The sequence below is a fragment of the Oryzias latipes genome, chromosome 4, assembly GCF_002234675.1.
Source record: "Oryzias latipes chromosome 4, ASM223467v1".
Classification (NCBI taxonomy): domain Eukaryota; kingdom Metazoa; phylum Chordata; class Actinopteri; order Beloniformes; family Adrianichthyidae; genus Oryzias; species Oryzias latipes.
The window spans coordinates 30281514-30425692 of NC_019862.2; the positions used below are offsets into that span (position 1 = coordinate 30281514).

Here is a 144179-nt window from a genome sequence, read left to right on the forward strand (position 1 = left end):
AGCACTGCCCCCCCCCAGCAATAACCTGCAGGTTTGAGGTGATGGGAAGTGTAAACCAACACCCCCTCCTAGTGGCTCTGCAGGGAACTGCAGGCGGTTCTGTGCAGATCAGCAACCGATCGCATCTCCACACTAGGAGGATCTTCTGGTCATCGGGGGAGGGGGGCAGTCGTGACCTGCCTGGGATCAACAAAAATCTGACGGAAACACAATGACAAAAACACAACTCAACAATTACACTTGAACAGTGGTGGTAGCATCATGATCAGGGCTGGTTTAGCTTTAAAGACGGTTTGGCACCAAACGTAGGAGTTCGAATCAGTTTTCTGCCCCAATTGGCCCCTGATCCAAGCCCCCCCCCCCCCCCCCCCCACACACACACACACACACATTACCTCCATAAGAAGAACCAGAAGTTTCTTTGGATTTGATTGACTTTATTTTTAAGGCACCAGAAGTCCCTCTTTACTGCAGAACATTTCATATCATTTATGGTAAATTTGTGTTGCCCCTTTTTTGTTTTAATATATTTTCCTTTTTTTTTGTTGCTGTTTATTTAAATGTAGCAATGATTTTGGACACAAAACTTTTTTTTTTCTTTCCTCAAAGTACACACAAAGTTTTACATTATACACAAAATAAGTGTTTAAAAAAGACCTTTACAAAGCTCAAAATGCATACAATGCGTCACGCTATTAGGGGGGAAAAGTTAGGGGGGGGGGAGTAAAAAGGGGGGGGGAGGGTGAAAGGAAATCCTGGGCAGCGAACATCAACATACGGCTGATTCCCACGTTAGTCTTTGTAACATAAAAGCACAAAAATGAACAAGGACAGACGCAGCCTTAAACACATCCAGCGCTCTATGTAGACTCCACCCTCTTCATCGACTCCACCCTCTTCATCGACTCCACCCTCTTCATCGCATACATAGAAGCGCGTTTGCATGATACAGTCAGCTCCTCCTAACTTATATCAACACCCTTTCAAAACCGTTGGAGTTGAGCGCATGGAGAGTCGAGATCAAACTGAAGAAAAGAAACCTTCCACCACGAATGAGTGCGAGTTTTCTGCAGGCATGCACTGGCGTGTTGGCGTCTACGCCACCCGCATTTCACCGCCACGGGGTGCAGCGGGGAGCTATAGATACAGATCGGCTAAATGTACGGACGGCGTGCTGCAAGCTGCATTCACAAGCAGAGGATTACGTCAGCTTCAGTTTGAGTAAAGAACAGCAACACATTTCACCTGGTTCATCGTCGACTACCAGACCTGTACAACTGTTTATACACACTTTGATATGTACTGTATACACATACATACACAGCCTGGGGGGAGCAAACTCGGTGTTTCTTTTTATTGACGTTGTTTAGTATGCATTAAAAGGTTCCTGAAAAAATAAAATTGTGACAGCAGAAGGGTTTTACCCTGCAGATAAAAAAAAACACTGTTGCATTGTGGGGGGGTGGGGGGGGGGCAGGATTTTGAGTAAAATGGTCTTAAAAATCTAAATAAAGGCAAAACTGTGTTTGGGACAAAAACAAGTAGGTATTCCATTAGCTAGTAGCTAAATTCCAGAAGCTAGTAGCTTTTCTAGCTAAGATTGACGTGTTCATTTCAAACAAAGCAGCTTTTATTCTACAGAATCTCACAAATCATCAGAACTTTAGAATACATTTATGTAACCTTTACTCTGGATCTGGAAAGGTCAAAAGCAAACGACAAATGTTCTTTTGTGTTGTGGAGTCAGAGGCTGCGCCACTTCCTGGTGCGTTCCTGATTCTCCCCCCAAACTGTCCTGCACAGATGTCTAAACATAAGTAAGGAAATCGCTGATATGAGAAAATACGTGTAGTGCAAATATAAATGTTGTTATTTTAGCAGCATTTCGCGCTTAAAAAAAAACCCGACTATCGTAGAACGGGACTGTTTTGTTTTGTTCTGTTTTGTGTGACGTCATCCACAGAAAAGGGTTTCCAACCAAATGAAGTCATTTAGTCTTGCCAAAATAGATGCCGCCACATTGGAGCCAAACGTCGTCAGTAAGCACTGATCGGTCGGTCTGAGTCAACGTTTCTATGGCAACAACTCTCGCCAGTCACGAGTGAGCTTGTTGGAAGGCCACGCCCCTACCACTGAAAGCGGACTACACCAAATCTGTCAATCAACGGGTTGAAAAAGGTATCAGAACTATTTTGACCAATAGGTTACAATGGGTTACAGCGGTCTATTTGTCTATAGAGGTCTATGGGATTTTGGCTTCCTTGAACCTGCAGGTACTTCCTGTTTGGAATGGCAAGGGGGAGGAGTCACGCAGTCCGTTTCCCACAGACAGTCAATCCTTCCTAGTGAATGTTGGTCAGCTGTAAACGTCTTTTAAAGAACACTTGAGATGTTTGCATGCAGAGAGCACTGCGCACATCTGACCATGTCAATATTCAGGATCCCAGTCCAGAGTCTGAGCGGCGTCTTTAGATCCATCCATCATGAAAACGCTGTCAAACACGCCGCCTGTTTGTCTAGCTTCACTCATTTCTGTGGTAGGGGGTGGAGCCTCTGTTTGCAGATGCGTGAAGATCTCACACCTTCAGGACGGACTAAGACCACATGAGAAAACGCCGTAAACAGCTCCTTCCGTCTCTGCGCTAATCTGTTTTAGCTGTTTGAACTCTGGACTTGTAAGACTTTACTGTGAAAGAGCGAGGTTTGGCTTTTCCAGACCGGTCTTTGTCTAACAGAAACAAAGAAGTGCTTTCAGTTTGCAGTTCAGTCAGGATCAGACAGGATCTGCTCAGAGCAGGAGAAAGAACAGGAGCAGGATGACGAGGAAAAACTAAATTAAAAAAGTCAAGCTCAAGTACACAGAATAAAGAAACTAAACACCAGAGATGATAGGAGAAAAAAACTGTTTTTGAGGCAACCTTGTTATTGTCAATGTGAGCAAACCAGAGAAGCAGAGCTCTGCTAACAATTATGGATCTGAAGGTGGAGCTGAGCTGAGGGATAAAGGAGGAAATCTGGGGAGCAAAGTCGTGAATTTGGGGAGATTCAGGTCTCTGGCAAAAAGAGGAGGTGAGTGAGGAACACCATCTAGTCAGACTTGTCTCCATCTTCCTCGCGGTGGCTATCCACGCCGTCACGAGAGGCTTTCTCCTCCTTGGCCAGCTGGGCTTGAGAGGCCAGGAGGGAGGAGAGGGAGAAGAGGCCAGAGGAGGTGGTGACGGCGGGGAGGGCCGGCTGGCTCAGGCCCAGGGGCAGCGGCGTCATGGGCAGGGCCAGGCCCTGGAGCTGGGACAGCTGGTGAGCCTGGAGCTGCTGCTGCAGGAAGACGAGCACACTTAGCGTGGACGACAGATTCAGCACAGAACGTGAAAACGGAGCGAGAACCAGATGTGGTGAAGATCACAGCTGCAGCTCAGAGACTACAATCCATTTTCTCCAAGCAGAAGACTCATGCATCAAAACAAAGAGGCAGCTGCAGAATGACGTTTACTGGATTAACCCACAGTATGAAAAGGAAAAAATAAGATTTATATTCACTCTGGATTCCTCCACACAGTTTTAAGGCCACGATTATTAATAAATACATTAAAAATTACAAGAATAACGTCATAAAAGTGCAAGTTAAAAGTAATTAATGCACAAGAATAAACTTGTAATATTATAGGAAAAAAGTCGCAATATAAAAGAATAAAGTCTTAATATTACGAGAGAAAATTAAATTTTATAGGAACATAACTGTAATTTTAGGAGAATAAAATCGCAATTTTATGAAAAAAAGTCTTTTAATTTTATAATAAAAAATATAAATAAATAAAAAAAAAAAAGATTAAAAAAAAAAAAATCGCAATTTTACGAGAACAAAGTTTTAATATCAGGAAAAAAAATTCGCAATTTAAAGAAAAAAAAAGCTTGTAATTTTATGAGAAAAGTCGCAATTTTACAAGAATTAAGGTATAAATTTATGACAAAAAGTCAAATAAACTTGTAATACTATAGGAAAAAAGTCAAGAAGGTATGAGAAAAAGTTGTAGTTTTACGAGAAGAAACTCAAACTCGTTTCTTCTGGTTGATTTTTAATTTTTAAAATTCCTAATTAGCTTTACATGATGATTCCTTTATATGACTTCCAGAATACTGAGACAGTGGTCCCTCTTTTATCGAGGGAGTTGGCTAAAAAACGATAACCTTCAATAGACGACTGAAGAGAAAAACTGAACACACTCTGTACATGGAAGAGACTGACTGACAACAGCCAATCAGGACATTGCTGTTTCAAAAGAAACCAGCATGCAGAAAAAAACTCTGCGAAGCAGCGAGACCGCCAAAGGTGAAGTGCGAGATAGCGAGGGAAACCTGTAGGCGTGTGTTATGGGAATTTGAGTGAAACACAGAACCTCAAGAAAAGGCTGAAATTCCCCAAAGATCCCAAACTCATCGGGAAAAGTGACTTTCTCAGAGGAAGATCACAGGAAATGAGATGTTGGACATCAGAGATGTTACGTTTTTCACTGAAATTCAACATCTGAGGAAAATGAAACATGTAGTTTTAAATTAATACAGTCGTGGAACAATTTGTGTCCATTTGTTGGCTTTATCGATTCATCTGACTAATGTTTTTTTAATGACCTTCATAAATAGAGGGTCATTAAAGGAACCAACAGGATCGATCATGCGGATCAATATTTGAACCGATCATCATTAGAACCAGGTGCCAGAACGTCGTACCCTTATGATGGAGTTCATCTCTGGGGGCGTGACCTGCTTGGCCCTCTCGATGGCGGCCAGGACCTGCTGCTGGTGCTGGGGAGGGCGTTCGCGCGGCGAGATCAGGCCCGGCGGAGGAAAGAGAGACGAGAAGACAACAGCGGGACGGAAACAGGGGAAGGAAAGTTTGGCGGTGGTGGGAGGGGGGGTGAGGTCGATAGGTTAGATCAATACCAACAGTCCCTGACAGACTCTCCTACAACCCCCACTGCTGCTGCACCTCCCCCTCCACCCATTTAGCTATTCATCCAGTCACAAGCACGGGCAGAAAAACACAAAGCCTTGTGCGACAGCCGGGAATGGATGGCGGGATGGTACGGTGTAATGGGTGGAGGTCAACCCCCCCTCCCCCCTCCCACAGGGCAGATAAGAGCGGGGCTTATCTGAATCACTAAGCCATTTATTACACTGACACACAAACACTGAGAGAAAGGAAGAGTGGCGGAAGAAGAAAGAAGAAGAGGAGGGGGAGAGAAGGTCAGAAATGGCGGTGGGAGGTGTTCCATCAAATAGTAAGGTGGGTGGGGGAGGGGCGTGAGAGCTAAAGTGAGATGAGGTGATGATGAAGGACCAGAGGAGAGACGCTGAGGAGGTGCTGACGTAATTAGGCGGGGATGGGGGTGAGTACATTCACGGATTTGAGGAAGAGCGCTGAGGTCAAGGGGTCAAAGACGACTGTGTCGGCGTGGGCGTGGCGCTCACCTCCTGGGACAGGTAGGGCAGGACTTGTGCGCAGATCCCGTTGAGTCTCTTCACGATCTCAGCCTGTGGAAAGATTGATCCGGTTAAAACAAGACTAAACGTTCCCCGCTGTCCTGATTATGAACAAATGCTTGAGATAAAAGTTATTCTTTCAAATACTCGGGGGAGGGGTTCTTCTTCTTTTGTTGTTTTATCTACAGCATCAAAGGACTTTGCCTTCCTTCTTTCCTGTTTCATTTCCCCTTTTTAAACTCCTCCCTTTTTTCTACCCATCCTTCCATCCATCGATCTGTCTGTCATCCGACCATCCATCAATTCTTTCATCCATTTGCCTTTCCCTCCTTCCTTTATTTCATCTATCCATCCACCAATTATCAATTCTTTCACTCATCTTCCTTTCTTCCTTCATTTCATTCATCTGTCAATTCTTACATCCATCAGTCCATCCTTCCTTCATTTAATAAATCTGTCCTGTATTCCATCCATTCATCCATCCTTTTTTCCTTCCTTTATTTATTCCATCTGTCTAGAGCTGCACGATATGAGGAAAACCCGCGATATGCGATTTTAGTGATTAATATCGCAATAACGATATAATTTGCGGTACATAAACAAATAGCAAAACAACCAAAAACATTGTTTACATTTCACTGCGACAGTTTAAAAATTATACTCCAAATGCCCCTCGTCGACGTAGGAGGCAAACACCAAACATCAAACGGCTCATCTGATTGATCAACAACATAAACGGGTCATTCCGATTGGTTAAATGCGTAAAGGGATTTATTTTCATTTGTTCAATAATTCAAGCTGCCATGATTTTGTTTTAGCACATTTAAGGTAACCGTTTATTGGGATTTTCGCCGTCTTTTGCGGTATGCGTTTTGCACAGCTTGATGTCGCGATAACGATACATTTGCGGTATATTCTGCAGGCCTACATCTGTCCTTTACTTTTTTCTTTATTCCATCTATCCCTTCATTCCATCCATCCATCATTCCCACCTTTCTTCATTCCTTACTTCTTCCTTTATTACAATCCCTAATCTATCCATTCATCATCTGTCAATTCTTCCATCCGTCAAGCCTTCACTCCATCTTTTTTCTATTTTTAATCGTCCTTTTCCCCCTTTTTTGTTCCATCCATCCATTTATCCATCTGTTACCCATCATCCATCCCATAACAGTGATTATATGTGAAATCTAATTCCAGGTAAATTCAGCTCAAATGGGTGAAATCTTCCAGCACAGAAACTCTTTTTTTTTTCCTCATCCCAAGTTGACGGGAGAACTTTGACAGTTTCATAACTTTCTGCACACGATGAAATGTTTTTAAACAAAAACTTCCCCTCTGTCCATATTTAGGAACATTTATCTAAACTTTCATCTAAACTCAAACTATGTGGTTAACAGAGTTCAAAGAAATATGACGAAACACAGGCTAAGCCAGACAGTATTCATGTAATCGTGTGATAGCAGATTATTTAGAATATGGCCCAACTTCTGAACGTGATATGAAGGTTTAGGAGGCAACTCAACGAACTTTATTTGAAGAGGTCTAACACAAGTGTTGCATTAACTGTCTAAGCATCGCGTTCATCCATTTGATTTGTTCGTTTGGCTTTTGCCTAAGCACCTTCAAGGGCAGGTGAGGCCGCTTTCCTGGTTGCTTCATTACAAATTAAGGAGATAAAAGCTGTGGAGTTCATTTCGAGAGTAGAATCTGCATTTCATAGCAGCTCATGTGAGCTCTCAGAATGAGCTAATGAAGCAAACGAATGAGGGAAAGAAACGAGCAAAAAGCAGAAAAACAGCAGAGACCGAAGAGCTGCTTTCTGTCATCGGAAAAGGAGAACATCTCCCTCCATCAAACATGGAAAGGGCTGCCTGATGAGTGAAAGGGGGGGCACATGGCACCCCACTTTGATAACAGGCTAAATTTTATTAAACATTATCATCCTTAAAGCCTAACTCCAATGAAAATGATGTGTTTTTTCTGATGGAGGACATATGTAAAGTAAATAAGCTTAAAATTGCATTTCTGAGTATTTCTTTATTCAAATCGATGTGAATCAGAAGCCGACAAAAAAATGCCGTTTGAAAAAGCTGGAAGTCGTGTCAAATCTGCTCTGCTCCATTCTGATGCATCCAGACAAACAGATCAATGAACGTCCTTGTTTTCCTGGAACCTGAGCTGGAATCTGGATCTAAACTGTTCGGCTGGATCGCTCTGGAATTGCTCGCCTATTTTGTTGCAGTGTTAATGTTAGCTTGGGGTTGTGAGTGTTGACAAAGGAATGGTGCGAGGCAGGCTCACTCTGCGCCAACCGTCCCACCCACAAATCAGAGCCCAATTTCTAATCAACTCCTGCCGCTCTGCAGAAACTATGTCCTATGAAATGACAGGTTTTTTGATTTTTGGCAAGAAACGGCATCCTCATAATTAAAAGTGGGAACGCTTTAAAAATAGATCAGAAGATCATCAAAGTGGGGCTTAGATGAAGACATTTAGCATGTCTTAACTAATAACTGTGATTCATCAAGTTTAAAGTGAAGCCACAATTCCAGCCTCCACCTGTTGGGGGCAGCAAAAATGTGTTCATTTAGTCTAAAAGCCATGAAAAACACAACTTCACCACGATGAGCCTTTGTAAGCTCAATCACTCAGTACATCTGATCTAATTTAAAATAATCTGGAAGAACTTTTTAGCACTTCAGTGACGTTCCTTGAATTGTTTTGACCGTTTTGAGGAATTCATGTAATTCCAACAGATTCTAAGACTTTAAACACGCAACTGCTGTAAAGTCTTGCAAAGCTGCTTTTCCCAGCTGTCAGAATCCATTGGGTTTATGTCAAGTGCACAAATTGCAGTAATTTAAGGAGTGTCTGTGACTTCCTGTTGCCGGGGACAGCTTCTGTGCTAAAGAGTTATCTTTACTTTTGCAAAAGCTATCCCAGATTTTTATGAAGGAGTCAGTTCTTTACCATCAAGGCCCAGAGTTCAACCTTTTTTAGTAACCTCTAATAAACTAAACTGTGTAAAAATGATTTCACATGTTTTTTTGTGTGTATTGATTCCCATTGATGTGTTGGATTTTTGAAGAAAGACTTGTGTTTCGCATGATTATAGTTAAACTCCATCAAACCACAAAAAGTACCATTTGATGTCCCGGTATAAACTGTACATTTTGACCCCCCTCTCTGAAAACTTACTTAAGTAGATATGAAAATCATAATAAATGTTTTAAAGAAGATCTTCCTTTTCTCTTGCAAGTGTAAAAAATCTTTATGTCAGGATGAAAACAAGAAGCAGAGAAAGGAAAAAAGAAAAAAAAGGCTAGCCAGAACTTTTTCCAAAACTCAAATATCGTCAGAACTGAGCAGTTTTGTAGCCATCCAAGCATCATTGAATGAACCACAAACTCGTATGATTAATAAGAGTCAAATATGAGGCCCACCAACTACCAGCTAAGCCTCATAAAACTGTAACAAAGCAATGGTCCAAAAAACATCAACACATCTTCCTCAGAAGACCGAAAACATACAAAAGTACTCAAGTCAAAGTTCAGGAGTCGGTGTGAATTTCAGTAAATGTGCTTGACTGTAAACTGCATCAATATATAGAGTTAACACATTCATTGATATGGATAACAGCAGACATGACGTTCATCTACATGCCACCCTCTAAAGTTCTGATACTTCCAAAGATCCCATGGTTTGCCGGATCCGCTGAGGCTCTCGAACGTCAAGCTCCTTTCAAAACAGTTATTGGGAACAAACGCACTCAGATAAGCAGAAAACACAGAGCATTCAGGCCATTTTCATCCTTTCATTGCTCCTACATACAAGTCCATCTTAGTGTTTGTAATCCTCCAGTCCCTTTCTGAGATATGCAAAGCAGCAGTAATTGTGTTACAGCCTAATTCATGGCATGATGAGGGGAGGGGGGCCCTCCTAACTCGCATCAGGCATGCAGAGCGTGGCTCACTCCTACCGCTCATCATTACACACACAAACTCCCCAACCTCTCTAAAAAAGTCTCTTTAAATGTCAGGCATCACTCCTTACCATCTGTGAGTTTTACTCTCCTTTGCTGCCCTCAAGTCTGTTTTTTTCCAAGCCAATGGTAAAATTCTCTGCACCCCTCACTCACGTTGCTTTATGTTAGCTCAAATGGAGTAATTACTCACTAAAAATGCTTTTTGCATCTGTAAAGGTTGCATTGGACCCAGGGGTGTAGTTTTAGGGAAAACTCCGGTCACTACGGCGGCTCTGGTTTCTCCAAGTCTTAATGTTGTTTTGGATAAACTTCATTGTTACTCCTTTGATGCAAAAATAAGAAATAAAAATCATTCCAAATCTATTTAGAACTAAAAAACCAGCACCATCCCTAACATCCTTCAACAGCTACCAGTGCGGGAGGATTCAACCAAGAACAGGTCAACGTGGAGACTTTCACATCCCTGCCTCCAAGGCGATGCTCGCTCTTTCACGCAAATGATGAATCACAGTTTAAGGCTTAGTCACATGCATCCAGCATGAGGGTTAGCCTGTACAGGTGCTTTGGGTTACCTGGGTTGTCCGGGTAGTGGAGGGTTATAGAACGGAGCAGCGGCTCCCTTGAGGCTCGTACGGCCATCTTAAGGAACGTACAAATGTCGTGCGTGTGATACGTGTATCGTAAAGTATACTTAATCTAACGGAAGTTGTATGCCCTTATGTATGGGTATTGGTGTGGTAAAATCCCCTTAAGCCACACGCTAGTTGCTTGTAAAGTGCGAGCCCCTGCAACAGACCTGTATCCACCAGATGGGCAGTTGAGATTTATATCTGATTTCTTTTCAAAGACTTTTGCTTTTTCCTACCGATAGGTCAGCTTTATTTGTTTGCATTTTTTCTGTACACTAAAAAAGTGCTTTCCAGGAGTCCCATATCATAAGTAACAAGAACACAGCAATATGATGACAATCAATACCTTTATAACTAAAATAACTTTCCATCGTTATTGCTCAGACTTCAACATCTCACTGGTGCTGTGAGAAACTGTTAGTATTTCTGACTCTTTCATTTTCCCTACACATCTATGGGGGTTGATCTCTCGTTGATGGATTCTACCATTTAATTAACCGATTTGCAGACAGCTCCAGTAAACACAGACAAAATAAGCCACAGAGAGGTAAAAACCCAAGAGCTGGTGGTTTAAATGGAAGAAAACAGTCAGACCTCATGTCAAATAACACCCGCCTTTCACATCAGTCATTCAGGACTAAAACTTTAAAGGATTCGGCAGTTTAATGCCAACAAGCTGAGGTGCAAAAAAGAAAATCTTTTGTTTGATTACCCTCAACGGCTTTTTCATTGAAATTTTAATGAACTGAAGGAACTTTCAGCCTTGAATAAATATAGTTTGCTTGGAATAGAACTGTCGTCTTGTGCTTAGTGTTATCTGGGTTTTAGTCCACTAAAAAGTGGAATTTCCATTTATTTTGACTCACTGGATATAGATTTTGGCCATCGTGTCTTCGAAAGTATCCAAGAAAATCCAAGAAGGCCTGTACAATTAACCCAAATTTAATCGTTAATGCATTGCAAAACTGTGCAACATGTGTATCGCAAAAGACGACGTTTACTGCGTCATCTTAAATGTGGGGCATTTGCAGTAAAGATTATGTAAACTTTTATTTCAAAGAAAACTATTCTAGTGAAATAATAATTGTGTATTTCTTTTTTTTTAACAGAAGGTATCACCTTCTGATCCTCTGGCTGTGTCACAGATAAGAGTCATAAAATGACGCCTAGCTTCATAGTTTCCTCCTCACATTAAAACAGCCTGCAGGCCATTCAGAGCTAAGCATTCATGATGAAACGCTGAAGACATAAACCAGCAGTAAAGGGAAGCGCTGTGACTCAACGCGGCTTCATTTAACCGTCCCTGACTCGACCTCACATCTCTTCTCACGGGCAAAATGAGAAGCTGCAGAGAAAAAGACAAGAGAGGAGGGAGCTCTTCTGAATCGAGTACGACAAGCGCGATCAAGAGGGAGCAACTGGATGTGTGAGAGTGTGAGGGAAAGGAAGAGAGTGAAATAGAGATGGAGGTGGAAAGAGGAGGAAGAGTCTGGCTCTGCACAATAAGCTTAGACACGAATGCTCCCCGACACTCGTCTCCACACATCCCCTTCAATTCCGACTCTCTAATGGAATTCGCCATTTGCCGCGCCCACTCACATGGAGAAGGAGCACACGCACAGACTGAAACAGGACTACACAAAAGCACACAGCAGCCTCTGAACATGTGCCAGCAGTTTCGAGCATCATCACTGATGAAGAGGGGCACTTGTGCGCACACACCAAAGCTCGTCCTGGCAGGCTCAACCCACACCAACTTTTGGAGCTTTTTATTGCAGAGCGCCAAAACAAAGCACTTGTGGACGCACCGAAAATATTAAAAACGCAAATACACAACCTGGTTTCTGGACTGCATCCCTGCGATAAACGGGAAATAATGTAAGCGCCCAGATTTGTGAGTTTCGTGGTGCTCACCACAGCTCCCGTTTGTGTGGGTGCATTAATGCGAAGGTCTTTAAATCATGGAAGCTGCTACTTCTGTGTGCAAGTGCGACCATTAGTCAACGTGCGCTCGCTTCATCCAGCGCGGCTGTCAGAGGGGGGCCGTCAATCATGTGGCTAGTGTGTGTGTGTGTGTGTGTGTTTGCTCCAGACGAGGTCACCGATGAGGGCGAGCCCTTCGGAGGCCCATCGCTCTCTCCCGCCTACAGCCTGAACAGAAATGACTTCCCCAGCTTCAGTCAGACAAACTGATGTATGGCCAGCAGCTTCCCCCAGCCTTTTGTCTTTTCTGCAGCATAATCCTTCACAAGTCTTCAAAGGATGCGCTATACTCACTTTCTGAAGGTGAACAAATGAAAATGAAGGACTAACTTGTTTGAAAAAAAGGCATGTTTTTAGCACATGGCTGTGTGGCCTTTGTGTACAAAGCCAATGCAGATTGATGCAAACATCGAGTTATGGATTCTAAAAGTCTGGATCGGGGGGACACCCTGGACAGGTCGCCAGTCTGCCACAGGGCAACAATCACACACCCATGCACACTCACATTCACACCTATGAAGCATGTTTTTGGACGGTGGGAGGAAGCCGGAGCCCCCGGAGAAAACCCATGAATGAGGTCCCTCAGCCGGGCCTTCTTGCTGTGAGGCAAAAGTGCTAACCACTGCACCACCGTGCAGCCCGATTATTCCACTTTTAGCCAAAATCGAATGACCTGTGGTATTATCTAGGACATAGGCTGTGTCAGACTTCCCACCCTAACCCCTAACTATTGCCCTGCATTTTAAAAGCAATTCGGACACCACAGTCACTGCTTTTTGTTTTTTGTTTTGTTTAACAGCGGACATGACGTCATCGATTTCATGAAGTTAAAAACTAATTTGAGCATTTTGCGAAGATTATTTATGAGTCCATTGTCTTCTGAAGATAAAAACGTTAGTGATTTAATAAAAAAATACATTTAAATACACTTTTTTTGGCAAAAATTGCAATGCATTATGGTCTATATTCGCCGATCCAGTGAGCATTGATGCACACTGGGTTTTTACAGACTTCTGGGAAATTTCTAGGGCAGTGTTTTTCAACCACGGCACACTAGTGTGCCGCGGGAGATGGTCAAGTGTGCCGTGGGAAATTGCCCTCATTAACTGATCTGAAAAATTTTTCCATCTCCAGGAAATCAGCTCTTTGTTCATCCAAACAGGCCCTGATAAAACACTGAGTAGTTAGAAATATAAAAGATCTTAAAATTACTTTTTCTTTGTGTTTATTTAATTCTATTAAAGACATTTTAATAAGAATACCGGTACCGGTATAACTGTGTAAGGAAAAGTCCCGCCCCTTTAACTGTCTCCGCCAATCATTCTTGAAGGCTTAATCACATGTCATCAGTCTGACCAATCAGAAGTGGTTAAAGTCTTCACTTCCTTGTTCTTAATTCTGCTGATAAAGTCACTCAGTTCTAACAAAAATACCAGCTAGAGCTCGTCTTTAGCTGGTGGTTCATCTCTTAGAAAAAAACAGCCGCAACTTCCTGCTTTTTCTACCACAATTATCACAAAAATCCACATGAGATTGCGCGCGCGGGGGGGGGGGGGGGGGGGGGGGGTGTCGATCCATACAGACCATGAATTTCTGCTTTTTTTTTTTTTTTTGGATGCTGGTGTGCTGCGGGATTTTTGTCAAGGTTAAAGTGTGCCGTGGCTCAAAAAAGGCTGAAAAACACTGTTCTAGGGCTGTGCAGATACGGACGGCACTGCAAAATGGCGAGTTTTTTGTAGTGTTTCTGCAAACCCGCCCCCCTCCCCTCCCCATTACTGAGAGCTCTTTGTTTACCTGTTAGCTTACAGGTCCTCACGAAAAAATATGTATGAACATTTTGACTCTATGGGCTCACACAGCGATCTATGAACTTGATCCATCTTTTGAGCGCGGGCAACTGTGACGAAGGCCGTGTCACACAGCCACTACGTAGCTTTTGCCCATTTTTCACGTGAAATGTCGGTCTTTCGTGATACATGCGTGATCTACGTCATTCATAAGATGCAGATGTGCGTCGAGGGTCTCAGACGTCGGGTCTTTACGTGATTTTTGAGCAGCTCAGAATTTTCTTTATGTTGTTTATACACAATTATTACGTAAATCATATGCTGTTGTGCATGATTTTTATGAGATACATACGCAAATGTGTGTCTTTCCACAACTGCGTATGTCTAATGGAATTACCAACGCATGTATCACCGATGTATAACATTTGTACAGCGCACATTTCACATTCAAATTACGTAATTGACGCACGAATCACTCATAAATTCCATTTGAACAGCGCAATAATCACGTGCGGTTCATGTTCTACGTTGATTTACGTGTTCTTTACTTGGTTTATTCGTAATTCTTTTGTGATTTCTAGTGGTTCATTCAGGATACATATTGTGACAAAAATATGAAAAACCACAACTTTTCTCACGTTTTCCACGTAGATTCATGTATGACCAATTTTTTATGCATGCTATATGCGCAAAATGTACGAAGCACTTGTGTGACTAGAGCTGTGACGGTGAGGGATTTTTGATCACTGGAAATGCAACCCCTTCTAGTTAGAAATGCTTTATTCCGTCTGATCCAACATGTTTATCCAAGAACACGAGTTTCAGATAAAGTTGACGTACCTGTTTGTGCATCTCTATGTTGAGCCCGTAGGACATCTCGTAGTACTAGAGAGAGAGAGAGAGACAGATGGATCAATGAGATTAGCAAATAAAAACGGATTCTGGAATAATCTGTTTTCGCAATAACTACATGTGACAAAGTCTCGTTTGATGTTACTGAATATTCAGATAACATTGGGATGATGTTAAGTAGGGTCAGGGGGTCGCTCCCGGCCATCATGGGAGGAAGGTGGGATACAACGGGACGCGTAAACGCCAGGCTGCCACACGGCAGCAGAAATAAAAGTCTAAATTAGAACCTGCGAGGAATGAAATAGACAAAAAAGGCTTTCATTTAGAATGAGGTTCCTCAAAATTAAAAGTGACATGTTTGACATCTTAATGACTAGCACATTTAGCAACAGATTTCAGCGAAAAACAGAAAGAAAAAAAACACTTCCGTGCTCAAACACAAAGACACGGAAGGAACCGGGAGCGACAACACAATGAAAAAAAAGGAGCCTTTGTTGTGCGTGAGTGCGTGTTCACTGTTAATGAGAGGGCCACCTTCTGGGCTTCAACTCTGTTAATCACCCACTCTGTCTGCAGGGGTCGGACTCTGTCACTGGAAAACAAACACAACGCTGATCTCTTTCTCCTGCTCGCCTGCACACGCACACACATTTTTCTCACTACGTGGTTTTCTCGGGCGGGCGCACACGCATACACACAGCTTTCCGCCCACGCCGAAGCTCCCTAAAGTAATTACAGCACTGGGGAAATGGAGGTGCCGCCGGCTGGGGGAGTGGGGGAACCTGATATGCCATTAGAGAGGAGTGGGGAGATTGCTGTGGGGATACAAGACTGGGCTTGCTGCAGATGGAGAGGAAATGCTTATGAGCGTGCACTCTGGTGTTTTTATTTGCAGGAAAACAACAAAATGTGGGTTTTAGACATGCAAGAAAGACGAAAAGCATAAAAAAACATTAAAAAACAAACATGTCAGCTATTTAAAATCACATAAACCACAACAAAGCCTGGTTTTTAATGATAGAAAGTATTATGATCAGAATAAAGGGAGGAAAACTATAAAGATATTTGTTAACTTTCTACAAACCACTTCTTAACACAGGTTTTTCAAATTCCACATGAATTTTTGTTCATGTTCAAAAGCCTGGAAGAACAACGACAGAAAAGCTCACCCCCCACGCATTTCTGACATGACACAGGGAACATGTGCAGCCCCTTATCTGGAGCAGCTTTCACACAAGAAGGCTGCAGATTTTCGGGACAATTGGTCTGGACCTCTTTGTGCAGTCGCTGCTAACACATGCGCTGCACAGCAGGAGACTTCCTGCAGGAGATGAAGTCTCTCCGCTGAAAACACGAGAAAGACACAAAGGAGCATTCGCCCTGAAGGAACAGCGACGCTTCAGCAAAGCGCTTCCAGAAAGGCTTAAACCGTATTGTGACTGCATTCAAAAAAAGACGTGGAAATGCAACATCTACTGTTTCTAAGCTGCATTTATCTAAAGATTTCCTAAAACAACATTTCTGTTGAAGGGACTAAATCATGCAAAATCAACTTTTTTGAGCTTTTTAGTGGATTTTAATGTTTTTAAATTTTTTTACTTTATGTTTCACACTAAAAACAACCCCAAAGTGGTATTTTGATCCATTCAGGTATTTCCAAGCGTTCCTCACAAAAACCTGGTCTCTGAGAACCACCAATCCACGACAACGAGTGGGTTCTCGTATTGTGACATCACAAAGTGTGGAAACGCCCCTTCCAGGAAGAGTCTGCACTGCCAGCCCCGCCCTCAGGCCGACACACACACCCACTTTCTCAGGGGAGCTAGCAGTGATCGGCAATTAAAGAAAAAAATTAAAACGCTTTCATTTTTCTATGCACAACATGCTATCTTTGCAAAAGTTTGCACAACGTGAGAAAGGCGGAGCCTCAGTGATTAAGTCGCCTTACTTCCAGGTAGGGAAATGAGCAGCGAAAATAACCCATATTTAATAAATAATGTGTTCTTTAGTGTGCCAAAGGTAATATATGATCATATATATGGATATAGTTTAGTCTGAAAGGCTATCAAAAGCATATTATTGGCCCTGAAAGGTTCTAAAAGTTTATAGCTACAAACATACAAATAAAATGAAATAACCTTGTTTTAACATTACAGAAAATAGAAAAGGCAGTGTTTGTCTCTTAAAACAGGCCAACAGCTGCAGTTCCAGCCTAATTCAAAGACACACTCAGGAAGTGTGTGTCTGAGTGTGTGCGCGCGCGTGTGTGTATGAGAAGAGTGTGTGTTTGCTGGCCTGCTGATGGAGGAGAGAGGAGTGCAGCACTGCAGATTAGATGAGATTAAAGACAGTCAGAGGATCAATTAGAGGCAAAACATCAGACGGCCACAGCTCCAACAAGCAACAATGAGATTAGTCTGGAGGTGAGGCAGTTAGAAGCACGTCTAGATGTTTGCTAGCGTGTGTGTGTGTGTGTGTGTGTGTGTGTGTGTGTGTGAACATGCACAAAAGATGAAGAAACAAAGGGAATATAAGAATTCTGGGAAAATATGAGGGCTGTGTGTTTCTGACAAACGAGTCAGGTAATATTCCTAAATCTTTCACTTCATCCATCAGACATAAAACGTCAGATTTATCTCCATCTACAGCTCTGCTTTGAAGCATTTCTCTGCAGCTGCTCTGGTTTGTGTCGAGTGCTGAGCAGCTGCTGGTAGTACTTGACATTTTTACTACCTACATTCAGCATGTTGCTGTCATGTATGTTTTGTGCTGCAGGATCTGACAGTTGTTAATACGACAGAATTATTTCACAAAAAACGACTGGAAACACAAGAACTGAACCTTGAGAAAGTAAAAAGACTTGATTCAAGAAGAATTGTCTGTTTTGCAAGAAAAATAAACGGATCAAGAAAGCTTTTCAGCAGCAAAGAAATCAGACAGAAGAAATGTCTTAATGACTAGATTGGTGCAGCGGTAGGGCGGTCGACCCATGATCGTAAGGTTGCAGGTTCGATTCCCGCCTTGTACACCCATGAGTCGAAGTGTCCTTGGGCAAGACACTGAACACCACCTTGCCTCTGGTGGTGGGCGGGCGCCTGTGTTTGGCAGCGGAGCCGCCACCAGTGTCTGAATGTGTGAGTGAATGTGTGTGTGACTGGGTGAATGGGTCTGTGACTGTAAAGCGCTTTGTCCTTGTAGGAAGAAAGGCGCTATATAAGTATACGCCATTTACCATTTACCATATTTTCCTAAAAATGGGAATTCTTAGAAATACCTCTTTATACCCACTGGCTAATTTCTTTGGTTAATTTGAAGGAATTTTTTCAAATATAAAACATTTTTGGCTCATTTCTAAGGGCCCTGTTTTTGCAGTGGAGTATTCAAAAATAAAAAACTGGGGTAAAAATAAGAAATGATTTAAACTTTACTATGACGATCGATTGATTTTATCAACCCAGCACTAATAAAAACAGCTTTTATATAGCCGGTGCTACTAAGATCCACGAGTTTGCCCCACGTTCAAGACGTTTAGGCCGTGGTGTTCCTATTGGACAAGTAGGGAGGGGCTTCATTTTCTACCGTTTACTAGCACACGTTTGCCACCTACAGTTGGAAGAGGCCTAGTGCGAAATGTCAAAGTGATTTGGCGGTTCGGTTAATTGCTAGCATCCTTGCAATGGTGGATATGGATTACCGCCATGTCAGAAAACTGGCTTTGGTTTATCTTTATTTGAAAAACAAACAACCCCGACATAAAACTAAAAACAAAACTAAAGCTAAACGACACTATTTAATCCGAGTCCCTAATTGGTGAAAGTTCAACCCGGTTTAACTGGCACTGAGCGTTCAGTGGCCACGCATTTGGTACATGGAGCTGAAAACAGTCGTAAAAACGTGTGTAGCTATGCGTGAACGCAGGAGTTTTGGACAAACGCGGAAGCCCAAAACGCACGTCTCCGTAGACTTTTCATTAGAAGTGGCCGTAGCTTTAAATGAACAATAGCTAAACGTTGATCACAGATTTTCCACTGCAGATCTGCTCACATGCAATTTTCAACTCACCATGATATAATGACGCTGCATCTCAGACTTTTCACTCGCCAGCTTGTCACATTCAAGCTTCAAACTGAAAAAAAGAGGGAAAAAGGGTCAGACATGTTTATTCAGATGGTCTTTCTTTCTTTGACATCAGGTGACTCTCTTCCTTTGACCTGTGGCGCTACCATTATTCCGTGCATCATGTCGTTAATTTCCCCACTACCCTATTCATCTCACCGCTACCTTTCTGCGTCGTGATTGGCGCCTCCATCATCCCCGTTTTACCCGACGCCGTCAGCATCTTCACTGCTTTTGGCAGGTCCTGACCGACCGAACACGGGCGAAGGGCTGTGACTTAAACAGGGATGAACTTGCTCTGAACTGCAGCCAAAAAATCTGCTCTCCGAGTCGGAGACAAGGCAGTGGAGTGAAATGTCTAAACACGGTGTGGCGTCACAGTTTCCCCAGCGACCCAGACCCGGTGAAAGCCATTAGCTGTAATCATGTCAGCGCTGATGTCCCACAAGGCGACAGCGCAAAGGAGAGCGCGTCGACAAGGCGGCCTCGTTGCCAAATAAAAATGACAAAAAACGGCATATTCCATGACTTGACTGATGCGGCCGGTTAGAATGTGCCCGTATCACAAGTTATTATAGGTTCTAATGACTCTGCGAGGCTCCCTGGCATTCAGACAGGTGATGGAAAGGTTTGGGTTTGGATAAAGCCCACAGTCAGTTTGATCATGTGTGCATGTTGATGTGCATGTGTGCAGTCTACAGAAACGACAGCCCGATTATGGAGACCGCAGCCTTTACTGAGGTCCTAATGAAGAATTTCATGTTTTTCCCCCCCACACAGACATTTTTCTGCTAAACTAATCCTAAACAGAGACATTGCAGACATTTGTATGCCGAAAAATTATCAAGTGTCAGCATTAGCTGGTCATTTCTGTAGGAATGCTGAGGAAAATGCTCAGTCAATTATAATGTGAATAAAAAAAACCTAATTTAGAGGCTATCAGGGTTCAACCCCAAAAGATGGTTGGTTGTAAGACCCTTTGGCTATATTGTGCAGCCAGTCTGACCTAAACTTTTACAGAGACTGGAGGTTTTCTTCAGAGAAAATAGCACATTTAGAAGGACTCGCACAGCTATCAGTGTTTAGTCAAAGGTGATGGAATCAGAAAGTAATGCGGCTCAATAAGCCTTTTCAAAGGTTTACAGTGAGGCTGCTCCACAAATGACCCAGAAACAGTTTGCAACGCTTCTCAACTCTTTCAAACTGTACAATAGATGCCAATTGTTTCCTTTTTTTAGAGCTCCAAACTCATATCAGAGATCTGGAACGAGCGGGTGTGACATCACCCATAGAAAATAGTTTACTTCCTGGCTCCAATCAAACGAAGTCAACTCTGTTGCCTTTTTTTCCCCTGATATATGGTCGCCGCCATGTTTGAGCCAGATGACATCAGCAAGCAGCGATTGGTCCAAATCTGTCTAAAGAAGCGTTTCTGTAGAAACCCCTCTCACCAATCAGGAGTGAACTTACTGGAAGTCGACAACCCTAACGCTTGAAAGTGTACTAAACCAAATCTGTACATTAAAAGTTTTGAACATTGGACATGGGGTCCAGCAGGCTCCACCTACTTTTATTGAGGCATCTGATTGGTCAGTTTCTAACTTTAATAACTTGAACTACAGAATAAATATCCCCTAAAAAAATCAGGCAGATTCTCAAGAACATGTTAAAAATGAGAACGGTTCTTCTGGCCAATAGAACGACTGAGTAACAGCCGTTTGTTTCTCTATAGAAGTCTATGGGACTTTGGCTTTTTGGAGCTGGCGGGTACTTCCTGTTTGGAACGCCAGAGGGAGGAGTCCGGAATCCATATACTGTCATCCTTACCAAGCTGCAGCTTTTAAAACCATTCATTTGTATATTTTAAAAATGTACTTTTACTTTACTGTGGTTAGGTTAGTCACCCAGCCCTCTTTGATCAGCTTCTGGCATCATGTGACTTCTTCTCGTGAAACTAATGGAGCAGACGTGCTTTAGCAACTCTGCTGCCGTTTTTGGAATAAACGTCTGACCTGCGTCTGTAGTGGAGCCATCACTGCACACGTACAAGAGAAATAAAAACCTGCTCTACAGATCCGAGCTTAACCACAACAGATAGAATTCAACGCCATCAAATAGACATCTTTTTCACAACACCATTTACTGATTAAACGGAGGAAAAATACCGTCAGCCCGGACAGATGTCAGACAGCAAAGACGAGGAGGGTGTTTGCATGAGCATATGTCGCTATGAGTGGAAGCAGAAAACAAAAAGACAAAGCAATGATGGCGTCCACACAGCTTCTAGCGGGAGAGAGGACACTAAGAAAGAGAGACAGAAATATTCTATTCATTTGTGTGATCTAAAATAATTTAAAAGTCTACGTGGATTTATTTGTGTAGTTCTAAAAACAGTATTTTAGCTGAGAGTTTGCTGGCTGTGCGAATGACTGTATTTTAGGCATCAATTCAATAATATTGTGGCCTATTTGCATAAAAAAAAGATGTTGTCAAAATGAAATCAGGAGAGCAAAGATTGGATTCTGGCTGTAATTCTCACAGAAACGTGTCATTTATAAAAAACTTTTCAAAGAAATGTTGCCTCACCACCAACAGTTACGATAAATGAGAAGTGAATGGCGGATGGAAGTGTGTCCCGGTAAATGACAGCAAAGTCAGGCGAGCATTTAAATACCCACTCCCATGAAAACTGTGTTTTTGGTGTTTTTAACATGTTCTTGTGGTATTTTCCTGATGACGGAGGACATGTATAAAGAAAATTAAGCTTAAATTTTGAAGTTTGAAAAGGAGCCCATTTGTGACGCCAAGCGGGCCACAAGCTTCCAGCTCTGCTCCATTCTGATGCTTCCACTTGCAGCCAAATAGACCCATGTGTGTCTTGTCGCACCAGTAATGTTAGGTCAGGGGGTGTGAAGGGCTGTAAGCTAGTAGGAAGACGGAGAGCTCTGACTTAGACCTGAATTTCTAATGAACCCCTGCCGCTCTGCAGAAACTACGTCCTAGATAAACCATGCAGGTGTTTTCATCTTGTCTGAAAAGCGCATCCTCGTAATTAAAAGACCACAAGGAATAGATCAGAAGATGATCGGAGTGACGGACATGTAACCTGCTGACAGTGAAGGGAACATTTTGAGCTGAGGCGTCAATCAGGTGACAACGCACGCGTGTGAATGAACAGCCTCTCTTTATTCAAACACTTTCCCCTCACACCTACATAAAAAAAAATGGTCCTGCCATCCCCGCATAGAAGCATGGGCTATGTGGGGGGTTGTCATGACGACGGGCCTCTTTCGCTGCAGCCTGCCTCGGATTGGCTCCTCTGATTGCTGCTCAGCAGCCCCGGGGTCTGCAGTGCGCTTCTCAAACAACACTTTGATGGGAGTTTTATTGGCGAGTCTTCCATCTCTAAATCGTTCCTGCTGTCATCTTTATTTTGATTTATGTATTCCCTGATCTATTTATGCACGTGAAATAGGGGGAGGGCAGAGGAGGGGGGAGGGTGGGAAGAGGAAGACAATGACAGCTACAATGCTCTGTACTCTACCCCCAGGGAACGCCGGTGGTACATTTGCCTTTTAAAGTGTTCAGCAACAGACGAGCAGAGCTCAGCAGCAAAACGCTACAAAGCCTTGTGCCTCCCAAGCCCCCCCATCCCATCCCATCCCATCCCATCCTAGCCCTCCTCATGAGTCAATAGGCACTGCATGCATGTTCTGTACGCTCAGACAAAAGAGGCATTCTTTCAACTGCACCCGAACCCTCTGAAGAGGGTTAAACGGCGCTGCACGCCGTTGTGGGAATAACAGAATCAAATAAAAGAAAAAGGCATTATCGCAGCTTTAGAGTCCCACACAAACCAAAGCCTTCAGACCCAAGCAGGGATTTTTTTTTCTAAATACACAATATGCCGGGGCTTTCATGTGCCTTTGCCCGTCTGGGTAACTGGCAGAGGGAAGCTTCCAGAAGGTTCTGGGAGTGCAGGTACAGAGAAGCAGAGCAACCTCCTTGGGAAGGAAAGCAGGCTTCAAAGACTTCTCCATCACAAAGAGAGGATGTCTCGCAGAGATTCAGACCTTGTGGCAATCCCTCTGTTATAGGAGCTATCAAACAGATCGGTGAAGGTCAGACTTTGGACTCACTTCAGACCTGGACCACAGCAGCATTTAAGCAGATCAATAGCCGAGGGGAAATCAGGCTACCGGTCAATAAACAATGTTTCCAGAGATCAGTGGCGATGCAAACAGAACCAAGAACAGCATCCCAAACTTTACCAGGGAAACAAAGCAGTCGTCTGATCACAGCCTGACAACAGTTTGTCGTGGGTGTCTGTCTGTACCTGTGGTATTGTGCTTGAAGAAACTGGAACTCATCCTTGATCCGGTCGCAGGAGTCAGAGGTTGTGAATTTCAGCTGCTGTGAGGAGGCCTGCAGAAAACAAAGCAAAACCATCAGCTTAAAGAAGGAGAGGTTAGGTTGAAACACAAACGGCTAAAATTAACAAACTCTCCTATTAGGGCCTAATACCAAAACTCCAAACAGAATCTTTTGAAAAGTTCAACATTTATTTTTGTTTTTTCAAATGAATCAAATAACTGTTGAATTTTTTTACATTTCCTGCCACATTCGCTGGCATTTAGTATTTTTACATGATTTGAAAGAAGCAAAAGTGAAACTCCTAACAAAATTCTTAATTTTTTAATAAACAGAGACCAGTTTGGACCAAAAGCTTACAAGAAATTAAAGGAAAATCAATTCACAATGAATTAAGATTGATTAGATTGATCAAAGTTTTAAACTCAGTCCTGCTGAGTGCCAACATCTTCCTCTGACTGGCCGCGCTCGCGCTGAACATTTCACTTTCGACTTCAACAACCCGATAAAAGCTGCTGTTTAAGCATGTAAATGTTGGGTTTGGGTGGAGCCATCAGGACCAGGTAGAATCAGTCCTTCAGCACACAATAACACATTCCTACAAACAACATTAACCCTAGAGCACTATCGCCAGGTGATTTTCACCCGAGCAAATCTATTGGCATGAATTCCAATATGTATCGTGTTGAGGAGTCTGTACCTTCACCAGGGAGGTTTCAGGTGTCCCAGGAATGGGTGGACCAAAGACCAAGTTTCTAGTATTATTATTTCAGGAATTCTTTTGTTCTCAAATTCCTAATTTTCAGTACTTTTTGAGCATGTTTCAAGGAACTTCCCATGTTTTTGTATTTCATGTTGCTACACACACCACAGTTGAAAATAAAAGAAAACCACTCTAATTTCTCAAATGTTGTCATGTTTTGATCTATTTTTTCCCTTTTTGTTGGGTTTATTATATCGGGTCAAAATTACCCGGCAAAAGTTATGAAGTAACTTTTTTTTAGCGAACGTGTTCTAGGGTTGAAAAGAACAAAATTGAGATAAAAATGTGTACCTTTATAGAAATGCTGGTTTGAACACCAGAAAATATCACTACAAACCTAAATATACTGATGTTATACTCGCAGATTGTATTTATTGTAATTGTGATTTCGTGAAGGTCATAGGATATATTATACTTGTTATTTAACAAAAACCAAAATCAACTAGTTTTCATTTATGACTGACACAAAGACAACATTAGGAATTTGATTTCAGTATTTCTTGGAAGTAACCCGTCACCGTACCACATTGTCCTGCCTCAGGCAGCTTCACAAAAGCACACAAACAAACACAAAGACGACTACTTCAGGTTCAAAAGAGTACAACCGTTTTTTCAAAGACACGTTCATTTCCTATTGAGTCTTGCTAAAGGAGGCAGACGAACCATCAAAGCTTTACAAAGTAAAAACAGACTCACACAATATTTTATTAACATAAGTATAAATAATTAGTTTAACAGTAAAAGCTGAATAAAATATCTATATTCTATATATCTTTATAATAAAATATATGATGCTACTGTGACAGGGCCCCCCCTTACCCTTCATAGAAGCGTGCTGGCATGCTGCGCCGCCACCACACTTATAAACCTCCAGTTCTCCCAAACTAGGCCGTTGCTTAGAGACAGAACTCCTCGTGTATGGTGTGTTAACCTTTTCAGCCATTATGGGATGGACCAAAGTTGGCAAACTATGGCTGTGGGGTGTGACACATTCTTACATTTGCCAGAGGGGGGTGTTACTGACCAAGACCTCCATTTCTCCTCTGGAGGTTTACAAATGTTGAAATTACCAACGTTGGGAAAGTTGCCTGAGGTCGTTCAGGCAAGAAAGAGGAGACGGGTGAAGGATAAACAAGTAAGAACTGAGAAAAAAAGAAACTAATCGGAAGAAAATAAGCACAGAAGGAAAGAAAAAAAGAGTGTGAGTTTTCTTTGTAAAGTAAAATGGATTAAACTATCACAGCCATAAATTCTAAGTAACCCAAGGATTTCAAACATTCGTCTCTAGAACAAAAAAAGCAAACCACTCAGCTGTACATCACCAATGACTCATTTTCAAATGTTAGTTTTTCTGTCTCTTACAATAAAACAATGAATAATCTTAACCAAAATAATAAAGCACAACTCTGAAACATTTAAATGCCAAAACCAGTAACTCTAAAGGGTCTAAAGTTGTTGACTAGAACCTTCCATCGTAAGTTTAGAGCTAATGTGGTACTTTGATGTCTGTCAAGCAGCTTTCCCATAATCCTTTTAGCTGTGTCCTTTCAGGTTGGAGGATGTGATGTTTTGACCCCTGGGGTTTCTAAACCAACAATAAGATAACCAGAGCAAATGTTTTAACATCCCTGGAACACAACGCAAATGTAACACAAGACAGCAATGTAACAAGCTAAAACGGATACAAAAAGATAGTGTGTCCACTTTATTTGTTTGAAAATAAAAAAGCCAAAACTCAACCATAAAAATCATATCTTAGTTAAAAGATCCAGGTATGTATGTAATAATAAAAACTGTTTCCTAAAAGTGTTCTTTTTTGATTTTGGGGGACCTTTTAAAACAAATAAAAAAAACCAAGATCCATGATGAAGCCAACTATTAGTGTTTATTTCCTATAATCAGCAACAGCAGGCTAAGAGAAAACAACCTTAATGAAAAACTGATATTTTTTTATATTTAGACATGGAAAATTGTATCGACTTAATCAATTAATCAATTTATACTCTTGCAATCCAAACAGGTGAATTTCTTTCAGGAAAGTTGTAAATCGGATTGGCTTACACTGTTTTTAACTGTACACTGTTAAAAATGAAAGAAATCTATTATATCTATATTGAAAATACAATTTGGATTGAGGTACGGTAGGTTTATTTTACTATGAGGTACATCACAGCAGACAACACACGCGTGATGAAAGTAAAAACTGATCAACCATCATTCCAGTCCAATGTGTGGACAGACTTTGAATAAAGTCATGTGACCATCCAGTGTCTAGAATGTTCTGAGAATGTTCCCTTTGGATTCTTTGGATGTGGAAAAACAACATTGGACTGAACTTTAGGAGACTAACATGTGAATGGATTTGCCGTTCATTCTAGTTTACCTGTTTGTTTTTCGACACATACCTTTTCATTTGTTCTGTGTTTGAAATAAACTAAACTAAACTGAAACTTATATTTCATTTCCACTTGATGATCTGGACGAAATCCAAGAATCTGGAAAATGTCACTGTTCAGTTCCTGGTTTCTCTCTGAGTCACACTGGTTGAAGTTTGGGCTAAAGATGTCCTGGATCCATTTTAGGGTTAGTGAATCGGATCAGCAAACAGAAATTATGATACAAATTGAACCGTTAAATTAATTGTTACACCCCTTCAAACCATTACGTTATATAAATCAGCAAGTTACACCTAATAGAGCCTTAAAAGTGTTTAAGAAAATCTTTAGATGTATACTAAAAAGCACTAAGTGCCAGTGTAGTTTAGATTGGGTGATGTTGGGTCACTATTTGGTTCTTCGTTGGTGGCAGATTAGAAACTCCTGACTGAATTCTAAGACAAGAGAATTAAAAGCTGTAGACGTAAAAGCCATGGTTACTTCTGTGGTTCTGCTGGTGTAAATAAAACGAGGCTGAATCTGTATAGATCAGGTTACAATATAATGCCTACATTTACAGCAAAGTCCTTCTGGACATTGGACCAAGAGGAAGAAGTTCTAGATTTGATTTTGTGAACGGAACAATAAGATTTCAGTTTTTGCATTATCAGATTATTTTAATTCATGCGATTGTTTGATTCTGTTCATTAGCATCAAGGTACAGACGTCCTATAAGCATCTATGCATAACACATGCATGCAGACGCTTAATACCCTGAATCATCCAGACTTCCCTCTCCGTCACATTAAATCTGCATGGCGCATGCTGCCACACATCCACAAAGCGGCACGTGCACGGCACCCAAATGTAGGACAATCTCTAATTTGATTCTGCCCTGCTCCTTTGAGACGTAATTAAAGCATTAAAAAGCTTTGTGGGCCGCTGAGGCAATTGAGACAGTCTTCTGCGAATAAATGGGATTCATCGTTTCAGGAAATTGCTGACCCCCCCCCACACACACACACGCCAACACTAAGCCCACTCTCTGTCACACACACACACATTTTACCCTCGGTGGCCTCATCATCTGCCTGAATCCATGTGAAATCTTCTGTGAATCATTATGTCTTCTTTAAATGTGAATCACTACATTTCTGCTCCACAGATCAGCTGACAAAAGCATCGGGTGGAGGTGGAGGTGGGGATTACAGGGGTGGCCTCAGCTTTACGCACACACAAAGACACACAGATCACACCGCCGTGATTAGACACGGCAGCGATAAATGAATGCAGCAAAGCGTTTAGACACACAAACTGAGTGCACACATCACACAGACAGGTTCACACACACACACACACACACATGCACACACATGCATGCAATAACAACAGACAACAGAGGCAAACATCCTCTTCTGGATAAATCCAGCCTGAGGGAAGCTGCAGCGTGGGGATTGTATTTCCTGGAGCTTTGCCTGACTGTTTACATCTCAGCTGGAGTGTGTTAGTGTGTGGTATATGTGTGAGTGTTTTGTGCGTTGGGAGGGAGGGAAGGAGCCTTGGCATTGTAATCACTCACTAATGACTGGATGTTATCTTACGCCCACTTCTAAATGAATGCAGAAGATCCACAATGATGAGCAGTTGGCCTATTTTTCACTGGAAGGTTGTCTGTTCCATAGCAACCGCCTCAGTCATGATTACCATTTGTTTTCCCTTGCATTTCCACTGTTAAGTTTGATTGTACACAACAAAGTCAATTTATTTTAAAATCTGTAATAAAATGAGTATTATATAAACATTAATATAACTAATTCCTCTTCATTAGCTTAGGTGGGATGACCAACAACAGCTCAACCTGTTTGGGGGATTTACCTGTACAGGTGCTGAGGATTTTTGGGTTGTTCGGGTCTGCGGAGGTTTGTAGTGAGCTGTGTCTTGCGGTGTCCACACCAAATGCGATTTGTGCATCAAATTTGCGTCAGTCGCCTCTCTTTCGGCGTGCGGCGAATTCGCTGCTCGATGCCAGCCCCAAACTGTGTTTATAAACTTGACACCCCACAAATGGGAGGAGCTACCGCCAAATGTCTTTGGAGCAGCGTTGGTGTATATGTCATTTACATTGCATGGAACACACAGAGGACGGTTAGAGATCAGGTTGATTTAATTTGAAGGGCATCGGTAATCATGTCTCCATGTCCAAACGCTAAATGGAATTTGCGTTTCTTGGCCAGAGCTACACTGGCTTGCGATACCAGAGACACCCGCGATTGTGCATGGGGTGGGAGGGCTCTTAAAGAATCCCGCCCCTTTTAGAAACCCGCAACTAAAGTAACGAACACCTGTCAAACCTGGGGTTTAAAAAATAACCCATTACTTTACGTAAACAATAATCGTTGACTATCAAAACTTAATCGTTGACTAATTGACTACTGAAATAATGGATGGTGACAGGATGACTATAGGATCCCCACATAAATTACATTCTAATTGTTTAATTTCCTCAGTTTTAACAGTCGGGCTGCACACAAAGAGGGGGCTAACGGGCCACTTGCACAGTCCACAGGAACATTTTTGCCTTATAGGCTCAGAGTGGTCTACGACCTTGATATATTTCATGTAGGCCGCCTGCGTGTCCTGTATAGGTTTGCCCATTTTTCACCTTCAGCCCATATCTACCTTTAAGGGCAGTTGTGACTAGGGCTTTAACATTAAACTAAATCATGATATTGTCCATAAACTTACAAATGTGAATGGTTTTGATTTTTAACTGTTGTTAGGAAAACAAGAAGTCCAAGTAGACCATCCCTGCGGTCTATACATTAATATTTGTGCATGCTTTATCCTGAGTGAGGTCACAGGAACACCTGGAGCATATTTGAGGCATCATAATGCAAACAGGTCGCTGCTCCCCTGCAGGGCAATTGTACATACTCATTTATTTAGAGTAGCTAATTAGCCTATAAACCATGTTTTTGGGGCTGTGGGAAAAAGCAGGAAGGTCCACAGGAAACCCATGAACAAATGCATCAATTTCTCCCATCTAACTCAATATACATAACACTTGCAAATTCTTAGCAAATCTTTTAAAGACACACCCAGACAGAATGAGGACTTCCGGTTTTGACTCACACACACTGCAGCCTGTGTCTAAGAATGGTTTAAGCAAACATCTTCACCCAAACATCCCAGATTTGTGTTTGGACAAAAGCAGGGACAGAGTTAACTGACCCGATTCCAAGCGGAGCCCGTTCAGCCTTGTTTTGGCCTAAATGAATCCTTGCCGTAGCTACTTACTCTGTGTGAAACCAGAGAAGCTGAGGAATAGGATTGGGCCTTCAGCCGCTTTAGACACGAGCTTTAGAGCGTGGGGAGAGCCTAATCCTGTTTCGGCCAGGAATTAGATTTTGATTATTATCTCTCACAAACCAAGCAAGAGCTTACCCCCCCTTTCAGTTGCACTACAGCCCACAGAACCCACACATGCATCCACACCACCCTCCAGCAGACCTACACATCTGACCTTGTTAAGACGTTTTAAAGGGGATTATTTTACTTTTATCACTTGGAGTGTAGTGCCCTTGCAAACACAGGGTTGGCATGGCTTCCCCACTCTGCAGAACTATCTTGACCCTCTCTACCCGAGGCCAGCCAAGCGCTCAGTGTAAACATACACAAACATGGCAGCACTTGCAAAACACAATCCTGCTAGCACACGGACACTCATTTTCAAAATGCACCTCACAAATACACACACACACACCGCAGAAACAGAGGGCAGAGATTGTGAAATCCAGGGAAATTTGTCATCAGTGGGAAAAGTGGTGTGGGTTTGAGATTAAAGACTGGCTCACAGAGGGGGTGGCTTTTAGATTACACCAAGAATGGTGGTGCAGATGATTGATGGCTCCTTGTAAAAACCAAGGCTATTACTTACAAGAGAAGTAGGAAAAGACATTGGGGTGGACGCCGTTTCTGTCCCCAAGCTTGTAATAAGTGAGGGGACAACAAAAGAAATCATGGACGAAGCAGACCTTTGCCTTCGCTTGGCAAAACAGACCCATGTTTGAATATTTACATACAATGATAATTATTAAACAGCCTGACAGTCCTTGCAAGACAAGAGTGCTAAAAATAAAGTAAAAAGTCTTAAAATATTTCAGTTCAGTCATTAAATTCCAGGAATGTTTGCTTAACAAGCTGCTATTAAGCAGAAATCAATTAAATAACAGAAAATATATTGCAGTTCTTCTTGTGGAATGACAGTTGAGACAGAAGTAAACAATTAAAATATGCATCTTCGATAAAAACAGAAAATGAATGACATAAAATTGCTTTGAAGGTTTGCGGTGCCTTAAAAAAAGAAGGTGTTAGCTGGTTTATTGGCTCTGATTGGGAACATGTGAACCACTATGGAGCAGTGCGGTGACCTGAGGCTGAAAGTGTCCTGTAATTTCCCAGGTTCTGCAGAGACACCAACAGTGAGTCTTTAAAGGGGGAAGAGGGTGGCCAACGATTTTCTCAGCTTCTGAAATCTCACTGAGGTTTTCCCGTCTTCACTGTGTCTCTGGTGTACGGTTCTGTTACAGTGCAGGCTCATCACATGCACCCGTCTCAGGAAGTGCAGTGGCTGATGGGGCTTGAACCACCTTTCGTTTGTTTTTGACCAGGTCAGGTCCTCTGAGATGCAAGTTCCCAGAAGTTTGAAGGTAGTTGCCCTTTCTGCAAGGTCTCCATGATTATATATAATGAGGTCAGACCCACACTGTTCCTACTCAAGTTCACGAGTGTGAAAGGGAGATTTTTTCTTATAGACGACACTGACAGCATCTTGTTTCTTTAAGCAGACTCATCCTTTTTTTTTTTTTGTTATATGGCCATATGCAGCAGTCATTAGCCAACATAATGATTGTCCTCCAGGAATGGAGAGATTTACGGTCCATCACAGAGAGCAAATTGCACACGGCTTTGAAGGGCGGAGTTTAAACCGGTCAATTAAATCAAACTGAATCAATGTCACCAAATCAATGTAATATTGTTTCCACAGGAGCTGCAGGAGTTCAACTTATTGGCTCCATGATTTACAGGGGTGCACTGTGGTGTAGTGGTTAACCCTCTCACCTCATATTTAGACTCCCAGCTGGGACCTTTCTGTGGGAAGTTTGCATTTTGTCCTCGTACATATGAGGGTTTTCTCTGGGCGCTTAGGCTTCCTTCCACGGACTAAAACATCCTTCGTCGGTTAACGGATTACTCTAATTTGCATTGTATAGGCTATACACCGACAGGGTATAGGCTCCAGCAACCCTGCGACCCTGAAAAGGATCAAGCGAGTGTAAAAAAAATAGATGGATGGAAAGACGGATCCCCTGGATTCTCTTCCTTCAAGAATCAGCAGCCGTCACACATTCCTGTAAATATGACGACTGATATGAAGTGCATGCTGCCACACATTATTGGATGGAAGTTTTGATTTGAAATGGTCCTCACATTGGTTTGAACCTATGAATTGCATTAACACTGTTGTTCCTCCCTGGCATACCTGCAGTAAATAGTCCTGATTCAGTAACTGGAAGCGGTCTGTCCAAATGTGTTCCCAATGCTCGCTGCACTAAGTTGTGATGCTAGCCATCTCTGGCAAAGAATAACTGAATGAATTTAATTTAATTCAACAACCAGACAAATTATTCATTCATTCATCTTCTTCCGTTTTTCCCTTTCGGGGTCACGAGGCTGCCGGAGCCTATCCCGGCCACTTATGGGCGAAGGCAGGGGGCACCATGGACAGGTCGCCAGTCTGTCGCAGGGTCACACATATCACACACCCATGCACACTCACATTCCCACTTATGGACAATTTGGAGTGACCAATTAACCTATGAAGCATGTTTTTGGATGGTGGGAGGAAGCCCCCCGGAGAAAACCCACGCACACACAGGAAGAACATGCAAACTCCACACAGAATGGTCCCCCGTTGATGTTCTGGTATGGTCCCCCAGCTGGAACTTGTACCGGGGGCCTTCTTGCTGTGAGGGGAGCACGCTAACCACTGATACTTATTAACCAAGATTTAATTAAAACAAACAATAGATTTTTTCCTGTATACAGTTTAGTTTATTAAAGAAAAACAGTTGGGATTGAAACTCAATTAAGGTGGAACTTTCTTTTATTGAATTAGAGAATTTAACCTTAAAAACTAATTGAAAGCTGTATTTCTGACTGGCAAAAAATTCAAGAAATTACTTTAAATTGAATGGATTTAATGAAAGACAAGCCATTCATTTTCACAAACTGTTTAATCCCTTTAGGGGTTTCAAGGACATTTACTGTTGGGCAAAGGCGGGGTACACCCTAGACCCGTACTCATATTCATGTATTTTGGCTATGGGAGGAAGCCAGAGTTCCTGGAGAAAGCCTACACATGAACAGGGAGAACATGCAAACCTCACAAACAAGGGGCCTTCTTGCTGTGAGACTGCTTACCGCTACACCACCCTAGAGTTGTCAATCATGTAGTCAATAAGCTGATCTTCCACCAAATGAATCGACGTCAGTGCAAAACCCAGAAGAATCTAACGAGACACAAAATCTAAATGTGGTTTTGAATCTTTGACTTTTAATAACTTAAGAAGATGGCGACCTTCCAGGGCTGCCCGACAGTCTGCGGTTACACAAAGACAATATTCCTTTATGCACTCAACACTCAGAGGAAGTGTCATTGTTTGGAGGGTATAGTGGCTTCACTGTTACTGTAAAGCTGCGTAAGCATTTCTGTACAAGTCTGTATGACAACGTCCCTTCATTTCAACAGATTGTCACAATCTCCTGTCTGAATACTTTTTCAATTACCGATACGAAGCCCATCGAGACGACTGTTGTTGTGAATTTGGGCTATACAAATAAAATTGAATTGAAAAATGGAATTGAATAGATCAGTCACACATGATACACTACTCAAGGATATAAAGGCTTTAACATATTCATCAATTTTAAGATTTTTTGCGCCTTAAGGGTGCCTCTTCAAAGTGTGAGACTTGTTTGAATAGGACCTAAACATTTCAATCGAGTCACTTCCACTCGTTTGGGAGGGTCCTAGATTATCATGGCAAAACCTGATATACTATCTTGATATCACTTGAAGACTCCCTGCTTTACAATAAACACTATGTGATTTGAAACCACATTTTCTAAAATTGCTTTGCAAAATATTGCAACAAATCTGAGGTTCACTGAGCGTCGTCCGCTGTTGCTGCTCCTGTGGACGTTCCTGACGGCTTCTCTGAGAAATTCAGAAACCTTACAGAGACTGCTCACCATTTCTTAGAACATCGAAACTGAATACACAACCTCTTTGTGTTCTAGATTTTCAGATAACAAACATTGCCTTTTATAGATTTGGACCCTGAAACTCAAGGTACCAAGTCCCTTTTTGTATTTCAAGGATGGAAAGACCTTTTGAGAAGTTCTACAAGGGTGACATGAGCACTGTCAAATATATTACACTGCCGTATCCCTTTTAGGTGATGAGGCAGCCAGAACCTAACCTGGGCACTGTTGGGCAAAGGCAGGATACACCTTGTACAGGTACCGAGGTGAAGGCCTTTCACTCGTGTCTCTCAACAGAACTCACATTTGTAGGTTTCTATGGACAAGAATCCCTGATTCTGTTCAGATCCTGCAGTGTTTGGTCTATGTTCACCCCCAAAGAAACAACTGTAGCCGCTTATCAAGCTCTTTCTGTCGCTGGGGTGCATGCGCTGCTTGAAAAGGGTCTACATGTGTGCATGTTCAACAAGGGAAGGGGTTGCACCGGTCGACAACCCGACCTTTCAGCCGCCCTGAAAGCATCAGAACAATTGTGTGCTCTGTGGCTCTTCACAAAATCTACATCACCTGTGACCCCGTGGCCTCAAATCCACCACTGTGAAGCACAGGCTCCTGGAGTTGGCTGGGGTGTGTTAGTGTGTGCGCGGGGGGGGGGGGGGGGGGGGGGGGACTCTGTTTGTCATGCTAATCATCCGGACTAACCTCGACAACCCAGACATCTGCAAGCCCACGTGTGTCGAGCCCCCCATTCAATTTGTTCCTGAGATACAGAATGCAGATAAGACCCTTGAGCCGAGGCGGAATGTTGGCGAGCGGTTGGTGAAAAATAGCTTTGTTTTTACATGTGCGGCCAATCACTGACTGCGTGTTGAAGTGTGTGTGTGTGTGTGTGTGGGGGGGGGGGGGGGGTGACAGATCATTGTAACATGCTTCTCCGTACGATTCTGCAGGAACTGAGGTTCTGTCCCTCCAATCAACCAGCTTTTTCTACCCTTGACTAGACGCACACACAGGCAGCATGTTGTGTGTGTGGGCAGAGGGTTAATGGAGCAGAGGCGGTGGTGGTGTAGGGGGGTTGTTTAATGGGCGAGACAGGGGACCATTGGGATTAAGTCCCCCCCCCACCCCCAGCTGGAGGCTTTAGAAGAAAGGCTGGGGGCTGTTCTGTTAATTCAAGTGGGCTTAATAATGCCTGTGCACCCTCTGCCCCCGACCCTCCCACCACTACATTAGATCTGGGAGGAAACACACGATAAAGGGAGACAGGCCGAGGGTGGGGGCTGCGTTCAACCTGTGGCCGTCCCTGCAGTCAAGCATGAGCTCCGGGGTCTTGAGAGATTTCCCCTCCATATAACTCTGGCGCCGAGCCCCTCTGTTGTTCCACTTTCACGCCGCAGCCAGCTTTGTTGAAGCCGCATTAGCATTCATCAACACCCAAACAATATGGCGGCGCCGTCAGCTGGGCCGGGCGCTGTGCCACCACGGTTTCTACCAAACCAACCCCCCAACATTTGCAGACGGATCTGAGGAGAGATCAAAATTTTAAAGAATGTCCCATAAATCGAGCCTTAAGGACTTGCTTTGGAAAAGATAAATAGCACAAAACTCCAAACGCATTTTTAAGAAGACGTGAACTTAAAAACTTATCAGGTTTGCGGTGGAGTTCAGCCAGCTGTGTTAATGAATGCTGCCCGTAATCCGCTGCAGAATTCACGCCGCGTGCCCATGCTGATAATAGCCGCCGGTTCGTACTCTTTCCTGCTCAGCCCTGTGTTTCTTTCCCAGCATGCTTCACACCACGACGGCTGAATTTCACTGGAAAACCTTTGGGTGTGGTCACGTGAGATTATTTCATGCAGCACTGAATGTTTGCATTGCTGTTTAGCTTCTGGTTGGATCAACTAAAGATAAATCGTTTAAATGAGGGATTATGGGTATTTTTCCCATCATTATTGACTTCTTTCAGCAGTTTTCACAGCAGTAAGAACAAAAAGTGTTCGCGGTTCGGGGATTCTGCAGCAATTCACCTCCTCAACGGAGCGTTACGTTATAAATGTAGTCTCTGTTCTCTGATTGCTCGTGGGATTAAATCCATTCAATGATCACAATCTGATCATTTCTAAATTCATCAAAAACAAAATCTGGATAAGCAAAAATTCAATATCACATTTAAAAAATTTTGACAGAAATTTACTGAAAATTTAAAGTAAATCAATTCTTTAGAAAATGAAATGATTTAGTTTGAAACTTAATGACAACAGTTTCATATTTTAAAGTTTTTCTTTTTTAGATTAGATTAAATTAGATTAAACCGTGCATAATTGTTTAATTTACAGGATATAAATGGGCGGCAGCTTCATCGATATGAAAATTTTAAAACAATTTTAAAAGAAATTCTTCAGTAAACAAAATTTCCCGAACCTTACATTAGTCTTTGAGAAAAACTGAATTTACCGCTGTTTTATTGGAAAATAACTGGTTTTATCCCCCAAATGGGTGAGGTTTTATAGGACAGCCATCATAGCAGAAAGGTCTTCTTTTTCTAACTTCTGCCGTTTCTTATTGCATCAAACTAAAGGCTTCATAACCGTTCAGCTCATCGGGAAGCTCTTGGTGATGGTCGGCATCAGAACAGGCTTTCAGATTTAATATTTCACAGTCGTCAAGCTGCAAACAGTCGTCGCATTTCTTTATTAAATGCAGTTGTGATTGTGATCACTACAGGCCCTGTAGGCACAGCTGCACTGCAGTCAGACCCTGTTGTTATCTGGACTTAACCCAAATTAGAGGAGGGATATGAGGCCGTCGTCAGACCGGGATGGAGACGGGTGATGTCTGCGCCTGTACAGAAGTCTTCATTAAAGAAGTACGGTTGAATTGCTCTTATTCAAACTGAAATCGGAAATCAAATTTTGCTCCAATATATTAGAAAGTCCCAAGTCTTTCCAGTACTGTTGTGTTTTGGTGATAGAATAAAGCCTGATCCGTAAAACTGAAGGAAAACGTGTTGCCTGGAGGGAGAATTGATCCCATTGGGAGAACAAATCTACTCTACCTGCTCAGTTTATGGGTTTTGCTTCCATTTTACAGGTTACATAAAGTTTTTCTTACTCTGGAACACGGTCGTCTTGAAAGCAGAAATGTGTTGTTGTTTTTTTGCAGCCACGGAGGAAAATCTCATTTGTCTTCACCAGGGCTCGACATAGCCATTTGTCCGCTGGCCCGGTCCTGTTTTTCGAGCAGTGCGGACCACAAGACTTTACTTTTCACTTGTCCGCTCGGGCCACTAAAATATTTAACGGTTTATATATTCTTCACCTTTTTCAATAAAGTAAATTTTGCGAAAACGTGTAGATTTACCTCGTCTTCATAATTTAGTTTTTCTGCTAGTCCTGTGTTCAGACTTCAAGGGTTTCTATGGGAAACCTTTGATCACTTCTCCTTCTCTCCCGCCTGCGCGCGCTCGGCCTTCACTGCGGAGCACCACGCGGCACGCGCTCACTACTTTTTTTTTTCAAACTTTATTGATTGTAACAATTCAATACAAAACAATGTTAAACAGCAACAACGAAGGCACAAGCCAGTGGGTTATTATTACATTTGATTATAAATCCGACACCGTCACTGAAGAGAGACTGAAGCATGTCAGAGATGTGGAAGACATGGCAGGAATAGATAGGAATATGTTGGATGGAGTAGTGGGTATAATTAGTAGTATGGACAGCAAGATATTTAATGAATGCATTGAAGATGAAACTGTATCCACTAAGCTTTAAGCTGAATGTCAAAGAATCAAAGGCAACTCCAAATACCTGAATCTCAGACTCAAATGCAGTAGAATGTTAAACTACTTAATTTTGTTTTTCTTTACAACACTGTAAGCAGTAAGTATTTCTAGTTAGCTGAATGATCTCAGTTAGACCTGCACAATATGAGGAAAACTCGCGATATGCGATATCAGAGATTAAAATTGCGATAACGATATAATTTGCGGTATATAAACAAACAGCAAAATAACCAAATAACCATTCCCAGTTTAAAAATTATACTCCAAATGACCCACGTTGACATAGGTTACAAACATCTAACATAACAGGGCTCCATCTGATTGATCAACAATGTGAAGGCGTCCATCGGATTGGTCAAATGCATTAAGGGATTTATTTGATTCGTTAAATGGTTCAAGCTGCCATTAGATTGTTTTAACACATTTAAGGTTTATGATTTATTGCGATATTTGCCGTTAGAAGCACCATGAAAACTTCTGAACTAGTGTTACCTACTACACTGCAGTGCTCTCTTCAAAACATCTGAAACAGACTAGAGCAGATTTAAGTTTGATATGGTCTATTTTCAGTCATTGAAAAGTGTAGAAATAAGTGATGTCACCAGAATGCACCAAATTGTACCATATTAAAAGTTTCCGGGGGGGCATGCCCACAGACCCCCCTAAAGTTGCAAGCACCTGCGGAGCGGCGGGTCCCGCTATGCGCGGTGTCGGGCCAGTAACTTTCAGGCAGGGCCAGTAAGTTTCAAAAACTACTGGCCCTGTGGGCCAGTGCAAATTTCTGGGCTATGTCAACCCCTGTTCACTCGTCTGAGAAATAAATAAAAAGTATGCAGGAGCTGTGAATTCTCGGCAAACACCAACTGTCCAAAGCCTGGTTTATCCCACGCCATCATGTCCTTCACACACATTTCACAAGGTGCTGTGGAGATGCATCAACACCGCCAAACAGGAAATGCTTTAACGCCGTTTGAATAAATTATAAACACTTATCACCGCCGTGAAATCCAACTCATCTAAGATTTCCCTAGAGGTAAAGACGAGAGCAGCCTAATGTGAACTGGTTCTTAAGTGAGGAAGCGTTGGAGCTCAAAGTCCGTGTTCTCGGAGCACGGTCGGACTTTCAGAGGTCCACCGCAGGGCTCCAGACTGACTTTTTTCACTAGGAGCACAGTGGCCCCTAACTGAAAATTTTAGGGGCACAACCAGAAAATTTAGGGGCGCATACCGTAAATCAACATTCTAACAAAATCTACTAATTTCCACTGTATTACTAATAAATACTTTAATAATAGATGCAGAAATTACAATGTGCTGTTTCTCATTCAGTGTCACATTTTATTCTTCACTTTTGAAAATGCAACAACAAGGTAAACTGACAGCACCATCGCTGTCATGACAGTACAAATAGTAAAGAAAACGGATGGAAATTTATCTTGGTGACACCAAATAGGTGCAGCCAAGATGCACAATAAGCGTGTTTGAGATCACCCAGGTGGACGCAACGCTGCGCAGATCACCTGGTGTGTGACATATATTTTTGTTTTTGCTCCAACATCACCTGTCAATCATCACAAAAATATCTCGAGAAAGGGGTGGGAGCAAGGGGCAAACCTACCCGGACACAGCTGGAAACTGAACTGACTGAAAGCTGCCCTACAGACTACAAAACAATGCATTATGGGACATGTGTCCTGATGGTTTTTGTAGTGGAGTGATTAATTAAAATAATTTAAAATACCAATTCATTAAAAAAGGCTACATCCATCACAAAACATTAAAATAATCATAACATATATAATAACACAGATCATACTAAGGGGGAGAAGAATATTAAAACTAAATTGAATGTTAAGGACAATTCCAATTTCCTGTTCTCCTTCAGTCTTGCTGCAGATTTGCTTTCATCTCACAGCCCCCCCGCCTGGTGTCCCCAACGATCCAGGCGAGGTGCTGGTTCATCTTAAACACGTCTATCGTTGCATTTTCCCTACGTATTTTCAGTGTGTCTAAGGCTAATCTTGTCACTCGCACATGTTTAAAGTTCAAGCCCCGTTAGCTGTCACGCACGTACGTGTGGGACATTTATTCTCCTCAGCTGACCCGACTCCCGCGGGACGGGAGCGGTGTGCTGCCGTAACGGCCGTGCATAAACCGTTTGATGCGCCGCCGTAACCGTAACCAAAACCTAAACCTTCCTCCGGTTCTGTGCGGCCCAGAGAAAAGTTCAGCACGGACTGCATGTATTTAGAAAATTATGAGCGAATAAATACGTTCTAAAGGAAAGTAAGGAACTCCTTAATGTGGTCCGGGGAGGGAGGGGGCTGTCAGGTGTCCTGCTTTCAGGCCCTGTCATTGTCACGCCCCCAAGAGTCATTTACCCCACTGTGATTGGTTGCTTTGTCAGCTCCGCGCACGACAATGAAAAAGTGTCATTCATACAAACTGGCGGGCTGCAGTAACATTAAACATTCATATTAAGGCGGGGACCGCAAAATATCATCTTGGGGGCCGCAAATAGCCCGCGGGCCGCGAGTTTGAGACCCCTGCTGTACACTCTGGCACTGGTACACTAGCCGCAGGTCGGAAGAACGAATCAATAGTTCGCTTACCCATAGTTCAGACGCACATATCAGGTTGTGATATTTGTCTCCGTTTCCTTCCCACAGATGTTTACACGCACTCGATTATCTCTAGGCCCCTCCCCCTACACGCATTTTAGCCACTCACAGTGGCTTTCCCTATTCTTCTCACACGCAGTGGCCGCCTCACAGACAGGTATCACGCGAGAGTGTGCGTGCTCGCGTTTCATGAGTATGCGCGAGTGTGTGTGCCTGCCTGCGTCCGTGTGGGCTTGCGTCTCATTGATTATTTCATTGATCATTGACGTGCCCCTTCCACGTTTAATGTATAAAAAATACGGAGGGTGGGGGAGGCAAATTTACTGGTCGCGCATGTGCGACTGGATGTAAAATTCAGTCGCACACTCTCAAATTTTGGTCGCAAAATGCGACCAATTGCTCGCAGTCTGGAGCCCTGCACCGTCTGTCTTTGTCGAGCTTTGATACGACACTTGTGTTTGTGTGGCTGTCTTACACCCCCGCCAGTCCTGGACAACAAAAGATGGAGACTGGTGGGATTTAAGGAGGCACAGGTTTGTCTGCATAGAGGTAGAACATATTCAAGGATAAAGCCATTGCTGATGCTGGAGGATTACCAGAAGAAGCTTTTTCTCAGCCTGGAGTGACAAGTGAATAGACGTTAAAGCTACCTGTCCTTACGGCTGTCTGCAGGTGAAAAATGGTCAACGTAGGTGGCCCACACGAAATATCAAGGTCGTAGACTGCTCAGTACACAGCCACTACATACATGGATTGAAAGTGGTCATACGTGAATATATGTGGAAAAGGTGAGAAAAGTTGTGGTCTTTACGTGAAATAATACAAATGTATCACCACCGAACCACGTTAAAACCAGGAAACAAGTACGAATAAACCAGGGAAAGAACACGTAAAACCAACAAAAGCCAAATCTGACCCAAACTTTGAACGTGAAATGTGCGCCGTATACGCCATATAAAGGTTATACAATGGTGGTACATGCGTGTAAAGTCTGTTAGACATACGTGGAACGGTCGTGGAAAAGCCTCAAAGTTGTGTATGAATCTTGTAAAAAGATTTACGTAATAAATCTTTTTGGATAAAACAAACGTAAACAGTGCAACTCGCATGCGACCAAAAATTTTGAACGTCTCATTGAATAAAGAATTCAGCCGAAACAAACATCGGCAAATGACGAACCCAAGAAACACTTATGAGTTATGTACATCACGCATGGATCACGATAGACTTTGTGGAAAATGCACAAAATGTACGTAGTGGCTGTAAAACGGCCTTCATGAGTGAAATTGTCCATGCAAATTTTTTCTACGGGCATGACCTGTTGGAGTTTAGGAATTTAGATAAACGGTAGTTTGCGTTACATGTGCACATCGTGGCATTCATGCACGGTCAGTAAGGAGCCAGTACTTGCACCTTACCAAAGACTAGAGTTTATCAGCATGACTCGTACATAATCTGTGCGTGTAATTTACATAATCCGTACAAATACTCCACAATACACACACACACACACACACACACACACACACACACGTCAATGGTACGTTCCATTCTCATGACGTCCCTTAAGGTGGTCGTATGATCCTTTAAGGGAGATGCAAGACGCACCTGCGCTCCCCTTAACCCTTGTGCTATCCTATGGGGTCAAGATGACCATTGACGTGTTCTCCCTACCATGACAAAGGTGGATAAAGGTGGAAAGATTTCATGTAATCCATGGACACCAGTGAAGATCACAAATCATTGAAAAGAAAAGGTTCAGAGCACTGTCTAGTGGGTCTAGATGACCCACTCCCAATGTTAAAGTACCTAGGATAGCACAAGCGTTAAGATGCAGTCACTCCACTCTGCGACCCTCCTCAGGCCCAGACAACCCAAAAACCGGCAGCACCCGTCCGGGTCAACTTCCCATACGGGTCCATGTGGCTAAGCCTAGACACAGGTGCAGGCTAATGTCAGACCAACAGACCGCCAAAGGGCAAATCATTCGTGACATACGACCGTTCCCTTTAGCAAACAGCCCCTACGGCGGTGAAGACAAAAGGTGGAACAAAAACCCTCACAGCAAAGGTCAGAACGCCAACAGATGACTCAGTGGTTATTCGTCCTCCTGCTCAGATGAGGTGAAACAACAACAAGAATGGAATGGTTTTTATTTCCTGTGGCACAGTTCTGCCCGTCTCTGAATATGAATGCTTGACCAGACCAGAGGGCCTAGCGCCAATATCACTGATGAATGCATGCCCTGGACTGAGTTTCTGTTACCATGGAAACGTGAGATTATGAGGGAAAATGTGCAGAAAAGCCCCCCAACCACCTGCATGTTGGCAGTGCGTTTGGAGCACACACATGTTCTCCGTGTCTCTGTCAGAACTGGGAAATCAAATAAATAGCTGGTCACTGGGATGGAAGCAAACCTCAAGAACACACACTTAAGTGGGAAAAAATAAGCTGGAAAAAGAAAAATACACAAATGTCACACACAAAAAAAATACATCAAATTCCCCATAACCTTCACTCATAACTGAATTTAGCAGATTTAGAAGAACATTTGGGGTCTCGTGTTTCACAGAATTAGCTAGAATTGCATATGTGACGCACTGAGTTGTCACTTTCTGAGGCAAACTGCGGGACAAACGTCAGAAGCCACTCACTGTGTGTCTTGATTGTGGAAACATCATGTCAGGTCCGAGTCCGTAGCTGTCCTACCCAGAAACGAGCCGCCGCGCGGCCGGCGTCACCGTCTTCCCGCTGCTCCTTTGTGTCCACGGCTAGCCCAGCCCCATAAAGGAGCTGTCCAGGGTTAGCGGGGGTACTACCTCCACCACCCCCCAAAGAAAACTAAATAAATCCAATGGAGTGACTCGGTGCGGGGGGGTCAGAGTGACGCCAGAACCGCTGGGCCTGTCCCGAACCCGGATTTCTCTGTGTGGAGCGCGCGCGAGCTGTTCTCCGGCTAAGCTAGCAGCCCGTCAGACGCCGTCAGACCGAATGATTCATCGCCGGCGTTCCCGCCTCGAAGCCGGGAATTCACGCGGATGCAGCTGCGGGGAACCGCCGCGTTTCTCCTGCGACAGTGCAACTACTAAATGTGGGAAAAAATATTCAGCGGAACTCAAAGCGCGCCCTGCCGGTACACAAAAAAAACCCCGAACTTCAGTTTTCAGGCGACGAATACGAAAACTGACGGCAGAGACAGCGTAAACTCAGCGCTCATCCCTGGATAGTCCGGAAGGATTTGGCAGCGAATCCAGAGGCATTCCAGTCCTGGAGGTGGTGGGTTGGAGCTTCGCGGCTGCGCAGAACGCTCCCCACGCAGAAACACGACCGCTAGAAGAGCTGCGAGCAGTTCTGCGCGCTGTGGATCTACAGCCGGCTTATATCCGAGCAGACAGCGCCTCTAGTGGCCACGCCGAGTCATGACAGCTTCCAACCGCTTGACTGCTCTACAGAGTTACTTTAGCTTACTATCCTGTACCATAAAATGTACTTATTCAACTAAAAGTAGTCTTCCAAATATTTACTGACGTAATAGTGGAAAAGTACATGGAAAAAAAAATACAAAAGTATTAAACAGAAGTACAGGAAGAAAAATGTGTTAATGTATAATTACATATTTCTGGTCCGTATCTATAAATACCAGTATAATGATGCTGTAATTGAATACTGTGGATGAAAAAGCTGACAAAGTTTAAAGTGGAACTTAACGGAAAAATATCAGCAGATACTTTCCACTTGTTCTAGACAAACAGGATTTAGAAAAGTTCAGTAAACCTTATTTGTTGTTTGAAAATAAAATGGACAAATAAAAGAAAAATAACTTTTTTTTTTCCAAAAACAGAAGAAGATGTCAGAGCCTCAAAGTAAAAGCACAGGGAAGCAACAGGAGAGTATAGGAACATTTTATTCAAATTGAAAACACTTAGAGGAGAAGGCTATGTAGAATGAAGTGTCACATTTGAATGAGTTCAGGCAACAGTGGTCGAAATGAAACAATACAAAAAAGTATGGCTAAATACTGTAAATCAATGACCCTTCTCACAAGGGCGTGGCATGAAGACCTCCACCCCCACCACCCCCCCAGCCAATAAAAGACATGCAGTTGAAATGACAGTCGTCTTAAAAACAGCAGTTCATCTTTAATCTTAAATACAGAATAAAAGTGTCATCTTTCCTCACATACAACAACTTTAGTGTTTGTATTAAAAACTGGACCGCCCCCCCCCCCTCCCACCACCACCACCACCATGTTGGCACTTGTTAAGAGAAGGGGGTTGGCACGCTCATTGTACAGAATTTACATTTGGTAAGCCAAAATAGAAATAAAAAAAAGATTTATACTTCAACTGTACGCCAATGAAATCAAGTGAAAAAAATTAAATAAATGAAAGGAGGACGTCCCGAACAGCAGAGCAGATCTCAAGCTTAAGCAGCGGCCAAAACCAAAGCAAACCTCTCCGGGGTCGACAAGCCGCACAACAACATGCGGCACGTTGACGGGAAGTGAACCGTGCCTTTATGGAAGGCGGGAAGCCATACGGCTTTTGGTGCCACACTTCAGTTTAAAAACAAAAAAAAAACTTTATTCTTTTCAGTTTTATTACAGATACCATGGTCCGGGTGAACACTCGATTCTGATTGGCTGCTGGGTGTGCGTTATAAAGTGATAACCGCACGCCTGAAATTGAAGTTGTGGTCACATAGCTTAAAGGTTCTGCATCACTGGGCTGGCCTCTTTAGAACAAGCAGTGAGAGGAGAACTTTCTCTCTGAACTGATGCTTTATTGAACACATCGTGATCATCAGCATAGATGTCGCTCTCCTTTGCCGCTGCACTCCAGGTCCGCTTTTTGTGAAAAAAGCAAACCAAATGGAAAAAATAACGAGAATAAAGGACTTGAATATTTATTTCCTTTGTAAGGGACCATGGTATAAGCGAGTTAATGGCTGACGAAGTGTGCCATCAACCCTTACATCGTAAGCGATTTGTAAGAAGTAAAGTTGTTTTTCAGAGGAAACTCCCAAGTTGATGGTTTTCCCTGCGTTGCAGCACTTTCACAAATAAAGTGTGTTGATTCCAAAACCTTTAAAGTTCGGCTAAAGCATCAAATGTAAACTACTTTAGCAGAGGAAGATCTGCCGCACGTTTAAGCCTGAGATCTGCGGCATAGTTAGTGTTAACGCTAATTTAAATAATAGAGTGGCACTTTGCAAAAAAAAAAATAAGGGTGCAGAAAACGTCATGGCTTTCTCAACAATGTGCACATCTGCATTATGAACGTGACTCCAAATACAGAAGACGGAAATCATCAAAGCTAAATAGAATCTCCTACAAATAATCAGTTCACGCCGTTTTTCCTCTGACACTTTCAAATGTAAACCATTTAGCAAAAAAGTTTCCAAATACAAAAAGGAGAAAAAGTACTGCAGCATGTGCAGAAACAAATCCTCATCCGGCCGTTTCCTGGGAACGTGTCCGGCGTTCGCCAAACGTCCCAGACGCTCCGGCTCCACCGAGAAAACATGAAGAGGCAAATGTGTACACGGCAGAACCGAGCGCGCGGTTCACCGGGCTGCGTGCAGCGGCGGCCGCTTCCGTCTCACTGGAATGTTCCGTCAGCCCCTGCTGCCCCCCCTCACGAAACCCCATCGTCGGAGGTTGAAACCCCGCCCCCCTCAGTCCTTCAGGTGGGTCGCTGCACGCTTTGCTCCGCCGTTCCTCCTAAAACTGCTAAGAGTAGCCCTTGTGTGGAAAACTTACCTGAATGACCTTGTGAGGACAGAAACAGATCAACCAACTCTCAGGTCCATTGGAATATTTAAAGATCCACCACATGGGATTCGGAAAACCGACAAAACATCCCGACACAAGCAAATATTCAACCACCACGTGCGTTTTTTGTGTCACTTTTTGCATAAAGCACAAACCCGACCAACGCTCGTCTTCCTCTGTCAGCTGTGTCCAAACACAAACGTCACAACAGAACTCAGAAAGAACGCGCGTCCATAGAATAGTGTCGATATTTTACAGCAGTACAAAATCTCTCATCCCAGACGCCGCAAAAGCTGGAATTCATCCGACCTTCGAACTGGACGTACAAAAGCGTTGCCATCGCTCAGCAGGCCGAGAACGACCCCATCCGACCCCCACCCAACCATCAGCGCTTCTGTCCAGGACGGGCGAACGGCGTCCCCGAAACGGAACCACCTCAACAAAAGTAATCACAGTACTATTACAGGTGTGACTGGAATACCACGTAAGCCAAACGCGTCATCGGACGGCAGCCGCTTTTATCGTCTGAGCGACTTCAAGAGCTAGCGTCACACCGGCAACCACAATGTTTGTACAGGAGAACGACCAGAACAAACTCGCGCTTTGCATGCCGACAGGGAATCGGGGGGTGTTCAGGAACAATGCGGCAAGCCGCTCCCTCTTTTGTATCAGTCCTCCTGAGCTCAGCTGTGACAGACGGAGCAGCAGCCGGATAACCACCGAATGCTGCCAATGCAGAGGCAGGTCCGCGTCGTCGCCCCGATGCCGCCGCCGTCCAGACTTATTTACATTCGTAGGAATCCGTTTCTCCGGGTTGGGGGTGGGAAAAGGCAAAAAAACAGAGGGGGGGGGGGGGGGGGGGGGGATATCAAACAGCTCACGGCACAGACGAGTTCCCCTCCGCCGAGCAGAACCCAGGAGATCGCAGATCCCACCCTCACGCCGGGGTCTGGAGTTTACGACAGTCCGTGAACGCTCCGTCTTCTCAGGAAAAAGCCCTCAAGGCACCTCAAACCGTCCCAAGTACAAAAGGTCGTGTAGTGTGGATTCAAACAGAAATATGAGGGGCCAAAGCAAAGCGGGGAGAGCGGCAGCCAGAACAGAACCAGGAATGTGGTTCCTGTGCAAAAGGAGCAATGAGTGAAACCTCAGAACCGATGAATCCTTTACGAGTGAGAACGGCTGGCGTTGGCCCGGGAAAGGAGGAGGCCGGGCCGGTCCTTTCCAGCGAGTCTTTCATGCAGATGTGCGTCTCTGGAGGTAAACTGGACGCCCCGGGCACGTGAGCGTGCGCCCGCTGGGTCACGCCGTCACACCAGGTTATACTCTTTGAGGTTGAACTGCAGGATGGTGTCTTTGACGGCGGCAAAAACGAAGCGGATGTTCTCCGTGTCGGTGGCGCAGGTGAAGTGCGAGTAGATGACCTTGTCGGGATTCAAGTCCAAAAACATCTTCAGGATGAACTCCCGGCCGGCCTGAGCGTCCCGCCGCGGACCTGCACAACACCAAAGCTCAGTTCATGCTGCTTCATCATCATCATCATCATCATCAGCATGTTGAGGCTTTCTGATGAAGCACAACTGCCTCAGTATGTACTGCAATACTGCATTACCACCACAAGATGTCACTGTGCAATAAAGAAGCACAGCAAAGTGCAGCATCCCTGGACACGATGAATCAGAAGTGACGTCAAACTTCCTGTTAAACTGAGTTTTTATCAACTCTTTTTCCCAAAAACTGCAGAAACTGATTTACCTTCAAACTCTGGGAAATAGTCGACCAGGTGAGAATACATGATCTTCTCCTCCAGCAGGTCCTTCTTGTTCAGGAACAGAATCACAGAGGAGTTTTGGAACCACGGATATGTAATGATGGTCCTGAACAGAGCTTTGCTCTCCTCCATACGATTCTAATGTAAACAAGAGGGGGAAATGAAGCAGAGAAAAAGACGTTTTAATGACCCGCATGCGGGTTTTGACAGCATGTTTTTTGCTCTTTAAGCGTAGAAAAACGTTTATAAGATTGGTTATGTTTAAAAGCAGCTCTGGTTTCTGTTCCGACTCCTGCGAAAAACTTTGATTCTGGACTAAATCAGCTGTTTTGTCAGGACAAAACCCTCCTTAGCAACAAATCTGTGCTCCAGGACCGGATAATTCAGGACACCATAATCCTCTGCACTCACAAACAAAAACAAGTGTTTGCTTCGCCTACAAGTGAACCCTGATACGATTCAGCGAAACAGCAAACGAGGCAAACGCCATCGGACACTTGCAGTAAAAGTTAATTTAGCTTTTAGTTGATTTTAACTGCTAATTTATTCTCTTAGTTTTAGTATAGGCTATTTTATGTATTTATTTTCATTTTATGCATCTTCTTCTCAATTTTATGTTTTTATAAACATCTCATGTCTTTAATTTTTAGTATCTTATCATGATTTTAGCCACAGTGTTTCTTGTGGGGATCTTTTCCTCCAGGGCTTGCCGGCTCGCTCGGTGGTTGTTGCTGCGGTTGTCGCCCTTGCGGGGGCAGTTGGAGTCTAACTTTGCAGCCTCACGGCTGTGAAGTGGACCCCGTTGCTGCCCCAGTCTGGGTGGGCGCCGTGGTGATGCCCCCATGGCCAGGCTGGCTCCTGGTATGAAGAGATTCCCAAATACTGTTTCCTCACAGCAGAGCCAAGCCTTACTTGTTTGTTTATTTCTTTATTTGTTATTTCTTTATTTCTTTCTACAGTTACATAGTCATTATTCATTGTACGTGGGGGTCATGGGTCATTTGTTTTAACAGAGGGGAGTGGGAAGGGTGAAGGGTGGGTTGGGTTTTTACTGTAATATTGTGTGTTTTCTGTTTTTAATGTTAAAGCGCTTCGAGCTGCGCAAAAGCACCATTTTATAAATAAAGTTTGATTTGATTTGATTTGATAAAGGAAAATCTTTGTTTTGGGGCTAAAATGAGTTCAGCGAGGAAGAAAATCCAACAGTCCTTATTTGTCCACGTCGGCCATTGCTCGTTCTCAGGACAGTTAGTCCGCTCTCAAAAGCGCAGTGTGAACGCCAATCAAACCTAGTGAAGATGGGAAGTTTTTCTGCAGTCTGTACGCTTGCTCTTTGATTTTTTTTTTATTAATCCTATTAGACTTCCTCATTCTTCTCAGGAAGAACGTGACTTCAGGCGTCCTCGTTCTGTCACGCTCCGTGCTTTCCTTCGATGTCTTTCCCATTTTCTAAGGAAACTTACATGAAGAGGAAAGTTAGCCAGCTAGCCAGGTCTCGCCTGCTTTCTGGAAACCACATGAGCAGATGGAGCAGAGCCATGCGGGGGTGAGTGACCTTAGCTTTATTGTTCACAATTCTTATCAACGGTTGGACAAACAAATGTAAACAAAACCAAATAAACACAATGATGTCTTTCCTTTCAATTTCAGGTCAATTAGTTAGAAAAACGGCTACGGTCTAAACATTTTTGCCCATTTCTTTCAGGAATTGAAAGAAATGGGCAAATAATTTTATTGTAAATGGAATGAACAACATGCCGTTGGAGTCGCGTCTCACCTCGTTGTCCGACTCCACCAGGACCTGGTCGTACTCGCTGAGCGCCACTAGAAACATGATGGAGGTGACGTTCTCAAAGCAGTGAATCCACTTCCTCCTTTCTGACCTCTGACCCCCAACATCAACCATCCTGAGAGGAAACACCACCAGACGGATCATTAGCTGATAAACCACTTTTGATCATAATTCCGCTATTCGTCATAAACTCGGCACAAAAGAATAAAGGCCTGTTTGTCATTTTGTCTACAAAAAGCCTTTATTTTCCTCAAACTCTAAACTTCTAAAACAACAAACTAAAGCCTAAAACAGAAAATGCTGTTTGCTGTCGGCAGAGTAGATTAGGAAAGTAATTTGGGGTCAAAACCTACAAAGAGTTTTATTTGAAAAAAACAACAGTTTACATTTTGTGCCAAGTTTATCTGAAAAAAAAACATGAAAACATTTGGTTCGTTGGAGCAGAAGAAAAGCAGCCGTAAGGTGAAGCTGAAAAAGCAGCAGAGTGTCAACGAGAACAACACGTTTTATGTCGCGACATAAAACGTATACATCCGTGGTAGACACGTGAAAAGTCTCTTAGACAGACGTGGACCAGTCGTGGAAAGATCAAACTTTGCTCAATTGCGTAAGAGTTACGTAATTATTGCGTATAAACTACATAAAATGTGCAAAAACTGCGTAATTCTCAACCGAACAAAAACTTTGAACATCTCTAAACTGAATTCAAGTAAAGACTCGTTGGCCGAAACCTTTGACGAACATCTGCGCACATCGACGAATGACGAACGCAAGAAACATCATCGACGTAGATCACGCATGGATCACAAAAGACCGAAATTTCCTTTGTGGAAAATACAGAAAATGAACGAAGTGGCTGTGTGACACGAGCTTAAGGTTCTCTAAGCTGAATAAAAGCACAACAGAGGAAGGAAGCCTGACGAGGAGTTTTGTTCCTGGCAAAGCTTCGTTTACTGTTGCAGCCACAAGAGAACATAAAGGTTGAAGGGATAAAAATCCCCCACATGAAAACTTCTCCTATTCCTGCTTCTTCATAGCCTGCCCGCTCCAAACGGATGTCTGGACTGTTGAGCGGTTCACCGTCAGCAGCAGTCAAACCTCTTCAGCGCAGTTATTTCTGGGTTTGTCACGCGAGGAGGAGGCTGAAACGGTGGCTTCCTATTGATCTGCACTCCGTCTCCATGTCCTCGCTTTTTATTTCAGGAGGAACAAGGTGAGGGGAGCTTTTTTTTTTTTCAGTCCAGCGGCAGAAGAACCCGCCTGCTCTGTCGGCGATGGAGAAGCGCATCGACGAGCCGCAGGAACAAAATCCAGATTGTTGAGCTGAAATAAAAGTCTGCAGCGGCTGCAAACTATTTGATAATTGTAAACATTTCAAACCTTGTTCTTAGACAGGTTCACAAATGTTTCAAGTGTTAAGTAGAAGGACTTTGATTAAATGTACAAGATTCAATTTGATGTCACAGTTTGCTTATTTTAACCTATTTGAATGATGTGTGATTTCTTCCTGAAATTTGTCTTTTTGCAGAGCAATCTGTGCCGTTACTATAGCAACTGCAGGTGTTTGTAAGCGGACTATTTTGGCTGCACAATTAGTCACAAATCTACCATCATCGCGATATCGAGCTTTGCAATACGCATATTGCAAAAGTTGGCGAAGGTTGCCATAAATGGTCACCTTAAATGTGTCCAGACAATCTTACGGTAGCTTGAAATATTTAGCGAATCAGATAAATCGCTTTATGCATTTGACCAATCGGATGGAGCCCTGTTATGTCAGATGGTCGCCTCCTATGTAGACGACGGTCAATTGGGGCATAAGTTAAGGTATGTTGGGTCTTATTTAAAATCAAACTGTTGCAGTAAAATGGAAATGTTTTGGTCTTTTTTACTATTTGTTCATGTATCGCAAGTTGTTATCGCAATTTTGATCACTAATATCGCAGGTTTTCCTCCATGGAACAAACTCAGTCACTCTGTCATTTAGGGTGTAAACATGAACATCAATGTGAAATCAGCAGGACATCAGACAGACGAAGCATGAGGATTTCAGAGAAGCGTGATGCGAACAGAAGTAGGTCGTCTTCTACCTGAAAATGATGCTTTGCAAGTCGAAAGGGTATTCTATGATCCCTGTGGTTGGGATTCGAACCCTAAGCACATCTTGTTGGGTTGGCAGATAGGATGGGTCAGCGATACGATCCAGAGCGCTTAGATAGCTAGAGATAGGAGAGAAACAAAAAACAGAAGAGAGGTAGGAAACAGAAAGTGAAGCGTAGCGGCAGAAAAAGCACAAGCCTTCCACGGCCGTCCCCAGAGTTTAGAGGGGTTCGACCACAAACCCTGACCCCTCCTCTCACACATCCAGCTTCGTACTTGATGGTAGCTTCCAAAGACGTTGAACCATTTTCCAGTTCAGCTCTGGTTTTCAATAAATAAGTCTTTGAAGACATGTCTGCGTGTTTTGGCATGACAGCCTCCTTCTGTGGATGCAGCTTTTGAGCCAATCAGAAATCTCTCTTGCATCCTCAGCTTGACACTCTGAGCGCGATCGCTTGGATCGTTCTTTGAGAGCAGCCATCAGGACCTGTTCAAGTGCTTAGACTGCTGTGCGGCATAAGGCAGACGAGGACAGCGGCATCGACGGCTTCTCACTGGCCGACCAACTGCTTTGCAGCTAGGCAACCAGTGACATCATCATCATCAGCAGCAGCAGCACAAGGCACCAGTACCTGAAGATAATATTCTCCAGGTCAAACGGGTACTCAATGATGCCAGTGGTAGGCACTCGAACCCGCAGCACGTCCTGCAGAGTGGGCACGTACCCATGGGACGCTATTCGTTCAAAACAGCTTAAGTAACTGCAAGGAGGGCAGGAAACATAAGACAGAGACCAACATGTAGACAAACCAACCGTCTCCCATCATTACCGATTTACAGCCATTCAGTGTAAGCATTTTTTAAGACATTTGCATACCAATGTAAATACCACTTTCTACTTCATGCAGAAAAAAACATTACTTCTGGTTTGATGGAACAGTGATAAGCCTCCCAGTGTGACGCCATCAAAACATCCAAACAAAAATGTAAAAATTGTAATCACACGTCGCTCACACAGCTTCAGAAATGTTTACATTTACTTGCATAATTGTAAATATTAACACTATAATTGAAAATTCTTTTAGCTTTATTTATTCAAAGTGACCAAAGTAGAAATTTGTGTCTTTTTACTCAACAAAAAGTACCAGATTTAAACAGTCTGAAGTAAAACTAAATGAAATTTTGCTAAATCTACTTCAAGCTTAAGCTGTGTCTGAATTCCCAGCCTTACCCCTATATAGTGCCCCTATATACCCTTATATAATTTCTAGTGCCCTAAAAATTTCCCAGAAGTCTCTGCGAAAAACCAGTGTGCATCGACACTCACTAGATCGGCGAATATAGACCACAATGCATTGCGTCGAAACAATTTTTGCCAAAAAGAATGTATTTTTTGATAAACCATCAATGTTTTTATCTTCAGAAGACAGTGAACTCATAAATAATCATCTCAAAACTCTCATATTAATTCGATTTTAACTTCATGAATTCAATGACGTAATAAAAAAAGTAGTGAGTGTCTGAACCGCTTTTAAAATTCAGGGCACTACATAGTCCTTCAAGTTCTAGTTTGTTTAGGCGTTAGGGTGGGAATTTGGGCACGGCGTTAGTGCTGATAGTTTTGAAACAAGGCGCTCTCGCTTTGACCATTTCCACAGACTGTATATGAGAACTGGAGGCGAGCGAGTCTGACATCACTAGAAATTCTCCATTTAAAACCAAATCATATGTCACTCAAATGAACGGAATCATGGGGAAAGAGATCCGTCGCATCACTACCAGTGTGTTAATGTTAAAAGTGTCAAAGACATGTTTATAATTTAACCTTTTATGACATTACAACAGGCTTACTGAACGTTTTTTTTCTTCATTTTTACTTGATTATGAAAAGGATTTGCTGAATGTTTTTTTCTCGTCATTTTGTGAAACACAAATTAAAAAAAATGAAGCGAAACAAAACGGTGACCCAACAGTGGAATCACAGGGAAAAGTGGAATCGTTGCGTCTTTAGACCTCACCTATAGAATACGGGTTACTTCCGGCTCCGACCAAACCAGGTCAACTTGGTCGTCATTTGTTTGTGACACAGCCAAGTGTTTTAATTATATTTACAAATATAATTAATATCATGAGTGAGCTTGTTGGAAGGCCACACCCTTATTACACAATGTCAAACGTTTGGTACGAAGGACTTGGCTCCACCCACTTTTAATTACTTCTTTACTAGCGGGTTTAATTATCTCTGTGTTGTCTGTCATACTTCATGGACTTATGAACAGGCTTTTACACTTTAGAATGAGTCGACATGGAAATGATCGGCTCCGTTTAAACCACAAGGTGAAGAGTCGTCCAACTCAGAACTAAAATCTGACTGCAGTCTTCAAAACAGAAGCTGCAGCAGAGGGGCGCCATCCTCTGTGCCATGTCTTCTCCAGAACGCATTCAGTTAGTCAAAATTACAGACATTTTACACAGATCTTCTCTTTTTTGTTGAAGGTTTGGAATTTGAGAGTTTAACCAAGAAAGAAAAGTGTGATCATGTTAAAGACCCACTCCGATCATTTAAATTTCAAAGCGTTCCTCGGTCTTTTAATTACGATGATGCCGTTTTTAGCCAAAGTGAGGAAAACTAAGACACACATGGATCAGTTTGTCTGCAAGCGGATGCCTCAGAATAGAGGGAGCCAGTGGACCGCCCATGATGGTGCCTACCTCTCCGCTACAAGCTTTCTCAAACAGCATTTCTTCATCTGCTCCTGATTTTCAAGGATTTGAATCAAGAAATACCCAGAAATGCAACTTTAAGCCTAAGTTTCTTTAAAAACATGTGAAAAAAAAGAGTGGGTCTTTAATGTATGTCTGAGAAAAGCGTATGAAGTGTGCAGTGAGGGGTTTTAGAGCCTTAAAACATCTAGAATTATTATAAAAAAATAAACATGACCTCTCAGTGCCCTCCCCGCCAATTTTAACCACAACCTTTAGTACACACACCCTTTACATTACAAAATACACACTCCAACACACACACACGCTCACTAACACACATACATGACACAAGGAAGAGGGACTTCTGATCTTCTGTCCCCCGCCCCATCCCTGGCGGAGGGAACCACCAAAACTCTTTTTTTTCTTTTTACATTTGGATTTGTTGCAAACTCCTTCAGACACAACAAGAAGTTGAGCTAACATTTATGACCAATTGTTTATCATTTTCTTCTTTAAAGACTTTTTTAACCCCCCGAACAGCGTACTTTAGAGCCTCTGAACACAGAACAGGAACAGAAAATCCACCGATGTTAGTTAGACGTACTATTTGGTTGAGTCTGAAAGCTGGTACTCTCTCCTCCGGTCGTATGCCTCCATGATGCCGGGGTCTGACCACAGCATCCTTATTGCCTTAATGTACGGCTGCTCAAATCTGGAAATCATTTCCACGTCCACGTCCCGCACCAGCAGAGCATTATTCTAAGAGAAGAGCAAAGAAAGTTACAAGTTTCTGCCCTCCAACATGTTTTTCTTTTACCATACATCTCATTCAAATGTGTTCTCATAACAGTTTTTTAGGATTTGAATCATAATTCAGCGTTCATGTCTTTTAGTAACTGCATTTTATTCATTTCTGACTTTATTCACAGTTGTTCCTTTATTTCCGAGGCTTCGATACTCAAAAATATTGTCTAAAAATGCAAAACTCCTGATTTTAACTAAACACAACACAATACAAACCATAGCAAAAGCTACATAAATCCTGACTATGAATATGTTGATTCTGTATGGCACATACCTTGTTCTCTTCATACTTGTAGGGGATGTTGAGGTTCTCAGCTGCGTGGATCATGGCCTGCATGGAGGTGAAGATGTTCTGATAGACCAGTTTGGTGAAGCCCCTCTTGTCTTCTTCTGTGTAGCCGGAGCCGTGAATGATCCTCATCTGCTTGATGAAGGTGCTCTTGCCGCTTTCTCCGGTACCTGAAACATAGGAAACTTCTAAGCCAGAGTGGGCAACCACCAGAAGATCGGGAAATTAAATCAAAGGACCAAAGCTGATGTAGCCTGTCAAGCGGCCCCCCTCAGCAACGGCCGTTCAATCGACCACTGTCAGTGAAAAGTCTATGTAAACGCCCAGAAATGCATATTTCGGGCTTCTGCGTTCAAAACGTTTGTCTTCACACGTAGTTAGGCACTTTTTCAAGAACATTCTCCGGCTCTACGCACAAAACATGCGGTCTCTGAACGTGACGTGAAAGCTAAACCAGGCTGAACTTTGACCAATCAGGGACTCTGATCTGGTAGAGATGTATGGATTGGCGTCCCTTTTTATTCACAGAAGTGCCAACCGTTTGAGAAGTGATCGTGGAGGAGAAATTAATAATTGGGGTTTGTGCCCGGCTGGAATTATGACACCAAGGTTGTGTCCGAATTCCTTCCCTACTCACTATATAGGCCGTTAGCCATCTTCTAGTGCTGTCCGAATCTACGATTCCAATGTCCAGTGCCCTAGAGTCTCTGCGAAAAACCAGTGCACTGGTGCTCACTAGATCGGCGAATATAGACCGCAATAGATTACGTCGGAATAATAGATTAATCGTTGGAATTAATAAATCATTAACGTTTTTATCCTCAGAAGACAGTGGACTCCTAAATAATCATCGTAAAACGCTCATATCAATTCGATTTTAACTTTGTGAAATCAATGACATCATATCAGTGACATCAGTGACATAAAAAAAAAGTAGTGAACATGGCGTCCAAATTGCATTTTAAAATCCAGGGCACTACATAGTTAGATAGTTCATAGTTTTTTTAGTAGTCAAGGGTGAGGGCGGGTATTCAGACACAGCCCAAGTCTTTCGTATATCGGAAAAAGTCACCAGATTTTCACAGCTTTGACATTTTACACCAAAACTGTAGGTGGTGGACATGCGCTAGAAAACAGACAAAAAAGAAAACAAAGAAGAAGCTGCTCCATTGTAGGTACCGTGCCCATTCAGCCTGCAATAACCGTTCGAGGTCCTTTCGACTGAGGATAACGTCACAATACGGTAACCCTACTTGGACAAACTATGTAGCGTGGAGATCTGCTCGGGCTCTACATATTTTTATTTCACGTTTCCTTTTGTAACATAAAGTTCTTTTCCCTCCTAAGTTGTGTCTGACATTATTCCTTGTAGAGTTTATAGAGAGATTTTTGCTACAACCCACTTTGTAAAAAGATCTGTGGCTGTTAGAATGAACATGCTGCTCCACAGAGCGAACCGAGTCTCTGAGCAGAACAGCTGGAGTCTCGTAGCTTCGTGTTCGCAGGCAGGGAAGGTGCTTATAGTGTGCAGTCTGGAGAAGGGTTCGGACCGCAGTCCGTTCGACTGCAAATGCACTTTATAATAATCATGAAAGCACCTTTAGAAAATCATCTTGCTCTGTGTCGGAGGTCTGTTTGTTTACTACGGACCGCATAATTTCTTCTTCTATGGTGGTATAGTAATTTGTCCAGACCAATCACTATCTGACACATCATTGGACCAACAGACAGCCAATCACATAATGTGACGTCAGCACTAGTCGAAGGAAACCGAACGGTTGTTGCAGGCCAAATAGTTATGGTACCTACACCGCGCTTTTCCAGTAGGAAGTTCATGCTAAACGTGTGATTAGCGTGTTCTTGAGCTCGCACCACATGCCTGGTGTGAACGTAGCTTCAGTCAGTCACAGTTCACCATGTGGACTCAACGAGGACAACGAATGATAGCTGTAGACTCAAAGAAAAGGTCCTTTTGCTTATGCACATTATGAAATGCTAACCTTTACATAAAAAGCTCCATAGGTTCCAAACTTCCTTTCATCAGCTCGTTCTTTTAAAGCAACTCTGAGAAAATGTCATGGATTTTCCTTCAGCACTGACCAGACTCGCCTGGTTTTAGCTTTTGCCACATTTCAGTCAAAATGAGAGGATTCTTAACAGACAATCCTCCGGTTAAGACAGAATTCTTCGACAATTTAAAAAAAAGTATTTTTTTAATGCAACTGTTATTACAGATTTTTAATGTATGCTCAAGAGAAAATAAAGAACGAGTGTTCCAGTTCAAGGGTTTCACATTTTTTTAGAATTCATCTTCGAGGAGATATTTAAACGTATTCAAGGTGACAGCAATGAGATGGGCTCTTTTCCAAAGACACAGCCCTTGAAAATGTTCACCTTCGATAAAAAGCAAATATGACTTTGTTCTTTGCCAACGGTGTATAAATAACAGAAACGTAGACAAACACAATAGACGTCAAACAAGGAGTGGCTCTGCAATTCAAACTCCAGCAACCAGAACAAGCTCAGCAAAAGCTACCAGACACTTTAGTCTGGCAAGCAGGACTCTGACTGTCTGCACACCCTGTAATGTGAGAAGCGGAGAAAAATAGCAGCTGAACATACACAACCTGTAATATTTCCCCTTTTTGCTTTACAGGTATCAAATAAACACTATCAAATAAAATAACAAAATCCAATTTTCTCTTGGCCCTGCTAGAAAAAAAATAAAGGCATAAAAAACCTTTAAAACTTCTTTATTTTATACAGAAAGATTTTTCATATTTCCCACAGCTCCTTTTGCGTAAAAGGCTCGTTTCCACTGACCAGTACGGTCCGGTGCGGTCCGTTCCAGTCCAGTCTTCTAAGCGTTTCCAATATAAAATTGACCCATTAAACAGGAGCTAATCGTACATTTTTTTTGCCCCTATTGGTTGTAGGTCCATAGAAAAATGGAACAGGGCAGACCTACTGAAAACCTTGAAGGTCATTAGGACAAAAGAATGCACCAAGAAAACGGCAGCATTCGTCTATGCAATCTTTGAACAACAAAATGTTTTTTATATATATATATGCTGTTGGATGACCTCCATTGAGCTTCATGGGGGTCCAACTTAGAGTGGAAACACTCACCTGAAGTATAATATTACTCCTCTGGTAGTACCACTTAGTGACGTGCGGTGAGGTTGATGGCTGGTGAGGCACCGACTTCTCTAGAGTCAGATTTACAATCGCAAGAACTAAATATTTCAGCATTCATCCAACAGCAGCTAACAGCTTATAAAATACACACAAGAACACATTTGTCCTACAGAGAATATTTATTTTATAGACGGATAGAACACTCTTCTTGTGTATAAATTATTCATATATACTGTAAACAAATTAAAGTATACAGATGTGTTCAGCACACATTTGACCCTCAGTAACTATTTCTGGTATTTTTCCAACTTCAAATTCTGGTGCTTTAAAGAGTGTTATCAAAAGTTGTTTGTGAAAATGATCCTAAAAATAAAATAAATGATTTTACTTAAATTTTTTTCCACTTACTCCGATTTAATTTTAAAAAACAAACATTGAAAAACATGTTTGGCCTTACGATGGTATTGTCCACCAGCACAACCCTACAGTGTAGCTACAAAGCAGCTGTCAGCTCACGTCTGCCCCCTGCTGGTGAGGCTTTCCTCACCTGAAGCCTTTCCTGCGGGCCTACAGCAGTGTTTTCAGCGCACGTCTCTGTTAACATTGAACTCTGCCGTCGGACATGAGGCACGGCGCTTCAGAGCCTCACCCGGAGTTTCCGTTCCGTCTGTGATCGCGCAACACTCAAATTCTGCGAATTTAACCTCAGAAACTGTGAAAAACATGTTGAGTTGACTGAAAATGTATATTTAACACAAATCAGTGGAAACTATTTACTTAATTTACCTTTCTAGTTTATCACAATCATGGCAGGTGTGGCTGAGCCTCACTTGCCTCACCTGACCGCACGTCACTGCACTTAGTGGAAACTAGGCCTTAAACCCAACTTTGATTGAAGTTAGAGAGCTGGTTTCTCATCACTGTTGTATTAAGATACCTACATCAAGACTTTATGTTACCTTCAGAAGTTCATCAAAACCTTCCCTGGTGTTTAACAAATAGGACTGCTTGACTGACATCCCTTGTTTCCAGAAAAACGCAGCAGGTAATTACCAGAGGAAGAATCTGCAAAGACGAGCAGGAAGGAGCCGACGTCCTTCCGATGGGACTTTTTCCTTTGAGTCATTTCTCAGAGTCTCAGAGTCAATGTTCTAGAGAACCTGCAGACTCTCGAGTGTTTTCAGACAGTTTGTATACTTAATATGAGTCACAAGTCAGTGTCTGTTGGTAAACACTCCAGCTGAGCTCCTCTACAGAAAGCAGGCCACATGGTATTAGTGAATCAGCACTGAAAAGACTTCATTTATTACCTTCACATTAAAACGGCCTTTTCCCTGAAGAGATCATTTATGAGGTTTGCATTCAATTGGTATTATTTTCTTCTAGTTGCTTACAGGTTTGCACTCATGCATATTTTTTTAATTGTAAGAATAACCGATTTTTATTTTTTTATTTTTTTTACAGTGGTACCTCACTATAACGTTCACCTTTTGCGGTCACAATATTTTGCATATTTTTTAGAGCAATTTTGCATGTTTATTTTTTAATTTGACAGAAAATGATCCCAGCTCAGGAAAACCCCACAACGGATTTTGCTTCTTTAATGGTTCTTTTCCGTGATCAAACTAAAAAAAGCTAAACAAGAACAAGATATAATAATTAAACCTTGTTTCCAATTTTTGTGATTCACACAAAACAAAAAATTAAATTTGAGACTTGCAGTAGGAAAATTCAAAATCAGCCTTTATTACGGACTATTCTCTGCAGGATGATTTCCATCTCTTGCAACCACAAAACCAAACACATTTATTCAAACACCATTTGAGCAACATCAAGAGATCGTTGTACTTATACCATATGACCAAGGATACTATTTTTAAAATATTGACCTCTAAACTCAGTTGAGTCCAGAGCCGGAGAACACCGCCTCTACTCCATCAAGACAGGATCTTTGAGAAGGAGCATAAACCGCAATTAGCGAAGAATTCTCATTTCTGCGTTCTTTGTTCCACATTATGGCATTACCGTAATAATGTACAGCAAAAATTAGGATTGAAATGGTACAGGCACAGTAACCAGTTCATTTGTTAAAGACCCACTCAGATGAAAATGGTATTCTTAACGTGTTTCTGGTGGCATTTTTCTATTGATGGAGGACATATATTAAGAAAGTTAAGCAGAAAGGTAAATTAAGTTGCTGTGTTACTCTTTTTACAAATTGAGCAGCTTTGAAAAAGCCTCAAGCTCCAAGCTCTCAGCAACGAGTAAGGGTTTGCTCTGCGCCAACAGTCCCACAGCTATAAGAGTTCAGTTTAGCATCTTGCCCCACAGGTAGGGCACTTGTGAACTTTGGCCACTCAACAACCTCTAACACCACAGCAGCCCCACTGGAAAAAAATTTAGACCAACTTCATTTCTGTAGACAGGAAGTGGCTGTATTTCTTTTAGATCAGAATTATTTCACAACTTTTTATCAGAATTCTATTGTTTTGAATGATTTATATATATATATATATATATATATATATATATATATATATATATATATATATAAAAACTTGCCCCTTTCACCCTTTTCATGGGTGGTTTCTCACTCAAGCTCGGGTCCTCTACCAGAGGCCTGGGAACTTGAGGGTTCTGCGCAGTATCTTAGCTGTTCCTAGCACTGCGCTTTTCTGGATTGAGATGTCTGAGATCTTTCCAGGTATCTGTTGTAGCCACTCCTCCAGCTTGGGGGTTACTGCCCCGAGTGCTCCAATTACCACAGGCACCACTGTCACCTTCATTTTCCAGGCTTTCTCCAGTTCTTCTCTGAGTCCCTGGTATTTCTCCAGTTTCTCATGTTCCTTCTTCCTGATGTTCCCATCGCTTGGCACTGCCACATCCACCACAACGGCTTTCCTCTGTTCTTTATCCACCACTACAATGTCTGGTTGGTTCGCCATTACCATCCTATCAGTCTGGATCTGGAAGTCCCACAGGATTTTTGCCCTTTCATTCTCTACCACCTTCGGGGGTGTTTCCCATTTTGACCTTGGGGTTTCCAGTCCATATTCTGCACACATGTTCCTGTATACTATTCCAGCCACTTGATTGTGGCGCTCCATGTATGCTTTACCTGCCAGCATCTTACACCCTGCAGTTATGTGCTGGATTGTTTCAGGTGCCTCTTTGCACAGCCTACACCTTGGGTCTTGTCTGGTGTGGTAGATCTGAGCCTCTATGGCTCTGGTGCTCAGGGCTTGTTCCTGAGCTGCCAGGATGAGTGCCTCAGTGCTGTCCTGTAGGCCAGCCCTCTCTAGCCATTGGTAGGACTTCTTGATATCAGCCACTTCAGTTATGGTCCGGTGGTACATCCCATGCAGGGGTTTGTCCTCCCATGAGGATCTGTCCTCCAGCACTGTATCCTCTGTTCTCCATTGTCTGAGACATTCACTGAGCACACTGTCAGTTGGGGCCTTGAGCTTGATGTACTCATGCATCTTGGATGTTTCATCCTGGATAGTGGCTTCTACGCTCACTAGTCCTCGGCCTCCTTCCTTGCGGCTAGCATACAGTCTCAGGGTGCTGGATTTGGGATGGAACCCTCCATGCATGGTGAGGAGCTTTCGTGTCTTAACATCCGTGGTCTGTACCTCTTCCTTTGGCCATCTTATTATTCCTGCAGGGTATCTGATAACTGGCAGTGCGTAGCTGTTTATTGCCCGGGTCTTATTTTTGCCATTGAGCTGGCTTCTCAGGACTTGCCTTACCCGTTGGAGGTATTTAGCTGTTGCAGCTTTCCTTGTTGCCTGCTCCAGGTTGCCATTTGCCTGTGGAATTCCGAGGTACTTGTAACTGTCCTCGATGTCTGCTATTGTTCCTTCTGGGAGTGAGACCCCTCCTGTGTGGACTACCTTGCCTCTCTTTGTCACCATCCGGCTGCATTTCTCGAGCCCGAATGACATCCCAATGTCAGTACAGTAGATCCTGGTGGTGTGGATCAGGGAGTCAATGTCACGCTCGCTCTTAGCATATAGCTTGATGTCATCCATGTAGAGGAGGTGACTGATGTTGGCCCCATTTCTGAGTCGGTATCCATAGCCAGTCTTGTTGATTATTTGGCTGAGGGGGTTCAGACCTATGCAGAACAGCAGTGGGGACAGAGCGTCACCTTGGTATATCCCACATTTGATGGGCACTTGTGCAAGTGGCTTCCCATTGGCTTCAAGGGTGGTTTTCCACAGCTTCATTGAGTTTCCTATGAAGGCTCTTAGAGTCCTGTTTATGTTGTACAGCTCCAAGCATTCAGTGATCCACGTGTGTGGCATTGAGTCATAGGCTTTCTTGTAATCAATCCAGGCTGTGCACAGGTTGGTGTGTCGTGACTTGCAGTCTTGAGCGACTGTTCTGTCAACCAGGAGTTGGTGTTTCGCTCCTCTGGAGTCTCTACCAATGCCTTTCTGTGTGTTACTCATGAATTGATCCATGTGCCTATTTATCTTGGTTGCAATGATGCCTGACATGAGCTTCCATGTTGTGGAGAGACAGGTTATTGGCCGGTAGTTGGATGGGACTGCACCCTTTGAGGGATCCTTCTGGATCAGGATCGTTCGGCCTTCTGTTAGCCATTCGGGGTGAGTCCCATCTCTTAGCAGCTGGTTCATTTGTGCTGCCAGGCGCTCGTGGAGTGCTGTGAGCTTCTTTAGCCAGTAGGCATGTATCATGTCAGGGCCCGGTGCTGTCCAGTTCTTCATACCTGAGACTCTTTCTTGGATGTCTGCCACTGTGATGGTTACTGGATTCTGTTCAGGGAGGTTGCTATGTTCTTCTCTCAGAGAGACCAGCCACTGGGCATTGCTGTTATATGCTGTCTCTTTCTCCCATATACTTTTCCAGTACTGTTCAGTTTCTAGCCTTGGTGGGTCTGCTCGGCTGTTTTGACCCTGCCACTGAGCGTACACTTTCGCAGGTTGAGTTGCGAACAGCCTGTTTATCCATCTGGCTTCATTGTCTCTTGTGTACCTCTTTAGGCGGCTGCTCAAGGCTAAGAGCCTTTGTTTGGCAGTTTCCAGTGCTTCAGGTATGGGCATCTGGCTGTATCTCTTAGGTACTTGCTTTCTCATTGTACCTCTTTGAGCCTCTGTCAGCTTACTCACATCCTTCCGAGTTGCCTTGATTTTGGCCTCTAACCGTTGCTTCCATGGTGGGTATTGTTTTCTCCCATGGTTACTCTTATAGCCAAGCATCTCAAGGATCACTGCTGCTGAAGTGTAAACCAGTTCATTGGTTTCTGTGATGGTTGTGGTAGGAATTGCCCTCAATGCTTCATTCACAGTTTCCAGTAGACTTTGAGGCGGTACATCACTTAACCGTTGTAGCTGGTGTCGAGGTTGCCAAGTGTTCATTCTAGACATGATCTTGTCTTTCAATTATTTATTTATATATATATATATATATATATATATATATATATATATATATATATATATATATTGTTTTTTGTTTTTTTTACTTGTCCTGTCCAACAGCTGGGCAAACAGATGAGAGCTGAAGGCCTCTTGTGTTGGACATATTTTACTTTAACAACAGCGGTTATGAATCTTCTGACAAACCAGAGGTATGTTTGAATAAACCCCTTTTGTAATCGAGGCCAAATGTTATTTATTTTAATCATATTTGGAAATCTTTTATGTTGGACCGGACGGAAAAGGAAAGGAGAGAATATATGTATTTTAAATCCTGGTTAATGTAACAATGATTTGCCGTGACATGATTGCCCAGCGGGCAGATTTCCTCTATCAGCTGTCCCGTGCGAGTGTCAGAGGGGGTACTGGCTACCACGGCTGCCTCGGTAGGGGTCTTGGTGTGGGGGATGATCGGGCACTCTCCCTCTTTTTTTTTTTTTTTTTTTGTTTAACCTTCCATAATTCACCCTAGCAGAACAGAAACACTCACTTGATCACAGGTGCTGTCTCACCTTTGCACAAATAGAATAGACAGAATGAAATGTATCAAATGTGATGGTTTGTATGCATCAGTATGTGCGTGTGAACTGTAGTTGTGTTGTGTACATGTTGACATGTTTGTATGTGAGGATTTTTGGAGCCAAAAGATATGTTGGTAACATGTGAGTCTGTGTGTTTAGGCCCCGCCCCTTTTGTCTAACATTTACACCTGGCAGTAAAGATGATCAACTTCCAGCAACCTGTTTTATAATTCTACCCCCCCCCCTTCCCCCCTGTCTTTTGTGCAATTACCCCCCCCCCCCCCTTCCTTCCTCTCTCTTCTTCCCTCCTCTTCTTTTCCGTCCGGTCCAACAAAAAACGATTACAAATGTAATCAATGTCAAAATAAATAAAGTTTAGCCCAAATTACAAAAGGGGTTTGTACAAATATACACCTTGTGTGTCAGAAGATTCATAACCACCATTGTAACAGTAAAATAGACAACACAAGAGGCTTTCAGCTCCTATCTAAATGCTCAGCTGTTGGACAGGATAAGGTTTTTTTTGTTTTATTTTATTTAACCTTTATTTAACCAGGAAACTCCCATTGAGATTAAAAACCTCTTTTCCAAGGAAGTCCTGGAAGTAAGTAAGTTGTTTTAACTGTTAAAAGATTTAACTGTTTCAAAGGTGCTTTGATGTGAACTAAAAAAAAAACAACTACATTTTAAAAATTATGCAAAATTTTTAAAAATGCCAAAATTATTGTGCACAGATAAAAATGACATTCTGGACAATATTAGTGAATGCATTGAAATGCAAAAAGCTTGACAGCTCAAATTTTTAACAATACATCATTTCTGAGGCAACTATCGTGCACAGCAATGCTCTTTTGCAGGCATGAACTGCTTCAGCGAAAACATACGACCATTTTCCTGCCTAACTGATAACAGTTGCTCACTAAAGTCACTGTACACTGACTGGAGCTTCTCTCTTTTGGGGTAATGCTTGTTGCCAAGGCAACCCTTTTACTGAACTAAAAATGTGGCAGAAAACACCAGCTGATAGGTTAGTGTGTATTCAGAAGGCTCACTTTCAAATCTCAGATACTTCTAAATAATCTTCGGCCAAAACAATACAGAAACATAAATATATTGGAAGCAAATGGCGATGCACAATGTATCCTCTTCGCACAAAGATTACAAATGTGCGTGACGTAGTGAAACAGTGTTTTTGTACTCAATGCTTCCATGTGCCCGACATGGAATTTTATGGATTTTTCTTTTTAAAGAAAAAGTATAATTTGACAGAAAATCTCAACTGCTACAATTATTTAAAAAGACACTCTCAATAAACAGCACCAATCCTGTTGACAAATACTGAGCCACCGTTTGAAATTGAAACATAAAATCCCAAAAATATGTTGAGGCAAGTCACAGAGTTTTCTACTATTTTAGGTTCGTCTTTTGATTGATTTAGTCGATTGTGCTTTTATGACTTTTTATTGTTTTTACCTGTGTTTAGATGTCTTTTATGTCAAGCACCTCGTGCTCTACGCATGTTGATGGAAGGTGCTTGATAAAAGAAGTTTGTTTGAAACAAAATCATTTCATTTTTAAAAGATGTGATGAACAAAAAGTCAAGACGGTGAGCACAGGAAGGGCTGCTTTTGCCAACGGGGGGAAGAATGAATCAACGGCTTAGAATAGGAACCTTGATTAGCAGCAGCAACTTCTGCTACCTGGGTTCCCAGTGACAGATAAACAACACAAAGCTGACATTGAATCTTTCAAAGCACTTCTTAATTTCATAAATATCTAGAAACAAGTTGTAGGCGAAAATGAATCTTGCCTTTCTAACCAAAGTAAACGTGTGAGGGGAATGAGTCAGTGCTGGAATGCACCTTTCTTCAGACTTGAAAAAGGTCCATCATGAGACACACCAAGGAATCTTTTACAGGTCTGACTGATGTATAATACCAAAACTCTGAGGGTGTCGACATCACTTCCTTAACCAACTGAGCTGCATGAGAAATTCTGATGTGATTTGCAAACCAAGCTGCTTTGCCTTCAAAAAGTATTGAAAAACATCACTTGGCATTAGGGATGGACGCTATGAGGAAAACTCGCGATTTGCGATATTAGTGATCAATATTGCGATGACGATATAACTTGTGATACATGAACAAATAATAAAACAACCAAAAATATTTCCATTACACTGCAACAGTTTGATTTAAATAAGAGCCAACATACCTTAACTTATACTCTAAATGACCCTCATCTACATTGGAGGAGAGCATCTAACATAAAAAGGCTCCATCTGATTGGTCAAATGCATAAAGGGATTTTTTTGATTTGTTAAATACTCCAAGCTTCCATAAGATTGTTTTAGCATATTTATCATAATTTTTTCCGTCTTCGCGAAATGCAGTATTGCACAGCTTGATATCCCGATACCTATAAATTTGCGGTTTATTGTGCAGGCCTACTTGATATTTATTAAGTGTTTTTTTTTTCTGGGATGTGAAAGAGTGAATGTAGGACATTAGAACAAAATAAAATCTGTAATTACTCAACTATGCTAAATACTGAAGTATTGAGAAGTCTTGTAGCTCAGCATTTGCAACTAATCTGTAGCTGCGTTTCCATCACACATTTGCGCAAAACGTTATCGAAATTCTAGAAATGTAGAAAAACATAACATTTTCCAAATACTCCGTTTCCATTAAATAATAATCGAATAAACACAAACCAACTGACACGATAAGTCATTCAAAAGGATGGTGATGGATGCGACCAATACTTTGACAGCAGAAACACTGACATTTCCGCCACGGCGCTAGCGCTCATCATCATCTATCAAAGGAGACGTTTGCATCTCTTTAGGCCGTGGAGCGGCGAGCTCCTTACACGTGGGAGGGGCTACGGATAGCAAAGTCTGGAGCTACATCCTCAGTTCTATTGATCTGAAAAAGAACAGTTGTTCATGATAAAACCTTAAACCTCCATGATAAACTATTGAATAATTATGTGGACCATCTAAAAATGTACTGTTGCTACTTTTAAAAGATCAATAAACTAATAATTTTTTTAACATCACCCAACACTCAGATGATCCAAATGTTAAACACATCAACAAAAGTGATCGAGAAGAAACTGACAAAAACTATGACCATTGACCATAAGCAGAATTATCTAAATGTCATTTCATAAAAGAAGGCGTTCTAGTTTTGACTCTGGAGTTTCAGGGTCTTGGCACTTTCTGGAAAACCATCATGAACAAAAAAAAGGAAGGGACCTCACTAATATTGACCTCATTTACCATATCACTGACAAACACAGAAGCAACTTATTTTAGTTCTAGACTGGAACATTCCATCTGTGTTTTGAAACATTTTCTTTCCATATAAGAAGTCGGCAGGGTAAAGGCTTGGTCCTGGAACCAGAACTGGAGCAGAACCCTGCCAGTGTGAAAGCCCCAAACCACTCCAGGAAATGTTCTAGGTGATTTTGTTCTCGCCATGCTCTGGGTTGTTCATCTGGACGTGTGCAAGTTTATTCAAACAAAAACCAACAAAGCCTGCAGTTACCGTGGAAGCAGCTAGCATAGAACCAAACAAATATACCAACACAGAGCTTATCAGCTGAGCCTACTGTAAGAGTCACGTTGGCATACAAGGAAAGCTTCACGTATGCAATTTCTTTGGGTGTTGCTAAAAAAAACAAATAACTCCAATAAACCTCACCTGGGTGATTACTGTGCATATTTTATATGTATGTTCATTGGCTCCTATTTTAATTACAAGATTTATGGCTTTAACAGAGAAATTATGTTTTAACTTGAATAAAATCTACATGTGCTCTGGGTGGGGTAAAAGACATGATCCAATTCTAATCAGTTTTATTTGCTGTATTTGGTAATGATTAAACAGACAAATCCATTTATTGCCCTTTTTTATTCACTAAAATAGTAATTGTCTGGTACCTGAATGAAATGGTTTAAACCAACAATGCATGTCTTGTTTACAAATGTGTCATACCTGAAGGTTTTTCCCATTTTAGGAATTATTTCTCTATTTTAAAACATTGACCTTAATTAGACAATTGACACTAGGGAAGTTTAACGTGACTAACAAAAACACTTTAAATGACAGTGGCATAAATTTCGCACCAAGGACTTCAGTAAATCCTGAAATATTGGCGAGGTGCAGAAATTTTATATACTTTGCAACAGAAAACATTCATTGTATTCATTAAAAGTGTAGGAATAAAGCTAAATAAAGTTCATCTTTTACCAACCAGAACACCAAACAGAATATGTAGGAACCCTCGTATCGATTCACCTTTTGCTAAATTTAAATATTTAAAAAAAACTTTGTACATTAAGTTTACTTCCATGTGACTGCCAGGCTTTAAAGTTACAAACTAGAGATGCTAAAGTCCTGAATGTCCCCACTTTCCCTTATTTCAATCTTAAAACATGTTTGGAGCCAAAAAATAAATTTGCACGGAAGGAATAAAAACTTTACATTTGTATAAAACGTTAATGTGTATGTGCGTTGTAATCTTATGTTTTTAAGGTGTTTGGATCCATGCGTGTGGCTTTGAAGGTATATATTTTATTGAAACAAAATTTTAGAATATTTGTGAAGGAATATTTGTTGTAGAAATCATTTGCTTATGCTGTCGGGCGTAGATGACGCCTTTACGAGGTCTGGCGACAGCGAGGCAACCACCAGCAGCTCTGACTGGACGATGTGTAAATGTCTCCGGACGGAAGGCGTCCATATCGAGTGCCATCGGCCGCCCGGTAGCCCAGGGGTAAATAAAAAGCGAGCCATTCTGCACCACCAGTCATTCATAGCTCAGGTTTTCAGCACACAATATAATCTTGTAAATTTACAACTTTAAAATTTTTTAGACAACGAGTCGCTGTGATGTTTTCAACGCCATGTTGGGTTTTGTGCAGCATCAATGCGGTCTCACCATTTGGACCCACGGGGGCCGGGATCGCCAGACTGTCGTCTGGTCATCACCGGCCCCCGGTTGACGTCAACCTGCGCTGCTACCGTACGATTTCTAACTATTGGACGTGTCAGTGGAACGGCAGTGTGGGGACCTTGGAGTTTGCTCAACTGTATATGTCGGTATTTGCTAGTTTTGTTGTATGTTGAGGACCCCCTTGAAAACGAGATGACACATCTCAAGGGGCTTATCCTACAAACAAATAAATTGAAGTGAAATTGAATTTCTGTTTTGGCTACAAGAGGCAGGAAAATATGTGGTATTGGTTGTAAAAAGTCATTATGGTGCATCACTATGGAAAACCTGCATGTTGTACTCTGTAAGTTTACGAGGAAAAATCTGCCACAGCAGTTTTTTTTCATCGTCTCCTCCCACGGTGTAATTGATGAAGTACAGGAAAAACTGGACAAATGCAATGCGCTTCTTCATCTACAACAGTTTACAATTCTGGATCAAAAGTTGCTAAAATGAACAAACAAGCCGATGTTGCAAGCAAATTTGGACAATAAAAATGTTTTTAAAGATTGGTATGTATTTTTAATTTAACATTTATAGAAGATTACTTTTCCCAAATGAATGTATTTAAAGCCGTTTACCATCTGATAAATCAGAAAGACTCAAAGAGCAGATAGTATGGTTTCAATTCAGCGCATAATGTATTGCGCATCAAAACCGTAAAACCATGAATCAAAACACCGAATCCACCAATACCAATGTATAAATTAAGAACCCAAACCCAGCATTTGCAACCAAACGATAAACCCAAAGAACAACCATATTTCTCAGCTGCCGACTTTTTTCCCACCATTCTGAAATCGTCCTTTTGAGTCGCGTTTTTATTTTCTGCGGTTTTGATTCTAAAGCCAGCACACATAAAATCAGCGACACGTCAATCAAGCGGAGGGAAGGCGGGACATCCCCGACATCCAGTAGCTCATTGGCTACCGAATAACTCTGAGTCTCAGAAGGTGAGTTTTTCATATTTTTCAAATCTTTTACTATATGAAACGATCAAACGTGTACTTTATGTCACCGGAGGACGCCAGCACAGTCTGATGAGCTTCACCAGTAGCTGCTAGGGAAAAAAGATGCTAGAAAGTAAGATGTTGCATGAAAAACTAGTGCCATTCATTGTAAACAATGTTCTCCTGTGCTAGCCATGCTAGCTAGCTCAATGCTAGCCGGATTTCCGGCTCATTTCAGGACTTTTACGGATTAGACGAAGTCGATTTTATACGACAGTGTCAGGATCGGTCATGTAAAACCTGAGAATAATTGCTTGTGAATTGTCACTAGGATTAATAAAATATTTCTCAAGAAGTCCTTTAATGCAGTGGTCCCCAACCACCGGGCCACTGACCGGTACCGGGCCGCGGGAAATTTTGGCACCGGGACGCACAGAAAGAAAAAATAATTTCCATTTTATTGTTTTTCTTTTCGAAAAAAACGTTTTATTTTGAAAAGTGACCGGATTCTCTCTGTTACATCCGTCACACTTAACGCACGTCAAAGTCGCGACACCAAACATCACGTGATACACCCCACTAAAATGAAACCCAAACAACCAAAATGAGCAAAAAACAAACTTCTTTAGAAAGTTGCTTTGACAAGGGGAAACGGTCCAATAATGGGACAGAAGAGGAACCTGCACCCGCTAAAAAAGCCTTTAACAGGCAGCGGTAAACGTGCCTTGCGTTGCACCTCAACCCCCCCAACCGGTCCGCAGTAAACGTGTCTTGCGTTGTACCGGTCCGCGGTGACAAAAAGGTTGGGGACCACTGCTTTAATGTATAAACTATAAGGTTTGAATACCTTAGGAGCTTAATTGACACCATATAAATGTTCCTGATGGCTGGCATTCGAATAGATGCTTCTAAATCTGATTGTTTTCTGATGAAAATAAGTTCAACAGGTGATCACCCTCCTCCCTGGAGACCCAATCAAACATACAAGTTAGAGATGTGGGGTAGAAAAGCCAAAGGACAAGGAAAAGCAGGAACACTATTGATGCCAACAGATCTGAAGCTGCAGCACAAGAGATTTACAGAAAGAACTAACGCAATGAAAGCTACGAGGGGCCGTTGGAGCTATGGGACAAGAAAGCGTTTTTCTGATGTCAGTCAGCTGCTGTGATGTTGACACACACATGTGGGAGAACATCCTTAGGAGGAAGTATGGCTTCAGTCACCTGCCACCACAAACTAAACAAAGACGCATCTTTCATGATTCCTGTCAGTACTAGTGTTACGAGATCACGTCAGAGTATGACATAAAACATTTTATTTAAATCCCACAGAAAACAAAACATTTTAAAAAAAAAAGCAAAACAGAAAGGGAAATAAACAAAATGCATAAAAAAAATGAAAAATTGTCAAAAACTAGTGGATATAGAAAAAAGTTTCTCAATATTTAGATGTTTTAGTGTTTTCATGGTTTTATGCTGTTTTAATTATACGTTTTCATGTTGTATTTAATCCATTTATACATTTTTTTTATTTTATTTATGCGTTTTAACATCAAGGCCATTAGCGTTTGGCTAATTCTGGCTTTTTCAGCTGTTTGTTTATGTGTGGGTTTTTTTTTTTTATTGCAATGTCTTCCTTTAAAATTAGCTCATGCTGGTCTGCGGCGCCTTCCGTCCGTGAAACCAGGGTTCGAATCCGGGCTGCTCCCTATTCCCTTCTCTGCTGCTGTGCCGGTCCCAAGCCCGGTTGGATTGAGAGGGTTGCGTCAGGAAGGGACTTCGGCGTAAAAACATTGCCAAGTTAACCATGCGAATCGTCCTCAAGGGAGGGTTGTTTCGCTGTGGCGACCCCTGATGGGAGAAGCCGAAAGTGCAAGAAGAAGAAGTCTTCCTTTAAAAAAACTTCTGTACTGCTGTATTGTACATTATTTTTCTATTTAAACATTATTTTTTCAAATGTTTAATTTTCCACACCCCAAATTCTGATGTTATGACAGCTTTAATTGGCATTTAACTATGAAACTACAGCATTGGCACAGAATGACATTTAAAAAACTAGTTTAGCGAGTGCATGGGTTCATGCCCAGAAGTCAACGCCTCGTTTCGCTGCAGCGTCAAAAGGTTATTAAACAATCTGCCAATTTAAATGATTTCCTTTTCTTTTGTCAGCATGGCCTTTTGACAGAAGTGGCCATCAGTTTCTCGTGTTAGCCAAACAAAGCACACATATTTGGCATATTAAAATCAGAGCCAGTTTTAACTAAGTGACTAGAAAGGTGCAGACATCCATTTCCATATCAGTTTCTAACCAAATCCTGTGGTGATGTGAGCGATTTAGCTGGAGCATCTGTGGTGGCAGAGTTTTGCATGTGAATTCATTCAGCGCCACTAATCTCAACGCGGGATTTTTGGCGCTTTAAAATCATTTCTTGATCTATTTCCAGTATTCTTTTAATTATGATGATGCCGTTTTTAGGCCAAAAATAAATAAAACAGCTTATCCTTTTCTAGGACATAGTTTCTGCAGAGCAGCAGCAATTAATCAGAAATTCACCTCCGAGTTGTGGACGGGATCATTGTTGCGGAGTAAGCCTTCCCTCATTTCCCATCATCCCTTTATATGCACCCTCTCCTGCTAGCATACAGCCCTCACACCCCAATCAAACATCATGGGTGCTATCTAGTCATTTACAAGTGGATCCATCAGAATGGAAAACGTGGTTTTCCGTTGTAGGTCCTACGTCACACTTACAAGCTACCCAGAAATGGAATTTTAGGGTCAGCTGTCTTCAAACACGTCCTCTGTCATGAATGCGGGTGTTTAAAGGAGGACGTACCCAGCAGCAGCAGCTTCAGCTCCCTCCTCGCGTCCCTCTTGTCCCGTCGGAGCTGCTTCTCGATCTCGGCGTTGATCCTCTTGGACTCCTTCGCCTCCTCGCTCAGGCAACAAGCCATCATGGAGTCTAAAGTCATCCCTGCATGAGCTGGAAAGGCCTGCCTGCCTCAACAGGTTCGCCGTGCGACGCCTGACAGTGAAAAAAAGTTTTAAAAAAAAAATTCCCCCCCCACCCTTCCCCCGTCCGTATATGAGAGAGCGTTTTCAGTTTCACTTCGGTCCAAATAATGCGATGCGGATGCTGGCAGCTGCAGAATGTGGAGATGTTCCGTTAACCACAGTCTTCAGACAGACAGAGGCTAGAATCAATGCAGCATGGATGGATGGAGCAGCACTTTGGGGCGCATGTGCACACAACCCTGTTCATGCAGTGATCTGCTAGTTTCTAACAAAAAGAGAGAGAAGCTTCAATCTCAGCGTGACATTTACAAAAAGCCTGCCAGATTCAGCTCCGGAGACTAAGGATGCCACGGCCACATTTGTGTTGCGGATCACCCGGCCGACTAGCCGCCCCAAAACCAGCACGGGAACGGTTACGGTACGCCCTCTCACTGCCGGCAACGCGCGTTTGTCTAAAAGTGTCCATTCACGCCGGCGAGCCGTCCTAAACGTCCGGATAAAAGTGCTCCCCGAAAAAATAAATCCACATCAGAGTCCGCACTCGGAGCAGTTCCCCTTCCACACTGACCGAGGCGCCCAGTGACAGGCTAAGTGTGTTAGCAAGCTATGCTAGCTCGGCCAGCCATCCCTGGAACTGCAGCCAACTAAATAAATAAAACAGACAAAAGATCTTCATTCCTGGGGAAACAAATCCGTAACGCATCCCAGAAGACGCAGTAAAAAGTTACTGTCAGTTAAACGGCCCTCTTTTGTCCGTGCATTCTATCGATTTGGCTTCTTCTTTTTTTCCAAGTCGTGGTCCCTCCTCGTCACCCACTCCTCCTCAACAACCCAGTGTGGCGCTGCTGCTGACGTCACTTAGGAATGATTGACAGAACGACAGCCAATCAGGATGGAGCATTTTGACCCCTTTAAGCGGTTCTTTCCTTGTTTTGAGCTATCCAAGTTTGTCTGAGAGTTCGCTCCCGCCCACCTTGGGGGCGTGTCGGGGCGAAAAACCGCATGAGGATGAATTTTGATTAAGCGGGAAACGCCCATCTGCTGTCAAAAAGCAGCGGCGCACCAACCGAGATCCTTACTTTTATTTAATTTATTGTCATTGACAAATTCAGAATTGTCACATATATCTAGTGCAAATTTGGTTAAAAAAAAAAACACTTTAAAATGTAAAAAATAGAAATAAGATGATTCTTTTTGCTTGTCTCTCAGCAAAATGTAGTCTATAACATGCAAGTTTACTTAGTATTTACTTTAGTTTTTATATATTGTAAACTTTATATGTTTTAATTTAGTCTGAAGAAGTATTCAGTTAGTATATTTCCTACATGGCTAGTATACTTGCTATACTTATACTCAAGTATACTTCAAGTGTTTTTGCAAATGGTTTCACACTGCTATATTCATAATAATAATAATAATAACATAATAATAACACAATAAAATTATTTGAATCTTTAAGTTGTTTTTACTAATCAACTTTTCTTTCCTGAACTATGCTTATTTTTCTTTTTATGTCACGGCATGACAAATATTTAGAACAAAACTAAAGTTTAGGTAAAGAGTTTACTTTAAGTCACAGGCTGAGCTTTTTTTCTCTACTTTTGTATAAGTGATTAAATATTTTTGCCTCATAGTTTTGATTTGGACGTTAAAAAAACTCTTGGGAGGAAACACTTTAAAGGTTTCAAAGGTAGAAAAAAAACTTGTGTCATGACTTTCAGGTGTATTTAAATCCATCAGGCGGTCTTAAATTGTGATTTTTCTAATGCAATTTTCAGTTTTGTTTCTTGGAGGAAAAAATATTGACCTTGAGTGACATTTTACCTGTTATTCCTGTAATTTTACCAAAACTGTTTCTTTTAAATTCATTAATCTTAATTTTTGGACTGTTTCAATCAGCAGGAAGCAGCAAAAAGACATATTTAAGGTCTGAGATACCATCTTTGAATCCAACAAACTTGCGTTCACTACCATCTGAATGATTCTTGCTTGGCTTTGGAAGAATTGGATTCTGATTGGCTTCGTTTGGAAAGCTTGATGTTGATTGTCAATCGTGTAATGTTGTTCTTTAGCAGTTATTCCTGAGACTTTTTTAAAAGTCCTGGTTTGTAAATCAATAGAATCCAAGCTGCGTTTGTGGGTCAAACTTCAAGTATTTAGCAGGTCTTTGCCATTGCTTTAAAAGTCACAGAAACTGTGAAAGAAAGAGTCGAAGCTTTGCATGTCAGGATGTTCAAATCAGCCAAGCGACATCTTGTGGACAGTTGTGGTAAACGCGAGAGACGTCTGAAACAGAAAAGGGAACCTTGAACAGAGGAACTGAACATGTCTGGCCTGCTTCATGTCATCCTTTCTTTCATGTCCTGCTATTATATGGATATTTATTTAAGTGATGGAACATCAAAGGGGAATTTATGAGAACTGGGTTAAAATTCACAAAGTAGTAAGTGAGAAAATCCAAAATCCCTGAATGATGACAACAACGATATAGTGGAAATAGAACATTTTGTATTAAATCACTTTTCAAATCTGATCTGGAATCTGGAAACACAGACAGTAAAACCTGCATGCCTGGTATGATGATGAAGAAGGTCAGACGTGATTGATGATGTCATCGGAGCTCGCCCCGCCTCCTCACAGTCTGGCTGAAGAAGTTGTGTTGATGAACTAACAGAATCCAAACATGTTCAACTTTTATTTAAAAAAAAACACAGAAAAAGTCCTCATCTGAAAGTCTCACTCTGATCATCTGTTTAACGATTTAACAAGTGTTTTTATTTATTTTTTGACCCTGTGAAGTTCACTAAATCAAATAAATAACAGAAAATTAAAAAATGTTGAATCCATTTCTTAAACCCTTTGATGAGGTCCGCCAAAAGAATTGTGATATGAATTTATTCATGAAATATAATCAGGATTAGTTGTGATCTGTTGTGTTTTGCTCACAACATTGTTAGTTTAAAATGCGAAAATATTGACATGAGTTCAGAAAAAAAGAACCAAATTTATTTTTTCAATACAGTCATTAAAAAAAATGACAATAGATGAGTATTTTTCTCACCGTATAGTTTTGAAAATTAGCCAAACTTTTCCTGCCAGAGTGTTTTGGGGAATTTTTACTGAAGCAGCCTCTTGTGGAATGATGATGAACTGCAGGGCAGAAAATGTTCAAAGTAACATGCAACGGGTTTTTAGCTAAAGTTTGGGTCATGCCAAGGAGATAGAGGTGTCAGAAATGTATGCATTACATATGTAACCATTGATTAAATAGGGTCCCTCATGATAATTTCATTTTTGGTGTCGTTTTCCCGGACATCGTTTCTACAGACATAGCAGCATTTGTACAGGGAAGTGTCCACTTTCAAGGTGGTTTTCACTTCTGTAATTTTTAAACATTCGTGTATAAGAAAGAGGCGACATATGGAGGTAAATCCGTCTCACTGTTGTGTCTAAACTCGTCTTTGAAGGACTTTTGGTGCGCAGAGGCACTGATAAAAGCAGGTGATCTCATAGCTGATGCTGTCAGGATAGCAGTATTTCTTCTCTAACAACCTGTGACAGGGTGAAGTCTTCAGCACATTCCGTTGCACACAAGGCTAATAACCCTGTCAGTGTCATATCACTCTGGATTCCCCTCTGATATCAGGGAAATGCTTTGCAAGTTTCCTGTTTTTTGAGGCACGAGGCAGAGATCTTCTCCTTATAGTAATACTCTGTCAGCACAAACTTCCCCTAACCAGTGTGGAGTACTTTCACCTATAAAACTAACAAAAACAAATTGATGAATGGTTTTCATTTTTGATTTGGTATTGGAATTCAGCATTTTATCAGTAAAACAACAGTTAGAAGGCAAGCAGGTTCCTTTACGCCACGCCTATCCTTTACGTCTTATTGTTGGAAGAGGCTACTGGTCACATGACGTCTCTTGTGATGATGTGCAAATATCATGCAGCTCGTTGTGTCACATTCATGGACTTCTCAGTACCGTGGCTGTCAGGAATCTTTGACCACAAATGTGTTCGTCTGCAAGCGAATATGTTCACAAAACACGCAACTGAGTTGATTCAGGAACGACTGGCAGGCCGTGCAAAAGAGCTACCATGCTGTTTTGTTACAGCAGACACTCACATCAGGCTGGGGCCCGGAGCTCAGGCGGCAGAGGAGCCCACCACACAATGACACTGCAGCTGAAACGGAGCTTGTTCCCCTCCACAACAAAGCGTCATTGTTTACACACCTTCTATATGTGTTGTGATTTTTGTTTTGACCTTAATTGCATTTCTCTGCATTGCAAAACAACTCCTCGCCTCTTTGGCTCCTTGGCCTCACCCTGTTTCCATGGTGATGGTGGGCTCAGGTGATCTTTCAACACCTGAAACCAAGAAATCCCTGACAAACCGGTCCTGCCGGACTGGGCAAGAGATTGACATCCAAATAACAGCCAAGGAGAGGGAGGGAGGGACGGCGTGCTTGTAGAGCACTTGGAAAGCTACTGTACAAAATAAGAGTTCCCGCAAGGATTCAAGTTTGTTTGTTTTATTTTGAAATGTTTGCGATTGCTTCTGTCATGATTTAGTTACAAAAGATGAACTGTTATGCGTTCAAGTCAAGTGTTTTCAAAATCATAAAGACACTCAGAACCAGAGAAAGTTTCTAAAGCCTGAACTTATTCCACCGGAAGTTTCGCACATGAAGTGAAATTTTGTTTAAACTAAATAAGAAAATGCTGCTGTTACACCGAGACCATCTTTACGACATCTTAAAACAATCCAGGAAACTTCTCTAGATGAAACTTTATCCGCAGTGGCTTTGCAAATGTCAAAGTAAAGATAGAAAAAACATCAAGTAGGAACTTCTTCTGGTTTTGTCCTTTCAAAATAAAAGTCACTCATTTTTATTTCAGTGATTTTAGAAAGGGTCGTTTAACTGTCTTCATTATACAAGTCTTGGGTGCATTGCTTTTTAATACTATTTCAAAATAAAACGACAATGCATTTTTTTTCAACCGCCCAAAAATTGAAATTATTTTATCGATGGTTAGTGTTCAGACTCATTGAACAACACTTTTTAGCTCCTCCCCCCTTAAACTTTTCACTAATATGTACAGTCACCAGTCCACTACCTGCACCTTCTCCATCCACAGTTTGCACTGTTTGCACTATTGCACTTCTATTTATTGCTCTGTCCTTTGTGTTATGTTATTTTTTTGCACAGTTGTTTATTTTTGTTATTCTTAAGTGTTTTATGTCGCACTTTAGCACCGCAGCAAATTCCAATTCTGTGAAACTGCCCTGCTCACTGAAAATGGCAATAAAATACTCCTTGAATCATTGAATCAATGATTTACAATTGAAGCGACAAACACATGAAATCTTTTTCTTCTTCTTTTTTATTTTTTACTTTGGTTTGTATTTAACAAAAATAAACTCCCCAAAAAACGAGTGACACATATGAGCAGCATCAGGTTTTTCCCCTCACGCCGACTTGTCATTATTTCATCATAGATTTGGATGTACATTGCTGCTTCCAATATTGTGAAATTAGCTCATCAATAAATTGTGGGGGAAACAAGCTAAGAATAAATGTTGCAAAGTTGAAAATCTCCCCAACTAGTACATGTTTGTGTATTCATGAAGCACACATCTGTAATATATGTATTTTACTGTACATAGGTTTTTGGACATACACTTTGATTTAGATAATGGATAACAGGTTTATGCAAGAGGTGCAGGCTGCATGACAGAATACGTGACAATTCCATGGAAATGTGTACAAAAATCTGAAATATCCATGCAATATGGTCAGTCGTAGAGAAGGAGAGAATGATTCAGAAGTTGAGATGCTTCAAGTTTTGTTGGTCAAATTTCTCAGATTCTGCTCATTACTGGGGAATAAACTGTTTGTGTTTGATGGTCTTTACCTGGATTGGTCTATATGTACATTTTTAAAGTTTAAGCATCGTGTATTTACATAACAAACGCTCAGGTGTGACGGTTACACAGATTTTTCTTCTTTTATTTTTGTTATTATTATTTTTTTAGTTGCTCTTATTTTGGAGGGCCTGGAGGGGCGACTTCCGCCGCGCTCGCGCTGAAGACGTGCGGCTTCCTGGCGCGCTCCAGCGGACAGAGCGTGACCGCCTCGTCGGAGAAGCCGCGCATTCTTCAACGGCGGCAGGTTCGGGGTGGACTGTGACGGAAATTCGGTACCGGAGCCAGGGAGTTCGGATGCGGCCCGTTACGCCGCAGGTGGACCGGACCGAGGACTCGCTGCGAAATGGACCGCGAGCGGCAGCCGGTCACCGCCGTGTTCTTCGGGGAGTTTAAAACTCTGACTAGAGGTAAAGAAGATGATGTGACGAAGAATAAGAAGAAAAGAAAGACGTAAATTCAGAAAAAAATGGTTAATTATTATTGCTTTTTATCTCTTTAATGACCTTAAGAGTTGATTTCTGAGTCAAAATAGTGATTTATCATCACATTTTGGGGATAAACCTCAGCAGACGCCCGGATGACAGAGAAATGTCAGCTTGTTGTTGTTTGTGGGTGATTCCTGAGCGGTCACGTGTCCACAGTCTGACCCACCTGGTGCTGCCCATGGCGGGCTGCTGGCTGTGGTGCCACCGCACCTGCGTGTGCTTCCTGTCGGAGGAGGAGAAGAGGAGCATCGCTATAGACCAGGAGATCCGGAGGAAGCTGAAGCAGCAGAAGCAGAAGGAGAAGAGGGAGATCAAGATCCTGCTTCTAGGTCAGTCAGTCACCCTCCATGCACAGCATTCTAGCATTATGGGATGCATCTCCCTGAGCAGAAGCCACCCAAACAGACGTGTCAGGTATGTGTCATCTCGTGGGTATGTGAGGAATGGCACAGAATGGTTTAGGCGTCGCCTGGAAACCGGGCTGGACCCACCCGGCCCGGAAACCTGCCACTGATGGCTGGTTAAACCGAGCCAACAGAACCACGACTGGATCTGGGAGGCTGAAGGTGACGGCTGGAGCTCCAGGTGATTCCGATCGTCCCCATTTCATTAAATCATCATGAGGCCGTTTTTAGCGAAAATCCTGTCGTTTTCTAAGGCGTCGCTTCTGCAGAGCGGCAGGAGCTCATCAGAGATTCACCTCTGAGTTGTGACCGCTGACGCAGAGCAAGCCCGCCCCCACTTCCCATCATTCATCTGTTTTCCTGCTCGCTTACAGCCCCTCACACCTTCAACCGAACACTGCCGTTGGAGCGACGCAGCCCTGCGGTTTTGATCCATCAGACGAGGAAAACAAATACAGAAATACTCAGAAATGCGGTTTTAATCTGAAATTTCTTAATATTTGTCCGCCACAGGAACATGCTAGAAACCCCAAGACTATTTTCCTCTTTAAAAATGATTCCTCGGCTCCACTGCACTGATGAAGCAAATTAAGCAATCAAAGGTTGTTGTTTTTTTTAACAATTTCATTTATTAACACTTTAAACAGCAGTTTTTTGAAGATTTTTTGTCAATAACAAAAAAAAAAGTCTTTTTGATAAATAAGTCAAAGGTTTTGACATTAACGGTTTAATTTTGTTATTATTTATTTAGTTAGCCAAACCTGTGGATCAGTCACTGTTTTATCTGTTTTTTTCATTGCTGCCATTTAGACTTTATTCAGATTTAATTCAAAATTACTGCAGAACTAAGTAAGATTTATTTCAAATCTAATTCAGAATGAATTTTAAAAATAAATTCACTTTTAATTCAGGTTTACTTTATATTTAATTTAGATATAGTTAAGATGTATTTCAGATCTAATGCACATCAATTTCTCATTTAATTAAAACATATTTCAGATTTAATTTAGATAAAATTCAGATCTGTATCACATTTAACGTATACCTAATTCCAATCTCATTCACATCTAATTCAGCTTGAATTCAGATTCAAAACTAGATATAATTTCGATTTGTTTAATCTAATGCAAAGGTGTTTCAGATCCAATTAAGTTCTTTTTCATGCAGTTTTAATATTCAATTTCTTTATATTTGAAAATTGCTACAAGAACGTGTAAAAAACTTAAAAAACAGGATTTTCATTGAAATAGATCTTTAAAGTCGTAATTTTATTTGAATTTATTTCTAATAACAAAACACAAAAGTGATGCTTTGGTCTTATTAAACCTGTATAAATTGATATTAAAAAGAAGCCTTTAGTGATGCTGAATCCTACAGACGTACAGGTTGATGCAGGAGATTTGTTGCCGGTAGATTGGAGCAAAGCCATGTTTACCGTTGCATCACCTCCTATTTTTTCCCCACAGCACATATGGAAAAAACCTTCAGGAGCCTTCTTGTTGCACTTTGGAAAGTCAGATTGTATTCTTGTTTTATTTAGACTTTCAACTGCCCCACAAATCAGAGGCTTTAAGTCTTTCTTTGTTGTAAGAGCGTCTTTGGGGGTGTGGACTGCAGGGACGTCACAGACATTCCTAAACTGTCCTGCTGCTGATTCACATCGGTCAACTACAAAGAAGCAGCTTTGGGCTAAATTCAAACCATTTAGGTGACTTTGAAAATCAGAACCTGCAGACTTTTTCTAAAATGTGTCCAAAAGTGTTTTTTTGGTGACCAGCTAATAAAAATGGTGTTTTTGGATGTTTTTAAAGCCAATATCATGTTATCCTTAAGGCTTTCAGAGTAAAGTAAATCCATACACGTGATAATATTTTACCTTTAGCACAATAAAGAACACATTTTTTATTAAATATGAGTTATTTATGCAGCTCCTTCAAGAAAGACAACTTAATTCTCTGAGACTCCGCCTTTCTCTCCTTGAGGGTGCCGCCCATTTCACGACACATCATGAAAAGAAACGTCCAAACTTTTGCAAAGATGGATGTGCCGATTGTGCATGGAAAAGGAAAGCGTTTAGCTGATCAGTGGGCATGTGTGTTAGCCCGGGGGCGGGGCTGGCAGTGCAGACTCTTCCTGGAAAGGGGCGGTTCCTCACTTTGTGACATCACAATTTTAGAAAATGTGATTAAAAAACCTCTTTGGGGTTTTTTGTGAGGAGTGAACATCATAACACACTGAAAAGCTCAGAGAGTTGATTTTGCATGATATCAGGCGTTTAACGTGTTCTTGTAGCGTTTTTCTGATGACGGAATTTTAGAAAGAAAATTCAGCTTAAATTTGCGTTTCTGAGTTTGTCTTTATTTACATTGCTGTGACTCAGGAGCAGACAAGAATATACACTGGGCGGGGCTACAAGCTCTGCTCCATTGTGATCATCCACCTGCAGACAAATAGATCCATGAACGTCTTTGTTTTCAGCTGGAATCCGGATCTGAACTATACGGCTGGATAGCTACGATATTGATCACCATTTTTGTTACTCCGGGAAGGTTAGGATGTGATGGGCTGTAAGCTAGCAGGAGAGAGTGCAAACAGAGGGGTGATGGGAAGTGGGGGGATATAGTGCCCCACAACTCAGAGGTGAATTTCTAATGAACTCCTACCGCTCTGCAGAAACTATGTCCCAGAAAACATCACAGGTTTTTTGCTATTTTGGCTAAAAACGGAATCATGGTCATTAAAAGGCGACTAGGAAAACTTTGAAAAAAGATGACCAGAGTGGGACTTTAAATCAGCTGATGACTCCATTTCTGAGGCAGCGGTTATTGAAAAATAATCTTAAAATTATCTTTTCTGACATTTCTTACGTTAATAAATTACATCTAATAATCTGCTTCTTGGCAGCTGTAACCTCATCCTGTGATCCAGTCCTAAACATTTCCATCTGTTTCTCTGAATTTATGCTGATTTGGTGGATTTCCAATCTGACCCAGTACTGTTACCCGGGCTTGGGACCAGCGCATAGAAAACAGCTGAAAGGCGCCCCCAAGTGGTTGTGCTAGCTTACAGCACTAGAGAATGTCTCAGATTCCGAAACTAGGCGTGTGATGGCCGTCCAGTTTGCGATCTAAAATAAACTGTTATTTGGATTATTTGTAGTGTTTTGTTTGGCTATGCAGCAGAAATTCAAAACAAATTTAATCTCAGGGTTTGAAATAGTGAAGTTAAAATAAAATAAAAATAGTACTTTTTAAAGAAACATTATTTTTCCACAGAGGATGTAGTTTTTTTTTTTTGGTTTTGTCAGTTTTCGTTGGGGAATAGCAGCAGCAGCAGCTTTAAAAGGCGACTTAAAAGGTGTCTTTCATAGTTAATTTATCACAATTCAGTTTCATTTAAAAAAAAACATCCTGATTCGGGACATCCGAAGCACCCTGGTAACACACATGTATTTAACCCTTGTGCTATCCTAGGCACTTCAACGTTGGGAGTGGGGTCATCTAGACCCACTAGACAGTGCTCTGAACCTTTTTTCTTCAATGATTTGTGATCTTCACTGGTGTCCATAGATTACATGAAATCTTTCCACCTTTATCCACCTTTGTCATGGTAGGGAGAACACATCAATGGAAGGGGGGGGGGGGGGGGGTCATAGGATAGCACAAGGGTTAAGAGCGTCTGAAGAAGCAAAACAGATGGCAACAGAGAAGGATCATGGGAAAACCTGAAACACCATAAAGACTGGCCAAACACTGATCCACAGTTATTGCCTGGTCTTATTATCACTGCAGGAAATGACAACAAGCTTATATTTGTGTCTGTAAACATGACTGCCAGCTCCACACCCCTCAGCTTTGGGAATAAGGCTTTGGAGAGCAGAGCTGGAGGATGTGAACAGTTTTAGATCCTCGGCACGAGTTTGACCGGAGATGTGTGTCCAACACGCTGTAGTGGAGCTTGGTTTTATTTCCTTGTCATATATACATGTTTTGAGTTTTACGATAATGTTTTTCAGAATATGTCCAATTTTTTTCCCATTTTTCGTCAGTGAGCAGTGATTGGTCAGAGTCGGTCTGAGTCAACGTTTCTATGGCAACCACTTTCCCCGATCAATATTGGTCCACACCCCCTACCCCTTGGAAGTGGGCTACACGAAATCTGTCAATCAAACATTCAACGTGGGGGCCACGTGCTTTTTTTGAGGCATCTGATTGGTCAGTTTATAACTTAAATAACTATAGAAAAATTAACTAGGATTATCAAGAACACGTTAAGAAAAAGGTATCAGAGGTATCATGGTTCTTCTGACCAATAGTGGAAGAGGTGGAAGAGGCTAAGTACGAAATGTCGAAACGGTTGGGTTCAGTGCTAGTGTCCTTGCTATGTTGGTTCTGGATTATCATCATGTCGTGAGACTGGGCTTGGTTGATCTTTTCTTGAAAAACAAATGCAAACGTTGTCAGGCTCGTTGCTGTGTTCACCAGATAAACCAAATCCATATGTGACTACCAAATCCAAGACCCTGATTAGTCAAAGGGTGACCTGATTTAACTGGCAACGCCCATTCAATGGCCGTGTGTTTTGTACGTAGAGCCCAAAAACGGTTGTAAGACCAGCATAGCTACGCGTAGACGTGTTAACGCTAGAGTTTTGAAGTGGCCGGTTGAGTGCGCGTTGCCGAGGGCGATGGGATTGTAGCCTTCTGAGGTGTTTAAGGAGTCAACGGGCTCTGCCATCAGGCAAAGGATGCTGGGAGGCAGGGAGCACTCCCCCAGCACAGCCTTCAGAGATTCTGTTGTACTAACTGGATGTCTTTTTAAAGAAATCTATCAAACCTAATAGTTATTTGTATTGAGGACATAAAGTTTGATTCCAGTTTTCTTCTTTTAGTCTCATCATAGGTGTCTGTGATCTGAAATCAGAATCAGAATCATTCCATCACTTCGTCCCCTGTTACAGGTCAGCAATGTCAGAGCAACTGAATGAGTCATTGAACCAAAACCCTAGTTTTTCTTCCGTCTCACCTCTGTCTTTTGGATTAAGGTCACTTCTAAAGAACACAAATATTTGTTCACTCACTGGGTTGAGCAACCGTCTGCCAATCAGTAGGCTGGAGGTTCAAATCCCAGGTTTCAGTTATTGTGTCCTTGACCAACACATCTATCTTCCATATTACTCTCAAGGACACACACTTGTAGACTGCGAGGAATCAATTTACTGACAAACTGTCAGTAAATGCTAAGGTGCCAAGAAAATAGAAGAATTGTTTACTTTCTCCTCTGAGGTAACTTCATTGTCATTGGACATGCCTCAAGTACACAGAAACGAAATGCAGTTTGGCATCCATGCGTCCATCCATTTAAATGAAGCGAAAGGTGCAACAAGGACAACTCTGTCCTGTGGCATGGCTCCGGAAACATTCAGATGGGGGCGTTTAGGTGGACATAACAGGAATAACCTGTTTGCCTCTGAAGGCCCCATCTCAGCTGGAGCATCACGCAGATACCTGACAGCCGTGGAACTCAGCAAGAATATGTAGAGCTGCATTCCAGAGGTATTACCCCGGCAGTATGGTAATAAAAGTAAAGAACCACCAAAGTGGGGCACACCTAGTTCAAAAGCTGTAAATGGGAAGAAGCCCCGCCCCCTTCTTCTGATGTCATTCAATTAGTTGTGTTGATGATTCCAGCTTTTCTTTGTGTCTTCATTTTACAGCACTTCTCTTAACCCTTGTGCTATCTTAGATGACCCCCCCCTTCCATTGACGTGTTCTCCCTACCATGACAAAGGTGGATAAAGGTGGAAAGATTTCATGTAATCCATGGACACCAGTGAAGATCACAAATCATTGAAGAAAAAAGGTTCAGCGCACTGTCTAGTGGGTCTAGATGACCCAACTCCCAATGTTAAAGTGCCTAGGATAGCACAAGGGTTAACTGTTGTTTTGTTAGCATGTCTGCGGGCTGCATCTGAGCAGCCCAGTGAGAAGGCGTGCTCAGGAATGGTATCCTGAGCACGCCTTCTCACTGGGCTGCTTGGTTTTTTCAAGACCAGGGGTGTCGCGCTTCAGGCCTTCAGGGTCAACACATACCTCTGCCTTACCTGCCGCTAATTACCTGAATCAGGCGTGTTTTGGGAATTACAGGCTACAAAGGGGAAGTCAGTTGGAAAATAGTCAGGACTGTGAGCCTGAAAGCCTGGAGACGGACACCAATGCTTTACAGCTTGGGTCTGTATATAAGAACTGGACTGACTGACCCGTCCCCCCTGACATTCCAAACAGGGAGTATCCGCTGGTTCCAAGGAGCCAAAACCCCGTAGACTTGTATAGAGAAATAAACAGCAGTTACTCAGTCATGCTATTGGTCAGAAGAACCATGCTCTGACGTGTTCTTGATCTTTTTTTCCCCATGACATTTTTTTTATATTGCAAGTTGTAGTAGGTTTAGGGGATGTCATCTGGACTTGCAAGTTATTAACCGCCCAATCAGATGCCTCGATAAAAATTAGATAGATAGATAGATAGACAACTTTTTTTATCCATTTGGGAGGTTCCTGCATGGAAATTGACAGGCTGGAGTGGCTGCCGTCTCTTACAGCGCCCTGCTCATATAAGAATAATTGGTGGTCTCACGTCCAATGTTCAAAGTGTTTGACAGATTTGGTGTAGCGCGCTTTCAAGTGGTGGGGGTGTGAACTTCCAACAAGCTCACTCCTGATTGGTGAGAGTGGCTGCCTTAGAAACATTGACTCAGACCCACTGGGACCAATCACTGACTGCTCCTGGTGCCAACATGGTTAACTTCTGTAATGCGAAAAAATGGGGCCTTAACAGACTTCATTTGGTTGGAACCAGGAGTAAACCGTTGTCTGTGGGTGACGTCACGCTCACTCGTTCCAGTTGTCATGTACAGTCCATGGTCCCAGGATATTCAGTTGCATTTGGCAGCTGTGGAAGCTAACGTAGAGTCTGAACAAGTAAAGAAAGTGGTTACAGGTGCTCAGTTTAACTAAAAAAAAGCTAATAGGATGAAATCAAAGACTCAAGACATTTTTTTAAAACGGTTACCCTGGTGTATTTAATCAAAGCTGAAGGACATCTTTTCACGCCTTTGTTCTTTCTAGTTAGTACTGGTTTGAGGCAATACCTCCCCAAACAAAGCCTTAGTCATGTCCACCTGTATGGGGGTGGACCAGTGCATTGCTTCAGGGTTTTGGGTTGTCCTTGTCTGTGGAGAGTCATAGAGAGGAGTGGCTGATTCTGAAGGTGTCCCCTTGAGGCTCGTACAGCCACCTCAAAGGACGACGTGAAAATGGAATGTACCATTGTCGTGTGTGTGGTAAGTGTATGATGATGTATTTGTCAGGATAATGGAAGTTGCGTGCTTTTATAATGTACGGGGGATGTCCATACATTGTCTGTTTTCCCCATTTCAACAGTCAGGCGGCAACGGAAGGAGAGCGCACCAATGGCCTCCTTGCACAGTCCGCAGAACAAATGAAAAAATCCATATGACCCACCTGTATCTCCACAGCATGCCCATCCAAAAAAGAGCAACTTCCAAGGTGAAAGACCGATGGAAGCATAAGTGATGGTTTCCTGTGGTTGTGCTTTTTTCCCCTGTAGGAACTGGAGAAAGTGGGAAAACCACCTTCATCCGACAGATGAGAATCATCCACGGGCGAGGCTTCTCAGAGGATGAAAGAAAAGCCTTCGCCAAATGTATTTTCCAGAACATCTTCACTGCAGTCAAGGCCATGACGGGAGCTATGACCATGCTGAAGATCCCCTACGCCAACCCTGAGAACCAGGTAAACTGGCACATCCCATGCAAAGGTCTCTGTCAGCAGAAAAACGAGGATGCAACACGTTACACTTGAATGGGTGCTGATACACAGAGGTGTCAGCACAGGTCTGCAGCCAACATATCAGATTTATGGGCTGTTGTCCAGGAGAAGCCGAGAGGATCCGGGTCAACGTGAACTCACCATGAACCATGTCTGTCCTTCAGATGTACGCCAAGTTGCTGCAGGATGTGAACACAGTGCAGATCACACGGCTGGAGCGGCGGTACGTCGACGCCATCCGCCGCCTCTGGGGAGACCCAGGGATACGGATCTGTTACAGCCGCCGCTGCGAGTACCAGCTCCTGGACTCCACGGAGTAGTGAGTATCTGTATTTAACAGAAAGACAAAGGTGTGCCACACCCTGAGAGCTTGACGCAGCGGTATCAGAAAACACTTTCAACAGGTTGCATTTCATAGAGAGCAGGCCTCCAATGCCACCAAACACAGCGGACGGCTTCTACTGGTTTCCACACAGAATAGAGACTTGACCTTGTAAACTGCAGTCGTTTGGTTTCTGACAGATTTTCAAACAAGTTGTGAAAAATAGTGGTTTCACCAGGGCTCATATGACAGCCGAGAGGCGGGGGATCACACCGAATGTCTGTGGCCGAAGGGAGTTTCAGACAATTCGTCAAGATAACTTCTAGCTTCAGTAAAAAACGATGATGGTCTAAACGTCACAGTTTCTGTGGGATTTACCACAAACGTCAGTGACGGCAGGACAGCCCTCTGCTTGTTCTCCATCCCGCCTCACTCTCTGCCGGTTCACCGGATCAGAGGATTCTGGTTCTGGATGAGTGGAAAGGCCTGGCGTGCCTCCATTTCTTGATTGAGTGCTTTCTGAGTCTGGCTCAGGTCTGTTCTTATGAGTTTTGGGTCTTACAGTTTTACAGACTCAAACGTGGAAAACCACCTCATAGCGCCTCAGCTCTGATTTAAAGCAGGTTTTAAACACATTTATTTTATTATCTTTTTAAGCTGCAGTTTATTGGAGACATTCAGAAGTTCTGACATTAAGGGTGGAGTCTTGTTTTTTATTTATATAGTTATCCAAGTCCAAATAAAATATCCAAACGGTTGTATTTCAGAGAGAACAGGTCTCCAATGCAACCAAACACAGCAACGACATTTTAACCTTTATTGATTGGCAGCTATTCAGACTAACTCCTATTCAAATCAAATCTAAACATTTTTCCAATCTAATTTATATTTATTTTAGATCTTATTCAAAAATAATTCTGATTTAATTCAGATGAACTTCATATATAATTTTGGTCTATTTCAGGTCTAATATATATCAAAATCAGATGTAATTTAGATTTATTTTAGATCACATTCAAGTTAAGTTCTGATAAAAATTCATATTTCAATATAATCTAGATTTAGTTCACATCTAATATATTTATAAATTCCATCTAATGCTGAAAAAAGTAGATTTAATTCAGATTGAATTCAGATTCATCTCAAATCTGAATCCGATATAATTTAGATGTAATTCCAGTCTATTTCTCATTAATTTTTATCTAATCTATAACTAATTACCATTATATATTGATATTTTTAAAGATCTAATTTTGGTTTTAATTTAGATTAAACCAGTTTTGATACTTTATGCAATTTGAAAATAATTCACATGTAATAGAGATTTAATTCAGATCTGATTTAAATTGCTCATTTTTGTGTTTTGTCTGAATATTGAAGTATTTATGTTAGACCTGATGAATAATAAAACTGCATTAATCATTTATTTACGTTGATCGGCCGTAGATTTGGTGTTTCTCGGCTTTCAGGGAAACAAATTCCACATTTTTCTGTCATGAAATGGTTCAGTTAAGGCCAAATCTTTGTCTGGGAAAGCAGCTGGAATCTGGTTCCTGTGGCATCATCTGCAGGTATTCGGACTGTTTGACGGGTGTTTTATTGTGTTTGAGCCTCACGGGTTTGTGTGGAATTTAAATAGTGGTTTTAAAACTTGAACATCAATCATTAGCTCTTTAAATGATTCATTTAAACGGCGGCGGACACTTGTGACCCTTCGAACCGGCAGGCTCCTCCCCTTCCTGGTGGTTCCTGTTTACCCGGCGGATCAGTCATCAGTTCCAGCTCGATAAGGAACAGGCGGTCCACATCGGCCGGCGTCCGTTTGTGTCAACAGCAGCCATAAAGCTTTGCTTCGCACACACTGATGTGGACTCCGTCTGTAGCCTTCATCACTTTTTTTTTTTTTTTTTTTTTCCAGCAGTGAATCACTTTAGTTTGTTTAATCGGGCCGAGGCTTGATGCAGAGTCAACAGAGGATTTAGCAGAGTGTCAGAAAGCGACTCTGTGGTGAAAGTTTGTCCTTTTCCTCCCTCCTCCTCCTCCTCTTCCTCCTCTCTTTCAGTTACATGAACAACATGGAGCGCATCTCGATGGAGGACTACATCCCCACCGAGCAGGATGTGCTGCGCGTTCGCTTTCCCACCACGGGCATCCATGACTACTCCTTCAACATCAAGACCATCACACTAAGGTGCCCAACGTTTTCACGACATAAACCAACCCCAACACGGATGGAATTAGAGGGAAAAAAGACCCTTCTGTTGTCTCTATGGAGCCAAACAGAAGGATGTTTCTAAAATCCACAGACAATGATAGTTTTTAGTCTAATTCAATTTTATAATTGTCATTCTGAAAACGCTTTCATGGTTTTACTCATGGAGTGACATTTGGGAACAAGTGGAGGAGGTGTTTTCTGCGCTGTCGCATTCGAATGGCGACATGCCGTCAGTGTGACTTTTGACTCCTCTTCACTGCCTGGTGACTGAAATCCGTTTTTGGGGTTTTTTTTGGGGGGGGGTGTTAAAGAGCTTCTGTTGTTGGTTTTCTCTTCTTTAGCTCACTACGTTTAACTGAAATGACAAATTCCCAACAAAACAGTTTCATTAGTAAAAAGATGAAGCAATAAACATCTATAAAAAAACATCTTCAAACCAACCTGTAGATGCGTTTATTTTCCATGTCAAACCAGACTTTTTGGCATTGGTGCTACTTTCTGAAGGATGCCTCCAGTGGTCTTTTGAGGAACTGCAACAATCTGCACTTTGGGTTTGGATCAACGTTTGTTAACAGAAGGGGACGGGCTCGAGCAGGAAGAGCATCCAAAATCTGTCCTCAGGAGTGAAAAGTGGTAGTAAACACATTTTCCAAAGGAAATGTAATAAAACGTGAAAAAAAAGTTACGTTTGAACATATCGGATTTATAGACCAAAACATGGAATAAGGGGAAAAAACAAAAAAAGCTGCGAGTAGTGTTGGATGACCAGCAGCCTCAGATCGTGGCCCCGTCCTCACTAAAAGCCCCCCCACCACGTTAGTTAGAGCCGCTCTTTTCAAGAATAAAAAACGTTGTTCTTTCAGTTTTATCTCCATAGCAACCATTTCCCATTTCAGTCGCCTGAGGGTGATAAACAACTCTAGTTAATTTTTAAAAAAATCAGCAAAAGTAAACTTTTAGATTTCCTCGGTAACGGAGGTTTTTTGCTCATATTGTTTATTATATCGTTTCATACAGTTTGAGGCCATGATTTGTGTGTAAAAGTTTCATAATTGTGTGCTAAAAAATGCAACAGGTGAACGCCACTTTGGCGAGATCGACACTCTAATGCCGTTTAAAATCAACAAACTTTAAAACCAACATTTCTATTTAAGCAGCTTTTCAATGACATTCAAGGAATTAGATGGAAATCCCTAGTAGGAGTTTAAATTTGTAGAAAATTTTGGGAAAATTCAAGATGGCGGCCTCTTCTTGAGGTCAAACGTCAACAATTCCTTGGTTCTGATTTGGACTTAAGCTGGCGATGTGTCGGTGAAACTTTGATACTCGAACAAAAAGGTTTTCTTTTCGGGGGGTGGGTCTACTGCGTCTTAACGGAAAGTTTTCTTCAAAATCTTGTTCATCATTTACTAGAAGTTTTGAGTTTGTGGGGGGAGAGACATTTTGGCTTAAAGGCGCAGTAAGAAAGAAGAATCGCCGAAACGATCCGAATAAAAATATAATGTGAATATTCCAGTAATTCCAGATTCTTAAATAATTTTTTGTGTTGGATTTGCCCTTTTTTATATATATTGGGCCACCTATAGCCCGATCCTGAAATCCTATATTTGAACTTTTTTCACCTTTTTTTCAGCTTTTATAAACTAGACATAACATTAATAGGTTGTAGTTTCAGTTTTTCTTTTGCCTAAAATAACATTTTTCAATCTGCACCAGTGTCTGACACATTGATGACCCTCCGCTTTGATAAAAACACCGTCTTGCATTCTCAACTCCCTGTTCTCCCGTCCCGTCCCGTTAGGATCGTGGATGTGGGCGGTCAGAAGTCGGAGCGCCGGAAGTGGATCCACTGCTTTGAAAACGTCACCTCCCTCATCTTCCTGGCCTCCCTGAGCGAATACGACCAGGTTCTGGAGGAGAGAGAGGGCATTGTAAGAAAGCTTTGTCTGCACAAACGGGTCTCTGTGGCGTCCAACGCTGCTGCTAGGTTACAGCGCCCCGGGGGGGTCAGGTGGGGGGACAATAACAAGAGCAGTGTTTTAGTTCTGGATGTGAAAAGGCAGCAGTCGAACAGGAGCAGTGTATTCTGGGAGAAATCCACATGTCAGGTTTGTCAAAGACCCACTGGGAGGGAAATGGCGTTTTTATCATTTCCTTGTGGCTTTTTGTCTGATGGAGGAGAACATCGGTAAAGAAAATTAAAATTTCATTATTCAAATCAGTAGAAATCAAGAGCTAAAGAAAAAAAATGCAGTTTGAAAAAGATTGTGACACTTTTTCACATTGTGAAAATATGCAAGGGGGGGGGGGGGGGGGCACAAGTTCCCTGCTCGGAGCAACAGGGAGGGAGGGGGGACGGGGTTGCTCCATGTCCACAACTGAGAAGCACATTTCTGATGAACTCCTGTCACTCTGCAGCTCAAACAGGTCTTTAGCATGTAAAACTGGTGAATATTTTGTGGGGGGGGGGGAAGCACGGTGGCACAGTGGTTAGTGGTCTCACCTCACAGGGAGAAGGTTCGAATCCAGATCTTGCACGTTCTCCCCGTGAACGCGTGGGTTCTCTACGGGCACTCCAGTTTCCTCCCACGGTCCAAAAACATGCTTCATAGGTCAGTTGGTGACTCTAAAGTGTCCCAAGCTGTGTGTGAGTGTGATTGTGTGTGTGAGTGTGTGTGAGTGTGATTGTGTGCCCAGCGACAGACCGCCTTCACCTGACAGCAGCTGAGACAGGCTGCAGCATCCCCCGTTAACCCGGAAGGGACACAGCGAGTTTAGAAAATGGATGGATGGATGACAAAAAACCCACAATGTTTGATTGGTTCTGGTTTTGGAGACGTTCTGATTGTTTTTCCTCACTTTTCATCGATGCTGGACAGTAAGAGTCCAAACCTATGAAATTCTCAGAGAACCTTCTTCTTTAGGAACTTCACAAATTTGTCATTTGAATTTGTTCCCTTTAGTTCAAAGTTTGCTCACCTGAACTACAGCTGGGAGAAGGAATTAGCTAAACCCGTCTAACCGCAGACCCGTTATCCTGGATGTGAGGGTAAAGGACCGATTCCTCCTGTTCCAAACTCAGGATGGAGATGTTCCTGAAACTCAGGTTCATCAAAAGACTCAGGTGTCAATCAAGTATCTTGCATGGTTTTCAACTTACCTGCCGTTGACGGTCTGTTGGCTAAACACACCTGATCCAGGTAATCAGTAGCAGATAAGGCTGGATCTATAAAAAAACAATCAGGATGCAGGTCTGACAGCCCCGATCTAAGAGATGTTTGGACCTAAACGTTCTACAAATACATTCAATGTTCCGTGAAAACACCTTTAAGCAAAAAAAAAAGCCTAAAAAATTGTTTTTGATGCATTAAAGTTGCCTAAAAAATACATGTACGACAAAAAAAGTTTAAACTTTCATGTCCAAAGGTAATTTCATCCGTCCACCAGCAGGTGTCGCTCTTGCACAAGCCATCCCTCCCCTGCTCTTCTTCAGCTATGCCTTTATCTCTCCCAGACAGTTTTTGGTCTGCTTCCACATTCATTTGGTCCTGAAATAAAAAAAAAAAACGATCTCCTGGAAGCCGAGCGCTGTGAGATCTCTGATCTGTGCGTGTCTTCCTCAGAACCGCATGAGGGAGAGTCTGGCTCTGTTCTACACCACCATCCATTCTCCGTGGTTCCTCAACACCTCCATCATCCTCTTCCTCAACAAGACCGACATCCTGGCCGACAAGATTCGCAGCTCAGACCTGCAGCAATACTTCCCCAACTTTGCAGGTCAGCAGCTTTTCATCATCCTTGCTGGGTTTTTTCGTGAGCGGCGCTGCGGTCCGAGGAGGAAACGGTACCATGTGACAAAAAACACAGCAGAACCCGATTCATGTATCAACTTTAGTTCTAACAGTCTGTGGAGGTTAGATCTGAGGGGTTTCTGACTCCCAGGTGGATCAGGACTCCAGAGACGGAGATGGATCCAGATGAGTGAAGTGATTGACAGAGGCAGGTGTGACGGAAGCTAAACCCTGCAGGTGTGACCATGACGACACCACCTGTCTGTAGACGAAGACGCTGGAAAGAACAGCTACTTTCAAATATGTTTAACCTTCCGTCTGCAGTCAAAACATGAAGGAAAACTCGGGTCTGAACATCAAAAAAACAACAATGTAATAATTAAGGCGGAGCCTAAATTCTGGGCTTCATTTCCCTCAGAAGCAGCAGATGGTTTTTCTCTCCGACAGATTCAGGTCTCTGTCCATCTGTCCAGGTTTCTTCTCTTCTTTTTCCCTCTGGATTGTTTGTTTTTCTTTGTGTGATGAGACGCTGTAGCTCGGCTGCTGTGAAAAGGCTACCCCCCCCCCCCCACACACACACACACACACACACCATCACCCTTCTCCTCTGTTACCCTTGGCAACTACAGACAGATACTTTGCTTCCTGTAAGCCCTGCCACCCCTGCAAGAAGACCCCCAGGTGTACATGCATGAGCCGTGCGAGCAGCAGGGGGGTTGTTTGGTGACTGGGCGCCAACATTTGCAGATGCGTGTGCGCCCACTGTGCTCTTCCACTAACCGTAGCGGGAGGAAATAATGACCCACGCCAGGTCAAGCTCCCACATGTCAATTTAACCTTAATGGCGGCAACTCGGAGCGGCTCCTGGCTTCGCTAATGCTGCCGCTTTCCAGAAACGTCCCTTTTTTTTTTTTTTTTATTGGCGGCGTACTAACCGCATCTGAAGGCTGGTGCTGTTTGGTCAGGCCGGGCCTTAAATCCAGCCCAAAGAGGCTAAATGGGGAAAAAAAAACATCATGATGTAATTTATGTGAAAGGCTTCGTTTCTGCTGATTCCATTCATTTAGAGTTCCAGCCGTTGTACTGACTGTTTGGTTTCTGGTGTTACAGAAGCAGCTCTGAAAACAAAACGCCAAACAGGAACGCGGTCTTTCAAACTAAAGTTCCTTCAAACTTATTTGGGCGTTATTTGTTTTTTTAAAGAATTACTATAAAGAAAAACACTTGATGGACATGCTGTCACAACAAAACACAGCTTTAATATGATGCAAAATTACCTCTTTGAGCTATTAAGTGTAATATAAAGTTCATTCCTCTCTAGAAACATCCCCATATCTGTATTTTGATCCATTCACGCATTTCTGAGCATTTCTTTAAAAGTGTGCCCTCTGAGCACCAGCCCCTCCCAGTCCAGTGAGTGGGTCCCCACGTTGTGATGTCACAAAGTGAGAACCGCCCCTTTCAGGAAGAGTCTGTGCCGCCCCAGGCTAACAAACACGCCCAATTTCTCCGTGGAGCTAGGAGTTGTAGGTTGACGCCCCCCACAAGGAGAGAAAGGGGGAGCTGAAAATGAGCTGAAAATAATTCCCATTTCATTAAAAATCCATTGTGCCAAAGCTAATATATGATCATATATGGTACAGACCAAAAGTCTGGACACACCCTCCCATTCATTTGAACTAGAAGGTGTTTCCAAACTTTTGGTCTGGACTGTATTTGGATAAAATTTACTCTGAAAGGCTTGAGAAAAGCAGGATATAGACCTTTTTAAAAGCAGCAAAGAAAAGATTTTGTAGCGGCTTCAAAAAACAAAAATGCTGGGTTTGATCGATTGACGCGCTCAACCCCCCCCCCCCCCCCCCCCCCCCCGTCCATCTTACCACAGGTGAGTTAAAATCATGTGACCCGCAGGGTGATTACCTCCTCAATGACCGCTAACAATACTATAATCAAAAACACAAACGAATACAATATTCATTCACCCTAATAAAAAGCACAGGTTAATTCATGGCACCCACAGATGTTAAATAGTTCTTTTGTGTTTTAGAAAGGAACAAGTGCGGTGAAATGGGACAGAACCACGGTGTCATGATGGTGTCACGATGTTTGAAAATGACACGTTGGTGTTTTAACGGAAACCTTTCAAGATCTCCAGACAAAATAAGTGATTTAGGTCAGGAAAATATTTCCAAATAAAATAAATAATATAAAAGGTCTTGGTTTGAACCACTGACTGCACATGAGACCTGGACTGAGCGAGTCTAACGTCGCGGTTTGGTTCAGCTTCAGACCAAATGAAGTCAATCCAGTCGTCAATATGGACGCCGCCGTGTTTTAACCAGATGACGGTAAAACAGTGACTGGTTGGAGTCGGTCATTGTCAGCGTTTCCACGGCAACCAGTCTGGCCAATCATGAGCGAGCTTGTTAGAAGGCCACTTGAAAGCGGGCTACACAGAATCAGGCAATCAAACGTTTTGAATGTTGGATGAGGGGGCAGATTTATTGAGGCTCTCTTTGGTGAGTTCATAACTTGAATAACTGCAAAAAAATACTTTAAAAAAAAGGTAAAGGGGCGGGGTCAGTTAATCCGGTTCTCATCTACAGTCAATGGTTTGATCATTTTGTTTTGAGCACAAATCTTAACTTTTCCACCTCACTGGAGTGTGTTTCTCTCACTTCCTTTTCCCTATCCATGTGTTTTTAAAATATCATTCTCTTCCTGCCTTCCTTCCCGCTCCTCACCATCCTGCAGGCAGAAGGCAGGAACCAGAAGACGCCATGAAGTTCATCCTTAAGATTTACGAGCAGCAGGCCATCAACCTGGACAACAGCGGCGAAAGGAAGACGTTGTACCCGCACTTCACCTGCGCCACAGACACCAGCAACATCCGCAAGGTCTTCAGCGACGTCAAGGACACGGTGCTGGTCCGGTCTCTCAAGGACTACGGAGTGATGTGACGGTTCTGGTGAAACCAGCCAATCGCCTCCCTGTTTGAACGGGCGAAGGCCGAACTGTACAGAAGAAAGACCGTCATAGACCCGGACACCCGGACCGCCAGCCTCGGTTTGAATGAGCAAGCTGACGGAGATGGCGGTCTCTGCTCCCTCGCCATCGCCCCCTCTGCTCCTCTGTCTGTGGGGAGCGTGGGAAACGCAGAGCTGTAATCAAACTCCTGATTCTCCACTCGCTGCTTTTTTTTCTCCCTTCTGTTTGATTCTGTTAAGATGAAGAAGTGCTGGGGTCACGCGGCTGGTGATGGATCCATAATTGAAGCAGGAGCAGAGACGCCGTGTAGCGCTCTGCAGCCGTTAGCCCAGTAATGACTTTTCCAGGTGAGACGCAGCCGCTCCCACCAAGCCGCCGCCCACTTGACCGCAGAATTCCAGCAGATGTTGCTAAAAAAAAAAGCAATCGTAGACTGTTGGCAGCTCCAGACTTTGTTTTTTTTTTTTAATTCCAGTTCAGGTAACTGTAGTTGTTAGAAGCCCTTCAGTCCTCACCCGCTCTGATGTAGATGAAGCTCTCCTGATATTGTTTTCCTGTCAGTCAAAAGCACCTGGAGGGGGGGAGGGGGGGGGGGGGTCAGGTAATCGGTTTGGGAGACACTGTTGGATGTTTGTCTGGATCCCAGCGACTTGAAGGAAACCTGTGACGGCTTTCTTGTAAACTTTCCATACATCACTTTAGATTCCGGCCGTTGGTGACGTTTTCAGGCTTGCTGGACGTCTAAAAGTGCGGGAAAAAAAAGAAAACCGTCGTCTGAAGAAGAGCTGGACTTTTCCCGTATGTAGGTGTCACCGCTGATGCTTCAGAAGGAAAACATTCCCATATCTTTATGGAGAGCAGACAGGAGCGTTTCTGCCGTTCTAACCAGGAATGGGATCCAACCTGGGAGTGACGTTAGTGATGTTGCTCCGAGCTCAGCGCTCGCCGTTTTGAGCGTACAACTTTGAAACGTTTGCGTGCTCGAAATGTTAGGTTGCCCCTGAAACAGGAAAATGCTCTGGAGACTCAAAAAACACCTGCAATCCAAACCATTTTCACCCGAAATGGTCAGAAATTCTTCCAATGGCGCACAAGCCGGATTGGAAGAATTTCTGACCAATCAGCATCCAGCGTCATGCCTGTGATTGGCTGTTTTTTATGGACTGTTTGTAACACGACACCTTGCTCTGTTTCAAACGTAGAAGAGAGAAAATTTCTATTTTTATTTGCACATATTTTTTTGTGCGAAATCGTTTTTTGAGCTCATAAGACGTTTTCCGCTCACAGCAGTGAGTGTTGCGCTTGGATAGCAGCACCAAAATCCCTCCGTAGGAGACGAGGAGGGATTTTCCATACAGTCACTTCCCATCAGTCGAAGGAGTTGGAGTAAAAGGGGGATGTCCTGGCTTAAATGTGGAATAATGCGTGAACTTCTTGAACTTTGTTTTTATCTTTCAGACTTGTAATGACTTTCCATAGATTCAGACTATTTGTGACGTTTTCTGGCTTGTTTAGGATCTAGAGATGCAAACATTTGAAGGAATAAAATGTCTGAAAACTTACAAAAAAAAGAGAAGTCTGGAGAATAAAGCAGGACTTTTCCCGTCTGAAGGCGTCACTGTTGGTGCTTCAGAAGGAAAAGGTCTCGTGTTTGAAACCATTTTCATGGAAAAGCACAGAGCATCTCTGCTTCAACCCGTTAATGCGATCCTACCTGGGAGGAGGAGGAGGAGTTTCCCATCATCCTTCAGTCCCGTGTGGAGGAAAAGGTGATCTCCTGGCTTGAATGTGGAATAACAATGCGGCGGCAGTGGCGTGGGTGACGGAGGATCAGGCTGAGGTCTGCAGCAGCTGTGCGCCTCACATCATTGAAATTCATGAAATTAACCCACCTGGAAATGAATCGCAGATGAGGCTGCGCTTCTGGATTCAGCCGCCGCTGTGATCACCAAACATGAGAGCTTGGATTTCTCCTTCGCATTCAGACGTGGAAGCTCAGTGTTTGGTGTAAAACCTTCAAATGTTTTCTGTGACACATCTGTAACCGTTGACTTTGGTCAGAACCAGATCCTTCACCTGTGGGGGGAGCGACTCCCCACTGCTGACATTGAATTGTTGTGTATAGACTTTGGTGGAGGAAGAATGCAAATATGTTTTGTAGGTATTCATTAAAAAAAATCCCAGACTTGTTTGCTCGCTTCTATGGAGCCCCTGAAGGGCCATTGAAAAAAAAAGTTATTTGAATTAAAAAAAAAAGTTACAGTTACTAACTCATAAGAGAAAACCAAAAAACAGTAACAGTGTACGGAGCCCCTAAAGGGACATTGAAAGAAAAAAGAATTGAAGTAAAAAAAAATTACTGGTGGGCAACAGCTACTAACCAGTCAGTAACTGGTTACTAACTCACAAAAGAAAACAAAAAAAAGAGTGTACGCAGCCCCTAAAGGGACATTGATGAAAAAAAAAACAATGGAATTAAAAAAGAAAAGAAAAAAAATAAGAAAAAAACAGTCACAGGGTATGGAGCCCCTACAGGGACATTGAAGAAAAAACTACAATTAAAGTAAAAACAAACTAACTGGTACGCACCACTTAGTAATAAGTGAGCACCCATTACTAACTGGTGTTTTTTTTTTTCTTGTTAGTTAGTAACCAGTTACTAACACACACAAAACAATAAACAAAGTGTATGGAGCCCCTACAGGGACATTAAAGAAAAAAATACAATTAAAGTAAAAACAAACTAACTGGTCCACACCACTTAGTACAGGTGATCACTCCTTACTAACTGGTGCAGACTAGTAACGGATGCGCACCATTTCGTTTTTTTTTCCTTTTTATTTCAATTGTTTTTTTCTTCAATGTTCCTTTAGGGGCTCCGTACCCTGTGACTGTTTTTTGTTTTCTCTTATGAGGGAGGCGCCGTCTCCATGGCGAACAAGGTCTCGCCAGCAGCAGACGTGGGACGCCTGGCGCCCACACTTGATCAAAAAGAAAAAACAGCAGACATTGCATAAAATGGAAAACATGGATGTTCAGCAGTTATTTGCATGAATTATCTCTGAGAAACGTTAAACACATGTGCAGTGTTTGCTCAGGAACCAGACGCCGCATCCGCCTGGAAACCAACATCCGCCTGATGAAGGTGTAAATAGTCTCGGCCCTCCAACCAGGTGCCTGAAGCAAAGTGACACCTCATTACAGAGAAGCAGATCCCTTTTCTCAGTCGGCAGGTGTGCACAGGACAGACTACAGCAGACACAGAAATGAGCTCACCTGCTGGGTGTTTTGCAGCTTTAGGAAGAGCATGGAAGCTCTCTGTGGGGGGTTAGGGCTGTCAGAAGACCAGAGGAGCGTGGGGCCGATCCCGAGGCTGTCATGTTCAGGTGTGTCGGTGTGGATGAGCGTCTGCAGCCAGCTGTGGGAAGGTCGGCCTCTGCGGGCGTGAATCTGATCTTAAGGTTCCTTCTCCCGTTAAAGAGGTTCTGTTTTTATGTCCTGCAGCCGTCCTGGACGGCGAGGAGCAGATTGTTTCAGCAGTTCTTTCTTCTGTTGAGCCAAAATTGGATCTCCGTCAACAACTCAGCAACACTTGCATGCCCCAGACGACGCTGAAGTTGGCTTCCGATTGGCGAATACTAAAGGAACATTTCACTGCAGGCCCTGTTCAAAAACCACAGGACTGGGACTGATCAAACCTGGAATAAAGTATGATTCAGATAATAAAGAATACATCAAACACAGTTTCTGAATTTTGAAAATGTGAAATAGGATAATTTTTTTGCACTTTACGTACTGACAGCAGGTAAGACCAGTTGTAAAATACAGTAATTGTATTTGTGAAATAAAGGCAGCGTATAATGTATTCTTTACTATCTGAATCATACTATAATCCAGGTTTGAGCGGTCCAGGTCCTGTGGTTTTTGAACGGGACCTGGTCTGGGGTCTGTGTTTCCTTGTTGCTCACATACTTTTTACCGGAATATTGTGAAAATTTAATTTATGAATTGTTGGCTCAACCTGAACCAAATGATATGACATAGAACGGAACATGTTGGGAATGCAGGCGTGGTTAGCCACAACAGGGTTTTTCAACCTTTTTTGAACCACGGCACACTTTATCCTTGACAAAACTCCTGCGGCACACCAGCATCCAAAATTAAAAAAGGAGAAACTCTATAGTCTGTATTGATGTACAGTCCCTCTGCAATCTCAATGCATTTCATAGATAATTGTGGCAGAAAAAGCTGGAATTTGCAGCAGTTTTTTCTAAAAGTTGTAATAAAAGTTAAGTTAGTTTTTAGTAATAATTTTCAACTAAACTATGTTTCTAAACTGTTTCTTAAATGTTGTTATTACTTCTTCTTAAGTTTAACATCTAAAATAATCCAGACGTTATTAGAAAAGTGTTTCAGTTAGAAAGATGACTTGGACCAAACTCTGGGATGTTTGGCTGTTAAGAAACACAAACCTTGAAGGAGAACTAAACTGTTGACTTCTGACCTCTGATTCCACCAAGAAGATTGAAAAACTGGTTTATGTGTGTTCGTTATGGTTTCAGGACGTTTAACAGGGAAGACTCACTGTACGCTGAGACGCAGTCACTTTAACCCAATGCATCATGGGAGATGTAGTGATGGCAGATAGACTCTTGTCTCTGAGCTTCATTGTTTTGTTCACTTGTTCCACGGTCTGATACCAAATCCTGCGGAAAGCTACACCGCTAAAGACGAGCTTTAGCTGGTATTTTTGTTGGAACTGAGAGACTTTATGGGCAGAATCAGAACAAGGAAGTGAAGACTTTAACCACTTCTGATTGGTCAGACTGATGACATCTGATTAAGCCTCCAAGAATGATTGGTGGAGACAGTTAAAGGGGCGGGACTTTTCCTAATACAGCTGAAGCTGTGGCTAAATCGCGGTACCGTCATTCTTATCAAAATGTCTTTAGTTGAATCAAATAAACACAAAGAAAAACGTATTTTATGATCTTTAATATTCCTACATACTCAGTGTTTTATCAGGGCCTGTTTGGATGAACACAGAGCTGATATCCTGGAGATGGGAAATGTTTTTAGATCAGTGAAAATGGGGAATTTCCCATGGCCCACTAGTGTGCTGCAGCACACCAGTTTAAAAACAACGAGCTAAAAAAAAACCTCAGTTGCCAAAAATTTACTTTGACTAATTCCTCTAAGAATTACAGAAATCTGTTCGTCACCCCCAGGCAACCAAAAAATATTATAGTTGCTATAGAGATAAAACCGATAGGGAAGCCGCATTTTGGAATAAGTACTTTTTTTGTAATGAATTGGTCACATGCAGGGTCTCGGGGGAAGAAGGGGCCAATAACCATTTTTGTGGAAGATATTTACTTTTTCTAAATGTACGTCCTTCAAAAAAGCAAAAACGTTTCCCGTTACGTTTAATATGTTAATTTGAGACGAGACAAATGCAAAATTTTAATTAAAAGACAATATAGAATGTCAGGAAGTTGTCTCCTTAAAGATTATCATACTAAAAAACCAGGGGGAAACTCTATTTTTAAAACTATCAGGGCTAACAGTGACACCGCCTTGTTACAGGCTCTGCAAACGTCACTGCAGTCGGCCAACCATAAAAACTAATAACCAAATCAATTACCGCTTTGGGGAAAAGTGCTCCTCCATGTCATCCTAAAATAGTCAGAAGATCCACATCCTCTCAGTGATGACAGAGAGCAGAAAACGCCGCATCAAAGCTGCATCTGCGGGCTTCCCGGGTTTCTGTTCTCCGCCTCGGATCATTTCCATTCAGTTTGTGAGGCTGAATCTGGTCCTGAGTGGGAGTTTGCCTCTGATTGAGCACTGATTCATTCCAGCCGGAGATTGAGCTTCTCGCCCTGAGATTCCCTCGAGTCCATTGTGATGTCAAAAAGAAATGAGTCCAGAAATGAATCATTATTAAACAATGAAGGCAGGATCATAAAATAGCAGATTTTCTCTCATTTTTACATGTCCCGTATACATTAGTTTGACGTTTCCGCTTCCTCTCTTGGCTAGAAAGATTCAATAAGTGGAAGCTGTCACTAAACATGAATATTCTGCACAAACTTCAAATGAGATTCTGCCTGAGGCGTAACCACATTCAAATATTTAAAGCGTTCAGCTGGGAGCAGAGTGCAAATCCCCCCCAAAACAAAAAAACTGCTGAGGGAAATAGGATTAAGCCACACATGAAAATCAGTCCTCAGTTGGTTTCTAAATTTGCTTATAATGAAGGATTTGTTTATGTAAATTTTAGATGAGATATTCATATTCATGCCGTAGACACTCACACACTCGCCTGTGGAGGGGGTGGAGGAGTGTCTGTGCAGGGCAGAGTTCAGGCGTGCAGCGGCAGCGGCGGCGGCGAGGAGTCCTCTGATGCTCGTCTGCTCTTCCTTTGTGAAAAAGTTCAGTTTCCATCACTGTTCTGAAAGCAGCTGATCATCTACTGCAACACAGGCCACCAGCAACGCCGTCATGTCAACCAATGAAATGAAGCGTTTGACTTGAAAACTGTTCAACAGCGAGGTGGGCTTCCCTCTCCTGTCCCTCGTGTTGGTACTGTTGTCATCGTCAGAACATGGTTAAAGACCCACTCTGGTGAAATTGGTGTTTTTAACGAGTTCTTGTGGCATTTTTCTGATGATGGAGGACATTTATAAAGAAAATTAAGCTTCAACTTGCATTTCTGAGCATAAGGCCATTCAGATGCATCCACAGCTATACGACTAGATATTTTTCATTTAGTTCTGTGTCATTTATTCGACTAATGCACAAGAGCATTCATCAAAGAAAGGTTGCTTTGTACCAGACTTTAGCTCTCAGAGCTAATTTCCATCTGCAGTCAACGTGATGTAGAAATAAATGAATTAACAATTAGCAACGCAGTAATTAATAAAGGTACAACCATTTCATGATAAAAAACAAAACAGAGACACCGCAAAAAAATGTATACAGCCTGTATTAATGCTGATATGTCTGTTTTGTTCAAAATAATTGTTTCACTTAAAAAACATCATTTTAGTTCATTTAGTTTATTCCACGTTTTTATGAGAGTTATGAGAAAAGGATATAATGTTTCCATAGAGGGATTTTAGCTTGGAGTTTTTGTTTTTGGGGATTTCTAGAGAAACGTGGAGGCTGCAGTTTTATTCAGTGGTTTTCTGGTCTCTAAGATGAGGCTTCCTGCTTCTGTTGGATCTCACGGCTGAAGTTTTGCTGTGTTGTCGGTTAAAATCGTCCTCCGTTTGTGCTTAGGCCCATGCATGCATCAAAGCCACGTCGGTACCGTTCAGAGAGACGCGCCTCCGACTTTGTGCCGTCTGTGTTTGACCTCCACTTTTGTGGATATTTTGGATTCTGTGGATGTTGTGTACCCAATCTGTTCTTTTTTTGCCGTTTTCTTCCGTGTTTTTCTGTGGATCTTTTCAAAGTGTTTGCAGCACACAGGCACAAAGCGAAAAGGTGCTTATCAGCACAAGAAATGAATCAATTTGCCAGCATGAATCATCGCTTGGTTTCCCCAAACAGCTCCAGCGTTTGCAGCAGCAGCAGCTGAGACTTTGTAGTCCACATCGTTCTCACAGGTCGTTTCACACATGGATGGAGGCGGGGTCTGTGTGGGCTCCGTGTTTTCATCTAAATACTACAAGAGGTGCGAGTCAGAGGACCAGTGAAGTATTTAAGAGAAAACAAACAGAACGTGAGCTCTTCATGCGTCTGTGATTGCAGCTGTAATTCCCTGTGTGTGTCTTCATGTCTCCACTCTTCATCCTTTGCCACAAAGATTTGCAGGCTGAAGACGAGGGTGTCACTAAGTTCAATTTGAGGCTGTGGTTTGTTTGTTTTTTTGGAATTTACCCCAAAACGTGGCTCTAAAACCTGAAGATAAGGCGGTGGGGGGGGGGGCCTTATTAAAGTGCTTTGAATTCCTTTAACTCCTTTAACATTATTGTGGTAGTTTTTCTTTAAGGTACAGAGAATTTTGCTCTGACCGACATTTACGGTGTAGGTACCATAACCGTTCGGCCTGGAGCTTCCGTTCGGGGTCCTGGGACTAGTGCTGGCGTCACATGATGTGATTGGCTGTCCGTTGGTTCGATGACGTGTCAGATAGTGATTGGTCTGGACAAATTCCGATACTACCATAGAAGAAGATATTATGAAGTCTTCTGTAAAGAAGCAGAACTCCGACATAAAGTGAGATTGTCTTCTAAACGTGCCTTGATTATTGCTATGATTATTATTGAATGCATGTTTGCTTATAGTTTTTTTAATCCAGTGCTTTATTATTGGCAGAACGGTCCTGGAAGAACAACATTGAGCTGTGCTGACAGCAATTTCAGCCACGGCTGAACTTAAACTGGAATAACAAGCGGATTGTGGCCAAATCTCTTTATAAAAATTACAAAGAATGTCTGGAGGTCAGGAAGAAGAAGAGAGGGAAAACAGAAAAGAAGACCAGGTGGTGGAAGCTACAGAATGAAGAAACTTGTGAGGAATTTAGGCAGAAGTTGAGGCAGGTCCTGAGTGGTCAGGATGAGCTTCCAGATGACTGGGAAACTACAGCAGAAATTATCAGGGAAACAGGTAGGAAGGTGCTAGGTGTGTCATCTGGAAAGAGGAAAGACGGTAAAGAGACTTGGTGGTGGAATGAGGAAGTACAGGACTGCGTCCAGAGGAAGAGGTTGGCTAAAAAGAAGTGGGATGTAGAAAGGACTGAGGAAGGTAGACATGAGTACAAGGAAGCGCAGCGTAGAGTGAAGAGAGAGGTGGCAAAGGCCAAACAGAAAGCTTACGATGAGCTTTATGACAGGTTAGACACAAAGGAAGGAGAAAAGGACTTGTACAGGCTAGCCAGACAGAGAGACAGATATGGGAAGGACGTGCAACAGATAAGGGTGATTAAGGACAGAGATGGAAAGGTGCTAACAACTCAGGAGAGTGTACAGAAAAGATGGAAGGAGTATTTTGAGGAGCTGATGAACGAGGAAAATGACAGGGAAAGAAGGGAGGAAGATGTGGTTGTTGTGGAGCAGGAAGTAGCAGAGATTGGAAAGGATGAGGTTAGGAAGGCTCTGAAAAGGATGAAGAGCGGAAAGGCCGTTGGTCCTGATGACGTACCTGTGGAGGTATGGAAGTGCCTAGGAGAGGCAGCAGTGGAATTTCTAACGAGGTTGTTCAATAGGATTTTAGAGAGTGAGAAGATGCCTGAGGAATGGAGGAGAAGCGTTCTGGTTCCGATCTTTAAGAACAAGGGTGACACGCAGAACTGCAGCAACTATAGAGGAATAAAGTTGATGAGCCACACAATGAAGCTGTGGGAAAGAGTAGTGGAAGCCAGGCTTAGGAAGAAGGTGGAGATTTGTGAGCAGCAGTATGGTTTCATGCCCCGTAAGAGCACCACTGATGCCATTTTTGCTTTGAGAATGTTGATGGAAAAGTACAGAGAAGGTCAGAAGGAGCTGCATTGTGTGTTCGTAGATTTAGAGAAGGCGTATGACAGGGTGCCGAGGGAGGAGCTGTGGTACTGTATGAGGTCGTCTGGAGTGGCAGAGAAGTATGTCAGAGTAGTTCAGGACATGTATGAGAGAAGTATGACGGTGGTGAGATGTGCTGTAGGTCAGACAGAGGGGTTCAAGGTGGAGGTGGGACTACACCAAGGATCAGCTTTGAGTCCTTTTTTGTTTGCTATGCTGATGGACAGGCTGACAGACGAGGTAAGACAGGAATCTCCCTGGACAATGATGTTTGCGGATGACATTGTAATTTGCAGTGAGAGTAGAGAGCAGGTGGAGGAACAGCTAGAGAGGTGGAGGTTTGCTCTGGAAAGAAGAGGCATGAAGGTCAGTCGTAGTAAGACAGAATACATGTGTCTGAACGAGAGGGATCAAGGTAGAAGCGTTAGGTTACAGGGGGCTGAGGTGAAGAAGGTGCAGGAGTTTAAGTACTTGGGGTCAACAGTTCAGTGTGATGGGGAGTGTGGAAAAGAGGTGAAGAGGCGAGTGCAGGCAGGTTGGAGCGGGTGGAGGAAAGTGTCAGGAGTGTTGTGTGACAGAAGAGTGTCAGCAAGACTCAAAGGAAAGGTGTACAAGACAGTGGTGAGACCAGCTCTGCTCTATGGGTTAGAGACGGTAGCAGTGAGACAGAGACAAGAGGCTGAGATGGAGGTAGCGGAGATGAAGGTGTTGAGGTTCTCCTTAGGAGTGACCAGGTTAGACAGGATAAGGAACGAGTACATCAGAGGGACGGCTCATGTTGCCTGTGTTAGCGACAAAGTCAGAGAAGCCAGACTGAGATGGTTTGGACATGTTCAGAGGAGGGATAGTGGATATATTGGTAGAAGGATGTTGGAGATGGAGCTGCCTGGCAGGAGGGCAAGAGGACGGCCAAAGAGGAGATATATGGATGTCTTAACAGAGGACATGAAGTTGGCTAATGTTAGGGTAGAAGATGTCCATGATAGAGTGAGGTGGAAAAGGATGATTCGCTGTGGCAAAACCCCTGATGGAAAAAGCCGAAAGAGAAAGAAGACAAAGAATGTTGTCAGAGACAATTCATAAGGGAAAATAACTTTAGGTTACAAAAGGGAACGTGAAATGAAAATTTGTAGAGCCCGAGCAGATCTCGACGCCACGTAGTTTGTCCCAAAAACACCCAGAAGTTCCAGGCCGAACGGTTATGGTACCTACACCTGGCAACATCCAACGAGAGGAGAATCGAGTTCTGCAGCTTTACTCTGATGTGCAGCAAAGCACAGTTACATGAACCAAACGTTTGTCTACACACAAACACAACCAACAACCGGTACTGAGAGTCTGGAACAAAATTACACCAGAGTGGAAACAACTGACAGCTAAATACTTCCAGCAGCTTATTACTATTTTTGTCATTAATAATGATGCCACTATAATCTTGCCACTATAGTTCAATCCTCACAGACGCGTTTCTTTCAAACCACATTAAAAATTTGTTTTTCTGTCTCTGAACAGCCACATGTTTGTGATCAGTACCCCCCCCCCCAAAAACAGAAACAGATCAATACAACAGAGACAATGATAATTCTAGTTTTTTTTTTTAATTATATTCTTCAATATATCCTACATTATCCCCCATCTTCTTACAGTAGGAAACTATTTTTAATAAGGGGCTTGAAATGCCAGCAGACGTCAGGGTTGAGACTGAGGCTTATCAGCAGAGAGGAATGCTAATGAGAGTCAGATCACAGACTTCAGAGCATCACTGCACGCCAAGCGTGATGGACGTAGACGATCAGACCGGTCCCATCCACTTCTGCCAAACAAACAACTGCTGGTCGCCAATCTACTCGTCTGACAAAGCACCAGTTAAAGGAAGGGGGGGGGGGGGGGGGTCATGCACAGGAACATACGAGGTGATCGTGCACCCACAGAAAGTACGTTTTTTTTTTCCCTGTTAGCCACACGGCGCTTCCTCCAAGTCATCCCTGACCACTGACACCAAATCAAATGGAAAAGTACAAACGCATTTATTTGTAGCTGGGGGTGGGGGGCCCAGGCGAGATATGAGATCCACATCAGGTCAGCAGCTTGATGCTTCTAAATGAAGAGGTTTTGTCTCAGCGGCTGCCTTCTGCCCCCGAGGGAACGGCTCGGAACGGTCTGGCCTGGGTAGGAACAGAGTTTCAGTCGGTGAAAATGATCGCAGTCTGGAAATCTGGAAAGAAGATTTAGAAGGATTCTAGGTTACGTCCTCCTCATTTCATCTTTCATCTGACATTTGAGGGAACAATTCATTTTTATTAACATAAGAAAATGCATTTATGTCCCGGTGCAGCCAAAGATGAAGGACCATAATTCCTGCAACTATGAGCAAAACTTGAGCCGCACCACCGACTTAAGACACACACATACACACATACACATATACATATACAAACATGTACACACACATATACCAGTCTTGAAATTCACTGACAAAATTAAAAAACACTTGTCTGGGATATCCAAATCAAGTTTTGAAATTATTATGGGATGGCCACAGGACCATTTTGTGGCAGCTTGTAATTTGGCAGTTTTTGCATTTTCGCACAATCTGGAAAAAGAAAATCCTGGTTTGAGCAATTAACAGAATTTCACACACGCGCCACCAGGTTAGGTCCACAACCACAGCCATTAGTTTTGTCGACCTTTGACCTCAGGAAGAGACCTCAGGAGTTCCCCTTCAGGAGTTTACAAATTTTAAAGTCTTCCTAGATATCTTCCTAACTCCTCGAGGATCATTTGGAAGCTACTACGGGAAAAATGTTGGGAATAGAGTTTATAGATTTTGAATGGCGTTAGCGCGGCGAGCTAGCAAAAGTGGTTTTTCACAATTGCTTGCAATTTTTTACCTGAATATTGTGAAAATAAAATATATGAATCCTTTATTTGAGCTGAACAAAACAATAGGAGATGTGATAGGAAAACATTAGGAATGTAGGCAAAAAAAAAAAATCACTGTTGCCAAGGAATTCCAAAGGTAAACCTGTTCATCACCCCCAGGCGGCCAGAAAATAAGATGGTTGCTATGGAGATACCAACACCATTTTGAAAAGAGAGTTTTTTGATGAATTTGTCCCATGCAGCTCTGACCAGGCTGGCAGATAGGAAGGGTGAAGGTCGGGAAGCTTTATTTTTTTAATGTTCATTAATGTTCCTTTCTAAAAATAAATACATTTTCACATTCCAACTGTTAAAATGTTCAATGAGAGGGTAAGCAGGGGAAAAAAAACATGTAATAGACAGATTAATAGGAGAAAAGAAACGCTTTTCCTCTTCATAACTGCTGCAAAGACTATTAGACAGATAGAAAGTTAATGATGCAGCATAATGAAACACAATTTCAGGCAGAGTGTGAGGCCAGAGAAAAGACTCCAAGCAGAAAGTTTGAAGTGTAAACGTACAATAAAGTAAAGTTCCTCCGAACACCAAACAAGGAGCTGCTTTCAGAACGGAGGTCTAGACAGAGATGCTGCATCAAAATGATGAACTATATCAGTGTTTTTCAACCAGTGTGCCGCGGCACACTAGTGTGCCGTGGGAAATTGCCCTCATTAACTGATCTAAAAACATTTTCCATCTCCAGGATTTCAGCTCTGTATTCATCCAAACAGGCCCTGATAAAACACTGAGGAGTTAGGAATATAAAAGATCGTAAAATACTTTTTCTTTGCGTTTATTTTATTTTATTAAAGACATTTTGATAAGAATGACGGCAGCGCGATTCAGCTGCAGCTCCGGCTGTGTTTAGGAAAAGTCCCGCCCCTTTACCTGTCTCCACCAATCATTCTTGAAGGCTTAATCACATGTCATCAGTCTGCCCAATCAGAAGTGGTTAAAGTCTTCACTTCCTTGTCTCGATTTAGCTCGTAAAGTCGCTCAGTTCTAACAAAAATACCAGCTAAAGCTCGTCTTTAGCGGTGTAGCTTTCCACAGAATCCAGTATCAGACCGTGGAACAAGTGAACAAAACAATGAAGCTCCGAAAAGCGATCTCCGCCGGCCGTTTTTATGCACTACATCTCCCATGATGCATTGGGTTGTGAGAGTGACAGCGCACAAGGAGATCTGTTGTTAAACGTCTTGAAAACAACGAACACACTTCAAACTTTTTTTAAATCTTCTAACTTAACTTTTATTGCTTTTTTTAGAAAAACAGCTGCAGCTTCCAGCTTTTTCTGCAATAATTATCACAAAAATGCATGTGAGATTGTGGAGGGGCTGTAGATCAATACAGACTATGAGTTTCTCCTTTTTTTTTCATTTTTGGATGCTGGTGTGCCGCGGGATTTTTTTTAAGCTTAAAGTGTGCCGCGGCTCAGAAAAGGTTGAAAAACACTGAACTATATGATCGCATTAAAAAATGCAGCAGCTGCAAAAAACAGAAGAACCAATCATTGAGATTTAAAGATGGGGATCTTTGCTGTCTGACTTCTACTGTGTGGAAGCAGTCGAAGTATTCTAGTATGACTTTAGTAAAACAAGAAGCTCCTCAGCTTGATGGATTGTTAGAGCATTATGGGTAATGTAGTCAGGAGCCTCGCTGAGGGATACGTACTGCACCTCAACTATTTTACATATGAGTGGAATGCAGTTGGACTTCTCTGAGGGTTTTGTTTTGTTTTTTCTACAACTAGTGTGCCATAATGGGGGCAGGAAGGAGCCACATGTTGGAAACCCCTTCTGCATCCCCTGAATGTAGAGGAGGACATGGGGGGGGGTGAGGAGGATGCAGAGCAAAGATGACGTAGCAGCGTCACAGGTTGCATGACAGCGCCTGAACACCAGCCTCAATTGTTTGTTTAAAAGAAACATAGAACAGGTGTCTGAATTTACATTTTTGGGGTTACGTTGGATGCCAAACTAACATGGAAATCTCATATTTTATGTAAAAAATAAAGTAGCCAAGAGCCTTTTTGTTCTGAACAAACCTATATATGATTTACCATGTCATATTACGCACATGTTATATTGCTCTTTGGTTTTACCTTATTTTACATAATGTATTGAAGTCTGGGGAAATACATATGAAACTAATATAATGCCCTTAATTTATTACAGAAAAGAGCTATTGGAATTATTCACAAAGCTACATTTAGAGATCACACAAATTAACTTTTCATTTAGTCGGGTATAAAACTTAAAGATGTCATCGAATTGCAGACCTTGTTAGTTATGTTTAAAGCCAGAAACGGAGATTTACCAGAAGACTCACAAAAGCTTCTTATTTTTACCACAGGAGACGAAAATCATAAGAGAAGATTTGATTTCAAACAACAGTTGGCCTTGAACAAAACTAAAGCTAAAGTGTTTGTCTATAGTCAGGCTGAAAATGTGGAATTCCCAGGAGAATCAGTTAAACAGTTGTCAGAATATGATTCAGTTTGTACAAACTTGACTATTGAATGGAATGTATCTACTAAATGAATGGAAAGTATTTACTGCTTATTTGAACTGTTTATGGTGAAACTTGAGGACAGGTGATGGTGTGAGAAATGTTCACATTATGCAATGTTGACTGTGTAAGGTATGAATATGAATATCTCATCTAAAATTTACATAAACAAATCCTTCATTATCAGCAAATTAAAAAAAAATAGGATTCAATTCTGCTCCTTTCCAATCGTGACAATGTTCAATAATGAACAACAAACATGTAAACATATTTGACAATCAACAATTTTCATGAAAATCAACAATTTTCATTAAAGGAACAACTACATAAATACATGAAATGTTTTGTCTCATCTCCCAGCCCAGTAGCAGTTTATAGTTTTCAGTGGACACACACAGGCAAACACATCATTCAGATTTCATATTTTGTTTAATTCTAACTTGGTTTTAAACAGAATCTTATTCACCATCTAAGTTTCCCTCCACAAACAGCCAAACCAGAGCAATGTCCACATCAGCATGCATATACACAGGAAACAGGAAGTGACATCACATGTCAGAATTCTTTGGTTTTTTTTTGTTTTCCTTTCTGTCTAATTGATTTTGTTTCTAATCTATTTCTGTATTTCAATTATTACTGTCTTTTTTTGTAAAATATCTGTAATTTGGGAGTGATGTTTAAGAATTCTCCAGGTGGCAAGGCAGGAATTTGGAAGTGATTGGTTAATTGGCCAGTGGGAGGGGCTAAGCCTTTGTGAGGCGTAAACCTTTCCCAGTTGGGGGAGAGCAGTCTTGGTTGCAGGGGTGGCAGCAGGCTCGCCCAGAACAGTCGACTTCTTTCTTTGATTATTGTTTTTGGATCAATCATATCCCACTGTTAGGTGTTTGGAGTCTGACTGTGTTTTCTGGCTTGGTCCTCTTATTTTAGAGGGATGTCTTTATTCACTGCTAAGAAGAACCCCGTCACACAAAGGCAGATGATCTGCAGTGGCTTCCAAGAAAGGAGCGGCTGAAAAACATAGAAGAAGTCGCTTGTTCAAACACTATAACTTGATTCACAACAGCAACACGTGTGTGATTATCCTGAGAGCTGGGCAGCAAAGCCGTCTCACAGAAGCGTTCTCCTGTAATGCAGCTCGGGTAATTGTGGCCTTCGGGGGGGCATGCAGTAAATGCAGATAAGTCCTGCTTTCTGAGAGAACTCTTCAGCAACGATTCTGCCGCTCTGTCCAGAACCATTACAGGATGAGTGGAAAGTGGCACCTCTTGAGTGAGCACTTTAATGTGAAAAGCTACTTCTGGCTCTTCGCACACGCCTGTTCAGCCTCAGCATGACAGCTTTGTCATAAAATGATCGTCTGTAGGTGCAGCTTGTGGAAATGAAGCTCTGGAAATCCACTGTTTAACATTTTTATCTCCTTTAGTGCTTTAACTTTAAGGACTAGTTGAGGCTGTAAAAGTCTCTAATTACTCAGAATTTTGCACTTGCACAGACAGTTTGCTCCGTCTTTGTAGATATATTGCACTATAGTCATTTGTAATGATTAGCACAATTACGCCGCTGCCATGGGCCTTTTAGCTGATGTTCTTTTCCAGCAGTTGATTAGGCTTGAATTATTTTATTACCAGCCCCAAAAGTGCTCAGTTCAGTCATTAATGTCTTCAGCTCTTTGAGAGTTCGGTTCAGTCGTCAGAGGAAAAGCAGTTATGCCGAAAACATGTTAGGATTCAGGAACACACCTTGTACCTGTGACACAGAACATCCTGCCTGCACGCACTTTGGCTTATTTTCTTCAAAAAATGAACATTATCTTTATTTCTATTTTTATTTAAAAGAGGCTTTAGGGAAACTGCCCAATGAAGTTTCTGTTTTTTTACAATAAAGTTGAGTAAATTTAAATCTTGATTTTTAAATATTTATCTAATAATTTTGAAAATGTGTCTAAATTAGCCCATATGTGAGAAAAGATTGTTGGAAAAGCAAATATCCTGCAGGCATTGCCTTTCTTGTCTATATTTAACACTTATTTTGAGACAAAAGAATGTGGAGACTGAAAATGATGGTCTTAAATCTGTCATGGTGCCTCTGTCAGTTCTCCTCCCCCTCCCCTCTCTGCTTGGCCACTGATTCATCCCAGCTGCGTCCACTCACCTCATCACGCCGCCAGACCTTCTTAAGGAGCTCAAGGACCAGTATTCATCGCCAATTCGTTGCCCCTGATGGTGCTTAGTCTGGTCATCATAGTTTCTTGTTCTATGCTATTTGCTCTCGCCTCACGAACTTTGCCTTGTCTTCAGGATCACCTAAACCCACGAGTGGACGCCTGAATCTCTGAACTTCCAAGCAGTACAAGATCACCGAAGCTACCTACCTCGCCACGAAGCTTCGCCGAACCTCCAGCTACGTCGCGAGCCAACACCGAATCTCCGACTTCGCCGCCTTCCTGCAACTTCTCAAATCTAACCACATCAGAGAAAATAAACAATCCTTACTTACCACTACTCACCTGTTGACTTCCTTCCGGATTCCAGCGTCTGGGTCTGTCTAGACTAGCAAGTCATGACAAAATCGACTCGGAGGGCAATTCCTAAACAAGGAACAGCAGAAGATGACTGGAATAGGAAGACAGTCCACCCAACAGCTGATAGAGAGTGTCACTCAAAATATGTATACACGCGATTTTAACAAAACTATGAAGTAATTAAATTTGATTCGTTGAAAAACTACCTTTTTATTCTAAGTGCTGAGGCAAACCTCACACAAACAGGAAGTCAAAGTGTTTCTGCTTACCCATGAAAGAAAGTCTGACCAGATCCGCCTCGGAAGAGTTTAGCTGTCTGGTTTCAGACGACACAAGCTCAAATCTTAGACGTTAATAAAATGGTTAAAAAAGGAGAATTCGTCAAACGCTGAGATCAAATCAAATCATATTGAACTGTCTGAATGGAAACAGTCTGCAGCATCACATCTGTTTTGGTTCCATGAACTTGAGCAGGGGTTTTCAAAGTGTGGCCCGGGGGCCAATGGCTAAAATGGCTAAATCCAGTGAAGCTGTGACAGAAGCTAGCTACAGTGTGGCTTTGGAAATGGCCCAGAATAGCAAGTCCTTCAGTGATGGGAATTTGTAAAAACAATGTATGCTAAAGTAGCTGGCATTGTTTTTTCAGAGCAAAAGAAAGACGAATACTAGACGAGTAGAAGATCTGGGCAGTAACCTCCAACCGCAACTGGGAAAACATCTGGAGGGGCTGGTTAACCGTACTAATAACACTTGGTCATTAAAGTTGTTAAAAACAACTTTTTCTGTTAATCCATTTTTTTCACCAAAATTGCCCCCCAGTCTAATTTGGCCCTCCATTACAAAAACGTTGAGAACCCCCTGAACTAGAGGAACTGCATTTCTACCCGTAGGAACATTCCACTAGAAAATGTTCAAGGTTCACTTGATGACGATGAATCTGAGTGCTGTTGTGCTGCAGTGGACCTATAAAACAGTGGAGTGGAGAGGCAAAGTTGATGTGCACGTCACTGTGGCGCTTGGTTGTACTTGCCTTGCTGATGCTGAAGTAGTTTCCCCAGTTTCTGTGCTCTAAAGGGTAAAGTAAAAAAAAATTCCTGTTAATGTAGTTAGGCGTGTAAAATTTGTCCTCCGTTTTTGACCCTTCCCCTGGAGGAGAAGTTCAATTCATTCATTCATCTTCTTCCGTTTATCCCTCTAGGTGTCACAGGGCTGCTGGAGCCTATCCCAGCCACTTATGGGTGAAGGCAGGGGACTGTCGCAAGGTCACAATCCAACATCCAATCACACTCACATTCACACCTATGGACAATTTAGAGTTTAATAACCTATGATGCATGTTTTTGGACGGTGGGAGGAAGCCCCCCGGAGAAAACCCACACATGCACGGGGAGAACATGCAAACTCAACACAGAAAGGTCGCCCATTGATGTTCTGTTTCAGGTCTCCCAGCCGGGACTTGAACCAGGGGCCTTCTTGCTGTGAGGCCAGAGTGCTAACCACTGCGCCACCGTGCAGCCAGTTCAATTCAATTCAATTCAATTTTATTTGTAAAACCCAAATTCACAACAACAGTCGTCTCAGTGGACTTCGTGCTGGTAATTGTAAGGTAAACATACAATCAAAAAGGATCATGAATACATAGAATTCAATTGGAATATACTAAACTGTAACTAAACAGACTAAACCGAACTGGCATCCCTGCCCTAAGACCCCCTTTGCGGTAAGGAAAAACTCCTATAAAAAAAACAGAATCCGGAAAAAACGAAGAAACCTCAGGGGTGCCCACATGAAGGAGGGATCCTCCCCCAGGACGGACAGGCGATTTACCAGAACTCATAGAGAAGAATTAACTTATCTAATTCTACAACTACATATTTAAAGTCCAGCAGACGAGCTTCATCCAGCTGTGGTTGGGGGGACAGTCAAAGGTGCGAGTCGAGCCGGAGACAGGAACCACAGCCAGGTGTAGGAGCAGGAGCAGAGACGAGGTACTCGGTCAGAAACAGAGCAGAGACGAGCCAGAGATGAGCCAGAGGCAGGATCCACAGCCAGGTGTAGGAGCAGGAGCAAAGGCGAGGTAAACGGTCAGGAACTGGAGCACGGATGAACCAACAGGAGTCTGGAAGCACTCCCACTCCCCAGGAGGGGAGAGGGAAAGAGGGACAATACATGAATCTCACTGCACCAAACAGAGGCATGGAGAACTAAATGATAAATTATGATCAAGAATAGAGGAGAGGAAGGGTAGAAGTAGAAAAGAAAAGAGGACAGAACCCCAGTGCACCATGGTTACCCCAGCTTCAACTTCTAGCAGCCTAGTGACAACTTTATTTTTATTGTTCAGTTTAATTTAAAAAAAAATTACATTAAGTTAAATAATCTCTGAATACTAACTAGTCTGACAATAAGCCTGTCCAAAGAGGAATGTTTTCAGTCTAACTTTGAATGTAGAAACTGAGTCGGCCTCTCTTACATGAGCTGGGAGTTTATTCCATAAGACAGGGGCTTGGTGGCTAAACGCTCTACCTCCAACCGTACTTTTACTAATTCTAGGAACCACAAGCAGTCCTGCGTTTTACGAGCGAAGTGTTCTGATTGGTTGGTAAGGGACTATGAGGTCCTTAATATAGGACGGGGCCATTCCATGTAAGGCCTTATAGGTTAACAGGAGGATCTTGAACTTGATTCTAGAATCAATTGGGATCCAGTGAAGTGAAACTAACACAGGAGTGATGTGATCTCTTCTGCTAGTTCCAGCTAACAATCTAGCTGCTGCGTTCTGAACAAGCTGGAGACTTCTTAAGGAACTCTTAGGACACGCTGCTAACAAGGAGTTACAGTAATCCAGCCTCGACGTAACAAATGCATGGATGAGTTTTTCAGCATCACTCTTAGAAAGTATATTTCTGATCTTAGCAATATTCCACAGGTGAAAAAAGGCAGTTCTACACGCCTGAGATATGTGAGCCTTAAATGATAAATCCTGGTCAAATAAAACCCCAAGGTTTCTAACTGTGGAATTGGGGGCTATACTTATGCCATCCAGGGAGACTATCTGAGCAGACAGAGTATCTCTGAGGTTTTTCCTAGTATAATGACCTCTGTTTTTTAATTGTCATCCAGGTCTTGATGTCTCTGATGCAGGCGTTCAGTTTCTATATATTGTCATTCTGGTCAGGTTTCATGGATAAATACAACTGTGTATCATCTGCATAACAATGAAAATTAATGCTGTGTTTCCTGATTATGTTTCCTAAGGGCAGCATGTAGATCATAAACAGGATGGGTCCTAAAACTGAGCCCTGTGGGACTCCATAGTTGACTCGAGTGCACTGAGAGGAATGGCCATTTACATTAACGAACTGATACCTATCAGACAGATAGGATTTAAACCATTGGAGAGCAGATCCTCTGATCCCTATGTCCTGCTCTAATCTATGGAGTAAAATACTGTGGTCGATAGTGTCAAAGGCTGCACTGAGGTCCAACAGGACCAGAATAGAAAGTAGACCCTTTTCTGAGGACAATAACAAGTCATTAGAGACTCTAACTAGCGCAGTTTCCGTACTGTGGTGAGGTCTAAACCCCGACTGAAAGTCTTCAAAGTGGCTGTTGTCCTGTAGGTGGCAGTAAAGCTGCTTAACTACAACTCTTTCTAGGATTTTAGAAATAAAGGGGAGGTTTGATATCGGTCTATAGTTGACCAAGTTGCTAGGATCTAAACTGGGCTTTTTCAGAAGAGGTTTAACAACTGCATATTTAAAAGACTGTGGAACGTAACCCGTTTCCAGAGAGGCATTTATCATTGTTAATATGGGATCATTAATTAGGGGAAAAGTTTCTTTAAAAAGTCTAGTGGGAATTGGGTCTAACAGACAAGTTGAGGATTTGGAGGACGTAATAATTGATGCTATTTCCACTTGATCCACAGCAGTGAAGCAGTCCAATGTTACAGAGGTTTCTATGGATGCCTCCATTTCTACCGCTTCAGCCTGTTCTGGGCTGATAGTAGGAATAACTTGATTCAACTTATGTCTAATATTTGAGATTTCACTATTGAAAAATTTAAGAAAATCATCAGAGCTGAGAGAAACAGGAACATGTGGTTCTACTGAGCTCTGACTGATTGTTAATCTAGCAATAGTACTAAAAAGAAATCTTGGATTGTTTCCATTCTCTGATATTAAGGTTGAATAATACTGGCTTCTAGCTCTACGCAGAGCTTTTTTATAATTTAATAGGCTATGTTTCCAGGTATTCAGAGACTGCTCTGAACCGGAGCGGCGCCATTTTCTTTCCAACTTACAGGTTTCTTGTTTAAGAGAACGAGTTTCAGCGTTAAACCACGGTGCTACTCGGTTTTGTCTGACGAACTTAGGTTTCAAGGGGGCAACAACATGGAGTGTACTCCTGAGGGCTTGTAAGGCATCATTAACAAAGTGGTCATTTATACTAGGACTGATAATATGGGAGCTGGTCTCAGAGTATTTTCTCAGAATATCACTAAGTACTGGCTGAACTGTGAGTTTAAACTCAGACACAGAACGGTCAGTTAAGGTTCTTCTAAGCTGTTTCTTATTCACTGGGGCAGAAGGATGTTCCAGTGTAAACTGGAATGTAATCAGAAAGTGATCAGAAATGATGGGGTTAAGAGGAAGGACACTCAGCTGGCTGATCTCTATCCCATGGGTTAGAACAAGGTCCAGGGTGTGCTTATGACAGTGAGTGGGTTCATTCACACTTTGGGTGAAACCAACATCATCTAATAAAGCTGCAAAGGCCTTTCCTAGACAGTCACTGGGGTCATCAACATGAATATTAAAATCCCCCTATTATTTTAATTTGATCAGAATCTAAAATAGTAGTCGGTAGGAAGTCGGAAAACTCAGTTAAAAATTCTGACTACGGGCGGGTGGGGCAATAAATAATTATGAATAAAACAGATTTTTGAGTCTTCAGTGAGCCGCTCTGGGCATCAGCACTCAGCCCGGATTTTAACTCACACTACTCCACAAGGTCGCTAAGCAAATGATGCGATGGCAACCAAAGAATTAAAACTGTCAAGAGGCTGGAATGCAAAGAAAAAGAGGTTTTTCTTGGAGAGATAAAAGTTCTGTAAACGGTCTGTGAATATTTTAGCAGCTAGAAACGAGTCGATCTGAAAACCGATGGATCTCCTTTGAGGGTTTCTGTGAAACTGGAGAGCAGAAGAGAGTTTCCCCACATTGCAGAGAAACTTTGACTTAATGCAGTTAACATCTGCTCAGAAGGAGTGAATACTTTGCGGTTATCTGAGGTTTCTTTAGACCTTCAGCTGATTAAGAACCTGTAAGATTTGACAGCGACGTTAAAGGATCAAAAGAAGAAGTGTCATCTTTAGGACACAAACAGCCAGGAGAAAGTGAAGCAGTCAGGGAAAATGTGGCAGCCAGTCTGAATTTCTGCCCCCGGCGGCTGTTTTTAAGCGCTGGGTTTGCAGGAGGTCGGCGGTTTCCATCACAGGGATGTAATGAGACGCACACAGACAGATGGTGTCTGCTCTGAGGCTACAGCTTCTGCCGCCACATTTCGCCACCTGGGAGCGGGAAGTAGCCCGAGAGCCACAAACGCCCCCTCCCAGGGTAAGAGTCTTCCTGAGCAGAGCATTATTGCACGGCGTGGAGGTTCATGGAACAGCAACAGCAGGCGAGTTTAATGAGACGCTAACGTTTTCTTCTTCTGCTGTCGACTGATGCTGATGCAGCTTTGTTTTTATGATAAACACAGACAGATGTGTTTTATTTCTAATGATGAGCTGTTCTTCATTTCTACCCAAATGAATTATGTGTGCATGTAACCAATAGTTTAATGTAACCAATCTAGTTTAATTTGCCGTCATGTTTCGCATCAACAGCACAACAAACAGGATTTGTATTAGAAAAAATTTCCAATGACACATTTGAAACAAACAGTGATTATTTGTTTATTACTTTGTTTGTTTATTGGTTGACTTCATTAAGGCCGTGTCACACTGCCACGACGCACATTCTGCGCATTTTCCACGTACAACGTTTCGGTATTCCACAATACATGCGACATACATTGTTCATGCGTGTTTATTGCGTTCTTCGATGTGCACAATGTCCGTCGAGGGTTTCGGCTGACGAGTCTTTACATAAATTCGGTTTTGAGCTGTTCAACATTTTTGTTTGGTTGAGAATTAAACAGTTTAGGTGGATTTTATGTACTTTATCTGCAATTTTTACGTAAATCGTATGGAATTGTGCGTGATTTATGCGAGATGCATACGCAAGTTTGCGTCTTTCCACGACTGTTGCACTTATGTCTAACAGACTTTTCACACATGAACTTTATTTACATAACTTTTATTTTGCGTATACGGCGCACAAGTCCTAAGGGGCCGGTTTAGCTTGTGTTGGTTTGCGGCGCCTTCCGTCTGTGAAACCAGGGTTCAAATCTGGGCTGCTCCCCATTCCCTTCTCCGATGCTGTGCCGGTCCCAAACCCAGTTGGATTGAGAGGGTTGCGTCAGGAAGGGCATCCGGCGTAAAACATTGCCAAGTTAGCCGAAAGTGAAAGCATACGGCACACATGTCATATTAAAATTACATCATTGATGAACAAATCAGTAATAAGTTGCATACAAACAGCGCATTCATGCATGATTTGCATATTGTGTGGCTTTTACGTTGATTTACATGTTCCTTGCGTGGATTTATTCGTACATATAGACTTTTCTCACTTTTTCCACATATCCTCCTGATACCCGGCCCATTCACTTATGTCCTCTATAATGGACATTTTTTTTACCTGTATATTTCTAAGGAATTAAGAGATGCCTTTCCAAATCCTATTCTATTCTGTAGAGGACATCCTGGGCTTTCCATTGATGTGTCATGTGATGAGTTTGCATGCTGGGAACTTTAAGTTTTACCTCTACAAAGATGGCTTCCATGCCATTTACCTCATTTTATGGAAAGGTGAAAGGCAAGTCAAATATTATGTATCTATTCCTTTTTTTACCATGATAATTATATATATTCTTGGTCATAAACATGTTAAGAACAATATTTTGAAAAAAGTTTCATGTTTTCGGTTTTAAAACAGCAGGCATTTAATAAATGTCCACTGTAGAGGACACCGGGACCATTTTAATGTACCATTTTAATGTACCGTAAATACCGGACTTCAGAGCGCACCCGATTACAAGCCGCACCTACCCATATTCACGTGTATGGCTGCCTTTACACATTCACAAGCCGCGTCAGAGTACAAGCCGCGCATGCGTTAGCCGATATTGTCATCCTGACAGATCACGGCCAGTATCCCAGAGTAAGTGCAATGTATTAGCACATTGTGGGTGGTGCCAGTTTTGCCTCTGGGTCACGTATTTGAGTGTATCGACATCTGACAAACAGCATGGACCTATATTCTGTTCACAAGTCCCTCAGTTATGGTGTTTTTATTTCATTTTTTTTTTTTTACTTATTGACAATCTAGGTATCTAACATAAAATTACAAACAGTAACCATATAATCAACATTACATCCCTCAGTTATAATGAGGAAATTTACATCCGCGATTCCACATTTCCCATGAGTCTTAGGGGCTAAAGGCGGGGCCAACGCCCGGCTCGCCATTCTGTTGTACGTGTTTAAGAATTAGCAAGTAGCAGCAGTGCATGGAGGGGTGAACGGGAAAAGCTCTCCTTCCGCTTGTGTCGCAGCAGCGTTATGGTACTAACAGGACTGGTTAGAAAACACAACGGAAAAATAAAGCAGCGGCGACTGAAAAGCGCGCGCCTCAGCGCGATACGCGCGCCTCAGTGCGGCGCGTGCGTCAGAATTCAGAAGCCTCTGCACTCCGCGGACGCCTCTGCGCTCCGCTCCCGCCCCGCGCGCTCCTTGTCTCCCCTTCCTATCTACTCCGACACCTCTGGCCAGGGCGGCTTCAAGGAGGAACACTTCGTCCCCGTTGCGCCGGTGGACGGAGCAAATCGTGTCTGTGCAAAGCAATCGGACTTAATACTGTACGTTTTGTGTATGACGGGCGGGTGCGTTGTTACGTGTGGGAGCCTTCAGACTGCCATCGGCCCCGCAGCTCAATCAGCAGGAGAAGATGTCTCCAGCTCACACGGAGGCTGTGAGTTTTTCAAAGCAAAATTCCGCTTTTACGGTTTCCTTAGAAACCGTAAATGGAGTGTAAATTCACTCCATGCGCTGTTCTCTCCGTCACGCAGCAAACCGGCTTTTCCAAACCCGTTGGTGACGGTGGACTTTTTTACGCTGCTTTTAACGATTGCTTTTAACTTGAAATTTTCATCATAATGTAGCGGCGATCACGTGCACGTTGGGTCTAATGGCCCCAAAGGATTCTGGGATGCGGCCGGGCATGCGTGTTTCATTTTGTTGAACCATGACTGAAGTGTCTAAGACCTGAAGTCAAGTCCATGCTGTTTGGCTGCTAAGAGGTGTGTTGAATAAAAATGCCTCGTGCTTGGTGTTAGATAGAGAATTCAAACTATTCACTGAGTTCGAAAGTACGTACATGGCGACCGCTAATTAAAGAGATAAATTAGCCGCGTCACTGAATTAGCCGCAAGGCTGCAAGCGCAGGAAAAAAGTAGCGGCTTGTAGTCCGGAAATTACGGTATTTAATGACTGCACATAATGTATGGAGAAAAAGAGAAGCAGAGAGGATTCTATACCAGATAGTTGAGAGAGATTCAGATTTGGAGCTTTCAGATGATAAAAAGGATGAGATTCAGGAAGAAATAACTGTCATTTTTTTAAATAACTTGATTTTTTTGTGTTTTTTAAACGTCCATCATAACAGGTTTACACCTGTGCTACCAGGGCGCCCTGCCTATCAAGATGACGCCAAAGTTTGTGAATACCGGAGTTCAATCTCGTACTTTTCACAGTACATTGATAACATTTTTGAGGATCTGTTTTTGATCTAGTTTTGTTCCAACTACCGGGGAATCATACTCCTCAGCCTCTCTAGGAAAGTCTATAGGCCACAGTACTGGAGAAGACAGTCGGTCCGATAGTCGAACCTCAGATCCAGGAACAACAGTTCAACAACAGAATTTCTAGGGCACAGGCAGGGGCCGGAGGGGGTCTGGTTTGGGGACCATAGGGTTTCATCTCTGCTCTTTGCAGAGGATGTTGTCCTGTTGGCTTCATTAAGCCGGGACCTCCAGCATGCATTGGAGTGGCTTGTGGTAGAGTGGGAAATGGCCGGGATAAGGGTCCGCACCGCTAAATCTGAGGCCATGGTTCTCGACCAAAGAAAGGGAGTTTGCCATCTCTCGGTGGGTGGAGTGTCCCTGCCCCAGGTGGAGAAGTTTAAATATCTTGGAGTCTTGTCCATGAGTATGGGAAGACAGGAGCAGGAGATTGACAGGCGGATCGGAGCAGCGACCGTAGTTATGCGGTCGCTCTATCGGTCCGTTGTGGTGAGGAGAGAGCTGAGCCAATAAGCAAAGCTCTCAATTTACCGGTCGATCTTCCTCTGTAGCAGATGGTCCAACAAGTAACAAAAGAGTGATGCAGAATTTTATTGTTTCAGAACAAAATGTAATGTTTTTTGGGTGAATATCACTCTAAAGATTTAATCTGCTCCTTTTTTCTGATTTTCCAAATTGACTTCTATTTTCACAGAAATATCGTCCTGTTGTCCTCTACAGTTAACGTGTTGGGAAATTAAAATAAAAAACATTTGTAAAAAAATTAAAATTTAAGGTGTTTATTTAGGCCCAAATGGATAGGAAATCACAAAAAAACAGAAATTGTAAGACACTTATTTTCCCCCTCATATATATTCCACATAGATTCACGGATGAGCAAATTTCATGCGTGCAACAAGCGCAAAATGTACGTAGTGGCTGTGAGACACGGCCTTTAACTTACAAGATTAGTTCTTAAAAATAGGAGTTAGACAAAAGACAATTCAAGTATCCACTCATTCTACATCAGCCCATCAACACTAGATGACAACTAATAATAATAGCAAACAACATATATAATAAATATTAACCATACTCATATATTTTTTCAATTAATGAAACAGCTTGTTTATTGGTTAAATGTAACATCCATTGAGTTCCTTGACTTCACACCATAAACCTATGTGTTTTACACACAGAAGGAACTTTGAAATGATTTTCTCTCTTCTTAAACGGACACAAACGAGGACTGAACAGTGCTTAGCAGAATTCAGGATTTGGCTTTCAAAGCCATTAATAATCACACAGTTAAGTGAAACTCATTTGTTATATTTCTTTGTTGTTGAATAAACCGTTTATTTTATTTCACACATTACATAACCAAATGGACTTAATGACTTGTTCACACATTTTGTTTTGAGTAATTCTATTCTTTTGAGTTCTCTCTGAGGCCTGATGGGAGGCAGTGGGAGGAGCTGGACAACTTTCTGAACACTTCCATCTGGAGAAGATGGAGGGGGAGACACAGTTTATTCTTATGTTGGACTGTTTGTATTTTTTGGAATATGTTAAACTTGTTTCGAAGTATAACTTCCGATTTGTTTGTTAAAGCTTTAAATTACTAGTAATTTACTTATTTAGTTAATATTTAGGTTTAGGTCTGATGTTTTGTATTTGAGGTTCCCTCCCTTTTGTGTCATTGGTCTGATCAGCCAGTATAAACTCTTAGTAATGTTTCCTGTTGGGGTGATCAGTTTTGGTTCAGTTGGTTTGAGCTTTTGTTATTGACTCTCTCAGTTACATTTTTGTTAAGTTGACCCCATTTTAATCCAGGCCCATGCCATTTTTGTGTTGGGTAAAATAAAACCCTTTTATTTGAAGATCTCCTCTGTCCTGTGGCTCAATCTCTGCCGAGCCGACCCTGACATGTCCTTTTTTTGAATCAATATTTCCAACAGCTCTTCTCTGTAAGTAAAACAAAGGGTTGGTGTGGATGGAAAAAGCTTTTGTAGTCAATGTTCGGCGTTATATTTTCATGATGGATTTAGCAACTGCAAAAATCACAAGCTTAGTTTTTTCTCTGTTCATAAATAAATTACTCTCATGGAAACAATTTTCAACCTCGACCATTTCAACTTTTATAGTTTCCATTAATTCAGCTAAACCAAAGATCTGCAACCTTCAACACGTAAAGAGGCATTTAGGTTTGACTTCTTATTGACGACAACCCAGTGGGAAATGAGACTTTTCCCTTTGCAAAAAAAAAAAACACACAGAGTTTTATTTATGTTATTATTACAATTATAATATTTATATATTACCTTTTGCCCTTTTTTGCATAAATAAAACATTAACATGAAGAGAAAATATCTGTTTTTCAAAATGTGAAATAGTTTATGACATTTGGCATGACTTCCTTTCAAAATAAAAGTCACCATGTTTCACATGGGATCATCACAAATCTCAGCCAGAAATGTGTAAATCCAAGTAGCTATAATTAAGCCAAAGCCAATACAGTGACCCTTAACATATTTGTCAAACACTTAAAATCCTTGAATTACTGACCTCCAATTGATATCTGTGGTAAACGGCGCACTAAAACTGTCGAAAAAGTGTGTGACACGTACTGTCCTTTTTTTTCCTTTACTACTTACTTAATTTAAACTTTGAAGAACCTATTTTAAACTCAAAACGTTTTCAGTTTCTTAACTAGAGAGCAAAATGGTCGGGTCACAGAGCCACATGAGGCTCGGAAGCTTTAGGTTGTAAACCGCTGAGCTAAACCTACGGTATGCTGGAGTGGTAAACATGAGTGTCATCAGCAAACAACAAAATAATTTAAGAATCTTTGCAGACATCATTTATGTCATTAAGAAAATGAAGAGTAAAGAACCTAGGTCAGATCCTTGAGGTACTCCACTAATAACCTGTTGCCACAGAGCAGCTGTGGCTCCAGCTGTTCACATCAAGCCAAGCATCCGTCTTCTCATTTCAGCCACATAGTGCCAGTTTGGTTTCATCTTTTCACACCTCTCCCTGTTCTCCTGACAGTTTTCTCCTTGTTTCTGGGAAAACTAAAACTAAACATTTTCTCCTTTTAAAAAAATAGTCCAAACTTTTGACCAGAACACAACTTTCTGTCAAAAGACAAACCAGAGCAAGAATCTCACGTTTTGGCTTTTACACCTACGGTGGAAGGGGGGGCACTATGCAGACAGATGGCATCAAAGGAAGGCGGAGGTAAAATTATCCGTCGAGTCTGAAAAGTTTTCCCCGGTTGGAGGGCAGTCGGCTGTCGGCTGTGGCAATAATAAGCAGCACCCACACACAGCCTTTGTTTTTGTCCTTTGTGTGGGGCCAGAGCAGCAGAAGGAAGCGGGAATAATGGCGCTCTGCACTGCTGAGGCTTCACCGACGAGAGCAGAAATACAGCGTGCTAAATGATGCATCATTATGGCGATTCCATAATGGCGTTCTAATTGGGCCCGGGCGGCACAGCAGCAGCATTTTATGCCAATCATTTCTCTTACTAGCAATCTTTGTCCTTTCTACCCCCCGTACTTTCATCCTCTCGACACCCGTCTGTGTCCCACTTTTCCTTTCTCCTGTTTTTTTCATCGTTTGCTTAAATAGGGAGATAAAACAAAGAACGATCACAGGATCCTCCAGTAAGGAGACCAAAAAGTTGGTGAGGTTGTGAAATGAGCACAGAGGTAATTAACAAAGCTTCGTTCGCGTCGGCCAATTAGACGGTGTGATGAACCCAACGGCGTTGTCGGTTCAAACACGGTGGAAACTTTAGTCTCACACTCGTTAGCGACCTTTCGTTCCGTTTCAAGAATCTCTGGTTGCTTTAGTCTTTTAAAATTTAGAATCATGAAGGGTGGAAAGGAACGCCCACTCTTCATCACATCACAAATAAACTCATCAAGAAAATGTTCAACTAACTTCATCAGTTCTGCTTTTACCAAGGCTGTTCTCTCTGAATTTTATTGAGAAATTTCTCTGATGCAGTCATTTACCATTTTTTTCGGACAATAAACTGTTCTAGAGTATAAGTAGCTGCTGCTAAAAAATGCAGAATAAAGAAAAATATATCATGTTGCACTTTTGGGAGAGATTTCTGTGAAGGGCCTATATCATCCAAAATCAACTTTTTGAGCTATTAAGTGCATTTTAATGTTAATTCCTCATAAAAACAACCCCAAAGTGGTATTTTGATCCATTCAGGCATTTCTGAGTATTCCTCCAATGACCTGCTCTCTGAGCGGCAGGCCCACCCAATCCACAAAAATGATTGGATTCTCACATTGTGATGTCACAAAGTGAGGAAACGCCCTTCCAGGAAGAGTCTGCGCTGCCAGCTCCGCCCCCAGGCTGACACACATAATAATAGAATAGGATGATCGATTGGCACGTCTGTGAATTATAAAGAGAAAAAGAGATTATTGATCTCAATGGGACATTTGCTGGGTAAATAAAGGTTAAAGTAAAAATAAAATAAAAAAAGGACGCCATCCATACGTCACTAAACCCGAGTTCCTGATCGGTCAAAGTTAAACATGTTTTATTTTACTTATTCTTCCTTCAACAAGTCCACATTATGATTGCAAAAGGAAAAAACACATGACTAAAGAAGACGTTGCTTTTTGAAAACCTATTTTTTGTGACATTTTGATGTTTGTTTTTTATCAAAAAGGATAAAATAGAAACTGCACTTGGCTGCAAATTCAACCTGGGAGCCCCATTAGATGGTGGCTTTCGAAAATAAATGAAAACAGGAAATACAATTTTAAAAACTTCTCAAGGTTTTAGATCTATAACAGGAAAGGCTTGTCTTTCCAAAAAAAGAAAAAACATTTGCAAAATGATCAGAGCATTAGTGGCCTGTTCTCCTGCATCTCTGTGTTAATGAAACATAAAATGTTCAATAGTGGTTGGAATAAAAAAGTTCCCTGAAAGTCATTTTCCACTAATGGCTGCCATCTTCTGCTCTGAACATCTTGTTATTTTGAGGTCATGTTCGGATCATTGGAGAGGGGACAACAGTCAAAAGCAAAGTCTGCCTTCAATGGAGTGAGAAATCCTCCTCTGTGGGACAAGTGGATGCCTAAACTCCATCCAGTCACAGTTAAGTGTGCTTGTTTTACCTGAAAACGACTTCAAAACATCTACAGGAGGGGGTCGCACAAGTTTGTCCCTCTGATTCAGAATTACTGGGATGGAAAACAGAAAATGCCTGATTTTAGTGTTTAACTTTGTTGCTTTTCTCCTTAAAACGGTACAGAAGCTTTTCCTGCATCTATAAAATCGATAAATTCATTCACGACCGTTTGGGTCAAATCAGGAAAAACAGATTTTGTACATTTAAAAAACTGTTTCAAACTCAAAGGTACACGATGTAAACTTAAAAGAATTGACAAAAATAAAAAAAAATATTGTAAATTAGAAAAAAAACATGAATATCAAATTGGAAAAAATAGTCAAAACTTGAATAAAAAACACATCTATCAAATAAAAAAGGATGTTTATTTGTAACAGTAGCTGTTTTGACTATTTTCAACTTTTTTTAATTGCCCGCCTCTCTTAGCTTTAAATCCTCAATTGACAGTTTTAATTCAGAATGGTCGTTTTTGCCTACATGAGGGCGGAGCCTTAAGCCCATTGGCTCAAACAAGGACATGATTGACATCTGGTGACAACACACGACAACCCTACACGACACCGTTGTCGGTGCCGCCTGATTCTTCCCTCTTCTAAAGTATCATCTGAAGTGATGGAATAAGGTTTAGCAGCCTAATGGCTACCTGCTGCTCTGATGCGCTCATGTCGCCCTCGGCAACACGCATTCAAGTGACCACTTTCAATGTAATATCCGTGAAAACGCATGTAAACGTGGATTTAGTGGGTTGAAAACCGTCGCGTTATCACGCCGCTGCACGAATTTTTGAGACCGTTTTTCAGGCTCGTTGTACAAAAAGCGTAAGAAACGAACGTGCTTTAAAAGTGAAACCAGTGGAAGTCTGACCAATCAGGGACTTGGATTTGGTCGTGACGTATGGATGGCGCCCCTTTTCATTATCGGAAGTGCCAACCGTTTGGAAATTGATCATGGAGGAGAAGTTCTACGACGCCAAGTCAGAAAAAGATTTGCACCGCTTCCACATCTCAGAGCAAACCTCCAAGTGTAGGTACGCGCACAAAGCGCATTTTGTAAATATGATCTACATTTTCTTCATATGTCCTGCATCATCAGAAAAAGGCCACAACAAAACACCAAAAACAGCAGTTTCATTGAAGTGGGTCTTGAAGCAGACGTGTAAATGCTCTGTGGGAGCAAACATGTTCTTTTCAGGACTTGTAGGTTTGAGTTCAGCATTCAGGAGCTTTGAAAATCAAATTTATGAACAAACAAAATCTAAAGGAGGAAGGAGGAAGAAACAACAGCTGGAGAGTTTGTTTTTCCACGGATTGTAAGATCCTTAAGTCTGGAGTCTTACTGATGCACAGAAGCAGCCCTTACGCCTAATCCAACACGAATCCCTTTTAGCTCAACGATTGAAGCCGAGGGACGCAACAGCTAAAGTCTTCTCATCTCACTTTCAGCTAGAAAACAAATGAACAATTTCCCCCAGACTTGAGTTGGTCCTTGGAGCGTTGGCGCAGAAACAAGCGTGGCTTCGGCGAAGCATCCCTCTGACTGACAGACAGGCGGATTCCAGCTGAAACGAAGAGGAGAAGCTTTGATGAAGACAGGCAGGCATGTGGAGGAAGAGACAAACCCTGGGGTTTACCGGGCCCGTTGCAGCGTTCAGGAGCGTTCACAAACACCAGAGGAGAAACATTTTCCTATGGGTGAGCTGCAGAGATTTGCCAAAGATTTACTGCAGCCTTTTGGAAAAACCAACACAATCGTTGTGCTCTCTGTGAAACGTCCTCTGCTGGCGCTTTCCTCATGTGCTCATTTATTCCCGTCATTAATATGCTCAGAAAACAGAAGCATAGACTTCCTAACAAATTCAAGTGCTCAGAAAAATTAACGGAGCCACATTTTAATTAAACCGGTGTAACCTCCAGTCTGTGGATGATCAATTGTGACACTGGAGTTGACCTTTGGGAAACAAATATTGGGTAATGAGCCTCAGGTAATGTGTGTGCAGCTAACAAGAGGCCCACAGCTGACGTCTGGTTTCTCACAGAGGCAGAAGAAGAGATTCCTGCCTGAACTGCAGGTACTGAGACTGCAAACATGGAAAAAAGAGACCAAAAGATCAGCCGTATGGACGACTGGGGGAATTCCACTGGCCACCTCTTATGAGCTCTGCAGGTTTTTGGGTTGTCCAGACCCGAGGAGGCTTGTAGAGAGGAGCGGCTGCATCTTAAAGAGGATGAAAATGGTGTTTTTTAACATATTCTTGTTGCATTTTTCTCATGATGGAGGACATTTAAGAGGAAAAGCTTTCAAATTGCATTCCTAAGTATTTCTTTATTCTAACTGTTGTGAATCAGGGGCAGATGAAAAAATGCAGTTCCATTCTGATGCATCCACTCGCAGACAAATGGATCCACAAACGTCTTCGTTTTCCTCGTCTGAGACAAAAAATAGAACTCAAACTCAAAGGGAAAGGGGGAATTTTATAAATCTATTCACATTTTGTTTGTTTTTGCCTGATTTAGTCCAGCCTTAAAAATGTCAGACTAAAGATTGATAAAGAAGTTTATTGAATATTCATTCTGGATTTACAAATGTATAATAAAAACTCCCTACAAAATGTTACTGCTTGCTAAACTCAAGCGCTGAAAGCTGTCAAATCCTTGTTGCTAAACATTTCAGAATTTGTTTGATGGCTTTCATTTTACACACAGGTTCTGCAGCACACAGGTCAGGACTCGGCCGCTGATATCAATCAGTTCCTCATCAAGGTTGGATCAATACGCCCTTTAAAATTTGGATATCTGAATTGAAGGACAGATGAAAAGACTCAATCAGGAGCCTCTTGGCTCCGTCACAGAGTCCCACTGCAAGATCACGAGTTTATCTGAGATAATGTGACATTTATTTGGTCAAATGAATCTATTTCTCTGTACTTCAGACACTCATGTATTGGGTTGAAAAACCTCACCAGAGGTGGTTTGGAACGGACACATCGTCATGAAAGGTCTTCCTTTGGCCTTTGACGGGTGTTTTTTCTTAGCAAACATTCATTTATTTATTTTTCTCACTTTCATTTAGTCCTTTTGTCAAAAAGCTTGTTTGCAAACTCCTAAAGATGAATCCTGTGGTGCAGAAAGTACGATCTCTGATTTTATAACCAACTCCAGTACTTCCACTATTTATTTCCTCTGTTTTTAAGTAAAGTTCTAATATAAATCAGGAAAACAGAAAGTGGACAAAACATTGGTAAAATTTCACTCGTTTGGATCAGTTGTGGGAAAAAATATTCATAAACTCTGAAAATTTGCAAAAATCCCCTGACTTACTTAGAAATTATTTAATTCAACCTTTTAAAATGTTTTTTTATGCTGCTAGAAACATAAATAAATGATGGGCCCAATGTGTCTGAATGCAGTTTCCTCTGATTTCCTGAACCGTCCACATTTGTGTTCTAAAAAGCTTCTTCTCTCTGCCGCTGGTCACAAACTGCAGCTCCAAACCACAATGACAGGCAGCTTTGAGAGATAACAATGCTCCGCCTGCTCCTCTCCATCACCAGATATAATTAGACAGGTAATGGAGAGGAGAGCCGCTCTGGGCCATACCAGACTAAATATAGTCTTTTGTGGATTCAGAAGCCTAAGAAACATAATTATATATATAAATATATAGAAAATTTTCATAATTTTAAAGGAGAGACACAACAGAGGCTGCAGACTGAGTGAATTCAGATGAGGAAATTCGGTCCTCTTACTCACAGGAGTGAAGTTGTGAGGCTGTTCCAGGTGAATAAAATGGATAATAAGATCAGAGACGAGGCTTTCTCTTTCTGAGCTCCTCTTTGTCTAAATGGCTCTGAACGTCTGCCGTTCTGCCTTTTGTCTCCCCTAAATCTTCTGCTCTGATTTTCTCTCTTATCGGTGCTCCCCTTCCCCTCATCCCCTCATCTCCTCATCTCCTCTGAGCCCCCCAATCCCGTCTCCGTCTCCTATCAGATAAGCATCGAAGCGTGGAAAAAGCTGTCTGCAAAGACAACAGGAGGAGCAGCCGGGTTGGAAAGTGCAGGAAACTCAGACTAAAGTAAGACTGAGGGGATTTGAATTTTAAAGATCTGCTTGGAAACTAAAGGAGAAGCTGCAGAGACTGTGAAAGAAATACAAGGATGTGAATGAAAAGGCTTACCTCAGGATGCTGTGGCAATGCTGAGTTTATCTATGAGGTTAATAGACCGTTATCACACCAACAGCAAACATTAGCCAGGGGGTGCATCATTTCACGCCAACCACACACCGTTCAGCCAGAAAGGACAGATTAGAGATTGTTGAATGTGAGATTATTTCTCTCCCCTGACGGGAATCATAAACGGTCGTATCTTCAGCCTGCAGGGTCCGAACCGGAGAGGCTGAGATCTTCATCACTGCTCCTCCTCAGCGGATCAGGGATGCTGGAGAAGCCAGTCGGATTCAGTTCATTTACTTTAGTTAATGTTGTTTCCTTTTGCATCTTCCGGTTACAAGAAAAATCAAAGCTAAACACGAAATAATTGTAATAAAAACAAAAAACAACTACATTCTACTGATTCTGGAACAAATTTGATTTTTTTTCTTTAATTAGGTTGTTCAACAAATCAAACATTTTATGCAGATTCCAAAGTCTCACTTAGTGTACCTTTCAAAAGAAACAGCAATAAATATATAACTACAACAATTACAAGCCCCAGGCCTGTTACCACGGCAACAAAAGGATTACTCTGTCAAACAGAGGTGAGCGTCAAGCAGCAATCAAGACACAGCGAGCGAGCGGCGTTCCCCATGAACACATCTGTGCGGCGGGCGGAGGCGTTCTCGGCAAAACCAGCCCACCCCCACCAGCAGCAAACTGGCATTCCTTCAGACAGCAAATATTAGTACACAGATAAAGTATTTAGTGGAGGGCCACACTTTCCCACACAAACAGCATGTTGGTCCCGACGCCAACGATACTTTAGCTACACAAACTCATTATTACACACAAAAAAACAAATAAAACTAAAATTCAACATCTGAAGGAGAATCTTTTTGAGCGAGCACGTGTCATTGTGTAATGCTGATGACTCAACAACAATGAACAAAAGAAGCAGCTTGTTGAGGAATAGAATGGATGAAACCAAACGGTCATGTGTTTCCAATACAGCTGACAAATAACCACTGGATGTAACGACCATCAACAACCTGCAAAAGTCTTTTCAAATGGAGTTGCATTCTGTTGCTGTCACTGAGCGGTAAAACAACCGCCAGACTAATCGAAGCTCTATTGTGAGACGGTTCTCGCCACATCCTTTCTATGTTTTGCTGCGGTGCAAAGCTGCTACCAGAGGCCAGATGATGTCCTGCCAGCTAGTGGTTGAAAAGTGTGATGCTGAACTACATGTTTGCTTATAAATAATGAATTGGTTGAATGCTATAAAGTAGGGGAGTGTATTGGCAAGAGTCTGGCGATACAATATCCCGATAATGTACCAAAACACTTTTCCTTTCTTATTTTTTAAAGTATGACTTAGAAAAAACTCAACCTGAATTTCAATATGTCTTCAGTAAATTCAGTTTATTTAATGATCACAATGTTAAGCAATGCATGTCATGGTGCCTCTGGCAGTCTCTCCTCCCCCGCCCATCTCTGCTCTGCTTCCTGATTGGGACCAGCTGTGACCACTCACCTCATCACCTACCAGCCTACTTAAGCCTACCTGAGTTTTTATCTTTATCAAGTACAAAGATTACAAAAGATGGAAATTATTGACATTTTAAAAAGAGTTTATGGTCGCATTTACAAACCTATCTATAGAATAAAGCATAAATCAATAAAATGTTGATTTATGTTTAGATAAAACTCTGCAGAACTCCTCAAATAACCTAAAAAGCTGTTCCTGTACCTATTTATAACGATCTAATTATTTAAACCAATTAGCGCCTTTTGTCTCACCCCCATCCCCTCAGCCTCTCATTCTCCCTCATCTCTCCAGTCCCTCGCATCCCACCCTTATTTACTGTTATTCATTGTTCAGCATCTCCCTCATCCCTGCTCCTACTTGTCTTTCTTCACATTTAATCATCCTTTTCTTCTTGCCCATGCCGCTTTCTCATCCTCTTTTTTTATTCAGATTCTTCCCTCCTTCTCTGGTTTTTCTGACGCGATGCACTCCGATCATCTTCTGATCTATTCTCCTTGCTCCTGATTCATGAGAATTTGCATAAAGAAATACTCAGAAACGCAATTGTAATCTTAAATTATGTTATATATGTCCTCCATCATCAGAAAAATGCAACAAGAGCAAGTTAAAAACACCATTTTCCTCAGATCGGGTCTTTAATTCCTGGAGTCCTCTCAGCTCTTCTCTTGCTCCTCGTTGAGTTATTCATTATTGGATCATCTGCTGAACTTTTGCCTTTTTCTGTAGTTTTGTCGTTCCGTCTCAGGTTTTATCATTGGGTCATTTCTGTTGAGTTTGCTTTACATTCTTTTGTGTTTGAGTTCTGGACATCTGCACGTCAGCTTTTCTGGTGGTGCAACCCCACCCGGGGGTTTCCAGGGTGACGGGTTCACCTGTCTTACAGTTCTTCTAAAAAATAAGCAGCATTGTGTCATGAAGGTGACAGAAGACTGAAGAGAGTCTGTCCAAGTGAAAAAATGAAGGCGAGGTTGTTGTCACAAATGCTCGTTTGGCATAAACAGGTCAGTTCTGCTGTTTCTCCCTGGATGCTGCTGGTTCATGGAGCAACCCCGCCCCCACTTCCCTTCATCCATCTGTTTACATGCTCTCTCATTAGCTCATAAGTAAACCCCTTTTTCAAACTGCATTTTTTGTCTGCTCCTAATTCACAACAATTTCAATAAAGAAATATTAAAAAATACAAATTTTAGGCTTTATTTTCCAAATATATGTCCTCCATCATCAAAAAAACACCACAACGGCATTTAAAAAAAAAGATTTCCTCAGAGTGGGTCTGTAATAAAAACCCAGCTAGAAGGTCAACTTTGAATTTAAAGGAAGACCTGAACAAATGCAACTTTCCTGTCTTTACTCACCTTCACATAAAAATAAAACCCCTGCTGTTTTTTTTCTAAAAAACGAAAAACTGTAAAACTATTTATTTAGGCTGGTGTTGAACAGCCTGATGGCAGCTGGGATGAAGGACCTGCGGCAGCTTTCCTTCTTGCATGGTGGGTGCAGCAGTCTGCCACTGAAGGAGCTGCTGAGGTCTGAAACAGTCTGATACAGTGGGTGAGAGGGGTTGTCCATGATTGATGTCAGCTTGGCTAACATCCTCTTCTCACCCACCTCCTCGATGGAGTCCAGGGAGCAGTCCAGGACAGAGCCGGCCCGTCTGACCAGCTTGTTCAGTCTCTTCCTTTCTCTCCCTGAGCTTCCACTGCTCCAGCAGACTACTGCATAAAGGATGGCCGAAGCCACCACAGAGTCATAAAAAGTTCTTAGCAGAGTCCTGCACACCCCGAAGGACCTTGTGTGTCCAGTCCAGTTTATTGTTTAGGTGAACACACAGGTACTTGTAGTCCTCCACGACCTCGATGTCCAAGCCAAGGACAGTTGAGTTTTAGGAAGCCAGACTGAGGTGAGAGGTGAACATTTGTGAGCAACAGTTCGGTTTCATGTAGAGAAGGAGATCCACAGATAAAATATTTGCTTTGAAGAGGTTTCTGGAGAACAGAGAGGGTCAGAAGGAGCTGCATTCTGTCTCTTTAGATCTAAAGAATGACAGAATACTGAGAGAGGAGCTGCTGGGAGAGATGTTTAGAGACAGAATATGAGAGATGAAGATGATGAGTTGTTGGAGTGACCAGGAGAGATACCATCAGGAATGAATCCATCAGAAGAAGAGCTGATTAGATGTTTTGGAGATGAACGCAGATGGAGATGGCTTGACAGGAGTAACTGGACGATGTTGGTGAAAGGATGATGGGATTGGAGCTACCAGGACAAAAAGAAATCTGGTGAAAGACCAAAGAGGACATGAGGGTGATTGGTGTGAACAAGTGGTAGGCAGATGATTGGCTGCAGACTAAGTCGTTTTGATTAAAAATGTCCAAACCCTTCACTTTTCACCTAAGTGGTCAAACGTGTTTCTGAAAATTTAAAATGGACTTTTGCTTTTTTTGTGCAAAAGAAAAACAAAATCCACAAAATACAGAAAAGCTTTTAATTATATGATGTAAAGGAGAGCCCCGGCTTAAGCATCTGCATCAAACATTCAGTGTGAAAAACGTCCAGTTCAATAGGGGTGTTGTTAATCAAATCGACTGACAACGTTTAAAAATCATTTCAAGTGAAATAAATCGATAATCGATCTTGGAAAATTGGATATATTACTATAACGTAAAACGACCAATGACCAATATTGACACAGATTAAGATTTCGATTTTGCAATTGATGGAGAGGTGGGAGGGTTACCTGGGTGTTTTAGGTGTGTTCATGGTGGATGGTGCCGTTCAATGAACCCCTCTGTCCTTTTTGGGTTGATTGAAAATGAATACTTGCAGCTGCACTTTGAATCATCTGTAGAGGGTTGATTGTGGCTGTTTGACAGGCATTGCAGTAATCAAGCTGAGTGGCTGCAGAGAAAACTGGATGCATAAACCCACAAGTCAGATCCTTTTCTAGTGGATGTTGCAGACATCTCCTTGTGGAAGACATGTTTTTAATAAAGTTCAGCTGTTTTTTGAGGAAAATCCCAACCTTTTTTATGAAAACAACAAAATGTTTGTCTCATTTTCAGGATCGAAATGTCAACCTGACAAGGACAAATGGGCGATGCATCATCGTTTTGGAGAAAGGTGGAGGGGTAGTCGACGAAACCTTGTAGAACTCCAAAGGGTAAGCAGCTAGAGCTGGATATCGTCAGTGTCAGGCACAGGGGTCCTCTGGGCCCATAGTGGGCTGGAAAAGAGGAGGCGGCTGCGTCTTAAGGTGAGCGCAGGTGGGTTTTACTTCACCTCAAGGGACATCATGAAAATGGCACGTACCATTGTCATATGGGTGGTAAGTGTACTGTGAAATATTTGGTAGGATAATGGAAGACAGACGCATTAATGAAGTACGGGTGATGTTTGAATTAAATGTAATAACAGCAACAATTAGTTGTTAGTCGGCTGCTAGAAGTTAGAAGCTGGGGAAAGTATGGTGCACTGGGGTTCTGTCCTCTACTCCCACCTACCTCTCCTTCTCTCCTCTATTCTTGATCATGTATTTATCATTCAGTTCTCATTCATGCCTCTGTTTTGGTTCAGTATAATTCATGTTCTTTCCCTCTGTCCCACTCCCCCGGGAGGAGGGGGGGGGGGGATTTTCAAGTTAGGTGTGAGTGAAATGCTCAATAAGGCAATTTAAAGTTATAGAAGTGCGAAAGTTGTACGTTTGTTATGTTGTGAACATAGTATTTGGTATTTTTTGTTCTTAGAAACTTCATAGAGCAAAATAAGAGTTTAAATAACAGTTTTAAGGTATTTGAATTTTTTGACTAATAAGAAGATTGTGATTTTACTGTTGTTTACTGGATTTCCTTTGGGTTATCAAGGATTCTCCTGATGGAATAATATTGGCAGAGTGGAGGACTGGAAAAGGAGATATAGAAGAAGGAGGAGGAGGAGGAGGAAGACGGGGTTGAGGAAGCTCAGAGATGAAGCCGTCTGTGGGGGAAAGCTTTTGGCTCAGTGGGGTCTCTGTCGGAACAGTCCTGGATTTTAATTTTTACAATATGCCAATATTTGTTTATAATATGCTACCTGTTATTGTGAAATGTTAATCGTGCGTCTTTATTGGCGTTCCGGGACTTTTCATCTGTTAAAATGGCCTATTTCCAATAATTCTCCTTTGGTGTATTCAGTAATGTTTGAAATGTTGTAATTTCATAAGCTGCACAGTCAGACAGGAGGTTTGATTCAATGCTCTCATCTTAAAACCACAGATGACATTCTGAATAATTGCTGCATTCACAGGGGTAACATGAGCAACGCCGTTAAATACAAATAAAACTTTATGTTTTAAGGGGATCAAACCCTTGCTTTCTCCTGCTTTGGTCAAGTCTGGCAAAAGGCCCAGGGTGTTTGGCTGACCGGAGCTCTCAGAGACCCACCTGAGCGGCTCTAGTCCATCTAGCTCCTCAGACCGGCTGAGCCCCGGCCCCGGCCCCTGATCTTTCACACTTTTCTTTCTACATTCGGTGACATCATGGCACATTCTGGTAAACACACCTGCCTGCTCACCATCGCACCAAAACCAGTATGCATGCAGACATGCCTGGCATATAGTTAAATTTGCATTATTTCTTGTTTACTTGTTTGATTGTACACAGATTTAAATCACACTTGATTAGAAAGAACTCCAATGAATCTGGAAAACTTCACCCGCATTGTTCAGTAGCCAGGAATTTATTTCTGAGTCACACCAGTGGAGTTTTTGGATAGATTTTAGGTCAGTGAATTGGATCGTTTGAAATGAATTGTTACAAAACTCGTTGGCACTCAGATAGGTGCTTCTGACCTTGCATTTGTAGTGCAAACAGTTGATGCCTTTCTGTAAACAGTTATTCATGACATTCAGGTGATGGTAAGAATGATGATAAACAGCCTTAATTGCTGATGTGGACTTAAAGTGTCTTTAAATAAAATCCAAGCTTGTGGCTGTGTCACACAGCCAATACGTACATTTTGAACATGTTGCACGGATGAAAATTGGTCATACGTGAATATACAGAGAAAAAGGGAGAAAAGTTGTGGTCTGCACGTCAAAAAAGTACAAATAAACAACGCAAAGAACACGTAAACAAACGTAGAAAACATAAAGCGTGCATGATTATTGCGCTGTTTATGTGAAATTCATTAGTGATTCATGGTCAATTACATCATTTTAAAGTGATATAGAAGTTATACATTGGTAATATGTGCATGAAAAGTCCGTTAGACATACGTGAACACACTTGGAATGGTCATGGAAAGCCAAATATTTACTTTTACGTCTCACAAAAATCATGTGCAATTGCGTTTTTTGCGATTTTTGTAATAATTGCGTATAAACGTACCATTGTCATACGGGTGGTAAGTGTACTGTGAAATATTTGGTAGGATAATGGAAGATAGACGCATTAATGAAGTACGGGTGATGTTTGAATTAAATGTAATAACAGCAACAATTAGTTGTTAGTCGGCTGCTAGAAGTTAGAAGCTGGGGAAAGTATGGTGCACTGGGGTTCTGTCCTCTACTCCCACCTACCTCTCCTTCTCTCCTCTATTCTTGATCATGTATTTATCATTCAGTTCTCATTCATGCCTCTGTTTTGGTTCAGTATAATTCATGTTCTTTCCCTCTGTCCCACTTAGGTGGGAGGGAAATGCTCAATAAAGCAATTTAAAGTTATGGAAGAGGGAAAGTTGTACTTTTGCTATGTTGTGAACATAGTATTTGGTAATTTTTGTTCTTAGAAACTTCATAGAGCAAAATAAAATTTTAAATAACAGTTTTAAGGTATTTGAATTTTTTGACTACTAAGAAGATTGTGATTTTACTGTTGTTTACTGGATTTCATTTGGGTTATCAAGGATTGCGTATAAACTACATAAAATACGCATAAACTGCATAATTCTTGACTAACCGACCCAAATCTTTGTATTTTTTTTAACTTGTCCTGTCCAACAGCTGAGCATTTAGATATGAGCTGAAAGCCTCTTGTGTTGGACATATTTTGCTGTTACAACAGGGGTTCTGGATCTTCTGACACACGAGGTGTATATTTGAATAAACCCCTTTTGTGTTTCTGTCCTGCTAGGTGGATTATGGAAGGTAAAAAAAAAAAAGTGGCAGAGTGGCCCATCATCCCCACACCAAGACTCCCACCGTGGCAGCCTGGACCCCCCCCCCCCCTTTGACACCTGCATGGCATAGCAGATAGAGGAAATCTGCCCAGTGGGCAATCATGTCGGCCACCCAGACCACAGCTGGAACACCACAGGGTCCCCCAATGCCAGGAGGCACAGGAGCACAGGGAGTGCCCCGGGGGCCAGCGCAGGGCCCCGCCCCCGGAGAGAACTTCCAGCCCATACAAGGAGCCGCCCACCACGCAGGTGCTCTGAGCATCCTCCCACTCCGACCCCAGGCTCGAGCCAGGGCCCCCCAAGGGAGCCCTGCCCATTCTCCAGGCAGCCACCCACCCACCATGCGGGAGGTGGAGGAGAAGGAGAGAGAGCAAGGCAGGGGCCTCCCACTCCTGCCCAGGAGGAGGACGCCCAAGAGAAGTGGGGGTCCCTGAAAAGTGTTACAAACATGGTCCGACCTGGCTTACCCCCTGTTGAACCATTCAATTCAATTTCAATTCAATTTTATTTGTATAGCCCAAAATCACGACAACAGTCGTCTCGATGGGCTTCGAAGTAAAACATGAAATCAAAAGGATCACGAATACAAAGAGTTCAATAGAAAAATACTAAAATGAACTAACAAACTGACTAAGCTATACTGGCATCCCTGCCCTTAGACCCCCCTTCGCGGTAAGGAAAAACTCCCAAAAAAACCGGATTCCGGAAAAAACGAAGAAACCTCAGGGGTGCCCACATGAAGGAGGGATCCTCCCCCAGGACGGACAGGCGATTTACCAGAAATCTTAGAGAAGAATTAACTTATCTAAATCTACAACTACATATATAAAAGTCCAGCAGACGAGCTTCATCCAGCCGTGGTTGTGGGGACAGTCAAAGGCGCGAGTCGAGCCGGAGACAGGAACCACAGCCAGGTGTAGGAGCAGGAGCAGAGACGAGGTACTCGGTCAGGTACAGAGCAGAGACGAGCCAGAGATGAGCCAGAGGCAGGATCCACAGCCAGGTGTAGGAGCAGGAGCAAAGGCGAGGTAAACGGTCAGGAACTGGAGCACGGATGAGCCAACTGGAGTCTGGAAGCACTCCCACTCCCCAGGAGGGGAGAGGAAAAGAGGGACAATACATGAATCGCACTGCACCAAACAGAGGCATGGAGAACTAAATGATAAATTATGATCAAGAATAGAGGAGAGGAAGGGTAGAAGTAAAAAAGGAAAGAGGACAGAACCCCAGTGCACCATAGTTACCCCAGCTTCAACTTCTAGCAGCCTTTTAAAAGAAATAGTTATTATTAAGTTTAATTTAAACAAACTAACATTAAGTTAAATAATCTCTGAATACTAGCTAGTCTGACAATAAGCCTGTCCAAAGAGGAATGTTTTCAGTCTAGCTTTGAATGTAGAAACTGAGTCGGCCTCTCTTACATGAGCTGGGAGTTTATTCCATAAGACAGGGGCTTGGTGGCTAAACGCTCTACCTCCAACCGTACTTTTACTAATTCTAGGAACCACAAGCAGTCCTGCATTTTGCGAGCGAAGTGTTCTGATTGGTTGGTAAGGGACTATGAGGTCCTTAATATAGGACGGGGCCATTCCATGTAAGGCCTTATAGGTTAACAGGAGGATCTTGAACTTAATTCTAGAATCAACTGGGAGCCAATGGAGCGAAACTAACACAGGAGTGATGTGATCTCTTCTGCTGGTTCCAGCTAACAATCTAGCAGCTGCGTTCTGAACAAGCTGGAGACTTCTTAAGGAACTCTTAGGACACGCTGCTAACAAGGAGTTACAGTAATCCAGCCTCGACGTAACAAATGCATGGATGAGTTTTTCAGCATCACTCTTAGAAAGTATATTTCTGATCTTAGCAATATTTCGCAGGTGAAAAAAGGCAGTTCTACATGCCTGAGATATGTGAGCCTTAAATGATAAATCCTGGTCAAGTAAAACCCCAAGGTTTCTAACTGTGGAATTAGGGGCTATACTTATGCCATCCAGGGAGACTATCTGAGCAGACAGAGCATCTCTGAGGTTTTTAGGACCAAGTATAATGACCTCAGTTTTTTTTGGGTTCAAGAGGAGGTAATTAATTGTCATCCAGGTCTTGATGTCACTGATGCAGGCGTTCAGTTTCTCTATCTGGTCATTCTGGTCAGGCTTCATGGATAAATACAACTGCGTATCGTCGGCATAACAATGAAAATTAATGCTGTGTTTCCTGATTATGTTTCCTAGGGGTAACATATAAAGCGTAAACAGGATCGGTCCCAAGACTGAGCCCTGTGGGACTCCATAGTTGACTCGAGTGCACTGAGAGGAATGGCCATTTACATTAACGAACTGATACCTATCAGACAGATAGGATTTAAACCACTGGAGAGCAGATCCTCTGATCCCTATGTCCTGCTCTAATCTATGGAGTAAAATACCGTGGTCGATAGTGTCAAAGGCAGCACTGAGGTCCAACAGGACCAGAATAGAAAGTAGTCCCTTTTCTGAGGCCAATAACAAGTCATTAGAGACTCTAACTAGTGCAGTTTCCGTACTGTGGTGAGGTCTAAACCCCGACTGAAAGTCTTCAAAGTGGCTGTTGTCCTGTAGGTGGCAGTAAAGCTGCTTAACTACAACTCTTTCTAGGATTTTAGAAATAAAGGGCAGGTTTGATATCGGTCTATAGTTGGCCAAGATGCTAGGATCCAAACTGGGCTTTTTCAGAAGAGGTTTAACAACTGCATATTTAAAAGACTGTGGCACGTAACCCGTTTCCAGAGAGGCATTTATCATTGTTAATATGGGATCATTAATTAGGGGAAAAGTTTCTTTAAAAAGTCTAGTGGGAATTGGGTCTAACAGACACGTTGAGGATTTGGAGGACGTAATAATTGATGTTATTTCCGCTTGATCCACAGCAGTGAAGCAGTCTAATGTTACAGAGGTTTCTATGGATGCCTCCATTTCTACCGCTTCAGCCTGTTCTGGGCTGATAATAGGAATAACTTGATTTAACTTATGTCTAATATTTGAGATTTTACTATCGAAAAATGTAAGAAAATCATCAGAGCTGAGAGAAACAGGAACATGTGGTTCTACTGAGCTCTGACTGCGAGTTAATTTAGCTATAGTGCTAAAAAGAAATCTTGGATTGTTTCCATTCTCTGATATTAAGGTTGAATAGTACTGGCTTCTAGCTCTACGCAGAGCTTTTTTATAATTTAATAGGCTATGTTTCCAGATATCCAGAGACTGCTCTGAACCGGAGCGGCGCCATTCTCTTTCCAACTTACGGGTTTCTCGTTTAAGAGAACGAGTTTCAGCGTTAAACCACGGTGCTACTCGGTTTTGTCTGACGAACTTAGGTTTCAAGGGGGCAACAACATCGAGTGTACT

At 42.3% G+C, this 144179-nt stretch overlaps 3 protein-coding genes across 8 annotated transcripts; 1 reads left to right on the forward strand and 2 right to left on the reverse strand.

The window, feature by feature from the left end:
* Window positions 1-420: 420 nt before the first annotated feature.
* On the reverse strand, window positions 421-43427 carry aes (amino-terminal enhancer of split). Of its 4 annotated transcripts, none has more exons than XM_011474520.3 (7): window positions 42731-43426; window positions 23170-23258; window positions 18780-18843; window positions 14706-14750; window positions 5467-5529; window positions 4726-4800; window positions 421-3312 (listed from the first exon to the last, which is right to left on the reverse strand). In XM_011474520.3, the coding sequence occupies exons 1-7, from the start codon at window positions 42755-42757 to the stop codon at window positions 3088-3090; spliced, it is 588 nt and encodes a 195-aa protein (XP_011472822.1). In that variant the 5' UTR covers window positions 42758-43426; the 3' UTR covers window positions 421-3087. The 4 variants fall into 4 exon arrangements, with proteins under 4 accessions (XP_011472822.1, XP_004068397.1, XP_004068398.1 ...); XM_004068349.4 differs by having other exon boundaries at window positions 421-3315; window positions 42731-43425; XM_004068350.4 differs by lacking the exon at window positions 4726-4800 and having other exon boundaries at window positions 42731-43427.
* Window positions 43428-43962: 535 nt separating this feature from the next.
* On the reverse strand, window positions 43963-74226 carry LOC101158934 (guanine nucleotide-binding protein G(q) subunit alpha). Of its 3 annotated transcripts, XM_020702730.2 has the most exons (8): window positions 73205-74226; window positions 55297-55481; window positions 54823-54977; window positions 52145-52273; window positions 51503-51631; window positions 49398-49527; window positions 47605-47758; window positions 43963-47344 (listed from the first exon to the last, which is right to left on the reverse strand). In XM_020702730.2, the coding sequence occupies exons 1-8, from the start codon at window positions 73338-73340 to the stop codon at window positions 47160-47162; spliced, it is 1203 nt and encodes a 400-aa protein (XP_020558389.1). In that variant the 5' UTR covers window positions 73341-74226; the 3' UTR covers window positions 43963-47159. The 3 variants fall into 3 exon arrangements, with proteins under 3 accessions (XP_020558389.1, XP_004068400.1, XP_004068399.1); XM_004068352.4 differs by lacking the exon at window positions 51503-51631; XM_004068351.4 differs by lacking the exon at window positions 52145-52273 and having other exon boundaries at window positions 73205-74224.
* A 4865-nt stretch (window positions 74227-79091) lies between these two features.
* Window positions 79092-99557, forward strand: LOC101157684 (guanine nucleotide-binding protein subunit alpha-11-like). The gene is made up of 8 exons (XM_023954567.1): window positions 79092-79723; window positions 79958-80130; window positions 87833-88017; window positions 88218-88372; window positions 90438-90566; window positions 92392-92521; window positions 94214-94367; window positions 97136-99557. The coding sequence occupies exons 2-8, from the start codon at window positions 79980-79982 to the stop codon at window positions 97339-97341; spliced, it is 1110 nt and encodes a 369-aa protein (XP_023810335.1). The 5' UTR covers window positions 79092-79723; window positions 79958-79979; the 3' UTR covers window positions 97342-99557.
* Window positions 99558-144179: the final 44622 nt, after the last annotated feature.

Coding starts and splice junctions, on each gene's coding strand:
- LOC101158934 (XM_020702730.2), bottom strand. CDS start 73,340: ATGACTTTAGACTCCATGATGGCTTGTTGCCTGAGCGAGGAGGCGAAG. Junction 52,274..54,822: donor CTTTCAGACTCAACCAAATA/GTACGTCTAACT, acceptor CCCTCCTTGCAG/TTACTTAAGCTGTTTTGAAC. Junction 51,632..52,144: donor CTGGAGAATATTATCTTCAG/GTACTGGTGCCT, acceptor TCCTATCTCTAG/CTATCTAAGCGCTCTGGATC.
- LOC101157684 (XM_023954567.1), top strand. CDS start 79,980: ATGGCGGGCTGCTGGCTGTGGTGCCACCGCACCTGCGTGTGCTTCCTG. Junction 88,018..88,217: donor ACGCCAACCCTGAGAACCAG/GTAAACTGGCAC, acceptor TCTGTCCTTCAG/ATGTACGCCAAGTTGCTGCA. Junction 88,373..90,437: donor CTCCTGGACTCCACGGAGTA/GTGAGTATCTGT, acceptor CCTCTCTTTCAG/TTACATGAACAACATGGAGC.
- aes (XM_004068349.4), bottom strand. CDS start 42,757: ATGATGTTTCCACAATCAAGACACACA. Junction 5,530..14,705: donor ACATAGAGATGCACAAACAG/GTACGTCAACTT, acceptor ATCTTTCCACAG/GCTGAGATCGTGAAGAGACT. Junction 4,801..5,466: donor TGCCCTACCTGTCCCAGGAG/GTGAGCGCCACG, acceptor CGCCCTCCCCAG/CACCAGCAGCAGGTCCTGGC.